The sequence below is a fragment of the Pyxicephalus adspersus genome, chromosome 3, assembly GCF_032062135.1.
Source record: "Pyxicephalus adspersus chromosome 3, UCB_Pads_2.0, whole genome shotgun sequence".
Taxonomy (NCBI): Eukaryota; Metazoa; Chordata; class Amphibia; order Anura; family Pyxicephalidae; genus Pyxicephalus; species Pyxicephalus adspersus.
The window spans coordinates 103877904-104022082 of NC_092860.1; the positions used below are offsets into that span (position 1 = coordinate 103877904).

A 144179-nucleotide genomic window follows, 5' to 3' on the forward strand; every position below is an offset into this window, starting at 1 on the left:
ATAAGGCTATGATATGAAGGAGAAGTAAAATGTACATAAAGGTACATAAATGGTTTGTGCAGATTTTTTTTTTTTTTGGAGGGGGTAGCCAAAGGTCTTTTATTGGCAGCTGCATATACATACCTTTTACCCCTTCATGTAGAATAAACGCATTTTCCTATACCGTAGTCCATCTGCTATGCACATAATCTTAATTAATAATAAGTAGGAAGCTATGTAACTGATGCATAGCATACACATACAAATGTCTAAGAATCTCCACAAGTGTTTTTAGACATATGCTCCCATATTCTGCACCCTGCAGCCTGGATTATACATTCTTTTATTTCTCTATAAAAGGATGTATAGTGCAATGTGTTCACCTTAAAAATGAAAAGGGTATGTATTTTCTGGCATGCAAAAATATTTAGGCGGTTTGGACTACACCCTAACAAACACAAGGAAATTCAAACAAGGAAAGAACCACAATGAAAACCATGATGCCTAAGAAAGATGACACAGTAAATTCTGAACCTCCTTGCTCTGAAATGCTCTAACTGCTGAAGATTGGCAGTCATTAGATGAAACATAGAGGACCACATTTAATAACAATAATGGTTTTTATCCATGGCAATCAAGGATTTTCAAAACTAGTTTGTTTCCATACCAAGTCTTCAATTTATAAAAACATTTTCAAGTGTTTGATCTATTCCGCAGTGTTAGTAAGTTTTGCCAATTTTCTATCCAGTTCGATACCAGTACTGACATGTATATAGAAAGAATTAATTTTTGCAAATTATTTACAACTTAATAGGATGTTTCTTATATATAGCTCCTGTGATGAGTGACTACAGCAAACCTTCAAATGTTTTGCAGTTTTGTTTCTTCAATATCAAGGTGACCATGGGTAATCACAAGGGAAGAGGTTGCTAGAAGGGAGCACTTTCCCTCTGCAGTGCTACAATGCTACAGTCAGGCACAGCCAGGATCTGGAACCTAAAGTTGAACTAAATTCACCTTTCCTAATTCCATAACCCTCACTTGCATTTTCACTCGGTCTTCTACTGAGTTTGCGTCTTTGCCCATCTTGATTGGTCAGGCTGAAATGGTGTAGACAGGAGTTTATTAATTGCCAGTACCCCAGTATGCCAAGGTGGCACAATGAGCTGCACCTAAGGTCCTGTACTGTGTATACACAGGAGCAGCACTGAAGGTCACAATGTGTTCACCTAAAATCTTCAAACCTTGCAGATGACTTTACAACTGATTTTTACTGCAGTTTAGTAAACCCATGATTGTTTTAATATCTACTAGGTCATAATGGATTTAATAGAAGTTTTCTATAAACCTGATTGGTTTATTGGAGGAAAAGTTTTTGTAATGCCTTACTTAAAAAAACAACAGCTTCATAAAATCCCTTATTTATGAGCAATCCAGTTAAGTTCAGTTGGGTATACACTTGTGTTGGAGGATCAGTATAATGTTTGTAAAATAAACCATTTGTCTGTTTATTAAGGAAAAATAATGATTTAACCTTTAAGATGTAGACAATCATTCTCTTTTCGGAAATGAATTAATACCTCTGAGATATAAATAATATGAAACTTTTTGGATAGTAGTTGAAGAATGTGCTAACCAAGTAACATGATATTATCACCATGGGTGGGGAAGTGTTTTACAGATCGATATGCAATGCTCCAAAGAATGTTTTTGATGGATGTCAGTGGGAATGCGGTTTTACATACAGTGATCCAAGAAAACGTGGTTAGCTGGGCAATTGTATAGATGTCATAAAGTATGAATATGTGGTTTATGGGTGTAGTAATATTCTGTTTGTGGTTTCTCTAGGATGTCTACCTCAGCTTATCTTTTACAGTTTACAGAAAATATTGGCTTTACATATTTTAATATTCAATACATATGAATACAACTACTTTATCTTTACTTTTTTATTACATCTGTTTGGATTTTAGGGCTTCTGTTTATTTGCACAATATATTTCCTATGATTGCTTTAATGAAAAATAGTTGTAGCCAAAACCACCATTTGAGTTTTGGGTGGAGTGTAATAAAATCCAACAAAAATGATACTCACTGGCAGAATGGTTGTCGATTCATGTCTTTAAACTTCCCCAGAACTCCTGTACTTTTTTGGATGCCTGTATTGCGTATGTGTCAGCAAAGTAAATGAAGTGAAATAATTTAAGTAATCTAGAGGGTTGCAAATAAGAAACTCGGTACTTTCTACCTCCAATGTTTTTACCTACATGTAGGGGCAATAAATAGTTTGGTAGGGTTTCTATGTTTATTTCCTAATTAAAACCTTGTAAAGAACATAAACATCATACAAGCACAATATAAACAGATCCAAATTATCGATACCCATTTCTTCCGGATAACACTGGGTAGAACTGGGTAACACTGGGACAACCAAATGACAGTCCTGATAAAAACACTTTTCTGTAGTACATACAGGATTTAATTTAGTAATGCCACAATGTAGCTTTTGAAAAAAATAGTAAGTTAAATGGCTACTAACAAAAGACTACATATGTATGTATCTTTGTAATTCTATTTTATAGACCAAAGAAAATGTTAAAGTGATTACCATTTATACACAGGCTAAAATTTCCCAAATTATTAAGTATAAACAGTTTTAACAATACACATTGTTTTGTGTATCCTGGAAATAAGAGCTAGGGTAAGGGAACCAAATTCCATAGCCATTCAATCCAGTTGAGCACCAATCTATTGCTTTTAGTCTTCCACTGCCTGTCTGTTTCTTTGTGGTCAGAGGATTTTTGTTTGTATTCTATTAAGGAATTTCTGACACAAAGAAAATATCAGAACCAATGTTTCAGCATAGTATGGCAACTGGCGGTACTTTTCAGAAGACAACCTACATACAGTAGGTATGTAGGTTGTCTTCTGAAAATATTGGCACCCTTGCATTTATGTCAGAAAATGCACCACTTCGCCCAGAAAATGGAAGAACCCAAAAAAACAGGGAAAAAAATCTGAGACATTCCACACAATACATCAAATGGCCTGGACAAAGTTATTGGCACCCTAAACTTAATATTCGGTAGCACACCCTTTGGAAGTATTAACTGATGGTAATCGCTTTCTGCAACAATCAATAAGTATTTTACATCTCTCTACTGGAATTGTGGACCACTCTTCCTTTGCCAGCTTCTCCAGGTCTCTCAGATTTGAAGGAGTTCCTTCTCTAAGCTTCTGTTTTTAGATCTTTCAATGGGTGATCTATGGATTTAGATTTGGACTCATAGCTGGCCACTTAAGAACTCTCAAGCGCTTTGTCTTAAGCCCTTTATGGGTGCTTTAAAAGTATGCTTTGGTAGGATTTAAATATTGAAATATTTTATATTAAAACATTAAAATCAGTATATATATATATAACTCGTATATACATACATGATATAGTATCATGATGTATGATTTTCCAATACAGAGCTTGAACAGAAGGTCACATCCAAACTAATACAATATATTGTCTAAAGAACATTTAAAACCAATATTGTTTTAACCATAGTTGCGAGATCAACCTTGGAATACATACACATTCCCCATCCCCAATAAACTTGATTTTCTTGCTCAATCATAAGAACCCAACCTTCTAGATTGCAAGCTCTTTGGGGCAGGGTCTGCCCCTCTTGTGTCACTCTCTATTTGTCTGTCATTTGCAACCTCTAATTAATGTGCAACGCTGCGTAATATGTTGGCGATAATAATAATAATAATAATAATAATAAAAATAAAGACTTGTATCGGAGGGCCTAGCCAGTAATTTCCTGCTGCTGCTCTTTAACTGTCCAGTTAGCAGGCTGTATTTTTATTCTCCTCTGGCAGTACAAATCTCAGAACTGGATGGATAGACATATCATTTTTTGGCAAGTATAAAACAGTTTAACCTAACTTAACAGTTTTTATGCAATTTAGCTGTGAATTTAACTGTGTGGCTGGAGTTTAGCTCCAAAAAAAACATATTTTTCCAAAAGAAAAACAGTTTATGTTTTTAGTTGTGACCCAAATAAAAGAATAAAAATATGCATAGAAGATTTATTCATTTTCATCTCTTTTATATTTAAACATTTTAAGTTTAAATAGATGTTAGTGGTACAACAGATTTCCTATAACAAACATATGATATGAATATAGTGATACATTTGCAAAGAAGACTTTATACATTATTTAACTATACCAGATATCTGCTTGAATGTACATCTTATGCATGCACAGTCAGTTCCAGCATTTGTAGTAAGTAACCAGAAAATTAACCCTATCAGCCAACTTCTAGTTCTGTGTAAACAGATAACATTTATGACCTAATTATCAGTGTAAACCATGACATAAGATACAGAAGTTATGGGAAAGTATGATATGTAGACTCGGCACATTTAATTAGGAAAACAAATGCTTATAAAAGTAAATAGGGTTGATAATGAGTTTGGGAACCTCACAATATTTTTTTCAATTTGGACACATATTAAGACCACCCTCATTGACCAGCTAATTGAAACAAATCTCCAAAGAGACTATTTATCATATACTACCATGTTTGGCAGCCAACTAGCCATAACAAAGCATGTAAATTAAACCAGGGCTGATGATTAAAGAGATCACTGGGAGTTTCTGTTCTGATTTTAATAGTGATAAGCTCTCTACAATGCTTGCAGTTTCTCAGTCACAGTCATACAATTCTGTGCAGTTAAAGAAACTAAGATACAAACAATCTGCCACTGGCTGCAAATGTTAATTAGCTATATTTAAAAAATTCTCTATATTTGGCAAGAACGTTGAACTATTTACGATCAACATAATGCACCCAAATTTGGATTTGCAGTGAAACACAACAATCTTTGACATTCAAATGTTTTCATGAAACAATTGCTAGGAAAACCAGTCCAGTTTTTTCAATAACTAATCAATAAGATTCACATTTTATCTATCGTTTTATCTATTTATCTTCTTCTGTCTGCTCAGAACCAGGAAAACTCTGGCAATGGCTTTACTTTCTTCTCAGTAATTTCTTTAATGTTACTTTCTCTATCCTTCTTCAGGCATTGTAGCATGACCACTATGGCATCAACACTAGTAACCAGTTAACCAGGCTAGCTATTTTTCATCCTGGGAGTCATATTTCTTCTCTCACTGCATCATACAGTAGCACATTATCTGGCTCTAAACTATTCTGCAATCTGTAGCCTTCATCATGTAATGGGTGTATTCCCACAGGAATCCCTAGGGGTTTGAATATTTACGTTCCAAACTCATGAAAAGAGAGAGTTTATCTTTGTAACTGTCGTCACCTTGGTCTCCCAGTGCTGCACATTTTCTAATCCATCTGTTGCTCCACACTTGTTTTAATTTAGCCTTCCCTCAGAGTCTCAGTTACATATGCACTTATGAAACCCCCAGGTGATGTGAAGATCTGGTTTCAGCTTCACAATGAACTTTGATTGTGCATGTTAATGCCGTATGTTATCACTGTTCTATGATAAATGGTTTCTAAAAGGCTGGAATGACCATGAACATGCTCACTTTTCCCAAGCCTGTGCAAAAATATTCCATCAGAATTATATATGTTGCATGCTGTGGTAACATTGTATCAATCATTCTTCTTTCCTAAGTCATGCCACTTATTAAAAACTATCTTAAAATATGTTAAAAGGTTGGGTTTATCACAAAGGAAACCATTGCAAACTACATTATTAGTAATTTGTCACCACAATGCAGTATACTACTATCAAACAGAGATAAATTCATTTTTATTCTCATCCTGGCAATTCTCCAATTTGCAGCATTAAAACATGCTGCAAATGACACATTTACCAATATCAGCTTTTAAGAAGTTACATTTTTTTAAATTAGAAAAAAATGCTCACAAAATGATGTGACCCTTTTAGCAAAAACACATCTATCAATGTATTGGAATACATTTGTTTTTGTCCTTTAGTCGTATCAGCACAATCAGAATTTTGGATTGGACATCAAAGTCCAAAATAAAAAATAAAAAGAAGCATAAATACCTTTTGCAGCAGTAACACCTATGTTATGTTACACCCCATTTCTGCCAGTGTCCTTTACTCACTTATACCAAACCCAGAACCCAGGCAAAAATAAGTTGTGCCGCTTTAATCAGACCTGTGCAATTCCCTATCCAGATGTGCCCACACATGTGCCATGCACTACCCATTCAATTCCTAAATGTTCATACTCCCTACTTTGTAAATTGCATTTTAGAAAATAATATTTTTTCAGGGTGTACTTTTCAAATATAAATATTTGCAGAAATAAGTACTCTGACATATTGTCGGAAACAAATAAGATAAGTTCTTTGTTCTATGTGCTAGGTATAGGTGACAGTAAATCAAAAAGGATATAAATCTATCTTTTAAATATGTGTGACATCAAACTTCACTGTATATAGTTTTAAAAAACAAAACCCTTACTTTGTAAATTTATATCAATTTGTTTTTAAACTGGAGATTCTGCCAGTTACAGTACTTACTAAATATTAGGCAGTTGGATTGTCAGTCTGCAAACACCAGTCCTCAAAAAGGTACTATTCTCAATGGGAAAATGCTTCCATCAATGTGATCTCGTAATCTAGGAGAATTCAGAGGCTGCTTTTAGGCTCTCAGAAAATTTGTTACTAATTTTCCTGTGGTATGTTCTTGCCACCTGCCAGAAAAGAAACAGTGATTCAGTTTTATAAGCTATAAAAAAAAAGTAATTTTAATATGGTTATAAATTTGATTGGACAGAGGAATTCATCAAAGGTGCATCAATGCTCCCATAATATTATCATTAGTAATATTGGCCCTAGAAATTCCATTAAAGGAAAGTAATTACATATTGTATATTTTGACTGTTAGAACTTCTTAGGTTGCAGATCCTTAAATCTACCCGAAAATTCTATCCACTGATATTGTTAAGATTAAAATTAAGATGACTTTTTATCAATAATTTTTAAGAGTCAATTAATATATCCTTTAATTGAATTCAATGGAAAATATTTGTAAATTTTAGGTAAAAGTTTAATAAATTGCAGATGAAAACACTTATAAATAGACTCCCTAAATTTCAAATGGATCTTAAATGTTTTCTCTTACCTAGGTACTGTATCTAACTAACAAGTCACTATTTCTGTGACTTGGCTTCAAATAAAATAATGTCACTTGAACATAAGTGACTGTATAAAACCAGAGAATTTATGTCTAGGCATGCTATACTGTTCACTCCAGTTTTAATGTTCCTGAATAGGAATATTAGAGGTATTGCACATTTCACAAGCATATTTAAACAAAAAAAAACAAAACATATAAAAACAGGAGCATACCAGTTCTTATATGAAGTGACTACAGTGGCGAGGCAGGAAAATATACTTTCTGCAAGCAAGTTCCTTTACATTAAACTGAAAATTTTCAGCTCTAGATCTCCAGAACAATATCTTTCTTTGTGATGGAGATGTGGATAGAAGAAAGTGTTTGTAGTCCAATTTGTAAGAATAGACTAGGGTGACAACTATGCTCCTCCACAGAGTAAGTGAGCACTGTTACAGTACAGAGTATGTTACTGGCATGATCAACATGGAAAAAAGGGAAAAATCTATATAGAACATAGTAATAGTAAGCTGCAGTACAGTATTTAACAATTTAGTTCATGGGGATTTAATGAACATTAAGTTTTCCTGGTCCAAGTTTTCAAGACATTACCATTTCTATCAGTTTCAATAACTTTGGAACACTCAAAAAAGTGGGGGTATATAAGTTCTTGTTCTGCATTGAAAGTAGAAGAAAAGTAAAAAGTAAAAAAAACAAAAACTCACCTTATCTTACACAGATCCCTTAATACCCTTCGGAGGTTTCCTGGATTGGGTTCTGCACCATCCAGTTTTTCACCTTCTTCCTGGCACGGAAAAAAAGCTGGGCGCCGCTATCTTCTTTCTTGTCTCCCAGCTTCTGCTTATGTAACCCAAATTTGCAGATGTCAGGTGCGAGATCAGGTGATGTAGACTGCTGTAAATGGGCCAAAAAGGTAATTTTTTTACCTTACGAAAAAAGGTTGTCTAACCTTTTATGTAAAGGAAAAACCCTGGTGATAGGTCCACTTTACAGGAAAAAGATGAACATTCCAAATAGGAGGGCTGCTTGAAAAGGACAGGGACTATTTTGTTCATTAACACTCCTTTAACAAATGTTTTTATGAGGTGGGACAAATAGCCGTCTGTTTCCATAGACAAGGCATCCCCTTCATTTTAGTAGCTATACTAACTATTTTGTCTAGTACCAAAAGTTTGCCCAGACAGAAATGAATACAGAGAGATTCCCCTAATTTAGTAAAAAAAAAATAATTACAGTTTTGTGTGGTTATTGGAGACCACCCTCAAGAAACAGGAAGTGAGCGGTCACCCCAACAAAGCCCCAGATAGCAGAAGAATCATTTGCTTTATCTACAATAAAAAATAATGGGGGCTTATCATACACTTTATTGTTAACAATTAACATTTGTCCAAAAATATGAAGGCCACAAACTTCCCAAACTACTAAACAGATTCCAAATCCAGATTGCTGGGTTAGTAAGTTATGGGCAAATGCGCAATAATCATTTCAAAATGCCTGTTAAGTCGTTGTTAATGGACTGCATATGACTTAAACTTGGTAAGGCAGAGTTAAGGGTTCACGCCCACATTGTGTTAACTACTTTGATATTCTTCTGTCATGTAATCTAACAAGATTTTCACATGACAGTCTATCATACTTGCTGCTGCAAGTTTATACCTCTCACTATGTGTTATCTGCTGCCCCTCTTCATACTTTACCAATAAATGTGAGAATAAACTCTAGTTAGTATGTGGTATCTTTAAAACACCTCATCCCGCACTTATGTTTCTGACTTTATACATGAATATTTGTCAACTAATCCACTCATTTCTTCACTGACTTACTAATGTCCGTCTCACACATAGCCCCATCCTATGTATGGTTCAAAAAGTTCTCCAAGGCAACTCTCGTTTCTGGAATTCACTTGCTGTTCTTTTCAGAGTTTTCTACCATTTTTAAACCATTTCTGTAACACTTCAAAATTGTCTAACCAACATCTTGTATATCTTTACATTTGTTACTAGGTATCAGAAATGTCAATGTGGTCTCCCTTATCTTCTGAATCCAATGTTTCCCTACGTCTAAGAATGTAAATCCCAACTTTGTGTAGTATGACAGCATATAATATAAAAAAAACAAAACTGATAAGAGTGTATCATCCTGCAAGTGATTGAGCTGTAGACGTTCTGAGCACTGTGGTCCCACAGTGTTTTCAATACAATATGTATAGAAACGTTTGTTCAGGAACCAAAGTACTGTACACTATTAGGGCTGGGGAGGAAGAGTCTGGTGTGTAAGGTGAAAGGAAGCAGTCTAGGTGTTGGAAAGACAAACAATGTATAGGTAGAGAGAAATAAAAAGACAGGCCTTTTATAGCACAATGATCTGTTATGTATAGGTGATTTATTAAGAGTCTAATCTAGACATAACTCCTCTGTGCTAGAACCTAGCTCTAACAAAGTCCTACAAATCTAAGTAGGTGTGATTTAGTGAACAATATTAACATATATAAACAATGACAGACATAAAAAAAAAAATGATTCTCTGGTTCCCGACACATTTCGCCCAAAAAGGGCTTCTTCAGCGGATTTTTGAGAATTCAAAATTTTGTCTGTTGATAAATGTTCCACAAATACCACATTGAATTGTGATATAATGTGAACCAACAATCAAAGTGTATTTTAAGATTTGTGAATAAATCATGATTAATGTGAAGATAAGTCTGGCTGTTTGTCCAAATGAACTTAGCATTATTTGACATATGTTCACCATCAGAGAGGTTTACCCTACTAAGTATACTTAGCATATACAACGTAAACCAATTACACCAGGAATTAAACCGCTTTTTAAAGCTATTTCGATTGGACGTGACGATTGTATCCTTTAAAGAATAATATAGATGTTGCATTCACATCCGTTTTTATGTTCTTTTCCAAAGGGATAGTTTGATCCCAGCAAATAATGCTCGAAGTTCAAAAATGGTAGAACGTCTTACAAGTAATGTTAATCCAAAAAGGAAAGGGGGATGACAGCCAAGCAGTTATTTTATTGGAGGCTTATTAAACCAGATTGACCACCAGCACCACGCCGCAAAAGCTTAGATTAGTAGGACTGTGTTAGAGCCAGGTTCTGGCATAGGAGAGTTATGTCTAGATTAGACTCTAATAACTCCTATTAAATAAATCACCTATTCATAACTGATCATGGTGCCATTCCCTTGATCCCTCAAGAGCTTTTATGAATTTGATCTCATGCTGTCCTGTTATCCGTCTTCATTCCAGCACAGAGGAAGCGCAGGAGCCCATCATCTTCTTTCTTCTACTTCCTGCTTCTGCCTACATCATCCAATCTGCATGCATGAGCACAGCATTTTTTCCCCCATTGAAGCAAAAGCTCTTTCTGTGCATGGCCCAGATTGGGCATGTCTAAAAGAGCAGCCAGGCGCCTCCTAGGATGCATGATGCATGTATCCCAGGAGGCTCTGCAGACAGGCTTCAACCCTGCTTACTAGATCTCCCATTCTGATGCATGAAATAGTAGACTCTGCAATGAAGACAGCTTGTCACTTGCTTCAACCAGAGTTCTTGAACACTCCAAGCTATCCTGCTATTCAAAGGGGCCCCCAACATGTTGATTCATATAACTACCATACTGTAAACTAGTGTTCTAGGTGTGCAAATTTTAGCGCTTCATGAGGCTGGGATTAGCCATATATTGGCTTTGCTGCATTTCTTGCTGTCTGTTTACTTTGTGTTGGTATATTAATTATCGTATCCGTTATTAATGTTTCTACTGTGTTTTGTAATCCCCTTTATTTTTAGCCCTTCCAAAAAAAAACAAGGCTGCGTCTCTTGCACTGCTATCTGCTGGTTGTCGCTGGGAATTTGGGTGTTACTAGGTTGGATTGGAGCGGACCCATTACATTCACAGCTAACACCCTAGGGTGCACTCCATGGGTTTCAAATTTGTAGTAATAATGTTTCTCTCAATGAGCTTTATTTAGAAATGTGTCATTAAATGTGATCTCTGTGTGGATCTACCTTATACACAGGTAGTGGCTCAAGCTTTAAGGTCTTACCCCTAGTAGTTCACGTCTCCTTTGGCTATTGGATTGTGGGTTTGTTGGCAAACAGACTCAGTCACTAAAAAAAGTCACAAAAAAAATGTTTTCTTAGCTAAGATAAGACAGACACATTTGGGAGATATATCAGTGTTAACAATTCCAAGACCTCTAGTTATCTGGTTATTTTTTAAGCTGTCTGTGTTCTGGTAGCAAATATTCTATAACTTCCTTTTCTATAGATGCAACAAGACGTGAGAGGAAATATCTCCAAAATAAACAAAATTTTCATTCAGGTGAAATGCCCCCTCAATACTCAGTTTGCTTGGGTTTCCCCTCACTTTCTGTCTTAGTGACAATTGTCACCGAACAAATGAAGGGGGGACTTGACATTCTAACTGTGTTCAAGATTAAAAATGCCAAGTTATTAAAAAACATTCATAACATAGGTACAGTACAGGTGTTACAAAATACAAAAGGAGGTGGTGTGCTGGCCAAGAATGGTGGGAACAGAGAACAGAGAAAATAAAACATATGATGTGGCCTTAAGGAAATTATTAGTTGAGTAGTGAGAGAGTAAGTGGCACCATTAACTTTTTCCCCCAGACCATTGGTTGTTGATGCTTAGATGCACAGACCACACTAAGCATTATTAGTTGACGATAGCTATGTGACTAATAGCTGCAGCAGGGCTGTGTATGTACTTAGCAGCATCATTTGACTATAGGTATGTGACTAATTTGTCAGCCTGACAGCAGGGTCTAAGAATTAGGGACGCACACAGGTGCATATTACTAGTTCACTGCTGCAATGATCTTTAAAGTTCTTATGAAAGGGGGCATTGTATTGCAGTTGCAAATTAGTTATAAAAGACCTTGGAGCATCAGCATGAGGTGAGCTATGAGAGTGTAATATCCCGCATGCCAAGAGAGTTTAGTGTAGCAGAGGGTGTTTATTAGTGTCAAATATGAAGCAAAGATTTAAAGCAAAGCAGGCAAGAACAGCAGGGAAATGATGTAGGACAGGAAAAGGTGCAGAACAGTCCACGATTATACATTTGTACCAGATGAACTTAGGCCAGCAATCGTTTTTCTATCTCTAAAACTTGTGATTGGTTTTATTTTCCTACATTGGCATTTCATTTATACATATCATTTATCTTCTGCACCTGCATGGCTGAATGGGCTTAAATTTAAGTCTGGAAGAATGAATGACAATCATTTACTGGCTCAGTTACCTACCTTCCTCTGAGTCTATGAAAGCCTCTCTCATAAACACACTAAGGGATAAGATGTGGGTTACAGAAATTATGTAACTAAAGCATTGATGGTTGTCAATTGGGTACCTCCAGGGGGGTATTTTAAATTCTCTTTAAAGGTATATATTTAGTTGACTTGCACAGTTGCAGAGTTTACATTATCGGTTAATTGATTAAATCCTTCACCCAGGCAACTCCCAATCTCTTTAATATATCTTCTACTCACTGCGTCCACCACCACATGTCCTCTACTGCATAACTTTTGGGGATATGATCACCCTATAAAAATATATTAATCAGGCAGGTCCAAAGTCCAGGCCCGGGGCCAATTGCGGCCCTTGTTCAGATTTCCACCGGAATGCAGCCTCTGTCATAAAACCAATATTATGTGGCCCGCCAGCACTGTTGACCACAGTATTAAATACACGGGTACAAAAAAGCTCTTTCATTAGAATTGATCAACTGCCTTGCAATTATCGGCCCGCTACTCAGCGGGTATAATCGGCAGGACGGGAGTCCCCATTCGTGCACAGGGAATCCCCTACATCATTATAGTGGGCGTGTGCTGTGCGGCACCCGCACGGACCATGCCTACTCTGATTCGAAGAATGTGCTTTGCACAGAGCCCGCAGTGACACTGGACTCCGCACACAGGGAATCCCTCACGTCACCCTGGTGGGCGTGTGTTGTGCGGGACCCGGGCAGACCACGCCCACACTAACCCTGAGTATGTGCTGAATGGTGACCCCCACACATTTTCACCTAACCAAATCTGGCCCTCTTTGGAAAAAATTTGGACACCCCTGATATAAATGGTCTAAGGGGTACTCTTTGTGTTTGGAGCAATAGAAATTTAGTCTCAGGATAAGAAAGAGATTCTTCACAGTAAGGTCTGCAAAAAAGTGAAAAAAAACTAACTCTCTTAGGAAGTAGTTTTAGCAACTTCTATAGATTGCTTTGGGAAAATGCTGGATGCTTTTCTAGAAGCACAGAATATAAATGGATATTAAAGTTTTAAAGTAAAGACAACAGAGACTGTTGATCCAGGTAACATCCGATTGCCTCACAGGATCCGGAAGGATTTTTATTCCCCTTCTGGAGTAAATTGAACCAGGATTTTTTTTCCTTCCTCTGGTTCAACTATGTCTATAGGGTTTTTATCTAGGATATGTCTATTTCCCTAGTGGTAATTATGTCTTTTTTCTATTTCAAAGGATTTTATTGGTTATAAAATATAAACAACAAGTATCGGGGGGGGCGGGGGGGCATAAATAGACATTTTTTCAACCTGTGTAACTATGAGTTAGGAGAGCATTGAACACTCTGTCTACTACTGAGCAGTTTCATTGCCTTCACTTTATTGGCTTTTTAGGTTTTCAAAACATTGGATACATACTTTACATTACATACATACATACTTTGAAAAATGTATCAGGATATGAAGTGGGAATCATTTATTAACATTTTTTACAAATTCAAAATAAGTTGAAAAATTAAAAAACTTTTCCTCTGCACCTTGAAGTTTTTATCTCAGATTTTTAACAAATCTATAGATTATGTTTAACATTTATTCTTACATTAAACCCTGTGAGGAGAACCTGCTCAAATATAAAAATTAGGATACGTCATATAAGAAACTAAACAGATATTATTACAAGGTGATTCATCCCTTAAAACACATTATATACCTTTTAACAAATTAAAAAAAAGTCCTGATTAAATATTTTAGCAGTAACTGGTTAACTTGGCTTCCTCTCTACACAGGGGACCACTGTTTTTCTACAATGTGTCAGCCCTTTGTCCTAAAGAATGGCAAGATATTTTAGCCAGGTGTTCCTCATGACCTTGCTCACATAACTTAACCCTGCATTGTGCTAAACATCTGTATGTTACAAGTGTTCACACAGCAAGGCCTCCCTGCTCTTGAGAAAAACATGTTCTGCTTCACCTCAGCTTAATCATTCAAGTTCTATGTTTCCTTTCTATTGTCCCAGAAGACCATTCTGAACATTCAGTTATTAGATGAGGCCGCTTCACCATCACAAGGACAGTATCTGCAGCATACCTGAACAGTCGACATATACTATAGTCCTGTATTAAAATATTTATATTAGTCTTGGTGTAAAAACTGAACAGTAGCTGGAGCAGATTTCCCACCCGCTGATTTAGGATTTATTGAAGGCTCCTGAAGTGTACACCTGTGCTGCTTTGCCTCGGAGAGCATCTGAATAGGACTTTTTCCGGTCAGGCTGTGCTGAATAGCCAGAGGCAGCGAGGGTTCTCTCAGTTTTTGGAAACCCGTGTACACTATCATTACAAAATGTCTTTCACTGTGCCTGAAAGTGTTTTTTTTTTTTTTTTGTTCCTTTTAGACTTCTTCTCGGAATAAACTGGTTTATATTTAAAATGTCATATTGACATAATGTGAATAATTTTATTTAGAGCAGCTATTGTCAAAGTGTAAGCTGTGTGTTAGACATGCATATACTTTGTGCTCTTTCCTTTGACCAGCACCAGTAGCCAGTCTGGTGAGAATCTTTGCTCTTGTGGGTAATGATGTTTATAAATATTAGTCATATTACCTGGTCAAACAATACACCTAGTAATTAAGATTGCTGACCAAAAATGTAAAAAAGTAAATGATATGCCAATGACCTCAGATGCCTGTCTGTACCTCTTTGCACTAACTTTTCACCACCCAAAGCCCACAGTGTGATCTTAACATAGATCCTAACAAGCCTGTTGCTGAAAAAGTAAATATTTGCATATCAGAGCTCCCTGGTTTAGAGCTTTGAATGTTTGTGAATAATTGATAAGACAGACATCATTTTGCAATACTACAACTTCACTCCCATTGCGGCCTGGTTCATATTTATACAGCCATGACAGCTGTATGTTGTGCTTGCCATACTATGAGCTAAGGCAGCCCATTTATTTGAATAGTATGCTTACTGCACAGAAGCACATGAAAATATGACTGGAGGTAAATAATGAAACCCTACAATATTAGGTTACACTAGCTCCCTCAGCTGCAGTAATTTCTGCAGTGTAATTAGAGTTATCAGTGCCAATTATCCACATAATACTAACACTTTATAAAGTGCTGGAGCCATAAACTTTACATTACCATAGGCACCACATGTCTAAGCCTAAAAACTTTTTAATATGTACAAGAAAAGTGTTTTTTTTCCTAAATCATACTCCTAAAAAATAACTATGGTGTGGGCTATCACAAAACCTACCACTGTGTGCTAATAAAGCAAATAGAGATTACACTAATTACACATTTGAAAAAAATGTCAATAAAGCAATGTATCCATAAATCACACTGATTGCCACACGGGACTGGAGAAAGTCCTAAGTTGTTTAACATGTAATGTGACGTGTAACGTGAGTTGTTTGTGCTATAGCTCCTGATTCTGCTTCCTCTTCTCCAAAGCTTCAGAGATATCCATTTTATTTTGGGTGTTCTTTTCCCTTGTGCCTCCTTCTACAATAAATAATAAATAACAATAAATAAATCAAGCTTGAAGGTGACCACATACACCAGTGTTTCTCAACCAGGGTTCTTCCAGAGGTCGCTAGGGGTTCCTTGACCAGTGGGCAGTTTGTGACTCTCAGGTCATTTTAAGTGACACCAATGATCATTTTGGCTATCTGTAAGGGTGGCATTCTTCCCATTGGCCAGCAATGTAAGAGGTATTCTACTGACCACTGTGCTAATATTCTGTGAATATAGTAATTATAGAAAACGATCCATGTAGACCTGAAAGTTTTTTCAAGGGTTCCCTCGTTAAAGCGATCAAAAAACACTGACATACACTGTAAAATTCCAATGGATTTAACCATACATTAGGTATCAAATGCTGCTAGATAATCTTTTCCTATGAATATGTTTCCGAGATCCCATTGGGAAGACCCTTCACATAACCAAGAATTTGAGGAGTATTCAGGGAACCAATAGCTGATGCAGATAAAAAAAGATAAGGCATTCTATTAACTGTTATTAGAGTCCTTTATCTATGTTCCTGTTGCTCTAATCGAAGAGGCAAAAAGATCTATTTTAAATTATTGTATTTGCATTAATTAAGTCACCTTTATTTACTAATATGTGACTGGCTACAATTAGCTGAATTAACATTTTAGTTTAATTTCGTCTCATTATGGGGAGGAAGTTCAGTATTTACAAAAATATTTTAGCATAACATTATTCTTCTCAGTCATCACATTTAAGAGCAAAAGGAAATGCCTCATTATGGTTCAGTGGCAAACACTCATGGGTCACTTACAGTGATAATATTACCTTCTTGGTGCTCACCATAGAAGCGGTGTTGTGCTGTGAATAATGAAAATAAGAAAGAGCCGATGTTGTAGTAGGAAGCAGCAACGGAGGGAGAATCACTGAACCATAACTAACAGCAACTGTGAACCATTATTAAAACCAATGTTATCCCCTTCCTCTTATTATCCTAAGCTTAACTGTTTTCCTTTACATTACAGGGGAAAAGGTTAACAAATAAGCACTTATAAATGTGGGATTTCCTGAATCAATACAATTTAAATTACTATTTGAAATATGTTTCTCGGGAGTCCTGGAGCATAAAGCCAGACTAAAACAAAAAGTAGAGGTAATAAAATCTGTTGTTTTTTACATTGAATCCATAATTCAAATCAGTGTATTAAAGAAATTTGTATAGCCATTTTCATACTCCTGCTTAGTAAAAAGTTATTACCATAGTTTCCTTTTTTGTTTTTAAGTGAACCAGTCATGAAAAGAAAAGAAAACTGTGATCACTCTGTACTGTGTAGTGGAATGTTAGCAATTTACTGCCTATCAGTTATAGAGGCTATATCTTATTGCAATATATACAGTATATAAATATTTATGTTTATACTGTTTATAAATAACTCAATGCCATTTTATCATATGTAATGATGTTGTCAGAAGCTAATTTACAAGGCTTCTTGTGAAGGCCCTAAGCTGTGAGCTGGTTGCATGCGATGGTGCACACCCAATGATTCTGAGTAATGAAACGTTAAAGACAGGGCAGTAGTAAGCTCATCCTGAACAACTTTACATTTTATTAGGCACAGGTGCCTAGTGGAAAACATATTTTTTCTAATACAGAATCTTTGTTTTCCAAAAAAATATTTTAAAAACATAATTTGACACTTCTGGGAAGATTTTCTGGTTAATCACTGCATTCACTGGTTCAGTCCACCATTCCCATTTATCACTACTGTATCCTGTAGTGATATAGAGCCACTGGAAGGAACCACTAAGCTCAGTAGACTAGGGAATAGGAAATTCAACATTCCTGAAAGTTTTTCATGGTGGTGATTTCTGTTCAGTACTCTAGATTGTAACCTTGCAAATGCAGGGTCCTCCCCTAGTGTCTCGCCTCATTCGAAATGAATCTGCATTGCATTCTCTAATCAATTTAATATGTTTTCCTGTTTTTATTGTAATATTTCTATGGCTAGATCTTCTCGTTGTAGTGTGAGTGAACTATGTATGTAGTAGTGGTTTCCAATGCTGGCTTTGTTGTACAGTGTCGATGAAGATACTCCAAGATACTCTCCAAGACTAGAAAAGATACATTTTAATCAGTGAAGCTGGGTGATCCAGGAAACCTGAAATTGATTTCTGGAAGTCATTTGCTATTTGTTAGCAAATGTTTTTAATTCTGAGCCAGATCCATTCCAGCTTCACTGATGAAAGTATATGCTCTCCAGCCTTCGAGAGCTATATTAAATCAGGCCCAATGCCTCTGTAAGTATTTATTTTAGCAACAATATCCCTTTATGACAGGAGGAACGCATTAGACATGATTTTTTGTTCTCTAGCAGGGGTGGAAATTGTTTCTTGAAATATAATTACGAAGGGACACAAAAACAGAAATAAAAAAGAAAGATCTGGTTTGATATCACATGCAATAGTTTTTACTTATTAGACTACAAAATACAAACATTTACGAATTTACAAATAAAGAAATAAAACACTACATATATTCTTTAAGGTAAATACATTCTGGAACAGTTGTAATGTCTGCTGTTCTGCATAAGTAGATCTAATTGCCTAACATTGACCTTTTAAGTGGCATAGCAGAATTGCCAGGTGGTAAATATTTATAGTCAAATTTTTCTGAGATTCATATTGTACTTCACTTATTGTTATGAATATATTACGGGGTAGTACAAGTGCTCATTGGCTAGCACTCTCACCTTGTAGAGGTCCCAAGGTTGACTTTCAGCCAGAACAGTATCAGCATGAAAATTATATCTTCTCCCCATCCTTATTGTGGGTTTCCTTGGGGCACTCAAATTTCATCCCAAAAACAAAGTAGCCTTCTCCTCAAATTGGGAATAGGAGCTCCTCTGGGGAACAGTTTGAGGCGTTTTTCCATATTATGATAGGGTTATGTAAATACTTTGATAATTTAGATAATATATATAAACAATATAATATACATTATATATTTCAAATTAGTTTTTTCTAATGGATAAAAATATTTAATAAAACCCAGTGTTACAACACATTTACAATTTCAAAAATAAAAATGTATTTTAACATTAAAAAAAACTCAATAAAATAAAAGTTCCAGTTGGGTCATGCCCTGAGACATTGATGCATGTTCACAGAAATTTTTGTCATTCATTCCTTTAGATGGACAGGATGTTGTCTAAGTGGTCTACAGCCCAGCAGCTATTAACCCAGAAATCAGGACAAATTTTTCCCAGAGATCACTGAAGATACTCAAATCAAATTTAGCAGCTATGCCAGTGTGGTTACCTAACTTGATAATAACATCCCAGATCTTGTTTTCTATACCATTCCTTTTTTAGAAAGAAGGAAGAGAGAAGTAACAGAGACCAAACAAAATTCAATTTACAGCATCAGGATAGACAAGGTACAACAGATACCAGCAAATGGTAAACCCTCAAACATGTCAAGAATCTGATAGAACAAAGATAATAGATTAAATATGCTAGAGAAGTATTTCTCAATCAGGGTTCCATGGAACCCCATGATTTCTCCAGAGATTGCAAGAGGTTCTATGAGTAAAGAGCAATTTGGACCTCTCAGGTACTATTGACACCAATGGTCTTTTTGGCAATCTGTAAGGGTTAATATCCCACTAACCATCATGTTATTGTAGTGTGAGCTATGGATATAGTAATTATAGCAGCAGGTCCCTGAGATCAGAAAATTGTTTTAACGGTTTCCCAATGTTAAAAGAGGTTGAAAAAAGCTGTGCTAGAGCAATAATCACTTGCAGAACATTTCCTATACCAATTGCATTCTCTCAGTAAAGTCTACAACCAAAATAACTGTCATTATAAGCTCCCACATGTACTCTGCTGTTTCTTGCAGCCTGAAAAGAAATCATATGGCTCACCCGGGCTCCCTAGGTCCATGGTGATGAAATTCTGAAAAACAGCCAAACAATTTCTTTCCTTTGAACACCCAGTCATATAACACAGCACAGATCTAAGTCTCCTGGCATGTACAGAGAAAAAGATAAACTCTTTTTTTGAAGCTGTGCGTAATGGCGCCATGTTTTGTTTCAAATTTCCTGCGCTTCACTCATTGCCCAAGGAATGCTTTTTCACCTAGACACTCCTGTTCAGTATTTGGTAGTTTAGTGATAGGATTACCCAAGAAAGTAATGAGTCCCCACTGAAACACTTGCTTACACTGCCATGTCCTGGCCAATCCACATAATTTTTACTTTTCTCCAAGCCATGCCCAGACCATGGACCTAAACCATCAATTGCAGGATTTTTCCTTCTACTGTCAACTATATGACCCCTAGCAGCAAGGGGTTAGGGTGGTTAAAAGGAGTCTGCTATTAAACTTTTGTTAAAAGAAACATGTTGGCCTTTTTTTTTAACCTGGCTAATACACTCACCTGGAACAACTATGCAGAACAGAAAAGTCCTTATCAGCAAAACTTGTTCCAGGTCAGTGACACAAATTAAAAAAGCAAGTGGGTCAGCAGAAGAGCAAACAAATAGCCTTTCAAAATAAGAAGCATAAATGACTGCCTTTTTCAAAATGTTTTATTTTGACAGTGGCCAAAGGTTTCTTATAGGTAAACCATTTTTTGTTCCCCAGTTGTATAAATGTATATATAATAAAATATTTGTATATATGTATATATTTATAGTTTATATCATAATAAAATTATACCTAAAAAAATCCATTAAAAACATGCACAAACATGGTTGAAAGATTGAAGCTTCTGGAGCAGTCATCCTTATCTTGACATTGTTATAGTGAGTCAACAACCTAGAACAAGCGTGCAGGATGATAGTTCACACTTCAGGGGTTGTGTATTTATTTCAAAGTATTGAAGCCAGGATGAGGGCCCAGAGGCTGAGAAACATGCCAACAATGGCAGCTCCCACGTTTTCTCCTTATATGTTAACTTTAATTATTTACTTCCCCTATACCTAACACAAATGAAATCCCTAAAACTCTCTTAATCTTTTTTGCGGTTACCAGAATACAGAAGTGCTGATATCCTTGTTCTGAAAACTACTGACCCACAACAAATTGTCAGTGAGAACGGACACCTGTAATGAATCTCTCAGGTGGGCCTATTTCAGACATGTGTCCTCTAAAGCACACACGCAGGTGGCCTGGGGCTCTAAATGAGATGCTTGTGAGTACATGTCCCTACTAAATAATGGTGGCTAACTAATATGTTTTTTTGGCCAACTGAAGGACTCTCATGCCTCTACTCTAGGATTCTTTAAAAAAAAAAAAAATGTGGAGCGTCTAGGTCAGGGTATGCATTCGTGTGTAATTCTGCTGCCGGAAGGATTAGTGTACTGCTTCCACATATAACTGGAAGGAATTCCATTCAGTTTAAGAAAGAAGCTGAATGATCTCATCTACAATAACTGCACACTATACAATGAACACCTGAGTGCATGTAAGTGGGGGAAGAGTGCCTCATAGCCACAGGTTAAGTTGGGTCATTAAATTGTTTTATAAGTGCAATTCATACAGACTTACAGGATGCATTTGAGAGCTTCTTGAGTTGATATTCTACTATTAACGAAATAAGGTACAATGCTCAGTAAGCATGATATATATATATATATATATATATACACATTTATATATATATATATATATATATACACACACATATAATAAAAATTCTAATTTAGTAAAACCTTTTAAAAGGAGTTTAATATGTTGCCTTAATGTTACTTGTCTGTTCTATTTCACAATATAATATATATTAAAAATACAATTAGAATTTTCAGGTTTATCCATTTGAATTAAACAGTATTAATAATAAAATTAGGTAATAAACATAAAAAATATACATTTCCTCATCTTTCTGTAGATATCATATTTAATAGCTATTTATCTAATAATTATCTGTTTAGACATCTGATTAATGCCATTAGGAAATGTTTTTTTAGTATGCTAGACTTTATAAACAGATGATAACCACCAAAAAAGCTTTGAAAAAAAACTTTAATATATTAAAACATATATACATTATATATGTGTATCAAATTGACGGGATATCATCCTATTTATTTATCGAAGCACTGTCCATAGGTTGGCTGTTTTTTGTTTTTTATGTATGGGCTTCAAGAAATACTTAAGTAATTGGTAAGGTCCTATAATAGTATCTAATATTTTAAAACATCCCTATGCTTCTGTGAATCAAAGACAATTGCACATATCACAATAGCATATACGGTAGTTAGAGAATCTAACTTTACTCTCTCTACCAAAAAAAATGAGTTTCACTTTAAAGCAGAACACCATACAGATATATTGGCACTTATGTAATTATTTATTGCTGGCCAGTGGGAAGAACCCTTACAGCCCAAAAGATCATTGGTATCAGTTATACTGAGCTGGGGAGTCTAAATCGCTTATTGCTCAAGGAGCTTTCAGCAATCTCTGGAGAAATAAAACAAGGTTTGTGGGTAAAAGAGAAAGAAATTTTGAGTTTGAGGCTCAAAGTTTAGTGCAATTATATATTTAGTATTATATATTTTTCAATTCACAATTAGTACATAAATAATTATACAATTTAGATTTTTCACCATATATCCTGTTAATGTCACAGGGTTTGGATATTTCTCCTAGACATAAATTTACTAACACCTAACAATATAGGTTAGTTGCAATCAAGTGGGACCTGTTAAAATCACATAGTACCCGACGCGTTTCACCGATTATAGCTTCTTCAGGGGTGTGTTGTTCCAGAAATTGTATGGTTGAGATGAGGTTTAGACTAGGCATAGGCAAACTACTCTCCCATCGCAAGCTCAGATCTGGGGACGTGGCTCTGGCTGGTGCCACCCTTAGCAGGGTTAGGGGAAGGACCCCGCCGGGGAAGGGCGCACTGGCCAGGGCCATGGAACACGTCCCCTGATCTGAGCTTGCGATGGGAAAGTGGGCGGGTTGTGTGCAGTGACATATACAGGATATATGGTGAAAAACCTATATTGTATATTTATTTATGTACTAATTGTGAATTGAAAAATATACAATTCAAAAACTTTTTTGCACTAAACTTTGAGCCTCAAACCTCTATCTTTCTCTTCTACCCACGAACCATGTTTTATTACAATTAACATAGAGGTGGCTCACATAATTTATCTCTAGTAAAGACAAGAATCAACACCTACTATTAAGCAAATCTATGGAGGAACCCTGGTTGATATACAATGGCATAGATATGAGGTACTTATTGATGCCAGGGGGCTACCTCCCAGCTAATACACTGAGCAATTGGTTAAACTTTTACATTGATATGGTGAAGTAAGAAAGTGCATATTTGGAGGTACAGCAAGAACCTGAGTAAATCTCACACCACTATGCTCTTTATGAATGAATGATTTTACAGTATGAAAGCAAAATAGAGGAATGAAAGGACTGAGAAGACAAATTGAAGCAGTGCAAGATCTAAGCAAACTGGAGGAGTGCAGGGACTGATTAAACCTCAATAAAGAAAGTATTGATCAGACAAACTGGAGGAATGCAGGGACTGATCAATCCTCAGTAGTGAATGTCCTGATCAGACAAACTGGAGGAGTGCAGGGATTAAACAAACCTCAGTAGTGAAAGTATTGATCAGACAAACTGGAGGAGTGCAGGGATTGAATAAACCTCAGTAGTGAAAGTACTGATCATACAAACTGGAGGAGTCCAGGGACTGATCAAACCTCAGTAGTGAAAGTATTGATCATACAAACTAGGGCAGTGCAGGGACTGGACACAGACTAAAGGAATGCAAGGAGTAAGCAGACAAATTGAAGCAGTGCAAGGTCTGTGCAAACTGGAGGAGTGCAGGGACTGATTAAACCTCAATAAAGAAAGTATTGATCAGACAAACTGGAGGAGTGCAGGGACTGATCAATCCTCGGTAGTGAATGTCCTGATCAGACAAACTGGAGGAGTGCAGGGACTGATCAGATCTCAATAGTAAAAGTACTGATCAGATTAACTGGAGGAGTCCACGGAGTGATCTAACATCAGTAGTGAAAGTACTGATCATACAAACTGGAGGAGTGCAGAGACAGAATAAACCTCAGTAGTGAAAGTATTGATCAAACAAACTGGGGCAGTGCAGGGACTGATCACAGACTAATGAAATGCAAGGAGTAAGCAGACAAAATGAAGGAGTGCAAGGACTGAGCAGGAAAACATAAAAAACAGATTAGAGGAACTGTAGCAATACAAGGACTGAGCATAGTCAATGAGTGCAAGGGCTGATCAGACAATGTGGAGAAGAGCAAGGACTGAGCAAAGTTAACAGAAGTGTAGGGACCGATCAGCCATGTGAATGAGGTATCCCCGCCTGTACTGGATACACATGGTAAACATCCTCCATGTGTACACCCCAGTCTGACCCCCCCACTACCCGGCGTGTATGGGGCAGTGACGTCAGGGGGCGCGGGGTGGCAGCACCTCCTTGCGCTCTAGTTATAAAGAAGCAAAAAGAGGAGCGAAACATGAGAGGTCGGCGGAGATGTCCGAGCAGCCATCCCAGTGAGCGGCGGGCAGAGAAGATTGCGGACTCACCTGAGACTCGTGTGACCCCGGACATCCCGTGTGTACCCCGTGCTGCGCTCAGGAAGATGCTGATGTTTCAATGGATGCTGATTTGGGGAGCTGCTCTGCTGCTGGTCCTCGAATGTGAAGCCAAGTATGGGGAGAAGAGTGACTCTGCCTCCAGGAGGAGAAGGTGTTTAAATGGCAGCCCCCCAAAACGTGTGAAGAAGAGGCATAGGAAGTTACAAAGCCTGGATCTGGGGGGCGCTGGGGATGGATGTAAGGGGCTGTATCCCCGACTCTCCTGCTGCTCCAAACCTGAAAGTGCAGGCTTGTTCCTGGACCCAAAGGTAGGTCCTGATGTGTGTAGGATGCATGGTACCAGGGCACCCACCAAGCACAGGCTGTGCCCTCTAGGTGCAGGTGTCACAGTGCCCGCCTCACCCACATCCTTCTTTATTCTTATTTTTCCTTCCTAATAAAAATGTACTGAATGAATGCAGAAGACCCAACAAGCAGCCTTGTATCTAGCCCTACAACTAGTGCATGCCTTCCCCTGATCACCCCAGCCTGCCTACAAGTCTTCCATCAGTGCCCATTGGGGAGATTCTATTTCCTGACCCAAGAAATCAGTCCAAATCCTTCTTAGCCAGTTGTCACTGGAACAAATGTCCCCATAGGTGAAATGTCCTCAGCTTGAACTTTTTAATTCTTCTTCTCTCTGTCTATAATCATCAGGAAATGTTCCTTATTGGGTAACCAAAACATGACAAAGGTTCTACAACTCTTCCCTTTAATTTTTGCTTTGGATACACTTTTTAGAAAGTTCCACAAACAGCCAATCATTTTTTTTATCAGAAAGCAGGCAGAATGCTGCATGATTCCTATCAATAGCTATGGTTTATTGCACTTGGTAAAAGTTTGATTTTCTACCAGTTTTGTTGTTTTGTTTATTTTTATTTAGGATTTGTTAGCCTTGAGTATTGAAAAAAATAAAACATATCTGTGTTTGCAAAGCATCCCAGGGTGGATGATGTGGAGCAACCTCAAGACCACAGGTTGCTCCTCTTTGGGTAAAATGGACCAGGGATGCATTGGATGTGCCGTGTGGCTCTCACAAGTCCACATCTCTGTGCTAACAGCTCTTGACACTAAGAGGCTCCAGAACATCACATGTGAGGGGAAACAGGCGAACGCTGCGGGAATTTGATTACCATCCAATACCTCATACTAGCCTGCTTCAAAAGCGCTTTCAAAGAGTCTATTGATGTTCAGATAACTTTTCAAGAATGTCTGTGTACCGTTTATTTTCATATTGCTGTTTTATAGACAGGATGTAAGCCTAAGTAACATTTGTTACTGAACTCTTATATTAACCTCATGGAAGTGAAGGTAAAAGAGTGGTAGAGTTCTATTGTTCCTTTCTATATAAATCAATTTATTGTGAGTTTTACTTAAGCGTTTAATGGGACCATTGGATTTTAATGAAGTGAATTGTAAAACTTGCATGCTTTTATGTCAAATGATGGGAACTTGAATTAGGTATATATATATATATACGTGTGTGTGTGTGTGTGTGTCCTATGATTTGTTTGTAGGGTCTCCAGTAAGACATATGTATTTTGCATAAGAAGTATACCCAATGGTAGTCGTACAACATTGTCCAACTTATGACCCATAGAATGTGTGACAGTGACAGTGGACCTTGTTAGCAAGGGCCACAGTACCCTTGATCATGCTTTTTTCTAAGTTAGGCAAATAAATGACAACAGCCAATCCAAAATCAACGTTTGAAGGTTTGGCCACACTCATGCTCATATTTGGTTGCTGATCATTGATTGTTCATTCATTGATTCATGTTAATAGATAACGCTATATACCTTTGGATTTTAAAAGCCTTCTCCTTCTACCTAATATGTAGGGCAACAATTTGTACTGGATTTAATTTGCACATGAGTTGATGATCTTAATGAGAACAAAGATGGGATTGTTACATTTATAATAAAATATGTCATCAGGTAATGTCTGAGCAGTTAGTTTTATGGCACTTTAAATACTAAGAGCTGGGGCAGATTATTTTGTGGGCAGGTTATGATGTAGAGCTGTAAAGTTTGAGTCCTGCACACACGTAGGGTCTTGTGCAATGAAACACCTGGGAGGTTTCTCAGCACCCCCCCCCCCCCTTTCTGCTCGCCCTCCCTCCTTGCCAGTATGATGTAAATGCAATGTACAGGAAGCAGGGCTGCAAGGGGTTAATAGTGAGTCGGAATGCGCAAGTTTGTATACATATGTCTATATTGTTTGTGTTACCATCTATGTACCTTTTAATGGTGTTTATGAAAGAAGGGATGCATGTGTGTGTTTATTTACGGTAAGTGTACAGTACATATGTTGGAGTTAAATATATATATACTGTATATATACACAGTTTGTCCTGCTGTTAATAAATAAAGGCATGCATATGTATATTGGTAATCACGTTTCAGTTGCTCTGGAAAGTGAGTTTTGTATGTGATATAAGCTGTTTATCTGGAATACGTCATAGGCGTGTGTTTTTATATAAGTGTGTATGTTTGCCCAGATTGCCATAAATAGGATTGGGAGGAATAATGATGTGTTTATAAGCCGTCGGACTTTATAAAGTGTTCTGAAACAGTTCCATTTACAAATAAGGTTATGTTGCATCTGCTTTTTGCCCCTGTGTTTTCTTGTTTATAGAAGGAGCCATGGCATAGTACTTGTACTGTTATTAAGTATACATCTGTGCTCTGTGTTGTATGTTGAAATGTGATGTATAGGAGGTCTCAGAGATGGGCTGTTACTTGGCTGATTACAGATGTTTAGCCTGTCAGATACATCTTGTCTATACCATGGACAGAGACATCTTTGCAAAACAAGCCTCACGTTACAGACCACACAGAAAAGGTCTCAGCTTAAGCCAGGTTTTAAAGCAGAAAGAAGATGCTTGCAAAGATGTTTATCTTGACACCTTCATAGCTTCCTTCAGCGTCTGCACAGTTTGCAACATTTTGGCTGTCGGAGGCTTAAATTGCAAAGCGAAAAGCTTTTTAGCTATTATACTTGTCCGTTAGGTAGCATCAATGAAAAAGGGAATTTTCAAAAAGTGATCATTTGGCTGCCAATTTTAACTTTCAACTTTTAAAAATCAGTTACTGAGCACTCTTTATTCATTTATTTAGCAGATGGTAATGGTCCTAAAAGATGGTAAAACTAATGTACTAATGAGACAATGGCCCTGATGTATTAAAGCTCCCCAAGGCTGGAGAGGATACACTTTTATCAGTGAAGCTGGGTGATTCAGCAAACCTGGAATGGATTTTTTCAAAGTCATTTGCTATTTGTTAGCAAATGTTTTCAATCCTGGACCAGATCCATTCCAGGTTTGCTGGAACACCCAGCTTCACTGATGAAAGTGTATCCCCTCCAGCCTTGACAAGCTTTAATAAATCAGGCCCATTGACTTTATTGCCCTAAGCCCACAAGTCTGACTCAATCAAAAAATCAGAAATTTCATTTGGAGAACAAAAGTTTGAATCTGTTGGTTGAGGAAAAGCAGATAGTTCTCATTTATTTATGCTGACAAAATTAAACCAGTCTGTTGAATCTTTTTTGCAGTGAAAAAATTATTGGCTGGCAGCTCCTGGGTACATAGCAAACTGTGGCACAGGTAACCATATTTGCTTGTGGCTGCAGCACATATCTTCAAACAACATCCATGTGGCTAAAGGTGACTTTTTTGCTTTTGGAACTGTGGCGCAATCTGCTGTAGCTACATGTAAAAATGATTCCCAACTTCTATTCATTTGAATTGGAGAGGTTGGGAGCACGGGTAAGCCCGCGGTAGAACTCTAGTGAGTAGATCTCCAATTGTCTCTCTAATTGTGTTGAACTAACAGGAATGAAGGGAATTTCACTTAAGTAAACGGAAGTCACCCTTATGAAATTTTGTGGTTGTAACCTACTCCTACTAAATCTAAAATAAAAAATAAAAGGTTTGAATATTTGTATACTTTTGGGGCAAACTGAATTAGTTTTTTTAATATTATAATTTTATAATGGCATTCTGGGCCACTTATCAATCATGCCTGTGACCATTATATGCAACCACAGATGGCCAAGGACAGTTGTGCCTATTTGTAAGATTATCACACAGATTATTTCGAAATACATTTTATAAATAAGTGAAAATATTTTAGGTGCCATACCTAAGGTATCTGAAAATTTTAATTTTGGTTTGGACCCCTGAGTGGTATAGACCTTTAAAATGATGATGGGTGTCAGAACTGCCTAGAAATGCCTAGAATGATGAACTGTCAGGATCCTCTTTGATGTTCTTCCCAGCACACCCCCCGATAGACGGATATGCCTGACGTGAAAGGTTTGAACTTTTCTTTGTGGAAAAGGGAATAATCAGCAATCACCCAAAGATTTTTCATCATGTGCATGTGCTAAGAAGGGCATGCTGGTACTCAACAGGGCTGGTTATTGTTCTCTAGTTAACCCCCTAACGGCCCAGAGATTGCTTTGTTGGCTATGTATGGCCCACAGACCTTAGACATGAAATCTGAGTAATGTTTTGACTAAGGGTTTGAGTGAGTTACTCCTGGCAATACATTTTTCTTGTCAACTTCTTGGTAGAACAAGCAGGTGAAATGATTTTAAAGTCAACTGTCAACAAAAGTCAAACCTTAAAACTGTAAATATGGCTGTCCACAAGCAGTTATCCCATTCATTTTGATATTGAAAATGCGTTGTCAAAGGTGTAATTGTCCTAATGGTTTATGAGCCTTTCACCTGACACAGCTCAAGTATATATAATTTCCTCCTGGACATGGTTGTGAGAAGATGTTGCTGTGACCATAATTAGTTAAGACTTTCAGGATGTTGGACAAAAAAATATTACCAATAAAAATGGTGAAAACCCATTTTCTACTTTACGTTGTACTCAATGACCAGATGTTTCTAATGATGTTGAAACTCGTGGGTTTCATGGCACTGTATGGAGAAGTGTTTGGCATGCAATGAATTTTTAATCTGAAAGTCCTTGTTATATGTATAGTAATATGTGTAAATTATAAAGCTACTGAGTAAATAGCTCCAACTGCCTAAGCCATACATGAAAAGATTGTGTTTTGGGACCATATATGGTCCATGTAATACCTCCATGTGGCTCAGTCCTAAAGTTTAAATTGAGTCCTGGTTTTTGTAAATCTCAATATGGGGATGCTTGTTTTTTACCATTTTACAGTTCTTTGATTTTACATTTTATATGGTACACAAATACAATGAACCTAAGTCATATTTTAATATGTCAAACTCCTTTCTGTAAATCAAGGTTGTGCCATTGTGCCGAGCTGATACCTACAGAAGTGCTACTATAAAACAGTTTTCAGTTTCTAGTATAATATTTCCAATATAATTATTATCCTAAGGTTTTACTCAATTTTCCTTGAGTTTGACATGCCTGGCATAACCCTCCTCAGCAACATCTGGAGCTGGCCTTATGCCACAGTGCAAGTTCCTAGGCTGGCCTGTGCTTTGTCACGTTAGGGGGTACTCCAATGTTTAGCAAAAAAGTATTTTGAAAAAGTTAATATTTGTTTAACTGGTTCAAAAAAGTGGTGGCAATCAGACACTGGTTGGCAAGATGGAGATTTTGGATAACGCTAAGAGCCTGTTTATTATAACATGTCTGTAGAAAAGCATGGGCCTTTATGAGCTGGTTAATGTCTTCTAGAACTTTACATATCCTGTTCTTCCCATGCACCATACTCATTCATCTGAGGTACAAGTTCATAACTGACCTTATGGTTTAGTGTATTGCCAGTAATAGAAATGGGGGATTGTGTTCCTAATAAGTGTGGCACTGTATTCTTACTCTGACATAAGTTTCATGGTGAGTTATTTATCTGTGCCAGTACAAAAAACTTGAGTAGTGCCTGTGTTGGAAAGATATCTCAGTAGTTATAATTGTATCCAAAATTTAAACCTACCCATAGATTCAAGCGTGAATATGTACCTACGAAAATAGCTACATCACCAAATATATACTTTGTTGTTTTGTTTTCTTTATTTGGATAATTGGAAATAAGTTTACATTCACATTTCATTCTTAGTGTCCACGTCTTGATATACAGGATGCTTTTCTGCAATCATCCGTACTGCACACACTGTCCAGTTATCGACAAACCATGATATTGGGTGATGATCCCAGGGTATTGATGAGTACCTTGAAATGCAAACCCCCTGAATGCTATTTCTCTATATTTGGAAGTTAAGTAGCTGGAATTTGGTCGATTTTAAAGCTGTCCTTTAAATAATGGCATGCCCTTGTCAGGTTGTGGGGTCTTTTTGAAATAGAGAGCTGTTTAAGGCTTTGTTTGGAAAATGAAGAACAGACTATTCAAGGGTGAATGTGTTAAATGTACCCTTTGTATTGTGCACTTATCCGTATTGGTCTTAAGGCATCATATAATTAGGAATCAGCGCACGTGAAGTAAACCATCAGGTGTCCCTTTTATTTTTTCCTTATTCTAGTTTTAGTTTAATTAAGCATTCCTTAGTGGCAAGCGTGTTGTTGTCAAGGCCTGAGAGAGTCTTGGAAAACTTGTGTTACAGCCTTTCTGGCCCAAGCACTGTAAAGAAAAATGGCCATTGCTGAATCGAATTTTTATGCTTAGTTCACGGTAGATTTCATTCTATTCTCATGTAAACAGCTTCTACGAATCAACATATGTGTCTGGGTGGTATCTTTCACTTTGTTTTGTAACAAAAAGCCATATTGCATCATTTAATTTGCTCAAGTCCTGCAAATAGAACAAAATCAATAGGACAAAAAGGGGTCGACTTCTCCTCCTCCCCACTAAACTGCTGCCCACACACAGAGTCTTGTTGCTTATGGCAAAAGAATAACAACACCATTGTGTATGTTAGTTGGTTCACTAATGGGTGAAACTGGAGAACATCATTCTCCTTCAGTCCTCACACTCTGTCCAAATGTTCTTGGCTTTTCAAGGAGAATTTGGGCTAGGCCCCTTTTCTCATCCCAAATGAGTGAGAACTGTCTTGCTGCAGGTTTTAGTGTCAGTTTGCCCATTATTCTTCCCATGACCAGGGGCAGTTTATGATTCTAGACATGGATAGAGCTTCATGTTTATAGTGTTCCAGGACCACTGAGGTTACTCAGTGACTGAAATGTGCTGCAAACAGATGGTGTCAAGCATCTTCTGTTTGGGTTTTTTTTTCTCAACTTCAACTACTCAACTATAGGGTATTCTTGCATATATCAATATGATCTATTTTATACTAACTGATATTGTGTATAATTGGTTCAAATACAAGAAGACCATTGAACCCAATTACTGAAAGAATTTGGCTTACTTTTCAAACGTGCTCACGTAGATTGCTACACTTATGATCACCAAGCAAGAAAAAAGATTTTGTCCAACTTTGGAAGTATGTAAGGGGCGTGGAAATGATTTTGAAACTTCAGGAACTTCAGGTTGTATTGCTCAGAATAACAGAAGTAGAGTTGCCCAGTGAATGATTGGATATGTATGCACTGCTGCAATCCCACAGTGATCAATGAGCCAGAAACCAAGAAATGTTGTTGTATAAAAACTCCTTGTCAAGAGCAATAAAGTAAGGAATAGAATTCATGCATAAATGGTTATGGCCCCCAGGGGGGAGAAAGAACTGCTGTACCAAATGAACATTGTTTTCTAACCTGCTTGATAGCTTTTTTTTCTAACACACATCTTGTCAACACAGTCTGTCATCCTGGTTCCACAAATACTAGACTGTCGTTCTTTTTTGGCTTATGACTATCATCATGTGTCTGTGGGCACCTTAAAAACTCCCATGTGTAACTAGTCTTAAGAGTATTCCACTTAGCAGTGTTTGTATTTCTGATAATGGAAAAGGAGCCTTTTACTTGTGTAAGCTGTTCTGTGGCCTTGTATAATGTAATGGGGCCAGTAGGCTTAGACACAGAACTTTATAAAGTTTTAGATGCTGTTTTAATAAATCTAACATTTCAAGAAGTAATCAGTAAACGTAGACATCAGTTCTAGTTAGTTTCAGAAGCTCATCATTTACCAACGACATATTCTATTTCCCAATATTTTCTTCAAGTTATACAATGCTTTGTAATCATTCATGTAAAAATGTGTTCTATCAGGAATTTTGTGTGTAAAAGCATCCTCTCAACCAATCCGCACATCCACTGTAAAAATCCATGACAGTTGATCTTTCGTTACAATTTAACATGTTGTTCTGGAATTTCTTTCTATTGTTACCAAAGTAAAATAAAAAATCAAGCAGAAGATCAAATCAAATCCATTCCATCCAATCAAAGGTCCAATGTTCAGAGTTGATGTGCTGTATGATTTTTATCACTCCTACATGTGTCGAATTGTTTCATGATTACACCAGAATAATTTGCTTTGTGTTAAAACGTGAATCTGTTAGTGTCTTTTTTGAGACATGTAAATTCATTATGTAAATAAAACAGTAAAAGAGATGACTTGCACATGTGCTTAAAACCTTGATTGTCAGGCCTGTGCTTCCCTATCCAGTCAAGGTCCATTACTGTATAGCATGAAGGATTCACAGCCAAGGCTGTCAAGGGATGTTGTGTGATTATGGTTCTCAAGTGTGTTCTTTTACAATTACTTGTTTGCTTTAGCTCTTTATAGACAAAAGCTTTTGTCAGTCTCATCTGACTAAACAAACAACGTCTCCTAGGGTCTTTTGTAACTTCTGCCAGGCTATTATAACTTATTTACACACTAGCTTAAAATTTAAATTGAACTCTTTAGTAATAGAATTCAGGGACACACTTTATGGGTAATTATCTCCTATGTGTGCGTAAACAACAAATGAATGCAGTAAGAGACAGATCTTTAGTGTTTGATATAATTTTACATTCTGTGAATTTATCATTTGACTTTAAATTTATTCACTGCACATGCATATACATAGAGACAAGATTACCATTACCCGAAGTCTTGGTTAGGAAATGATCATACCAGAATTATCTAGTCATATCATAATCTGACTTTACTTGAAGGAAGGTTGATCAGTTTGTTTAATTTTTCCAACCAACTCCTGTTGATTGGTTACAATATAGCCTGGTGACAGGGGTGTTGCTCTGTTCTTCCTCTTCCAAAAAAATAAACATGCACACTTGCACATGCATGTGGACAGATTGTTTAATTTTCAATGGTCAGTGGCTTTTGTTGTGAAACTAGTATTGTGATTTACACAACTCAGCTACAGTGTACAGCCAGCCAGGTAATTCTCTTTTCTCCCAGCTTGTTTACTGGACAGTGATTTGGTATCATCACCTCTGTCCCATTAACATGTACCAGGAAAATGTAAGAATGTGTCACATGGGCTATCTGGATGCTGGCAATAAATCACTAACATTAGGATTGGTAAAAGACCTCCTGGTAGTCTCTATGAAATAGTCCCTCTCCATATTTCACTTCTCCATCTCTAACAATTAAGATTTAGCAGTGTTTGAACCCAGCCAGGGAACAATTTTATAGTCTTCTGTTGATACAGCATGAGAGCAAGAAAATAGTATAAAACAGAGACAGCTACCTGTTGTCTCTTTTCATTGGCTTTTAGTAATAGTTGGGATGCAAAAAAAAAGTGAGTAAGCACTGCTTAGGTCACCCACATTACCAAGCTTTGCAGTATGCTACAACACAGGCTTTTTGCTTTAGTGCATCGGATTGCCAGTTGGAAATTGATGGCACCACAACATACCAAAATATGTAATGTGGGCTACTGTGTGTTGGAGTAATGCATGGGTCCCTAATTAGGATTCTATAGGAATTCGATATGACTGTTAAATTGTAATGAACACATTTTAACGTAAAAAGTTTGTTTTGGAACTGTGAACAAAAAACACAGTGCGTGAGTTGTGTGCATCATTGGCAATATCACACCTGGCCTCAATAATAGGCATGCTTGGGTGGCAAAGCCCAGTGCAGCTGCAGAACCGTCCACTCAAGCACTTCTTTGACCTTCTATAACTCTGAATGACATGACATACAGTACACTGGATTTTTTTTAATTAAATGTTATCTTACAAGGTATTATTAAACGTAATGAAAGGAAATTACACCTGAGTTTATGTTTCTAGTGGTTGAAGTGGGATATCACTGGTGATTGGAATAGTTGTCCAAAACCCACACAATCAACATCGTGACTAAGACAGACTTATTTTTTTTTTGCCACAGAAAAAACTAACTAAAACCTTATCAAAGGACTATCAAAGGTTTTGAAAGTAATCTGCTTTTGCTAAACTTTGTTCTTTACCTAATGTATAGTGTTTTGGAAATCCATTATATGAGCCTTTATACACATGATAAATAAAATGTCCCAAAACCAATAATGGCTTCCTTGGGCCCAGCCTGTAAATGATCAGGTTTGATAATTATTTTGATTGCCTTGATTTATATACATTTTTGAATGATTTATATAAATCTTGCTATACAAAAGGAGTACAGTAGGTGTTGATCTTAGAAAGAGAAAAAGGACCGCTTGAGGATAGTTCAGTCTATCTCCTAAAGAAATACAGCATGTCTCACATGCCAGTCCAATAGTTTATGTGCTAAATAGGACCCTAAGGCGTTATAATTGACTTCACAGAGAGTATTAGTTTATTGAAACCAAACCTGGAATGATGGCTCTATCAATCTTCCAGAAAGGTAATTCTACCACAGACCTCACACAGAACAAGATGTTAGACTCCTGCTGTGTTGGAATGGCATGACACACACAAAATAAAGAATAGCGGAGTTCAGTTTTGACAATTTATGGAAGCCCTTTCCACATCTCGCATTTATAAAGAATTTTTTTCTATCAGCCTGCAGCATTCATTAATAATTCTACTTGACAGTTCAATAGAAGGCACTGCATTGTGCCAAGAACTGAGGTATCTCTTCCAATTATATTTTCTTTTCAGTGCATGAATTTTACTACTAAGGGGGCAGTTTGGGCAACTTATTTATTTCCTTGTACATATTCTATTAAATGAAACCATCCTGTGTTCTATGAAATTACAATAAATTACATGGCATAAAAGGAGTCTCCAGCAGTCTGGAGCACAGAAGTGTGGTTTAAGTTGGGTTCCTTATAACTTACCAGACCCCCACTGATGTGCCTGCATCTACAGATGAGGCAGATTTCATGCCACATTTAATGTAATCAATACTGCATTTTTTGATGCATAGTTGAAGATGTTGCACAAACCCAGAGATAAATAAAGACTTATTGTATAAATGTATTTATTTGAGTAGATTAGTTTCCATGGAGAGATAACAATGCCTGTTAATAAGTGTAATTTTCGTATCTATTCCTTTTCCTTAAAGTACTGTTTCTGGGTTTTACTATAGTGCATGTTTGTGAGTTTATGAAAGTGCTGAACAGACTAGATACTGGAATTATATGTAACTCTGAGTTACTGTGTAACTCTTTACTGGCAAAAGTATAATGACTGTTGGTGCATCCGAACAAAAAACATCCCTAGATAGACTTTTTCACAGTTGTTGAATGCGTATACATTTGACATTTGACTTTCTGTTTGAAAAGAGGCTGCCTGATCATATAGTAGCCAAATACACAATCTATACACACATATATTCCTTTGTATCTGAACACCCTATGCACTAAAAGGCTCAAGTATGATTTTAAATGGTTGTAGATACTTTTCCAAAATAAAAAAAATGTTTTTAAACAGTACACCACAGTAATATTAATGTTAATGGTACAATTGACAAATAGTCATCCCATCACATAGTGATTAGAAAGACGATTATTAAATATATTTCTTTAGAGATGCGTGACTATGCTGTTTATCGAAAGCCAACTCATATCATATGTTTTAATTGGATATAGGTGTTTTGAGTTAATTTAAACTTGTTGCATTGTACACCTAAGGATTTACACAAGTTTTTAGCCATCAGATTTCAGCCATCCATAGGAATAGTTGGTTCTTAACCTAGATTTAACTGGTTGATGATCAAGATATGTGATGTTTCCTATGGTCATCCATAACAGTCATTCCTGAAGGGGTAAAAGCACACTTTTGTTGGTGGGTGGAAAATTTTAGCACTCGCATAATAAACTGAGATAATAAAAGATGAAAACTTCCTACCGGTCTTTGGGATTTAAAATAGGCAGTATTGAAATGACAAATTTGTGCTCCATCTGATAAAAGCAATTTATTGATCATACACTTTTAGGCTTAGATAGCCAGATATGTTATTAAAAAAAACAGCAGATAGGGAAATATTTGTTCATCCTTGACGTAGCAGTTTACCGGGCCTGTTGCAGTCTTATAGCAGTTAGGTGACCTCATTAGAAGTTGTAAAGTTTTATATTGTAGTAATGAGCACTTCCAACTACCTGAGGTGCTCATTATCTCACTCGGTACAATTTGGTTTATCATTTGTCCTATTCAACAGACTATTGGGGTGTAGAAATCCTACACACCCCAAGTTGGACTGCATCATACAATCTTTGTGGATTCACGTTTGCAAACACATTGGTGAATTTTGGTGTGGTAAGTACAAGCATTGTCTAACACCATGATTCTACAACATTGCTTTTGCTGGTGTTGTTCATAGGGTACACAATCAGGAAGGGATTTCTTTTACAGGTTGACATTCGAAAATCTGGCCACTGATAATCCGTTTACTTCAGTTCCGGGCATTAATTTCGGATCGCATATTCAATACAGGGACTGCAGTACACTGGTTTGCCACTAATGTTTTGGCCCTGTTCTGCAGAAACAGCTGTTAGGTCTTGCTTGCTAAACTAAATACAAGTTGGGATGTCCCTGCTGCCTGCTCTCTAGGACTGTGCCAGATGTCTGCAGTGCTGCGAGAGAAAGGCTGGCACGTGTGTGGTGGTAAGTATATATATAAAAAAAAAATTCATGATTTTCCAAAATCCTTCACACCTCAGGTCCCAAGGTTGCTGGATTTTTGTATATCTAAAGACATCGCTTTAGGATTGGTCAGCTGGCAGACAACTAGCTGGCCCCAAAGATTAGATGCTCACCTGACAAAAAGCTGGTTTAGCATGGAGTAAACTAAGGAATTAACAGCACTTCCTCACTTGATTGAATAGAAAATTTTTGGAAAATAAAATAGAATAAAAATGTATACAATCAGTATCAGTATTGTAAGTCTTTTTATGAGCCAGTTAATATGCATATGAGACATACAGATCCTGTTGACTTGTGCATTGTATTCTGTATTCTCACTTTCTCTTGATACATGGTCAATATAAGATATTATGTTGTTGTTGTTGGTATAAAAAGTCCCATATCCCTGGTGTTCAGAATAAACTAAATAGAATAATTTTGCATTAAATATGTTACAGAAATAAATATATATTCCTACAGATAGCATTTGTATTGCCCAATAAAACAAATACGTTAAGCTTTCTGCTCAACAACACTTCATCCTACAGAAGAGTTGATTTAACCAAGTAAGCTATAGGGGGTAAGAAAACAACCCCTATTGAGAAAATTCCACAGTAGGAATTTCAAGACTAGGATCAAACATTCTAATCAAAAGCATGCATATTTTACCCACTTGCATACTAGTTTTTTTTCTGCTTTTTGATGTTAAAATTTGAACGTCTAATATACTTCCTTAGAAAGTGCATAGTGTGTGTTTAGAGCACAAATTAGAGGAAAGCCCAGGTGATACAGATAAATCATGCATATTTTTTTTATTCAGCAAATGAGAAATAAGTATTCCCTGTGTCTTGTTAATTGCCGCCTTTTGTTGTCCATCATGTACTTTTAGAAATTTCAAAGCCAAATAAAAGTATATTATAATGATGTTCTAATTTGTTACTTACAGATCTTCTCGGTTAATAACAACACAGAATGTGCAAAGATCCTGGAAGAAATCAGATGTGCTTATTGTTCACCACATGCTCAGAGCCTCTTTCAGCAACCAGAAAGAGTTGATGCATTTGACAGACAACTGGTTCTCCCTACTTTATGCAAGGACTACTGCAAAGAGTTCTATTACACATGCCGAGTACAAATACCAGGTAAAAACATTCTCATGGTCAAAGAATTTTTATAAACTGCATGCTATTAATAATTAGTCTTCCCCTTGAACTTCAAAGAAAAAATCAAATATTGATTCAAAACACGTCTGACCCTAAAAAACTAACTGTTAATGGTATGGTATCATGTTAAGATGTGATTTCCCAAAACACTGAATGCACCAACCAGCAAATAGAAATGTTATTGCAGCCACTTGTCTGGTTACAGTGGTCACTGATATTTATATCATAAATATACTTTGAGTAAACTTGACTGTTCTGATAACACAGGTGAACAAAAAAATGAGTTTTGATAATCATCAGAAACCACAGCAATTTTTTCTAAATCAGTCTTTCGAGCAGATTTCAGATATGTTTTCAGTTTTTCCCTTACACGTACAGTTCCTGAGTTATGAGTGCTATTATAGTTAACATAGTACCTGCATGTATTTTGTACTAAAATGCAAGCAGCATTGAAGTGAATGTTAATACATCTTCAGTGTGAAGTAAAATAAGGACACTTATTAAAAGCAGAAATGCTTTTTGTATGATTTTCTTGTGTATTCTTTGTCTGGATTGTCCCTGTACAGCATCCGAAACCTTGGTAGCGGTGCTCCATTACCTGAATGTCCTGGTTAAAAAAATTCTCCTTGTTTATCACTCACCATACCAAGATTTTCCAGGAAGAATTCTAGATGTGAGTGCAATAAATGTATTTTTAATGACATGCGACAACCCAGATTCTGGTATGAATCAAGCACATTCTGAACTCCTTCCTTGTATGCAGGAGACTTATGGTAGCCCAGGAAATTTTCACACAGCCACTTGAACGCATCTCAAGCTTCTAGCTCAGCTGCTGAGAGAGATTGTTTAAAAAACATCACCCTGCAAAACAGACTTGATCTGTGGCCCTATAAATATCCCTTCCTTCATTTTTGAAGTTCTTATGTTTGGAAACTGCCCAACAAGGTACTGAAAACCCATGGAGTTTAATTTACCCATGGCCTTTACAAGGTTCTTCATCAAGCATAACTTGATATGGAGTGGTGGCAGAAATATTTTATGCGGATCAACCAGAGGCAGAAACTTGACACTGCTTGTTCCAGGCTTATAGGTATCTCTTGGTAGCCAATCACTCTTGACATAATGGTCTCACGTAGATCGGCTGTCCCACAGGCATAGGAGATAGCCATATTTTGTGAATCCTCCCTGCATTCCCATCAGCAAGCCAATGACCTTTAGTTCCCCACAGATGTTCCACTGGTGTGTTTTATACCGGATTGCTTCAAGTAGTAACTTCATGTTGTCATAGGACTCCTTGAGGTTAACGGAATGGGCAATCGGTAAACTTGGTTTGGAATTACCATTATGCAGTTAGACTGCTTTCAAGCTTCTTTTAGAGGAATCAATGAAGATACGCCATTCAGATGGAACATGCTCTTGTAACAAACTGTTAAAGAGTGCATTTATATCATGACAGTAGCACTGTGAGCCATCACTATTGAAGAACGCTGTCAAGTTATGATTTCATTTTGCTGTAGTGAGTTACTGTTACACCCTTTGCAAGCAAGTGCTTCTGTTTAAGCCTTGAAGCAAGAGGTTCTGCTTTGTCTGCTTTGGAAAGATTTAGATCACGAACGAGATCATTCAGCTCTGCTTGTGTAAAGGTCTCTGGTTCTGAATCTTCATCGGCCAAGTAGTCAGGATCAGATGATTTGAGGTTGTAACTGGGTGCAACGCCAGCGCATTCCTCATCACCTTCTACAGAAGCAAGTCCATCATGTGGCGCTACCGGAAACTGGCAATGAATCATCATGGGAAACAGGCCTAATTGCAGTATCGAGGCTGAGATATAAAATTTTGAGCTTAGTTTTACCTGAGAATCCACTTTTGTTGACACAGCAAAAATAGCAGTCAATTAGATGGCCTTGCGGTTCTCTCCACACCATTGGGATTGCAAATGGCATTGCTGCTTGGTGACGTGCTTTCGTCGTGAATGAACCAGACACTAAACAGAAACTGCCTGGATCATTAAGGCAATTTCTAGGCATGATGAGAAATGAAATCAATCGCAATTAGTGCGGTCTCCAAACTTCAAAAGAAGAAAACTGTCTTTAAATGTTGTAATATGTTAAGGCTATTTATAATGAATTTCACACAATATATAGTTAGCTGCATCACAAAAACTAGATGTGCTAGAGAAAAACCTGAAAAATCTGAACACAGATTTGAAATCTACATCAAAAATACTACAAAGCCCGTGTAAAATTATATCTGATGAAAGTGACATGTTGACCTGTGTAATTACAGTAATTAAATGGGCTAAAAGTACATATTTAGAACATACATTGGTATGATAATGGGGTAACAAAATAAGCTATTTTAGCATTGTTTAGATTTGAGTGTGTTTTTGAAGCCTTGTTTAATAGTCTGGGACAGATAGAGCAAATCTCCACAGTGGGGACATGGGAAATTATAAAAACCTAACTGGGGTTCTAACTCTTTCCCATTTCACCCAAAACTCTAAAGTTTTGGCCTTATATACACCTTGTATAAACTTTGTTTTTGTTTTTTTTCGTTTTGAATGTTTTGTATTATTTTATGTTTGGACCATTTGTCCATGTAATATGAGGTAAATATAGTACCTCTTTAGTATAGTAGGCTCATTGCTTGACCTGCTTGATACCTCACACTTTTCTAGTAAATAGAACAACAAAATGCATCAAAAAGCAGTTTGATGGAGGAGAAAGTGGAGCCCTTCAGTAAATCATACCAAGCAGTGTTTATTCCCTTTCCTTGACTATAGACCATTGTATACAAACCAGTCATATCAACAGTACAGACTGATATAATCTTTCAAGTATTCTATTCTGAATGTGTGAAAGTCTTTTTTTAAAGATAGCAGCAGTTTAATTTTATGAAAACAGTAGAATCTACATTGTCTCATATTTAAACTAGTCACATTGAGCCTGATTTTTAAAGCTCTCCAAGGATGGAGAGGATACACTTTCATCAGTGAAGCTGGGCGATTCACCAAACCTGGAATTGATTTCTTCAATGTCATTTTCTACTTGCTAGTAAAAGTTTTGAATCCTGAACCAGATCAATTCCAGGTTGGCTGGATCACCCAGCTTCACTGATGAACGTGAATCCTCTTCAGCCTTGGAGAGCTTTATTAAATCAGGCCCATTGTGTAAATGAAGAAAGAAGTTGTTGCGTCTAAGTTTCATCACATTTTATGAAATGTTTCATTTCTATGGTTAGGTGTACAGATTGTTTTGCTTTTAGTGTACACACATTCACCAATGTACTGAAATGCACCAGTGTTTTTCCACAACTTTGTTCCAGAAGAGAGCTTAAAAGTTGTCTCAGTAAAATATGAATAATAAATTTAGTACCATTGTCGTTTACATCTGTGTTAAATATGTCTCTATATACATTGCTATTAATACTTTGCAATAAACAGAAGTTCACGATCTGCTGCAGTGTTTAAGTTAATTGAAAATCTTGAGATCAGAACCTTACATGGCACCGAGCTTGCAATAACACCAGATACCTTTTGGACTTTTATGGATAAATATATGAAACAATTAAGCATACTGAAGACAAATGAAAGTATAAGTACTTAAAATAGCAGTATAGCGCAAATTGGGTTTGTATAAGTGAGGGTAACTATTATCATTTTATAAGTTTTGCTAAAATGAATTAGAGCAAACTCCTAATGCTAGGGAAAGGTACAAACTCTGTGTGCAGTCCGCTCTGATCAAGATTTTTATTCAGGGTTTAAGTGCAGTAGGCCAAAGAGTTAACACTAGCAGGCTACATGTTTAGTACCAGTGGGCCAAATTGACTAAAAAATGGAAGAAAAGACCTCAATTATTATATGTTTAAGCAATCAGACTTACATTTTAGTGGTGTATTAAAAAAAATACTTTTCTTTGCTCAAATGCTACTTCCAGCTGACATTGAAAATTAGGCTTAGTTCTTTAGACTTTGGGCCTGATTTTTTAATGCTCCCCAAAACTGGAGAAGATAGACTATCATGGGACAACCTGGGTGATCAGCAAACCTGAAATGGATCTGAGCCAGGACTAAAAACATTTGCCAACTAATACCAAATGATTTTTATGAAATTCATTCCAGGTTTGCTGGATCTCCCATGTTTTTCCATGATAGTCTATCTTCACTAGTCCTGGAGAGCATTAATAAATCACGCTCTTTGTGTTGTAGTGCACCAATCCATCAAATGTCATTTTGTCAGCACTTGCTGGTAATGCTGGAACACCATATTTTGAACTTCTTACAGAAATCTGATGTACAGGCCAATTCTAGGTAGTTTTCACAACAAACAATCATAGTAAAAAACAATTTTGGAAGATTGTAACTGGCAATACAGGAAACTCAGAATCCCCTTCTCTTGATTCTCTATGGAGTTTAGTGTGCTGTGGAGGCAGGGTATTACTGAGAATTTAACTAAATGTGAATTGGGTTAGTGTCTTTGTTCAGAGCTGCAGCATGCTTAAATCCATTGGTAGCTCATGATTAGTTTATGTGTTGTCTAGAATTGCTCTTTAAACTGGTATGTGACATAGGAGACTATAGATACTGTTTACGGAATGACTGGAAGAGAATAAATACCCCTTTCTTTGTTTCCAGATTTGATTGCTCCTGACCTGGACAGCTCACTTTTGGACATTGTCACCCTTGCTTTGTATGGTTAGAGCAGTGGTCACCAACCGGTGGTCCGCGGCTCTGGCCGGTGCGCCAGGGGTGGGGTCAGGGGAAGGACCGCGCGGGGGGGCGCACTGGCCAGAGGCAAGGACCATGCCTACCGTATAAATTGCAGGCTCGGGGGGGTCTCTGGACACAACCCGCCCGCTCTCCCAACGCAGGCTCAGACCTACAATGGGAGAGTGGGCTGGTTCTGACATTATGACGTCACTCTGGGGGAAGTTTCTTCCCCTTTGAGTGGCACATGGCTCCCCACGCATGCGCAGCCGGGAGTCCATGCATTTACTTGTCCGTAGGTCTGAAAAGGTTGGCGACCACTGGGATAGAGTTATCATTATATTCCTGTATATTTCCCATTCTTTGAAGGTACCAGGACATATTTGACAGATGTTTCAAAAGTTTTTCGTTATGACCATGGCTTTTAAAGAAAAAGCTAATTTGATCAATCCATCAGGGCTGGTATGAAAATCTTTTTTTCATGCCAACATTTGTTATTTTAAAATGGTCTTGATGCCATTGACCTATTTCATTTTTTGCCCCAGTGGAGCCAAACCATTTAAATAAATGTATGCTCAATGAAGATTTTAGTAAGTAATATGAATTGTAAATAATCATTTACAGTCTTTTTACATTTAGATAGGTATGTATAAGTGTTTAACATTTTGAGTGACAACCATAAAACATGAACACAGGTGAAGTCAGTTTTCCATACTTATTCCACATCAGTGACAAACCACTGACACCAGAGGGTCATTATGACAATCGGGCAAGTATTACTTTTGGGCCTGTGTTAAAGGGGGCAAATGTAGTGTGCTTTTGACAGACAATTCTGAGATCATTCAGGGCCTATTGCAGGTGCAGTTAACGGACCTGAATTTGACTTACTTTTGCATTTTCTTAGGCATGTATGAGAGGAGAAGCAATTCAAACACAATCAGTACTGGTCTCTGAGAAAAACAACAATGATATCCTCCATAATTATCTAATGTTGGGGTTTTCCTACAAACAACAAATAAACTTGTAAACTGTTACATTAGCATATTGACACAAATTTTATTCATAAAATAGATGCCCTAAATTCTAATTTTAGATTTACATGGCTGGGTGAAAAGCCAAGTTGTTGGCTTATTTTATTTCTCAAAGACTCATACCTGAATGTTCAGTTTTACCACCTACTATGGCTTTTTTAAAATTAAATGATGATGATGTCAGGGCCATGATGTAAAATTTAATTCACTAACAGCTACGCTAAATCTTTTTTGTTGACTTTTAATGCATACAGTATATGTATGTAATTTATTTTTGCATTTGAAACATGATATTCTCTTTGAAACATGATATTCTCTTATATTCTTTTACAGTGTATGGCATTTTAGACCATTATCCAATTAATGGGTCAATTTTCACCCTAAGGAATTGTTTAACTTTGAAGAGATTAAAGGCCATTCCAGGGTTTCCAGGGTCATTACCTGGAGGATAATTTAACTTGCTTTTTTTGCTTACCATAGAAACATAATATCTGTCAGCAAGGTTACTTACACAGTCATAGACAATAATCTCATATTGTATTATAAATTGTACCTTTTAAATATCAACTAAATACTTTTGAGTGCATTAGAAAGGTGCAAAATCTTACAGTTTGTTTTATTAGAAAAGTCTGTGTTTTGCCACAATTCTTTGGCAAATGTCTCTTGCTCTGGCTGGGAAAACAGTGGTCTCTCTGTAGATGTCAGATGTATCCACTAGTGAATCAGAGATATAGCTGTGGAATTACAAGGAAGCTTAAGCTTTGCTGAATAGAAAACTCTAGGGCTGACTTAGTGGGGATGACTAGAGTGCCCACTCTGTCTTAGTTCACTTCCGTAACAGCAGGGAGTTGCAGTGCACTGTGGGGCCACACATGTACATTGTACCACGGTAAAAAACAGGTGGAATAAAAAAAAGAAAGCATATTTTTGTGTGTTGAGGTGTGTTATAATCAATTTATTTTTAATTGGCTTCCTAACATAGTACACCACACGTGTCAACGCATGCAAATGAATGCACTCTACCGCACTGCATTGTGGTGTGAATTGGCCCCTACTGTCAACAGTACAGTCTTCATAAATTGTGACATCTCAATTAAAAAGCTCTGTGTTTCTTAATCTGGAACTGCTGGCTGTGCTAGAGCTGTGGCTTCCTGAATGGATATTTTGATAACTCTTAAAACAAATTGTTCTGCAATAAAATTGGATTCCTGCATCCTATGTGGTGGAAAGGGTTAAAGCAATACGTGAGAATACAGTATAGATGAACACAGACAGGAGCCAGCGCTGCTGGAACTTCACTCCCCAGATCAACATATGTAGTGACGAATGACAAATTTATTTTTCTACAAAGACTGTGTATATGTAAAACTGCTGAAGTGCATCAAGATGTCAAGTGCTTTTTGTGACCACCCAGGCTGCTCTGAAGGATAACCAGATGAAAGCATAACTCTAGCACTGTACAGAGCCATGCTGCTATGTACTGGAAGAAGACAGACCAGTGATCACATGCTGCACAATCAAGAAGAGTCAGATGCTAATAATTAGGGCAGAAGTAAGAGATAACAATATTAGAAGTATGAATGGAAGCTGTAGCTTTTTTCATATGTCATTTTTCTCAATGCCATACTGTTGGATTGACTTTTTTCTATTTTTTCTTTTTTTTTTTTTGCACAATAGTTCCTCCCTTCCATCTGTCTTTCATATTTTTTAACTATAACTAACATGTAAACCATTTACAAAATACAGCTTGTTAGGTACATTCAGCATGCTTCTTTTAATCTCAAACTGTGACTTTTTAGAGCTATGCAAGCTGTATCAAATGAAGCATTTTATATTGCTATGTTAAGTAGTATTAATGAACAAATAAAATATCATTTTTAGCTGATTTGCATAAAAAGCTGGTGAAAAGAAAAAGCATTATCATTTTTTTGATTCTTATAATGTTTAAAAAGCAGGCAGAGGGCAGTGCAGCACAGATGTTTCTGCCATAATAGCAAATCCAGACAACATTAATATAAATCTGTAAACTGATAATGCTGTACAGGAAACAGAAATTTCTCTCAATATGTTTTTATCTGTGTTTTACTTTACAGAAATATGAGGCCTGTCCCATTTATGGTTGCAGCTTTTTGTCATATGGTTCTGTTCTGTACAAGCTACGGCTTCTGTAGTCCTACATTTTCCATGCTTAGATATGGACAATCAGCAGCTATAGGGATTTACTTAGCATAGCATCCATACCTTGTCAGCTAGAGAGCTGGCATTTTTCAAGCCATAGTTAACTTAAATAATAATGAAAACTACACTAGCCATGTTAAGAATTCCAATTATGTAGTGATGCTGTTAATTTAATAGCAGAGTGCACAACTTATAATTAAATCAAGCAGAACATGTGGATTAACAAATTGAATAGAGTACAGAAGAGGACTTACTTGATCCTACTTGAAGTTGGATAGTTTGTGGTTTACTTGTAGCTGGTAATTGTTTGAATGTTACAGAGCCAAGTCAGTAGAACAAATTAGTTTATAATATTGGAAGGTGGGAACCATGTCATTCGTATATTATGGACTGAGTATTCTCATGATTTAAATTAGACTTTTACTTTTGCATCAATGTTAAGAACAAAAGACAGGTCAGATGCAATCAGACTTTCAGGGTGATTTACAGAATAAGGTTATTTTATTACTTTTACAATAGGTATACAGTATAATAACAAAGTGCGGTTTTGTAGCATTCATGAATGCAGTTTTACTTGTACATGTACAGAACATGAAATGAGACTTCCTAGTAAATGCAAAAAACACATGGCTCCCTTGTGGCATCAAAATAAAATAATTATCTCTTTCAGTTTATCTGTATTACATTGGAAATTTCTAGGAATGTATCCCAAAAAGGTAATTTGTGTTGGTAAGGTGAAGAATTTAAAATGTCCAGTAAACCTGTTGGGATTTAAATATGGGAACTACTATTGTTTAGTAGTCTTTTTGTATTTTCTTATTGATTAAAGAACAACACTAAAAAAGTGGTAGCAAAGCATGCTTACAAAACTTTTCTTTTGATGTTTTCTGAAATATTAGGGGTATCTTACCTTGTTTATATATTCCAATCTAAGTTTATTGGAACAATAAGGCAACAAAGAGATGCCACTAACATACCCTGTGCCACATGCCATTGACCAGGCATTATATCATGGCTCATTTTGCAGGACCTTTCCTGTGGGCACAGAACTTAGCTCATGCTTCCTATAGCTTATCTAAGAGCTAGTTGGAGAATACTCGCCATTCATATCATGGACAAAACAAGAAAATGTCTGGAGTGTATCAACATTTGCATGCTTTTTTACCCTAAGATTTAAAAACAACCGACGGGTAAATAATACACCTGTAAATGTCTGCAATAAACTCCAATCTGTAGAGGTGGGGAGTCTTAAAGAATTCAGTCACATGCTTTAAAAATTGTGTAAGGCTGTGATCGTCAGATCCAAGTAAGTATGCCTCCAGGGTAGGAAGGTGGAATAAAATTTATTAATGAAGACTAAGCATCTGTATGTCATGATATTTACAATAAATGTTACCTTTGTTGGAATAGTTTTTTTCCTCTTATCATCTATCCTCTTGTGTGTTTGTCATAGGGTTACTTCAAACCACTGCTGATGAGTTCTGCTTTTACCATGGGATAAGGGACAATGGACTGTGCTTCCCAGACTTTCCAAAGAAACAAGTGCGAGGTCCAGCATCAAACTACTTGGATCAAATGGAGGAATATGACAAAGTGGAAGAGATCAGCAGGTTCATATAGATAAATACCCTTTAATCTATAAAAAAAAACTGACATCTTCTTGTGGTTTTGACAGTGAATTAACATGGTCTGGCCTGATGTTTAGCAGCTGTGCCCTCCAGATGTTTTGTTCATCTGCTGTTTATGTGATTGCCTGGGAACAAATGCCTTTTTAATATTTTGGATGCTCAACATGCTTTCTTAGTTGTTAGTATGTACTTCCGGCCCACAGAGCTTTCCCGCATTTCTGTTTGTGGATTTAAATTTGTAATGAATACCAAATTAATGTGAGTGTTTTAACAAAACTACAATGGCAATTAGTGTGGTACCTTACTTTTTAAAAACCTTGTCAACTCTTCAGGTATAAGTCAGTCCGACTTATTCATCCTTTTTTCTTTTTTTTAGTGGAAATTGATGGGCTTAACTACCCAGCTTCTAATATCCACAGTATTTTGGACTCCTATAATCGCTATTGGAATTTGTGCCACTGTCTTATACTCATGTATGCGAAGAATTGATTGCTTCACAACACCTGTATTTTACATGTTAAAAAATACACCCAATAGAGAAAATAAGACCATTAATGTTTGTGATGAGTTTATTTGGAAACTCATCAAAGAGTCACTAAGAGATATATTAAACATTGGGAAATCCAATCTATTTGTCTCTACTCATGAGACTACTGTCATGAGAGTCCTTGTGCAGCCACTTGCTTTAGTGGGGTGATACTGATCCCCCAGTTGTTCTACAATGTTGACACTAGCACAACTGGTGGTAGCACAGCTGGAATTGTGACACACTTTGCACAAGCATATTCCATTGTTGTTTGTTGATCCAAAATAAAGATGTGCTGGCAAAGCTGGAGCTAGTGCATGAAGATAACTTTGTTTGTAGATGATAAAATGCTGCCTCAATAGGAGAGTGCGATAAAATATCTTTGTATCACACAGACATATGAAAATGTAGCAGCATGTCAAAGAATAGAAGGTAGTGACTAAGGGTAATACATATTACCCTACACGATTAAACCACTGACATTTGTTGGTTTCAGAGATCAATAAAATTGAGATTCAAGAGTGAAGCAATCTATATCTGAATTATAGTGTTCCGAAGATCTAAAAACCTGATGGATAAAACTACAAAAGTATTGTAGATAACATTATGATGCATTGTCGTCGATTTTATATTTAGAAATACTAAATACTCATTTTAATCCTTGTTTTACTCATTTTAAATCCTTTTATGTTTGCAGAAAACACAAGCACAATTGCTTCTGCCTACAGGAAGTTATCAGAGGCCTAAGACAGCCAGTTGGAGCAATGCACAGTGGAGATGGATCACACCGTCTTTTCATCTTGGAAAAAGAAGGCTATATAAAAATTCTTACTCCTGAGGGTGATTTACTAAAGGAGCCTTTTCTTGACATACACAAAGTGGTTCAAAGCGGAATAAAGGTCAGATATCACTGTCACTTCAGATTTTTTTCGTGGTTTTTTAATGAATGCACTAAATTGACTATACCTGTACATAGACACTTTGTGATGGAAGGTTCTGGAAGGTTTTATGTGTTTTGGAAGAGTTGTGTTTTAGACTTATTGTAGTCATTTATTTCCACATACCTTAGAAATGAACTTCAGCATTCAACCTGTCAATCAGAATATCACTCTGACAATCACAGTCTGACTAGATGCCTTATTCAGAATGGGGTGAGGGCATTATAGTGTGCGAGAGAAGGCTTAATTGTAGAGAAATTGCCAAATGTACAGGTGTACAAGGTTGTCTGCACCTAAAATTTTTCTTTAGTCTTATTTCTTGTGTTATGAATCACCAGAAAAAAAAATGCCTGCCATTGTGAGATTTCATTGGATGATGCAACCTACCGGTGCCTTTGAAAACTTATGTACCATGTAAGGTACTGCATCCACACAGATCATTAATCTGTTTTAAATCAATACCTACTTTATAAAAGGCAAGCCAGCCATACATACCCATTAACAAGTTCTCCAATAAGAACAATATGGACAACTGTTTTTAATACTAGACAAATCATGTTCCTTTGTTTTACCCATGCAACACAGTAGGTTCACAATATTTCCTGATCTACTCCACCCTCTTCTATATTTACATTTAATCCAATCGACCACTCTCTTTTGCTCTTTTTGGCTTCCAAGATATACCCTGTTTTTTCTAGTATAGGGAAGAATGTAAATGGTACCAGATATCTCTTGATTGAGTCATTGATGGCACCAACAGTGTCACATGGAAGCAAGGTGGGAAAGGAATTTTAAGTCCTGTTTAAGTTCCATCCAAAATGATTTAGAGATCACACTGAGCTTCTTTTTTTCCCTTCTATAGTTGATCGTTGTGGTAGGTATGTGAAAAGAAAGTCAATATAGGCAACTTGGTGCCCAGACATTTCAATGCAACATTCATTTTAGATAGAAGAACACATATTACTTAAGCTATTTCCCATAGCAACTGTTTGTATTTCATTTTAATTTTACCTGTGCAAGTTAAGAAAATGAAAGTTAAAACGCAATAGCCGCTATAAGAAAAAGCCCAGTACCAAATTGAGACCATGGAAACATTTGGAAAACATGATATGGAAGAGGGCTTTGAAATTAGACATAATTCTGTTATTTCAATTATTCCAAAAGGTTAAACTCACTTGCATCCTTGTGGGAGAATCTGATTACCGTGGAACTCAATGAGTTAGTATTAGCTTTCTCACAGCTATTGACTTTAGTGTCTGCCAAAATATTTCCACTATCTTGTTCAAGTCACTCTATCTCAATGTGTATTCATCGATATGATTATTTCACATAGCTTAGTGCTGTGTGGCATGTCTCTCAACCAAGCAGATTGAGTGCATGTGTTTTTTATTATGTGGTTTCAAGATTACAAGTAGAATAATTATTTTCCTCCAGCAAGGTGCTGCTTAGCAAGTGTGTAGAGATGCTGAAACAATACCAAAAGATTTTTTTTACTACAGCTTTCAAAAATGATGTAATTTTTATTGACGCTGCCATTAAAATTTAGATATGAGATATGTCATTTATAGAGAAAGTATTTCCCTTAGTGATTCAGGGCAATTTTGAACTTCACCGGTGGTAATGTTGTATAACATATGCTAAAAGTGCATGTCACTGCAATGCACAATACACGCACATTTCCTGCTGTTTTAGCCTTGCAAGTACAGAAAAATACCTGCTGATTTGCGAAAATACCATCAGGGTCTAAGCCCTGTTGTGGGCTGACAAAACAAAGCTTTTTTTTGTGGTCTGAGTAGTATTGGGAGTAGTAGCATCTAGAGATTGTTCATTTGTGCCTGGAGATGGTCTTTATTTGCTATTTTTTTCCTACGTGGTCACCATGACAAGAAGTGATAGTTCTCCAGATTGAAAACAGGAATGTAACCTTGGATTTAAATTGAAAAAAAAAGATATGATGAAAAAGTGATATTTCAAGTTTGCTGATGACACAAATCTTTGTAGTGTAATTCAAGCCATTTAAAATGTATCTGATTTGCAAGATGACCTAGACACACTTGTCAAATTGAAAGCTGCATGGCAAATAGGATTCAGTGTGGATAAATGCAGGGGAATTAAGAAACTAAAATAAGCATGCAAAAAAAAAAATTAGGTGGGGGTGTTATTAGTCGAGCCAAGGATGGGGAATTAACTAGGGATCCTGTAGATTACAGACCTAATAACACCATGTAATGTGAGTCTACAGTAACTAAGGCTAAATTTAAGGCTTTCATTTAATGTGCTAATACAACGAATTGTTAGTGCCTTATCATTGAAAATAAGTTTTGGAAACAGCTAACAGAAAGAAAGACTAACAAAGAAAGCTCAATAAAATTTAATTGGGAGAGGCAATTAAAGGGTGGGTGTGATCACCATACAAAAATGAGAATGTGTGGATGTGGGAAGCTGTCCAATATTAGGTCACCAAAAGACTTCTTTCAAAAAAAAAGAAAAAAATGTTGAAGATCTTGGTTTGAAATGTTTCCCTATTGTAGGAGCGTTTAAAGCTGTACTACATGTTTTGTGAATCGTTTTAAGTCTTCATTGATATTTGTAGCCACAGACCACAGATGTGGAACAACTCATCCTCAAACACTTAGGTCATTCAAGTCATTCTTTTGACAGTTCAGCTCACCTACTGCTCCTTTCTAGAACATTTACTCTGTGTTGACATTAGACATTAGAAATTTGTAGGCTGGAGAGCTGCTATATCACTGCTGGGACTTACTGAGGGAATGACTTAATAGGCATCATGGTGAGTACATATACAGAGGTTGGTGAAGGCCTAATTTAAAGTTATATACTACTTTTAGGAATATGTATATATTTGAATGACCTAACTTAACCATATGCCCATTTTAAGCTACATATAGTTTTCATCATTAGTGAATCTAAAGATCTCTCATTGCTAATAAATAGGTCAGTGGTTTGGCCAGAAAAATTCAGCAATCACCTTGTTAGGCTAAACTTTTTTAGGGAAGTTAAAGAAGTGTCTTCATTCTAAAGTACAAGTTGAACATTTGATGGCTTTTTGTGTGAATATGGGAAAAGTGTACATTCAAAAGAAGAGAAGAGAGGATCTGGAGGCAACACTGCTAACTAAAATATTAGCAAATCTTTAAATAGAAGCTGGTGACTTCAGTATCATCCCATATAAAGATCATGGATTACTTAGTATGGTTGACTGAAATAAGTAGCATGGGTGAAGACTGCAGATATGGAGCACAATATCAGATTTTCTCTATTAAAAGTCCAATCTTTCTCTTTGACATGTAAGTGGCAGTGACAGTTGTCTTTTCTTTGAAGTTTGCATGGTTTGTATCTATGGAACTTGGTAGGCTTGTTTATGATCATTTGCCAGGAAATTTCATGTGACTGCAGCTGCACTTCTTTCCTTATGGGCAACTTTCAACAGTCAGGATAACAACCATTTTATTACTATGAAATTTGTAAGTTCAAAACTATTTTACAAAATAACAGAGCAAAGAAGGCTTTACTATTGAAGTCAACTGCTATGAAAGTTGTTACCTAAAAGTATGTTAAGATAAAAAAATTCTGACATCATTTTAGGATTTGTAAGATACCTGTCTCCAGAGCTCTGTGGATAGATATTCTTAACTCTTGTCAAAATCACTGTTGTCATTTTGTGCATGGGTCATATACACAAAAGTGTCAGAAAAATGTAACTCCATACCATAGTTGGTCCATGGCAATGATTCAGATTTAACATTAAAGTCAAAGTGGAATGACAGTGTTCAGTAATGGCATCCTCTATTATTCTTTCATTGGGCACCTCGCAAAAGGTAGAAGATTAACCTTGGCAGGGATAAGAGACTCCATTCTAAAATATTCCGTTTTTTTCTTTAACAATGATATCTTTATTGGTTTTAACAGTTGTACCAATAACAGAGTAAATCAAAAGCATCAACAACAAAAAATGAGGTAGTCACAAATACAAGGGGTATGGGATCAACAAGCTTCAAGTGAATCAAGTCAATGTTCTGTTTTTTCATATATATATAACAACATTGTTTCTCAAACATTTTAACAAGGGGGAACCCCTTAAAATAACTTTCAAAACCATCAAGGAACCACTGCTATAATTACTATACCACAGCTCAGAGTACATTAGTGTGTTGATCAGTAGGAAGAATGCTTCATACATTGCTGGCCGGTGGTAATGCTGCCACACTTACAGATAGCCAAAAAGATCATTGCTATCTGTTAAACCAACACGACAAGCAAGGAACTCAAGGAACCCTAGCAACCTCTGGAAGAACCCTGATTGAGAAACACTAATTTGGAGTTATTAGATGTCATGTGTAATATATAGGTAGATGAAGAGGTCCCGCCAGTATGACAGTTAAATGTTTTGGCAATGCCTGTGATTACTATAAGCTCTGTGTGATTTTTTTATTCCATTGCCTATCCAGTTCTCAAAAGCTCAAAATGCTTTTTATACCTCTTTTGTGTAAATGCCTATATATACAGAATTCAGGTTTGTCTGTATGAAACAGTGTTTTCTGTAACATGCAATAAACCTAGCACTGTACAGCTGATAAATTGCTTTGTCAGTACTATAAGGAGTTGTTCACACTTCATGCATGAGTTCATCTTGTAATTGGATATCCCTCTCAAGTGTTATTTGTGGAAGTCCTAATGAGTATGACAAGAGTAGAGGCACGACAAGCCTGAAAGGCCAACATTTTTGTGGGGGAGCACCTTTCACCTACCCCACGGGCCAAGAATGCTGTTCATGAAGCCTCAGGAAATTCACTCTTTCTTAGTTTTCGGCCTATTATCTTGCATTGCTGAATCTGGGAAAGCAGATAATACTTCACTGGTTTACATACACATGTGTACATTTCAATGTTCTCTGTTTCCTTGAGAGGAATCCCAAGGAGCCAATTAACCTAACGTGTTCCCAAACAATTCTCTGTTTGGAAAGAATAATTTTCAGTGTGGGTGTTCCTTGAAATTGTATGCCTCATACCCTGTTATTACTGAAATGTGTGCGCTGCTCTGCTGAGTGCCAGCTCCGTTCTCATGCACTGTATAGACTATTGCAGTATCCCACACACAGTGCAAGATAATCCCTGTTTTGATTTTGTTAGGCGTACAAATCCTTTTTGAACGTTTAGTCATTTAAAAAATGTAGAAATCCCATCTGTATCTAGAACAACGATGTGTAAACAGAAATTGCCTAATTTAAATGTTTTAATTAGTGATTTATTTGCTTAAAACAGTAGTGTGACATGTTTAAGAGTTCTTTCTCTTTTTACATAAAGAAATCAGTGCTGTTTTTATTTTATTTATGTAATGCCATACAGGGTTTGGCCATTTAAATGCTATAAATTCAAGACTGGCTAATTGATTTTTATTTAAGCATGGGGCATTATTTATGATGATTTGCTTTTCTTGGCATTTGCTACACCTTCAGAGTCTGCAAAGTTTGATGACTGTAGCTGTCTGTAAATTACAGGCTGATGATGAAATAAATGCAAAGCATCACTTTTCTATTTCCACTCATTGTAAGAGACAAATGCTAATTTTTTTAAAATGGGAAATATCACTTGATATATTTTATAGGGTATATATATGTATATATATATATATATATATATATATAAAGTCCTTGGAATTTTACATTTGTCCATGCTATATATATACTGGTGAATAACTTTTCATATTGCATACTTGCATAGCTCATTCACATTGCTATATATTACTTAGTTATGTCCTTTTGCATGGCTTTCATGAAAAGTTAGCATATCACTATCACAATTTTTAGGTGATTTAAAAGTCAGCTTTTGATAAAAGCCCTTGTCACAACCCTTATTCACCCATAACTAAATATCTATCATCTGAACATTCCAGAAATAATGCTTAATTGAGCTTTTAAGGTAATGAAAGGGTAACTCAGACTCTGCAAACTGTTTAAATTACTAGAGAAGTTTGGATTTTTACATTATACACCCACATTCCAAGGGTTTAAGTTTCAGATGGCATGTCAGTCATTATTTTTTAGGTGAATTATTTACTCAACAGTTATTTAGAGTGTCCTTTCTCTTTAAATTTCATTATTGTTTTACGTTATGCATGTAATTCAATTCCTTTGTTGTAAATAACGATGGACTGGATAATGATTTCACCTGGTGAACATAGCACACTGTATTGATGTCAAAATTATTTAAACCAGGCTTTATACAGCTGTACTGAATCAGAGATTGAATGCCCCTGAGGCGCGAAGTTAGTATATTTATGCGGTTGTTGCATGCTTTCTGATTTTTAAAAATGCTACTCTCCTGTCTTGCATTATTTATCTTTGATGCAAAAAGTCTGATACAGTGTTTTCTGAGCTACTTTTAGGAGTTTTTTTGCCCCAGTAATTTATAAAGGTACTAATAACTTCCAGTCTTCAAGTTTGGATTCAGTTTGGATACAAATATAACAAGTGTGTTAAGGCATAAAAGATAAAAAAATGCATTTTGCTTATTAAATATATAAATTAATTTTATGTTACTGAAAAAATAGTAGAACATATCAAAATAAATTGCATTAAGTAACAAATGTTTAATCTGGTGAGGAACATCTTTGGTGATTCTCACCTAACTGCTGAATGTTCCAACTGACTATAAAACCTTTGGTGGGCAATTTCTGCCAGATCCAATTAGTCTATGGCTATCCAAACATCAGAGGATTCTTGTCCCATATAAACGATTGTGCTTGTCTCGGGCGAGAATCTAACATGAAAATAGCTTGCCCAATGTCATTCATGCATGACCAATGGGGAACGACCGTTGTATAAGTCAAGGGGGGAGAGCACAGCGGGGTGCTGCTTTCTGGTTCTCCTCATCTCCCCTCTCCATAGAACAAAATGGTGCTGTGCATACAGCACTTGTTAGTTCATCTATCATTTTTTCTCTGGAAAGGATCAGGAAAGATCATTTCTAGGGACTATAATTGTAGGTGTGTACACAGCCTAACCCTGGCAATATGAAGATGTTTATGGAATTCCACAGACTTCAGTTGATAAGACTACATGGTCTACATGGGCTCACTTATCACAAGTAACACAATGTATTTTAACATTATTTAAATAAGATATCAGGAACTGTAGCTTTTATTACGTGAGCTATTACAAGCAATCTATTGACCAATAAACAAGGGAATGATGCTTTCTCCATATATTAACCATAGTCTTATGTAAACCGGGTGGGTGTCCAAATCTTTCAAGCTTGTTGCCATATTTTATCACCTTATGTTCTCATACAGAGTTCTTCTAGTCAATACACATCTATACAACACATACTGATCTTATAGACACAAAAACAGTTGGTTTTTTAGCACACCAGAATGTTTATCTGCTGGGTAGTTGAAGAAAGAAATATCTATGAAATTAAGATTGTTTGCAAACATCTGTATTCACTTACAGCTGACTTTTGGGGTTACATATTCCAAATCTCCTCAGCAGTCAGTTCTACATTTCAGCAAGAAGGACAGGTATAAAGTATATAGGCAATCAATCTGCCCTATACCCTCAGACATGGATATTAACCAGAAACATCAGTAGAGCATTGTTCAATGACTGCTGGTGGTTCCCAAGTTTCTTTACGATAAATATTTCATACTTTTTGATATGAAGCAGTGAAGGAGAGTACTTTGCTTTGCTTACATAAGTACATAAAACCTTGCCTGAGTTAGAAAATAGAGCAAACATCATAGTGCCTAATAGCATATAATTCAAATTAACATAATATGATATCTGTAAACTAAAAACCAGCAAAGAAGGCTAGTAAAAACACATGTTCCTTTGAAATATTACACCTCAGTACACACCAAAGAATCAGAGACCAACACAAAGACAAATCCAGGAACCAAAGAAAATACAAGGGGTATACATAGACACTGTAGTAGGTTCATTAATAGGGCTATGACACTTCAGGAAGGAAAACATGACTACTAAGAACTACCTCTATGTAATCTGATAAACCCAATATATTTAAAACAAAACTAAACTTGAAAAACAAAACAATGGGAGCAGAATGGGAGCAGACAGCAGTATTTCGCAGAAGGTACATGCTAAGTACTATGAAACATACTTACCTGTCTGTTTGCCTGTTCGTAATTTTATGTTGAATACACAATGAGCTGTGCATGTGCCACGGACCTGGTCAATTCAGATGGCCAAAGAACCAAATGCAGCTTGTTTCTGTGCACTACAAAACACCTTTCCCTGTGTTATAAATACAAGGAGGTTCTGTAGTCCAAAAAAGACGTGGGCAGCCCATGGTAAGCCGATTCTCCATAGATAAATTAAATCCTACTGAGTCTGATTTATTACGAAGTAATGTGAGAAAGATACAGGACACATTTGTTACTGGAAGAATCACCAGGTTAAATAAGGAATTCATAAAGAAAGCAACAATATATAACATAATTGTTTTTCTGTTTCAATACACTTTTTATTGGTATGTATTTTTTGCTTTAGGGAACAAAAAAGGATTAAACAGCCTGGGTATTTTCTCAATGTCATAAATAAGCACTGAATATGTTATACTGATCAGTTGTTGGATTAGACATGACAGTAGTTGAAACAAATATGACTTCTGTATATAGGATTTGACCATGCCACAAAGCCTGGCCTTTTATTTTACTGAAAAATTAGGAACTAAATTGTTTAAGAACATTATAATAACCTGAACCATTTGTTGAAATCCCTAACCAATTAATGACCATGATGACATTTTTATTGTGCACCTCAAATAATTTATACCTTGGCTAAAGGAGACAGGTTTAAGAAACACATAATAATTGTTACAATTAAGAATGATTTGTTGTTAACACATATTAGCAACTAAAATGTGTTTAAATGGCATGTGATCCATTTCTGCGACAGCAGTTTAGCATCATATACATCATTTGTGTTATTTCCTGCTGCATATTCAATAGCCATAATAAAAGGCAAAGCTTCGATTTTGATTTAGGATATATGCACAGTAAATGTAACATAAAAATACATTTTAGCGCTTGCCTGTGTTATATTTTTTAAACTGCTGTAAAGTCTTGATATTGTATGTGAATATTAAAAATCAAACTGGAGAGAGTATTGTGACAGGTTTGCACCGAGTGAAATTACTTTTTCAGTTTTTGATAAATGCACTGTAATACATCTCAGTATTTTCAACTAAAATTACCGTAACAGGTCTATATAACACTCAGCAGGGATTGATTTAATAAACTGAAATTAAGGAGACCTGGGAACATTTACTTCACCCTCATACATTATTTTTCAATCAGTTTCCCAAGCAGGCTATAATGAAATAGTAAAATCATTGGCCCTAGCTGTGCATTTTTGGCATATAGACTGCAGTAAGGCTGGCAAATTACCATTTAAGATTTTTACAGCTTTATTACAAATCAGTTAAATTGCTCGATCTGCGTTGCCTGATATCTGTAAAGTGCAGCTGTGTCAATTCATTTTGTTGGCTCTTTCTAATTAAGTGCAAGGTACTGGCCTAAAAACTTGGCTTTCCACACGTCATTATTGAAGTATAGACATCTGTTTTGGCACATTTCCTGGTCTGTTCCATTTATGAACCCTGACCTGTAAAGAGCAAAGGTCACTAGCCTCCGGAAGGTGAAGCAATATGGCTATCAGGCTCATCAGACCTGCCATTGTGTTTTTACGTTGGCGTAGGCTCAGGTTTTTTATGCACTCAGAGCCATTTGACCTCTTAAGTGCTAAAGAGTTGTATTATAGGTTCTTCCCGCTGGATTCCTACTTTCTCCAATAATCATTTCTTCTGAGGTAAAGCTGTAACAGAATATGCTTCTTTGCCTAATCAATGACACCGGTAATCAGATAATGTATTTATTTTTGGTGTTCTGGAATCTGGACTAACAAATTCAATGTAGGATGTGAAAGTTTATTAGCCAAAAAAATTGTAAGAAAACAATGAACTCCTATTTGCTGCCTATTAATTTGTTAAAGCAGAACTAAAGCTGCTCACCTATCTGGGTTCCAGCGCAGGGCCCTGCCATCTTACCTATTCTCCTTTTTAGGGAAGATTTTCAACCATCTTGATTGTTTCCCTGGTAATCAAAACTGACTCTGTGCGTGCTCAGCTCAGCTTTTCCACGTTTCACTGCCATGATCAGGCAAGTAGGATGGATTTTTGTAGAAGAGACATCGCCTGTCCCATTCTGCAATAACCATCTGCCTGATCCTTAATTTTGTAAAGTGGGACTTTTAGTTCTAATTTAAATATGCCATGGCTAAAGTTTTGTTCAATTTTAAGTTCAAATAAACACATTAAATCTTCCACAAATCCAATAGTTTGTAACCTCAAGGTTATTCTTCAGTGTTATCTCATGCATTGTTATCAGCTCAATCCAGTCCACCTATGTGATACCTCTTAAAGTAAAAATGCTGCTGTTCAATGTTCTCTAAAATAGAAAGTGTGTTACTGGCATAAAAATAGCATGAACAATTAAAAATAAAAATGGAAGGAAAAAGGCAGCTAACACTTTTATTAGAAGGTGAACTGAAATAGATAACATTTTCTTTTGTTCGGTTTAAGTAAAGTCAACTATACACTAGCAGGTGTGGCTGCCCAATACTTTTCCCTGGTAGAAGCTGACCTGATGTGCAACAGATTAAGCCTCCAAAATAAAGTGGGAAACCCAAGTAATATTGCTCATAGTTTTAGGGACATTCTGGAAGCACCTCTGGCTAATATAACATTGTCTAGTAAAGATTTGTAGAAGCTACAAAATTGTCTGCTTGTTTTCTCTAGCAATCTGTAGCTAACTACCAGGTTGCTGCTGTATTTGACTACAATGTTTATCTATGCACCTACAAACTTCTGCTACTGTCACTAGCAGCTGGATTGGATAACACCAGTAGCTACTGAAGCTGACAATCCTGTTCATAGTTGTGAAAACTGCAAAGTCAGTCATTCTGTGATTTAGCCTCTAATCTCTTGGAATTTTGGTGACACAGACCTTTCATTGACTGTATTTGAGGTTTTTTTTTCCTAGCATCAAAAGCACTAATTCTGTGCCTGAAACAGATCCTTGCTATAAAATTGTGGGCCCAGTCTTGTGGGCCCAGCCAAAAACATGCTTGTTCTCATCAACCCCATTTTCATGGATTTAAAAGTGCAATAATGAAACAAATCGTGATGTGTGTGTTTGTGTAAAATTGTATATCCAAAATTAGGAATTAAGTAGCTTTGTAAAACCCTGTGTAAACCAGCAAATGCATATATGTGGAAGAATTGAAAGATGTCATTGGGTAACCTTTGATCACCTAACACAAGCAAATTTTTTTTTTTTAGTATCATCCCATATAAAGATCATGGATTACTTAGTATGGTTGACTGAAATAAGTAGCATGGGTGAAGACTGCAGATATGGAGCACAATATCAGATTTTCTCTATTAAAAGTCCAATCTTTCTCTTTGACATGTAAGTGGCAGTGACAGTTGTCTTTTCTTTGAAGTTTGCATGGTTTGTATCTATGGAACTTGGTAGGCTTGTTTATGATCATTTGCCAGGAAATTTCATGTGACTGCAGCTGCACTTCTTTCCTTATGGGCAACTTTCAACAGTCAGGATAACAACCATTTTATTACTATGAAATTTGTAAGTTCAAAACTATTTTACAAAATAACAGAGCAAAGAAGGCTTTACTATTGAAGTCAACTGCTATGAAAGTTGTTACCTAAAAGTATGTTAAGATAAAAAAATTCTGACATCATTTTAGGATTTGTAAGATACCTGTCTCCAGAGCTCTGTGGATAGATATTCTTAACTCTTGTCAAAATCACTGTTGTCATTTTGTGCATGGGTCATATACACAAAAGTGTCAGAAAAATGTAACTCCATACCATAGTTGGTCCATGGCAATGATTCAGATTTAACATTAAAGTCAAAGTGGAATGACAGTGTTCAGTAATGGCATCCTCTATTATTCTTTCATTGGGCACCTCGCAAAAGGTAGAAGATTAACCTTGGCAGGGATAAGAGACTCCATTCTAAAATATTCCGTTTTTTTCTTTAACAATGATATCTTTATTGGTTTTAACAGTTGTACCAATAACAGAGTAAATCAAAAGCATCAACAACAAAAAATGAGGTAGTCACAAATACAAGGGGTATGGGATCAACAAGCTTCAAGTGAATCAAGTCAATGTTCTGTTTTTTCATATATATATAACAACATTGTTTCTCAAACATTTTAACAAGGGGGAACCCCTTAAAATAACTTTCAAAACCATCAAGGAACCACTGCTATAATTACTATACCACAGCTCAGAGTACATTAGTGTGTTGATCAGTAGGAAGAATGCTTCATACATTGCTGGCCGGTGGTAATGCTGCCACACTTACAGATAGCCAAAAAGATCATTGCTATCTGTTAAACCAACACGACAAGCAAGGAACTCAAGGAACCCTAGCAACCTCTGGAAGAACCCTGATTGAGAAACACTAATTTGGAGTTATTAGATGTCATGTGTAATATATAGGTAGATGAAGAGGTCCCGCCAGTATGACAGTTAAATGTTTTGGCAATGCCTGTGATTACTATAAGCTCTGTGTGATTTTTTTATTCCATTGCCTATCCAGTTCTCAAAAGCTCAAAATGCTTTTTATACCTCTTTTGTGTAAATGCCTATATATACAGAATTCAGGTTTGTCTGTATGAAACAGTGTTTTCTGTAACATGCAATAAACCTAGCACTGTACAGCTGATAAATTGCTTTGTCAGTACTATAAGGAGTTGTTCACACTTCATGCATGAGTTCATCTTGTAATTGGATATCCCTCTCAAGTGTTATTTGTGGAAGTCCTAATGAGTATGACAAGAGTAGAGGCACGACAAGCCTGAAAGGCCAACATTTTTGTGGGGGAGCACCTTTCACCTACCCCACGGGCCAAGAATGCTGTTCATGAAGCCTCAGGAAATTCACTCTTTCTTAGTTTTCGACCTATTATCTTGCATTGCTGAATCTGGGAAAGCAGATAATACTTCACTGGTTTACATACACATGTGTACATTTCAATGTTCTCTGTTTCCTTGAGAGGAATCCCAAGGAGCCAATTAACCTAACGTGTTCCCAAACAATTCTCTGTTTGGAAAGAATAATTTTCAGTGTGGGTGTTCCTTGAAATTGTATGCCTCATACCCTGTTATTACTGAAATGTGTGCGCTGCTCTGCTGAGTGCCAGCTCCGTTCTCATGCACTGTATAGACTATTGCAGTATCCCACACACAGTGCAAGATAATCCCTGTTTTGATTTTGTTAGGCGTACAAATCCTTTTTGAACGTTTAGTCATTTAAAAAATGTAGAAATCCCATCTGTATCTAGAACAACGATGTGTAAACAGAAATTGCCTAATTTAAATGTTTTAATTAGTGATTTATTTGCTTAAAACAGTAGTGTGACATGTTTAAGAGTTCTTTCTCTTTTTACATAAAGAAATCAGTGCTGTTTTTATTTTATTTATGTAATGCCATACAGGGTTTGGCCATTTAAATGCTATAAATTCAAGACTGGCTAATTGATTTTTATTCAAGCATGGGGCATTATTTATGATGATTTGCTTTTCTTGGCATTTGCTACACCTTCAGAGTCTGCAAAGTTTGATGACTGTAGCTGTCTGTAAATTACAGGCTGATGATGAAATAAATGCAAAGCATCACTTTTCTATTTCCACTCATTGTAAGAGACAAATGCTAATTTTTTTAAAATGGGAAATATCACTTGATATATTTTATAGGGTATATATATGTATATATATATATATATATATATATATAAAGTCCTTGGAATTTTACATTTGTCCATGCTATATATATACTGGTGAATAACTTTTCATATTGCATACTTGCATAGCTCATTCACATTGCTATATATTACTTAGTTATGTCCTTTTGCATGGCTTTCATGAAAAGTTAGCATATCACTATCACAATTTTTAGGTGATTTAAAAGTCAGCTTTTGATAAAAGCCCTTGTCACAACCCTTATTCACCCATAACTAAATATCTATCATCTGAACATTCCAGAAATAATGCTTAATTGAGCTTTTAAGGTAATGAAAGGGTAACTCAGACTCTGCAAACTGTTTAAATTACTAGAGAAGTTTGGATTTTTACATTATACACCCACATTCCAAGGGTTTAAGTTTCAGATGGCATGTCAGTCATTATTTTTTAGGTGAATTATTTACTCAACAGTTATTTAGAGTGTCCTTTCTCTTTAAATTTCATTATTGTTTTACGTTATGCATGTAATTCAATTCCTTTGTTGTAAATAACGATGGACTGGATAATGATTTCACCTGGTGAACATAGCACACTGTATTGATGTCAAAATTATTTAAACCAGGCTTTATACAGCTGTACTGAATCAGAGATTGAATGCCCCTGAGGCGCGAAGTTAGTATATTTATGCGGTTGTTGCATGCTTTCTGATTTTTAAAAATGCTACTCTCCTGTCTTGCATTATTTATCTTTGATGCAAAAAGTCTGATACAGTGTTTTCTGAGCTACTTTTAGGAGTTTTTTTGCCCCAGTAATTTATAAAGGTACTAATAACTTCCAGTCTTCAAGTTTGGATTCAGTTTGGATACAAATATAACAAGTGTGTTAAGGCATAAAAGATAAAAAAATGCATTTTGCTTATTAAATATATAAATTAATTTTATGTTACTGAAAAAATAGTAGAACATATCAAAATAAATTGCATTAAGTAACAAATGTTTAATCTGGTGAGGAACATCTTTGGTGATTCTCACCTAACTGCTGAATGTTCCAACTGACTATAAAACCTTTGGTGGGCAATTTCTGCCAGATCCAATTAGTCTATGGCTATCCAAACATCAGAGGATTCTTGTCCCATATAAACGATTGTGCTTGTCTCGGGCGAGAATCTAACATGAAAATAGCTTGCCCAATGTCATTCATGCATGACCAATGGGGAACGACCGTTGTATAAGTCAAGGGGGGAGAGCACAGCGGGGTGCTGCTTTCTGGTTCTCCTCATCTCCCCTCTCCATAGAACAAAATGGTGCTGTGCATACAGCACTTGTTAGTTCATCTATCATTTTTTCTCTGGAAAGATCATTTCTAGGGACTATAATTGTAGGTGTGTACACAGCCTAACCCTGGCAATATGAAGATGTTTATGGAATTCCACAGACTTCAGTTGATAAGACTACATGGTCTACATGGGCTCACTTATCACAAGTAACACAATGTATTTTAACATTATTTAAATAAGATATCAGGAACTGTAGCTTTTATTACGTGAGCTATTACAAGCAATCTATTGACCAATAAACAAGGGAATGATGCTTTCTCCATATATTAACCATAGTCTTATGTAAACCGGGTGGGTGTCCAAATCTTTCAAGCTTGTTGCCATATTTTATCACCTTATGTTCTCATACAGAGTTCTTCTAGTCAATACACATCTATACAACACATACTGATCTTATAGACACAAAAACAGTTGGTTTTTTAGCACACCAGAATGTTTATCTGCTGGGTAGTTGAAGAAAGAAATATCTATGAGATTAAGATTGTTTGCAAACATCTGTATTCACTTACAGCTGACTTTTGGGGTTACATATTCCAAATATCCTCAGCAGTCAGTTCTACATTTCAGCAAGAAGGACAGGTATAAAGTATATAGGCAATCAATCTGCCCTATACCCTCAGACATGGATATTAACCAGAAACATCAGTAGAGCATTGTTCAATGACTGCTGGTGGTTCCCAAGTTTCTTTACGATAAATATTTCATACTTTTTGATATGAAGCAGTGAAGGAGAGTACTTTGCTTTGCTTACATAAGTACATAAAACCTTGCCTGAGTTAGAAAATAGAGCAAACATCATAGTGCCTAATAGCATATAATTCAAATTAACATAATATGATATCTGTAAACTAAAAACCAGCAAAGAAGGCTAGTAAAAACACATGTTCCTTTGAAATATTACACCTCAGTACACACCAAAGAATCAGAGACCAACACAAAGACAAATCCAGGAACCAAAGAAAATACAAGGGGTATACATAGACACTGTAGTAGGTTCATTAATAGGGCTATGACACTTCAGGAAGGAAAACATGACTACTAAGAACTACCTCTATGTAATCTGATAAACCCAATATATTTAAAACAAAACTAAACTTGAAAAACAAAACAATGGGAGCAGAATGGGAGCAGACAGCAGTATTTCGCAGAAGGTACATGCTATGTACTATGAAACAAACTTACCTGTCTGTTTGCCTGTTCGTAATTTTATGTTGAATACACAATGAGCTGTGCATGTGCCACGGACCTGGTCAATTCAGATGGCCAAAGAACCAAATGCAGCTTGTTTCTGTGCACTACAAAACACCTTTCCCTGTGTTATAAATACAAGGAGGTTCTGTAGTCCAAAAAAGACGTGGGCAGCCCATGGTAAGCCGATTCTCCATAGATAAATTAAATCCTACTGAGTCTGATTTATTACGAAGTAATGTGAGAAAGATACAGGACACATTTGTTACTGGAAGAATCACCAGGTTAAATAAGGAATTCATAAAGAAAGCAACAATATATAACATAATTGTTTTTCTGTTTCAATACACTTTTTATTGGTATGTATTTTTTGCTTTAGGGAACAAAAAAGGATTAAACAGCCTGGGTATTTTCTCAATGTCATAAATAAGCACTGAATATGTTATACTGATCAGTTGTTGGATTAGACATGACAGTAGTTGAAACAAATATGACTTCTGTATATAGGATTTGACCATGCCACAAAGCCTGGCCTTTTATTTTACTGAAAAATTAGGAACTAAATTGTTTAAGAACATTATAATAACCTGAACCATTTGTTGAAATCCCTAACCAATTAATGACCATGATGACATTTTTATTGTGCACCTCAAATAATTTATACCTTGGCTAAAGGAGACAGGTTTAAGAAACACATAATAATTGTTACAATTAAGAATGATTTGTTGTTAACACATATTAGCAACTAAAATGTGTTTAAATGGCATGTGATCCATTTCTGCGACAGCAGTTTAGCATCATATACATCATTTGTGTTATTTCCTGCTGCATATTCAATAGCCATAATAAAAGGCAAAGCTTCGATTTTGATTTAGGATATATGCACAGTAAATGTAACATAAAAATACATTTTAGCGCTTGCCTGTGTTATATTTTTTAAACTGCTGTAAAGTCTTGATATTGTATGTGAATATTAAAAATCAAACTGGAGAGAGTATTGTGACAGGTTTGCACCGAGTGAAATTACTTTTTCAGTTTTTGATAAATGCACTGTAATACATCTCAGTATTTTCAACTAAAATTACCGTAACAGGTCTATATAACACTCAGCAGGGATTGATTTAATAAACTGAAATTAAGGAGACCTGGGAACATTTACTTCACCCTCATACATTATTTTTCAATCAGTTTCCCAAGCAGGCTATAATGAAATAGTAAAATCATTGGCCCTAGCTGTGCATTTTTGGCATATAGACTGCAGTAAGGCTGGCAAATTACCATTTAAGATTTTTACAGCTTTATTACAAATCAGTTAAATTGCTCGATCTGCGTTGCCTGATATCTGTAAAGTGCAGCTGTGTCAATTCATTTTGTTGGCTCTTTCTAATTAAGTGCAAGGTACTGGCCTAAAAACTTGGCTTTCCACACGTCATTATTGAAGTATAGACATCTGTTTTGGCACATTTCCTGGTCTGTTCCATTTATGAACCCTGACCTGTAAAGAGCAAAGGTCACTAGCCTCCGGAAGGTGAAGCAATATGGCTATCAGGCTCATCAGACCTGCCATTGTGTTTTTACGTTGGCGTAGGCTCAGGTTTTTTATGCACTCAGAGCCATTTGACCTCTTAAGTGCTAAAGAGTTGTATTATAGGTTCTTCCCGCTGGATTCCTACTTTCTCCAATAATCATTTCTTCTGAGGTAAAGCTGTAACAGAATATGCTTCTTTGCCTAATCAATGACACCGGTAATCAGATAATGTATTTATTTTTGGTGTTCTGGAATCTGGACTAACAAATTCAATGTAGGATGTGAAAGTTTATTAGCCAAAAAAATTGTAAGAAAACAATGAACTCCTATTTGCTGCCTATTAATTTGTTAAAGCAGAACTAAAGCTGCTCACCTATCTGGGTTCCAGCGCAGGGCCCTGCCATCTTACCTATTCTCCTTTTTAGGGAAGATTTTCAACCATCTTGATTGTTTCCCTGGTAATCAAAACTGACTCTGTGCGTGCTCAGCTCAGCTTTTCCACGTTTCACTGCCATGATCAGGCAAGTAGGATGGATTTTTGTAGAAGAGACATCGCCTGTCCCATTCTGCAATAACCATCTGCCTGATCCTTAATTTTGTAAAGTGGGACTTTTAGTTCTAATTTAAATATGCCATGGCTAAAGTTTTGTTCAATTTTAAGTTCAAATAAACACATTAAATCTTCCACAAATCCAATAGTTTGTAACCTCAAGGTTATTCTTCAGTGTTATCTCATGCATTGTTATCAGCTCAATCCAGTCCACCTATGTGATACCTCTTAAAGTAAAAATGCTGCTGTTCAATGTTCTCTAAAATAGAAAGTGTGTTACTGGCATAAAAATAGCATGAACAATTAAAAATAAAAATGGAAGGAAAAAGGCAGCTAACACTTTTATTAGAAGGTGAACTGAAATAGATAACATTTTCTTTTGTTCGGTTTAAGTAAAGTCAACTATACACTAGCAGGTGTGGCTGCCCAATACTTTTCCCTGGTAGAAGCTGACCTGATGTGCAACAGATTAAGCCTCCAAAATAAAGTGGGAAACCCAAGTAATATTGCTCATAGTTTTAGGGACATTCTGGAAGCACCTCTGGCTAATATAACATTGTCTAGTAAAGATTTGTAGAAGCTACAAAATTGTCTGCTTGTTTTCTCTAGCAATCTGTAGCTAACTACCAGGTTGCTGCTGTATTTGACTACAATGTTTATCTATGCACCTACAAACTTCTGCTACTGTCACTAGCAGCTGGATTGGATAACACCAGTAGCTACTGAAGCTGACAATCCTGTTCATAGTTGTGAAAACTGCAAAGTCAGTCATTCTGTGATTTAGCCTCTAATCTCTTGGAATTTTGGTGACACAGACCTTTCATTGACTGTATTTGAGGTTTTTTTTTCCTAGCATCAAAAGCACTAATTCTGTGCCTGAAACAGATCCTTGCTATAAAATTGTGGGCCCAGTCTTGTGGGCCCAGCCAAAAACATGCTTGTTCTCATCAACCCCATTTTCATGGATTTAAAAGTGCAATAATGAAACAAATCTTGATGTGTGTGTTTGTGTAAAATTGTATATCCAAAATTAGGAATTAAGTAGCTTTGTAAAACCCTGTGTAAACCAGCAAATGCATATATGTGGAAGAATTGAAAGATGTCATTGGGTAACCTTTGATCACCTAACACAAGCAAATTTTTTTTTTTTTAATGTATCAACTACAATGTTTTTTACAGATATTAGAGAATACTTTTGGCTTATAAGGTGACATAACAACATGTTCAATCTTAAAATGTTTCTTTTAATGTGGTATTTACCGTATTCTATGTTCAGAAATGTTATTCGGTTTAAAATGTTATGATGGCTGATTCACTTGCACTTTTAGATGCACCAGTCACATGTATTTAAAAGGACATCCATGCATAACTGAAATGGTTTACTAATTACATAATGACATAGTTTGGTTGGGTAGTCGGTAATTTGATCTGGAATAAGACACAGGGGTCACATGGCTTACAACATTAAAGGAATTCATTGACATAAGAAGTCAGAGATAGCTGAAATTAGCCAGATTGTGCTATGGTCGCTGTGTTAATAACCTATTTTCTTTGACCCAGTGGGATTGTTTATTAGTTAATCATTATTGGTTCAGTTTATTTATTTACTGATGCAATTGTATTTCTAAATAAAAAAATGTTTTTGGGATTGGTGGTAAGGAATGGTTTCATAATTAAAGTCATGCAGGTCAACATTGCAGAGTTTCCTGTATGAGGTTGAGTGCTATTTCCAAGATCATCATGTAGAAAAAAGAAAACTAATTTAAACACCACATTTTAAAACTGTCAAACTAGAATGTAGTATCTATTGCTTTTAGGCCTAAATACGCCTAAATGTGGTGCATAAGAGTATCATATGATTTAACCTAAGTTACAGATCTTTTATAACTAGATATAAAAATAACGTATAATAATAATTAAGTATAAAAATCTATTCTTGTGGTGTCCTTTGTGGAAAAGGAAGATGTGATTAGTCCACCATATCCTGCTCGAATCAATCTTTAGTTACCCAATTATTTCCATTAATTATTTCTTAAGAATAAACCAACAAGTGGGACTAAGGTAAAACTTCATTCATATAAAGGACACTGTTTTAAAACAGTGATGTGAATGCCTGTTGTGCCAGGAAGGCATGCTCTCATCAAACCAAGTGGCATACATGTTCTCAAAAAAACATTTTGATATTAAGAAATAGTGTACATGAATATATTTAAACCAACCGCCAATGTTTTTCAGATGAAAAGTCAAGCAATAACAATGTAAGTGTCTTTTAACATGAGATGTCAAACATGTCCCTGCATATTAGCAGAAGTTGTATACCTCACAGGTTGACTCCACTGAGTGCTATATTTATATGACAGATCTCTGCTAATGTTGTTCAACATGTATAAATTTCACTTGCAAATTATACACATTAGTGGGAATGCCAACTGTAAACTCTGATCCTCTGTTTTTATAGCACCTTAGAGGGAAAAACCCTTCACTCATCATGTCAATAATATTTGCCACATGTTTTTGGTACAGTTCTCCTCAGTTCACTTTCACTACATAGGTTTGTATCTGTTACAAATGTTCATTTTTTTGTACATCTACATTAAATTTAACTAACACAATTATCATTTGTATTGATTAAATAGTTCCTTATTTATATGTTATTTCTCCATATCAAATATATTTGTTCCAATTGTCCTGAAAGGTTTGAGGTTATTAAGAGTTGTAAAATGTGGGAGGTATGGTATGTATGTGTAGATTTAAAATACTGTATGAAAAGCAACGGTTTCACAAATGACATTAACATAACTATAAATAATCATTTAATACAAAATGTTCTAATAAAGTCACAAAATGTCAATGAGGAGCAGAGTTTCAGCCTAACAATAAACCAATCTGATATGATTAAATCTATGCTATTCACTTAACGCTGAATAAAAATGAGAAATGTATCCATGAGTGGACTGGTGAATTTATCATTACCTAGACTGTGCTGGAAAGAGCTACATAGTCATTTTTATACAATTTATTTGAACAGCATACCCAAGGTTTAGTCTATGTAGCAGTATACCTAAACACACAGCTTGCGCGCGTGGAAAAGACCGTCAGCTAAGTACAGCCACATCTTCTGCTAGTTATAAACAGCTAATTTAACATATTGGATATCACATCATAAAACAAACTAGCTCATCAGATTCTTTCTACATTAAAGTGAAATGTTAACAGATTAACTACTTAGGGTTGAAACAACTAATTTGTACTTTACCACCTACAAAAATATTCATAGGACAACACAGAGCAGCTATAATGTCTGGTAGTCAGGGCCAGATTTCTGCATAGCCAACATGGCCTAGGACCACAGTGCTGCTGACAGCTATATAAAGCTGCTGACTGACAATAACACATTCCCTTGTATAATAACAATGGAGACATAATTTTTTATTGAGTTAGATCTTACACTTGTTTTTTTGTACTAATTTTTGGGTGGGGAATCCAGAAATGACCCCATTTTTTTGCTATCACATCCATTTTTTACGATACAGGGTACCCTCCATTTTTGTCAGACAACACTCAAATTTTGCATACAATGAAAAAATAATGCATTATTAACTTGAATTACTGTTTATTTAAATTTCCTTTGTTCATACAAAGGACTTTTTGTTACTCTAGGACTTTTTTTTTTACAGTAAAACATTTGAAAATTATTCAGGTAAGCGGTTAAGGTAAAAATTTACGCTTTTAGCTTTTCCTGGAGTGTTCAGTGTTAGGACAATCCCGCTGGATGCTCCAACAATAGTCAGCCACCATATGTACACCCCATCTACCCTGATACCATGACCTTCAAACCTTGGTGGAATCGTTCACCTTGCTCATCACTGACAGCACCAAGGTTTTCCGGGAAGTTAGAAAGATTGCTATGCAGAAAATGCACCTTGATGCTCATATTGCAACCAAGCATTTTGTAGCTCTCCAAGAGTTTCTGGACAATTTCTGTATAATTATTTGCTTGTGAGTTTCCAAGAAAGTCCTTGACAATGGCTTTGAATGATAACCAAGCATTAATTTTGACTTCTGACATTGTCCTGATGAAATGTTCATCTTTGATAAGCTGCCGAATCTGTGGACCAAACACACTGGCCTTTATTTTTTCAAATGACAGGCTAGGAAATGCCAAAATGAGGTACTTGAAACAGTCTACTTCGGTTGGCAAAGCTTTAACAGACTGCTTCTTCAGACCCAGTTTTATGCGCACAGGCAGGAATATTCTTTCTATCAACAAGTGGCTCATGTAGAATGTTTGGATTATCTGGTTTTAGGGCAGATCTTGGAGGCCAATTCCTTTCCACCCAATGCCTCTCACGAGCTCTGCTGTCCCACATGCACAGATAACAGGGATACTCGGTGTATTCTCGTTGCTGACCCAGAAGGAAGCATACCATTTTAAGGTCAACACAGATGACCCAATCGTGTGGGTGATATTGCAACAACTCAATGACTCTCTTTACGTCTGCATATTCTTCACAAAGAGAATGGCCATTCTCCGCTTTGAGCTATCAATGAATAGTCGCTATTCAGTTGAGTTATAGATTGGAATCCCCATTTCCTCCATTAAACCAGGTATGTTATGGCAAAACACAATGCCAGTGTCAGTTCTAAAGTACTGGAGAAATGCAATTTCTCTGGTTCGAAAGTACGATACCTTTGTTCCTTTTTCAAGTAAGTTTTTCTCACTCAGTCTTGATGTTAGGAGTTCTGAAGCCTTCTTCGATAGTCCCAAATCACTCAACTCATGCTGATCAAATCCCTTATGAACAGAGTCTTCTTGATTTTCAAACTCTTCATCATTATTCTCACCTAGTTTATCACCATAATCATGTTCTTCAAGAGAGGGTAGTGTAACGAAAACCGGCATTGGGATTTCATCTGAATGAGCCACTGGGCGTATAGCCAATGGTAGACTAGGATACTCTATATTACGTTTATTTTTCTTGGTATATCCTGAAGTTTTCACAAACACAAACATACAAAAGTAACAGTCACTGAAATGATCTCCTGGCTCTCGCCAAACCATAGGTATACCTAATGGCATCTTATCACGTGTTCCCTTTTTCCACATCTGTAAACCCTCAACACACTGCACACCTTATGAGGACCCCAAGACTTATTTTGATTTTGAAATATGCCAAATGGGCTTGCTCTACAAATGTGCTGATGTCCCCCTTTGACTGGGAATGGTAAAACTGCCAGAGATATAACAAAATGAATCAGGGTTGTGTAGGCACTTACGACGTGAAACAGCAGAGCCTGACATGATCTGAAAGAAAGAAAATACGTGTGTAAGTGAAAAAATAAATATTGCTTATTCACTATGTAGAGCAGCGCACAACCTCTGACCACACTGTCTTGCGTGTAAATGAATAGCCTATACAAATCCACACTACAGTAATCGCATTATTATAGGGTCGGTAAAAAAAAAAAACCTGACGTAATAGAAGAAAGCTAACTGCATTTTCAGAAGCAGCATACCTATTTTAGTGTAAATAAGCTTAAAAACTGAAGTCAACAAAAATTTGTTCAAAATTGTTCCCCAATGTAATAGGTTCCCAATTGGTCTTGGTCTTGGTGAACTTAGGCAAAATGGGTCTCATGCTACCAGGCTTTCTGCACCGAATGTGACCCAGTGTATCAAGAGGGCTAGCCAGTCATCTGAGTAGGAGAGCAGGTGCACAGGAAGTTTTGGAAGGGCTCTGCAGGTAATGGATAGGAAGCAGAAATAATTGGTCTTATTGGACTACAGAAAACTGAATTGCTTACTATGAGTTGCTTCACAATGCACTTTTGCTGCTTTCCTGCATGGCCTTGAAAATAATTACTTGAGGTTCCACTTATCCTTAGATTTGTTCTGTGTTAACAAACTTTATTGACATCTCCTTCCAATTAAACCCCTAGATACTGTACATGTACTAAAAAGAGAATTAGAATGAAGATATGCTTAGACATATTACATTTACTGGATATAAAAACACACACACACACACATATATGTGTGTGTGTGTGTGCGTGCATAAACAAAGCATAGGTAAACATATCCTTTAAATAACTCTTCTAGGGTACACTTTTGCAGTTAATGAAAAAGCAGTAGGGCATTTATTTCACTTCAGTACTGCCATTGCCTTGAATTTAAAACCTTCACTGTTTCTTTAAGAAGGAGTAAAAAAATACACTTATAACATCATGTCTGTGCATATTGTGGCCAGATGGCATTTAACACTCATTTATCAGTAAATGTGCTGCCACACGAATTCATTGCCAAAATAGGAACCCAAGGTTGTGATTGGCTGAGTTTGTAGGCTCAGTGTTAATTGCCAGGTAATTCCTCTCACCTCCACCCATTGACTTAATACAGTCTGTCTCTCTCTCTCTCTCTACTTACCTAGCAATGTCTGGTAAAAAATTCAATATATTTTACAATATTTAAAGTATCTTTTATACAAGATGTCTATAAAATGGCTGGTAAAGAATAGCTTTTTTGAAAAAGGTAGGTTAAGCCCAACTGAACCTTCATTAAAAACCAGCTAAAAATCATGTCCTCTGCTAGGAGTTGCCAGAACCACGGGCCCTTAAACCTAGGTCCCTCAGGAACCCCAGGCCCCTACTACGGGTACCTATGGTGCCTGGGACCCTGCTTCCAAAAAGAGTACCACAGAGCAATGCCTTACTTTTAGCTGTAGGGAACCAACCCAATAGTTGGACTATGACCTTTTGTAATACCTCTCATTTAAAACCCAGAGAATGACAAGAAGGTTTCAAGTGCTGGGGTATGTTTCTTGGATAAACTGCAATTTTACATATTATTCCATCATTTCCTCTAGCTTCTTGTTCTGTCCACCTATTCTCATGTATCCTTAATGGAACAAACTTTACATTAAAACAACAGGGGTTTTGACCCTGAACTATTCTATAAAAACCCTTCCCTCAACTTCATTCCTACTGACAACGCTGAGCTCATGCAGTTCTTCTTGTCCTTGCTCCTGGTTGTCAAATGGAACAGTGGGAAGTGAAGGGAAGATTACATTTTTGGTAAGCTCCCTATAAACGAAGCACAGGTTCACTTTGAGCTTAAGTCTGTAGTTTAAATGCTAAAAGTGATTTATTGTTCTTTTTAGGAAATGTTTCTATCATTTAAAGAAGCAAATCTTCGTGATATGCAAAACTTTTTTTTTTTCTGAACCCCCAAGTTCTCAAGATGTGAAGCCTGAGTGTAATAAAACTGTTTGGCCACCAGAAATAAAAAGGTGTGACTCAGCCATGATTTAATTGACAAAATTATTACTGCACTATGTAATGCTTCTCTGAAGACTACCCTATTTTTGTAGCTGGTTTTTATTAGTTGTAAGAGCCGGCATGTGACTTTTGTGATTGTGTGTGCTGATGTCTGCACAGGGAGGAGGGATCAAGGCAAGGTTGATTATGTAATCCACAAGCCACTGAGAGAATGAACAGGGGTAATCTGCTGGAGCCACTGAAATATACCCTTATGTTGTTTTATTCAGGTCAGATCCATGAGATTTTTCATCATCCCATCAAACATTTTAAGCCTGTTTTATGGAGCCGCAAAAAAGCTAAACTTCTTAGACATCTCTCTCAAGAAATCTTTTCCAACCAAGAAGGTGTTCATTTAACAAACAGGAAAGACCACTAAATATTATCCAAGAGCGAGGCATGGAAAGCTGCATGGATGAAGTCGCACATTACAAATATTATTTGTACTTTTGGTCTTTTTTTAAGACCTTATGAGAATGACATCATACCTATGACTACTTTTTAATAGCTTTTTCTTCAAAACGCCAGTCTGGAACTGTTAAAACTAGTGTTCCAAGATATGCAAACTGCGTCCATGTTCTGCTGACTTTTTTAGACCAATTTTGTTAATAAAATTGATAGTGCAGACTTAAACTGCAAATTTAGCAAATGCTTTTCATTTGTTGATAATGTGAAACTCTAGGTTCAAAGATGATACTTGTGTTTTAAGCTTGTAAAAAGAGGGAAATGAGCACATTTTATTTTATTTTCCTCAGCTTTACCTTGCTTGAATTGGCTAACAAGTTGGTTACATTTATTAGGTTTGGGGAAGACATGCAAAATGGTGTAATATATTCTATCCTTTGTGTACCAAGACCATTTATATTTCGTTAGGGCTGCGTGTGGATACTCCCTGCAAGGTTTTGTGTTGGTGATCGCAACTGATTGGATTTGAGAAATCCTTTGCAAAACTATATATTTTAATTAAGGCAGAATTTTAGTACCGAATATATCTGAGTATAAGCCAACTTTTTCAGCACCCAAAATGTGCTGAAAAAGTCACCCTCGGCTTATACTCCAGTCAGGTTCAGAAAAGCACCCAATCCGGCAGCCGCGTACAGCGGTTTCCGTCTTCTGATGACAATGTCATCAGGCTGCGGCGGAAATACGCTGGCCTTTAAAAGCCACACTCTGGCGTAACTCCGCCGTAACTTCAAAAGACCAAACAGTAGTAAATACCGTTACAGTGCAATCTGATTGTCATACAACATTGTATGACATTAGATTAATACTGAAAAACCCACTTACCTTGTCCCGTTGATGTCCTGCTGGTCCCCCAGCTCCTCCGCACACATCTTCTTTCTTGTCTTCAGACGCCGAAAGTAGAGACGATCTCCAGGGTTTCCTGGTGACGTCGGTGCGAACGGGAGGCGCGGCGGGAAATTTATATAGTTTTGTATTGGATTTGATACAAAATAGCTGTATTGAGTCCAATACAAAGAATTTTTTTATATAATATATATATATATATTATACATGCTACTGTACAGTTATAACACATGTTTCACTATTTTTTTTACAGATTTTTGTGTTTTTTTTTGTTAAAGTTTATTATTAAATTTATTAAATATTGATTGGAGATATTTCGGTGAGTTATGCCTAGGAATTAAAAGCCTACAATGTAAAATAAAATTCCATGCAAAAAAATGTAATGCTTTATTAGAATGCAGAATTAGAATGCTAGGGGGGCTACAGTGGCTGAATGCAGTACCGCTTTGTACTGCTTTCAGCCACTTTTTCTGGACAGAATCATACCACCAGGGAGTAGGTACAGTAAGTAGTATACCTACCTAACCATTAAATTCTCACTATGGTATTTATCGTATTATGGCTGTAATGGGCGTATTATGCAAATTTCTTGGTATTTATTTTGAATATTGAAACTTGCCAGTAGCTGCAGCATTTCCCACCCTCGCCTTATATTCGAGTCAATCAATTTTTCCTGTTTTCCAAGGTAAAAATAGGTACCTTGGCTTATACTCTGATCGACTTATACTCAAGTATATACGATAGTCCCCTTTTTTGTTTAATATTTATGTGATGAATAGGCTATTGTTGCTAATAAAGCAGACCTAGCATGAGATATTTTTAAAAAAATAAATGCATGTATGCTAAATTATGTTTCACTAATGTCTCCATAGCCAGCAACCAAAATTTCCTGGTCCAAGCATATTTCAATTATTTAAATGCTAGTGCTTGTGTAAGTCAAGGTACAATGTTACGGTCAGAGTAGTTATCAGGAAAAGAAAACTTAGGAAATTATTCTTCCTTTCCACAGTAGATTGATGACATAATTGTCCCAGAATCTATGTCACAACCTAGGCATAGTCTTTGCTGTAGTATTCACAATGTTACGGTGCATTGCATGCGTGCATTGACTTGTGCATGCATTTTTGTGCTTTGTGATGTGCTACAATGTTGGATGTTGGAATGAGCGTTGGAATCTCCATCAGATTGAATAGTACAGCATCACAAACAATGTGCTTAAGTTGCATGTTACCACAGCTTATTGTGAAAGCAAGCTAAAAGGTTTTAAGGAAAAATAGGACTTTTGATGTAAATTTTGATATGTGAACAAGTATTCTATGCAGGCTTCAAGGTCTACTTAGCCTAGATTTATATGGAATAAAACCCCAACACATCTTCTTGCCATTGCACTATAGTGCACAGTACGTGTTGCCATACATAGTGTTGCCTCAGGAAAAAAAACGTACATAGAGCTTTTAGGTGCATTGCTATACTTTAGACAGTCCAAATAAACAGACTGCTTTAATATGACACACGTCAACAGGCAGCAAAATATATGACAATATTCATGTGTTACACAATGCAGTGGTGTTTACCTGAGCTCAATAGGAAAATTCTAATAATAGCCCCTACAAACAGTTTTGGTATTTTGCAGCTATTAAAAAATATAGTGATTCCTAGAAAGCATTCAAAAGAGCAGTATACATGTGTGAAGTAAAGTAACATTTAGAGCAATGTTTATGAAAGAGGGAATCAGACATTCCCTCAAACATTCCCTAGTGGGAATCGAGTTTTGTCATTGAAACACCTGGGCCTGGAAGATTGCCACCAGGTAATGTTTCCCTCTTTTATAAATAGAGCCCTTAGAGATATCCTTATAAAGCGTGAAACTTCCTTGACCTTGATTAAACATGAGTTAGTGTTTCATGAAAGTCACATTTACTGCTTATAAATATGTCCCATAGTATCAAAATTGTTTTCAATTTACAGATGAAAGAAAGATAAAATCTCTTCTGTTGCTATGGGGCATTACTAATTGCAACTTACACTTTGACTTTTGCATAAGCGGTTCCAAATTTTGTCAATTTCTTTGGCCAATTTTATATTTCATTTGTACATGTAGAAAAAGAAGAGAAGAGTTTATCTTTGTTGTGTGCAGTATTTTTGTCTTTTGACCTTGGAGTCAAAACAGTCTGTTGGAGAACTCCGCAGGGGCAGAAACGTGATAGAAACCTCATATATCCTAAAATTTATGATTGTTTCTTGGTGGTCCAAAGCACAATCAGGAAAGGGAGTACTTAGCCTTCTAAATTGTTTAATGTTTGTTCTTGAGGAAGGTCAGTTTGAGTTCTTATTTAGATTTATTGTAACAAATATAGAATGTCAGTAGCAAATCCAAAGACTAGCAAGTTACAAGTCAGGGTTACTGGATTTATGTTTCATTATAATGACGTGAGGATAATTCTTTTAGCTGCATGACCATTTCATTAGTCACAGTTTGTAGAAACAAATCTTTGTACAAATAAAGGTTTGAATTAAAACAAAAACAAATGAAGTCACATTTATCCTTGTCTTCCGTTTGGCAAGAGCAATAAGACATTTTTACTGATTGTTCATCCAGTTAAAAAAGCAGGAAATTTCAGTATTTTGAAAGTGTCCACGGGTGGTTGATGTCTGAATAGGAAAGCTTGAGCAGAGTGGTAGCAATATTTCTGGTTTGTCTTTTAGTCTTAATCATTTTTGGATAAGATGACCCCCATACTGCCAGGCTACACATTTATGCTTGTTAGTGGTGTGGGCCTGCCAATTCCTATCATGGGTTCCTATTGAGGGTAGGTGCCTTCTAAATGACAGAGCTATAGCACAGTGTGGCGTTTGTGCACCGCTTAGGCCGTGGTTGGCTGTGCATAACATTGCACCCACAAATGAGCCTTCCATCATGAGCGTTGTTGGACGGCTGGCAGAACACTGTCCCTACAACATGGGCATTGGATGCTTATTTGCATTTAGCAAAGATGAAAATTATATTCTGTATTTCTAGCTGTGTTCTGCATTCACAAAAAGATCGTATCATTCTTCCAGACATCTAGTGCTTTGGGCAACCAAGGAACCAAAAGCCAACAGATACACATATAATTGTGAAGCAGTACTTCTGGTGCACACAATATTGTGAATGTGTGTATATGCGTGTGTGTGTGTATATATATATATATATATATATATATATGTGTATATAAATATGTATATACACAAAATGTGGATACCTGTTTGTCTTTAGAACTGTGGTAATTCTTCATGGTATAGATTCAACAAGTTGCTGGTAAAATTTCCCAGGGATTTTGTGACATATCGACTTGATAACATCACGCATTTGCTACACGTTTGTTGGCTGCACAAGATGTAATGATGATGTGAATCTCACGTTTCGCCAGATCCCAAAGGTGCTTTATTGGACAAAATTTTAGTGACCATGGAGTCCATTTGAATACAACGAACTCACTGTATTGTTTAAGAAACTATTGAGATGATTTGAGCTATATGATATGGCATGTTATTCTTCTCGAAGTAGCCCTCAGAATATATATCACTGCAATCATAAAAGGATGGTTTTAAACGATTTTCATTTGGTATTAAGGGGCTCAAAGTATGCCAGGAAAATATCCCACATACCATTACATCTCTTCAAGCCTGAACTTTTTAAGTTAGGATGGATCCATGCTTTAATGTTTGTTGATGACAAATTCTGACCTTACCATCCAAATCATACAGCAAAAGTTGAGACTCATCAGACCAGGTGATATTTTTCCAATCTGCTCTTGTCACGTGCCTATGTGAATTACAGCCTCAGGTGCCTGTTCTTAGCCGACAAGAGTGGCACACTGCCACTGTTTGAGGTATTGCGAGCTCAGAGGTGCTCTTCTGCATACCACGGTTGTAACAAGTTATTGAGTTACTGTTACCATTTTATCAGCTTAAACCAGTGTAGCCATTCAACTCTGACATCTGGCTTTAATAAAGAATTGCTGCTCACTGGTATTTTTCCCTTTTTCAACCAATCTTTGGAGATTATTGTTCATGAAAATCCCAGCAAATCAGCAGTTTCTGAAATACTTAGACTATTCTGCTTGGCACCAACAACCATACTATAGCCAGAGTCACTTAAATCACATTTCTTCCTCATTCTGATGCACACTTTAAAATTCCTCGGGTCATCTTGACAATGTCTACTTGTCTAAATGCAATGAGTTGCTACCATGTGATTGGCTGATATTTGTGATAACAAGCAGTTGAACAGGTGTACCTAATAATATGGACAGCGAGTGTATATATTTATTGTACATAAACAGGACAGACTGAGAATAAAACCTCCGTATTGGTTTATGTGTGCCTAGAATTAAATATGTTTGAAATAAGTCAATATATGCAAATACAACTATATAAAAAATCGTATGCCAAAGCACAAGTACCCTTATAGTAGAATGAACATTTAAAAGTTAACATGTGACCATATGCTTGTATTGAACATTCATATTTATGTATTGTCCATGCATCTACTGCAAATGGTAAATAATTCAACATTTTAAGTGTTCATTAAAAAATAAATATATTTTCCAAATGTAACTGTCCAAGCCTGTTGTTTTAGAACAGAATGTTGTCAGAATTGTATAATTGTTAAAATTATACTTTTCCGCCTGTATGCTGCAAATGACTGTAAAGTCCGCCCTCTGCTTTGATCCCACCAGAGGTATCCCATTCAATAAGTATTTGAATCCTCATGTAAATCTTTGGATTTTTTGGATATTTGTTATTGCATTTATTAGCTAGAACGTGCCATTCTAATCTACAGCGGGACACGGTGCCAGATTCTTATCAAAGCAGCAGTGGCTCTAATATATGTGAGCCAGGGTTTCTCCACTAACAAGGGATTGAGTGTCATGCATTCTGGAAATGCTTTCAAGGCATGCTTAGCCAGGACAGAAATATTTTCTCTTGCAGGGTTACTAGGGATACAAAGATTACATGAGTCAGTATCCTGGGTCTGTGACTCAGGAGTGCCTGTTTATTAAATGTTTCCTACTCAAAGGCACCGTTTAATTATCATCATTATTATAAGCAAGGGTTTGTATGATAAAAATATATAAACATTTGATTACATGTTGAAGAAAAAGAGTAATAGTTCAGTGTTTTATAGCACTATTCCTTTTACCTACAATACTAGTTGTCATTTTATTTACAGTGCAGTTCCAGGTTTTGAAGACCTTTATTGAGACTATCATTGCCTACCTCTCTCTCTCTGCCACTCGACTGGCTACAATGGCTGTGCAGAACTGACCTGGGCCCCCCAAGTCAGTAACAGGGTTGCTGGGGGGCCCGTGTTAGCTTAGGAGAGTCCAGAGACCTCATGCAGTTTCACACTTTGCACCTTCCTTTGTCTGCCTCTGACTGGATATCATATTCATCCTGTGACTTCAGTCCTTAGGATCTGATCTGGCTCAATCAGCCATCAGGAGAGCTGACTTCAGTATGACTTTCTAATCTTTGACTAGTGTGTGTTCCCACTTTGCCATAAGGTAATCTGTTTTAAAACATTTCAGCAAATTTAAACAGACAGCACATTAATCTCCAGACAAAAATAAAGTAAAAGAACAAAACCATTTTGCTGCAATATTTATCTTCAATCCAGAGACTGCCCCACAGTTCTATCTGCTGCTAGATATCCTTGATCTAACCAGCATCTGCGTGGAGTTAGTCTCAATACTGTAATACTAGATTGTAAGCTCTTCGGGGCAGGGTCCTCTCCTCCTGTATCACTGTCTGTATTAGTCTGTCATTTGCAATCCCTATTTAATGTACAGCGCTGCGTAATATGTTGGCGCTATATAAATCCTGTTTATTAATAATATTATTAATAATAATGTGTTTTCAGAGGTGTTAAAGCAGTTGTTAAAGGACAATGTATTTTTTCTGTATCTCTTATACATAAAAGGAAATGTAGTCCTGTATATGAATATCTGAAATTTTAAACCTCTGCAGTTTCCCACATGGCCACAGTGTCCCAACCTCTCCCAACAGGAGCATTTGGGAACCATTTGGTGCATGCATTTGCTGTGGTTGCAGTTTGCGGTGGGGCTGCAGCTCAGTTCTTGAAAGTAACATGTTGCTTTCTCGCCACATGGTTGTTTTTCCTTTTCAGGTGGGAAAACTGCACCACCATTTCAAACCCAAGGGTGCAGGGTACAGTTTTCTATGCGCCTGGGATCAGCTAAATGTGCTCCAGTAAAGTTTTAAACACTGCCCAGTCTCCAATAGATGTCACTTTTTGGTGGCAAAATTGTTTGTAGAAATGTTAGTGTAACACATTAGCACTGGGCAGTGACTTGTAGCAGCTTTCAGTATAGGAATTGTTTAATTTGCTTTCGTTTCTATGAAGAAAATGTCTCAGCTAGCACTGACCACATGTCTAGATTTAAACACTGTGCAGGAGATAGCAGGTTATTACCTACAGTGTGCAATGATGAGAAGACCACCAGAGTAGTGACAAGTGATGTAGCTGCCCCCAGGGTAAAACAAAGGTTTACATATTACACTAGCAATTCGAATGTTTTCAAAACATTTTGCCAAGACAGTGGAACTTGGCAGCCGCCTGTGCTTTTTTTTCCCTTCAGTTTTGCATATTTGGATTAAACATTATTAACTTTTTCCCCTGATTTTCCTACAAGGAACTATGAGCAACCTAGTAACACAGCTAAGAATTCTTTACAGCACTCAGACTTGTCTTCATGGCTACCAAAAGATTACACACACAAATCACTGCACAAAAGTAGCATACAGGCCAAAGAGCTAGATAACCACACCAGACAATTGTCTTGTCCAAACTTTTAAATAGTCCCTAAAGTGAAATGTTTTATAATCTGTTTATATGCGGTAGTCACGGAAAGAAAAAAAAAACTAAAGCAGTTTGGTCAGAGAATATTTAATAGAAAGAAAGAGACTTTTTTTGGTTTCCAGCTGAAACACAATAAAGCACATAATTAACTTTTCAATTCTTTGTGTTTCTCGTTTGACTGCAGGGAGGAGATGAAAGAGGATTGCTAGGCCTTGCATTCCATCCCAATTATAAGAAAAATGGAAAGCTGTATGTGTCGTACACCACCAACCAAGAGCGCTGGGCCAGCGGACCTCACGACCACATTCTTCGAGTTGTGGAATATACGGTGTCTAGGTACCACATGAACAACTTGTTGTTGTGAAATTTGTAGCTTCTTTACCTATGCAGAAATATAACTTAAATATATCACATTGCATACAAATGTGCAAACTTTTATTTTAGATGATTAGCTGGTGGTTATGCCTGGGCAGTTGGCAATCTGGTTCTGTAAGACACAAAAATATATCCCCCTGCTCTCCACAATACCAGTGCACTTTTATTCAGCCACACTTCTGTGGAAAGTTTTTTTGTGCCAATAAAATGCCTCCTATCTTAGCCAATGCTTATTTTAATGCACAAGGTTGCTTAAATAGAGCCCCTAGATGTAAACAATAATGCATTATATATTTATGACAAGCAGACAGATGTGATTTATTTTTTGTCAGGCACAAACATGAAAATACACCTTGATGGATTGTAAAAACAATTATCAACTAAATCAAAAGCGGTCCATTTTCTGCATAACAGCCATGCAAAGGTGCATATATACAATTCAAGGTATCAATCTAGCCTAAAACAAATCCCAGCCACAAGGGATCTGGGGGAGGTTACATGTTTTATATTTTAAAAAGTTAGAAAATAGGAAACATAAGTGAATGTGATGCCTAAAAGCAGGAATATAAGAGAGATTAGGGCAGACCACATTGATATTCCAAACACTTTTTAAGCTATGCTGCACTATTATCCTAGTCATCGTCAATGTCAGTTAAAAGATCAACAGATATAAAAAATACACATGTGTAAAAAGTGTGCCAGGACTATAAATTTTATGCATTCAGTGGTTTTTATCCATCATTGGAAACAGGAAGAACCCCAGTCAAGTTGATGTGAGGACAGAGAGGCTATTTCTCGAAGTAGCTGAGTTACACAGAAAACACCTGGGAGGACAGCTCTTGTTTGGTCCAGATGGCTTCTTGTATATTTTCCTTGGAGATGGAATGATAACTATTGATGATATGGAAGAAATGGATGGTTTAAGGTAAAAATAATATACATCTTTATAAAGGTTGCTTTTTCACATGTTTTCAGATTATATTGAGAACAGGAAAGCTATACACATATTCACTGTTAATGTAAAGTACAATGTATTTCAATTCATCTTTAATGTTTGTTCAGCTCATAAAGTGGTTTCTTATACTACAAAACTCAAGTTGTCCCTTAGCATGTTTTTCCTGGTGCTGGAAAATGTGAATTACCTCATACATTTTTCTTTGTATATATTTATGCATTTATAGAGATTGACTTACTTAAGAAAGAGAAAATGTTCTTTTGGGAAAGTGAAAGTTCACAGAGTTTAGTGAAGAGGGTGAAACTGTATTCACGTTGAGTACCCAATCATGTGCAATGACAAATCAAACTAAAATGAATACAGTTTTACTCTGTTTACTTTAAAATATGAAATTTTTCATTTCATAGTGGAACTACTATGAATCTTTCCATGCGCCTCTTCCTATAAAGTCTCCATGCTTCATTCCCTATGATGGCATATCTTTTGATGGAAGCCCACATCCCAAGCTACCCTTCTTACCTCTATGTTAACCCTTGATATTAACCAACAATCCAGCTTGAGAGCAGATTATTAAATATATCTAATTTGCATATTTGCACCATCCCTGTTACCCATTCGTAGAGTAAAAGATGTAAATATGGGTCCTACCATTACTGATTTTGAAGGTTCAATCAGTAAAGTTTTCTCTGATATTGTACTTAAAAGTTGAACTTTGGGATAAGCAGACTATTACTTTTAAAAGGGTGAATCTATTTTAGTTTGCAAAGGCATTTGGGGCACACGAAGTTGATTGATATATTTAAATGGATGCTTTGGTACCCAGAGTTCTGTTATCAAGCTTTTACACCATATTTTCCTTGTTTTTAGTTTTATCTATATTCTAACATTGCACTGGACTGAATATGTGTTCTGGGCTTACATTATAACTAGGTTGTAGTATATTTAGTAAACATTAACCTATGTTTTTCTTTTTCACTCTTTTAGTGACTTTACAGGATCTGTGCTGAGGCTGGATGTTGATATTGATGCATGCAATGCTCTTTACTCTATACCTAGAAGCAACCCTCATTTTAACAGTACAAATCAGCCACCAGAGATATTTGCACATGGCCTGCATAGCCCAGGCAGGTAAGCCAATATATATACCTCTAGTGTCTTATCTTTTTTACAAGTTTGTGACTGTGCCAAAGTTAAATGCATACTATATTTTATTTTCCTATATATTATTATTTAGGGTGATCCAGGGTTAAATTTTCTAAATTAATAAATACTGTTCACAAAATGAAAGTTCACTTAGGAAAAGTGTATGCTTGCTTTGTACAAAATGTAAATGATGGATAATAAGTTGTGTTTGGTGGTAGGGTTGATTGGTTAAACACAGCTTCTTTTTTTTTTAAATTTACCTTGACATGTAAACAGTTCCAGTTAAATAAGTAAACGAACACCAATGGCTTCAGTCCTTTACAAGTTCTTTACAATTTATTAAATGAATACAGGCTGTTCACTTACAAACATGAATGGTCACTTAGCTTAGGATTCTGCAGTGTTCACTTTATTTATATCAGGTGCTAGCAAAATGTATTTTTTTAATCAATTTCAATGTTTGGATTTTCAAAGTAAAAACTTTTGTCCTTACATGCAAAACAAAAGCAGATATGCACTTCATAATCTAATGCTCCTTTATTAGGAGGTAAGACAGGTATTCACAAGCATGAAAAGCAAACCCACTTGTAAAAAGCATCTATTTTCAGATGCGTGTGTACAGAATTAATTCACGTAAGAGCGTAACCTGCAGAATAGCCCAAGGAAACATGAGAAACTTAGGCTACATTGGTGGCACAATGCAGAGGTGGATGTATTCTACACATATTTTAAAATTAGAATTATTTTTTGTGCTTGGGCTTACCTATCTAACTTAAATTTGATAAAGAAGTTGCTTTTTACAATGCACTCGCATGTGTTTTCTCTGCTTTTACTTCTCACAAATATGTAACATATTACCCAGTCTTTTGTTATAGTATATAGACATGTTTCATCACTTTAGTGAAGTCTCAGAAATACCTCAGAAATACTGTGCTGTGTACGGTGGTCATTTATCAATACGGGTTTTCTGCAAACAACAGAAAAGGGATGTGATGAAAAAGAATAGTGCATATACTTAGGACATGTCTACAAGATGCTGGAAATTTCAAGACTTACATGTGCACTGTTTAGTGGTTGTAATTTCAATAAATATTTTTTTGCTTTTCTGATTTATTATATAGATGTGCTGTTGACCGTCATAGCAGAGACAACAGTATGAATGTAACAATCCTGTGTTCAGATTCAAGCACCAAGAACAGGTCTAATATCAGGATTTTGCCAATCATTAAAGGAAAGGATTATGGTAGGCTATATTGCGATTTCAGCTGTCTCTATTGGAATGTTAATATACATATGCTCTTAGGATGCCAAGTACAGCAAAGTAAATGTATGTGTATAAAGACATTTGTCAGTAACTAAAGAATCATTATTTGGATATCTTATTTAAAAAAAAATTGTCATTATTCAAATGTAAGCCTATATAGTAAAGTAGTTATATATTAAGTCTCCCTTGTTTATATGGCTGACAAAATGCTTCTCTTTTACAAATTAGTGTTTTCATTACTTGCTGATTCCTAATGTTGCGATTCAGTATTTTCTGCAAGGTATTATAATTGTTTAAACAATTATTAACCTTCTAAAATAATACATTCTTTCAAACAAGAACAAATAACTATATTTTAGGTAACTATTTGCAATCAAGACACAACTTTACAAAATTTTTGCATCTGCCCTACGAAATGGTTTTCAAACCATTCAAACAGCATGCTAAGGTAATGAGAACTAAAAAAACAATTACAGTTGACCTACATGTCTGTTTTTCCCGTAAACCAGTTTTTAATACCTGACTGTTTCCATGCTGGATTTACAATATGGCAGGTGAAATCATTTTTTGCAGTGTGTTGATTTATATACCTAATAAAGCAGATATTTAACAAAATTTACCATTTGAATAGATAGATGTATTTGGCAAATATTTTAGGCATTTTTGTAACTGGGATATCCTTAAGGAAATTGTACACCTTTCTGTGTCATATCCCTACCTTGAGGCTACTTATTTGACTTTATACTTCTTTATTCTCTTCCACAACTGTAAGCCCATGTATATACCTCCCCCTATCACCATTATATAAAACCTGTTGTACAATGAAGTATAAATCACTGAGCTCTAACTTTTGCCAGTCTCATATTCCAGGTAATTTTTATTGTATTATTTGGAAGGATTCGCCCTCTTATGTTTCAAAAACCACTGGCTGCTTCCAGGGACAGATTTAACCATGCATTTAAATTTACAGATTTAACAAATACAAAAAAATACTTATAAATATATTTAATAATATAAATATATTTTTCCATAAAACATTGACCTCACTATAAGTTTATATATCTCTAAAAACTGTACTGTGGATATATGGAAGGATATAATCTGAAAGCAGGGATAAAATCTGGTATTACTACTGTTACTGATCTGGCCTTCTTATGTGCTGTTCCGTTTTACCTGTTTAAAGTTTTGACCTATTTTTGTACTGTTTTTGTTGCTGACTTCTATAGTGCCCCAACCTACTTCTGTACTGTTTTGGCCTAATGCTACAATAGTTCCATTTCCTTTCCAGAAAGTGAGCCTCCACTTTTAGAATTCAAACCTCTGAGCAGTGGGCACATGGTTGGTGGTTTTATATACAGAGGATGTCAGTCAGAAAGGCTGTATGGGAGCCACGTATTTGGTGATCGCTATGGGTATGTCAATATTTTTTCATGTTGTCTTTCCTAGCTATAAATGTGTTTCAATTATCTGTTGTTGTTCTAATACATAACAAATGTGAATGTGAAATGTTTTTAAATTGAGCAAACTGATAATGAACAGGTTACTGCAGTGATAACAAGTTCAGTACACAACAGGGTTCTTTCAACACAACTGAAACCTAAACAAGCTGAGTATTAGGAAAAGGGGACTTGAGCTCCATTTGCTGGCTAAATAGTAAAGTTCATAATAAATATACATACAACATTTTATTTGTACCTAAGTAAAAAACACAATAATAATAACTTTATTTTTTAACCTAACCATAGTGAACAAGGTAAAAATGTACAAAATCACAATAAATTCTATTTAAATTGTTTTTATGTCTTACTTTTAGTTTTTAATTTCTCTGCACATTGTCTCATCTAAATATTTAATACATTGGGCCTGAATTATTAAAGCTTTCCAAGACTGGAGAAGATACACTTTTATCAGTGAAGCTGGGTGATCCCAAAAATATGGAATGGATCTGGCCCAGGATTGAAAACATTTGCTATCAAATAGCAAATGATTTTTAAAAAATCCACTGCAGTTTTTCTGTGTGTCCTCTCCAGACTTGGAGAGCTTTACTGAATCAGCCCCATTGCATCATCCCTTAGACAGCTATGAGCTAAGCCAACATAGTTTGGCTAAAGCTGTTAGCAGCACATACTAGAAGCCGCATTAAGCTGTCAAACTTTACTGTCACTGACAGCTTTAGCGCCATCATTTATCAGGAACAGAAAACAGTGACTGCCGTGCTACAGCTGGATATGTAAAGTTTTGAAACAAATATGTAACGGTTCATGTGATTTTACATTCACTATCATTCATTTTATTTGATGATCTATGGCCTTATACTGTATTTGTTGAGGAATACCATTGAGTTATAAATGTATCATTTCAGAAACTTTGTAACACTCCATCAAAACGCCATCACTAAACAGTGGCAAGAAAAACCGTTTTGTCTGGGCAGTGGAGCATCCTGCAGAGCACCCTTCACAGGTCATATACAGGGATTTGGAGAAGATGAATTAGGTAAATCAATGAACTGTGCCTCACAACACTTTTGTTCAGATTAATGTCATGTAACTCTGGACATAAACTTTCTTGTGTCCAGGTTTAAAGTATGTTTTTCTTTTTTTAGTGGATAAAGTGTTTAAGCTTCAAAACCCCCATAATGTATTAATTGGTGTTTTGCCACCTGTGTGCAGATCCAACCTTTCCTTTTGTCTTAACAGCCATATTGTCCCTAGGGCAGAAAGTGATAAATCAACAATTTTACATGTGTCACTGGAACAGTGGACAGCTGTTACATTATAAACTCAGTAACCGGGGATATCTTCTCACTTTTGAGAGGTTCTCTTTAGATTCCTGACACCAGAACAAAAAGTGAAGGGATATATCCCCAAATAAAAGTCAGACAGGACATTTTTATCATTCCCCACTCTATCCTGTAAGATTTTTTGACACCTGACAAAGTTTTGTTGTAAACCCCTGTACTTTTTCTTCTAACAGGTGAAGTCTACATTCTGTCAAACAGTAAAAGTATGACACAGTCACATAGTGGAAAACTCTACAAGATTGTTGATCCTAAAAGGTAAGTTTAATTTAAACAGCATTTACTCAAAATATTGCATATACTCTAGGAGCAGTGGTCGCCAACTGGTGGTCTGCAAAAAAAATGTTGGGGGTCCGCGGCTCTGGTCAGTGCACCCCCAAGCGAGGTCAGGAGAGGTACACCGCTGGGGGGACGCACCGGCCAGAGCCTCAGACCACATCCCCTATTCGAATCCCTGGCCTTCAGAAGCCGTTTTTTTATGGTCTGCGGGATCGAAAAGGTTGGTGACCACTGCTCTAGAGTGTATTTTAAAGAATCAAATATTTTGGGTTATTTTGTCAGATTTTCTTGCATTTAGGACAGACAGTCAGCCCTTGATCAATACTGTTACATATATGGTTGCATAGATAGTGTAATACTGAGACTGGACTAATAGACTTGCATTGAGTGAAAGAAACAGAAAAATTTTTTGTGCAGCATTTTTAGACTTTTTTTTTTGTTTTTTTTTACATTAGCGCACATTTCTAGTACTATTCAAATGAAGATTATCATGTTAACATTATGTCATAAAAACAGTAAAATAGCTAAATATGCCATCAAAAGTGAACCTTTACACAAATGTTAAAAAGCTACATTTGTGATAAAATGTGTAAATAAGGAGTAATCAAAGGGCTGAGGGACTTCAACAGGGCTTCTTTTATTGCTGGTGATTTGCCTGCAGACATGGTCACTTGGTAGCATAATCTTTCCTGCGGGGAAGGCTCAACTTTTACTCTGACTCCCAATCTCCCTCATTGCATGTTCAGTTATTCCCGTGCCAGGAACACATCAAGTGAGTGGAGAATCCACCTATTTGACTTACACAAGAGCAGGCATAGATCCAAAAAGGTTTTGAGAACTGAATAAAAATTGTGTTCCTGGGTTAGCTTGAGTTAATACTTAATATTCCTGACTTGTCACATACATTGTCTTCTCTCGCTGAATTACGTTAAGAGTTAAAAATAAAATAAACTCCATTCTACTGCAAGTGAAAAAAATACATTTCCAATAAACAACTAGCTAAATAGGTTATAAATTTCTGTTATAAAATATCAGCTTTTATTAAGAAGCATATAATAATGGGTAACATCTGATAAAAGTTAGTAATAGGTATTTGGATGTGTGAGTTTTTACACCGAATTACAGATCAGTGGTTAACATTTGCAAGCCTTGTAAATATGAAGATATAACAATTCTTCTTGAAAAGATGATGTATGATCTAAACAGATCTCCTTACCAAGCGTATGAACTCTGATGTTTAAGGTTCATGACATGATAAAAAAGCTTAAACATTTATTCGTTTTATAACAAAAACTGCTTGGTTTACTAAAGGAATATAGGCTGTTTACTTTGCAAAGTGAATTATCACCTGCAATGGAAGCTTTTGAGACAACCTTTTGCTTTTGTAGAATCTTTTGCGTATTTGAATGACAGGAATGCGGTAGTATACAGAGCACCTTGTATGTGTATATAAATGTAGCCGAACTTTCTCTGATTATAATGGCCAACAGACATGCAGGTCCCAAAATGGCTGTGTTTACAGTCAGAGTAAACGTTTAGAAATAAATGGACAGCGTAGCATTCTTCTAGAAAAGAACGTAAACATAGAGAAATAACTCAAAATTACCTTGGAAACCAAGACCAGAAAGCCCATAGTGGTGTTATCCTGTGAAGTGGTTAAAAAGAAGGCAGGGAGGTAGATCCTTTGCTTTATGACAAATGCACACCATGACTTAAAACTGACGTATAGCTCTACAGCAAACATGAATGTAGGATTTATTCAGTTTGCTGGTTGGGCTTAATGTCGCTCTCTTTCAGCAAATTCTGTCAACCGTTGGGATCTGATTACAAAAAAACATCTTAATTGACCTTGACTTTGTTCTTACATTCAAGTAAACTAGTAGGGTGGTCCCAGAATGTCATACCTGAAAGGCCAGACCTCCCATTGCAGTGCTCCTACTTGTTGTGTGTGTGGGCGAGAAGGATGTTTTGTATTGAGTATCTGAGAGGATATGGAGGAGCCAGACTACAGGAATGCTAAACCCATTGACCCCATAGTGTCGATGGATAAATTGGATATTAGATTCGTTTTGACACAGTAATGTGATTTTCATATACTGTTTGGGAACAAAGAGCAGGCAGTGTTTTTTCATTTATCTTGTAAGGTTTCATTCAAAGTACTTTATAACTAATGAATGACAATGTCAAAAGGAAAAGAATATCCTAGCTTCCAGTATCATTTTATTTGTGAATCATCTGGTATTACTGATATACCCCGCATAAACGTAAACAATACTATGACTACATCTTTGCTCCAATAATACAATAAAGAGGTTTGCACACTGTAATATAAGAAAATATATTGTTCAAATAATGGAGGTTATACTCAAAAACTAATGGTGTCAAAAGTAATTGCCTTATTCATTGTAACCAAAAGTCCATTAGGCTATGAATGACTTTATTTTGTAAGTAATTATTAATCTTTGTACTGGCTAGCCTGCTGATATATCAGAGCAGCTATGTATCAACATTTTAGACTAAATATACTAAAAAGAATTTTGCCTAATCTAAGTAAAAATATCAAGGAATGGGTTGCATTTGTAAAAAAAAGCAATTTTTTCCCCAAATTCTCATTCATTAAACAACATCAGCCACAGACAAGGATTTCTAAACGATTCAAAAAAGTTCACCACTTTAACAAAGATAAGGTGGCTTTCATGAAAACAGCTGCCTAGAGCATGGATGCCCAGGAGGACATAAAATTCCACTTAAAGCACATTTTAAAATGTGTAATGTGTTTGTCGTGCTATACAGCAGTTTTCAGCATAATGTCTTCGATACAGTCAATGAAAGATGTGCGTAGCCCTGAGAACACCCACACTGACCGCAAAACACATTTCTACTATTCACAATGCAAAGCTTTTATTATGTGGTTATATATATGTTCCAGAAGTGTGTGATGTTTGGAGTAACAAGTGTGTTGTTTGGAAATATTCAGCACACTAGCTCACCCCTCTTCTATAAACTAACACTCTGCTAAAACCCAGTCATGCACTAAAATAATCATCTAATAATATTTTTTCTAACGCTGGCCATTGTTCTTAATCACAGTGCAGATGGCATTTTTTTGCAACAGGTTGCTGATGTATTTTAATGTGTGCAGTTCTATGTCCATTGGGGGCATGCTAAGTATACAGGCAAAGTTTATTTTATAAAACAGCCTAATTTTGGTAAATGTAATTTGTTTCCATTTTATTGAATGTTTGTGCCAAATGGCATACTGGAGCAGCGTAAAAATGATGTTATTGTAAGGCATAATAACAAGTAAAATAAACTACATCCAAACAGATTCTAGGTTTTAGTGTAGTATTATCAATCCTTTTAAATGGAATTCCTGATTGTTTGCTTTGGGTTGCAACATTGTAGAAATTATACCATTGGCAAAATAAGGAACAATGCACAAACCAATAAAAATGTTATGTAAAAAAATAAGGAACAAAGCAAAGAAAGAAAGCAAAGAAAGTATAAAATGTTTACTTGACATTTCAATAATATGAATCTGACATACTATTAAAAATAAAAGGTCATGAAAAGAATTCTCATCAGTTTGGTTTGTATTGTTCAGTCAGTAAAAATGTTGTGTCTTTTTATTTTAGAAAATCTGCTCATTGTAGAACATCCAGCAGCATGGTTCTCCCTGTGGCACAGGAAGAGTTTAATGCAAGTGGCCCTTTTAGTTGACAAACTCCTACAGGGCCTGTTGACCCAGCTGCTAAGTACTTATGCAGCAGGTGTTGTTTTTGCGACCACCCTGCTAGTATTGCAAACTGTTTAGCAGTTGCAATAACCTCTGAGCTATTAATCCCTTTTCTGGGCAAGCTGGCAGTGTATAGGTTAATTTTCATTCTGAGTGCACAAGGCCTTTCAAACATGACATAACTCAGTACCAGACGAGGTCGAGAGCAAATGTGCCATACTTTAAATCATTTGATACGCAGTTATTTGGAAACGTGAATATGAAAAGAATGACATTTCTTCATGCCAGAAAATCTATAAATAGGATTGTATATATTACATCTATTATTTCATCCATACCAACATTCAGAACTAGGGTGGTTTCCAGTATTTGTTATTTAAAGTTTTAAATGATATAAAGAAAATCTAGGTGTAGCAAGTTAAGCTTTTGTTGTACCAGTATGCAAATACTCTTATTATCTTTGGATACTTTGAAAAATGTAAATACTGCTGCTATGCTTTAAGATTTAAACAACTTTTCTTTAGGATTCACATTTTCCTAATTGAATCCAATTAGAAAAATGTGTGGAACTTGGATAAAAATTGTGTGAATCTTGTGCCAAAACATTTTTAATTAGATCCCTCATTGCATAGTTCACAGCACAATAAACTCTTGTTATACAATTTTATTTGAGTTTTAATAGGAGTTTCAAACTCAATGCAAGTACCATAATGTAGTAGGTACTGTAAGGTAATTAGCTCGACCTCCTCTTCAGTCATCTTCCCATAAACCTTATCATATGATCAGTGACATTGTTTTATTGGGATAAACAAAGGCTGAGAAATTATGTATGAGAAAATGGTAGAACCTCAGTTATGCTTTTTAAACTGTCACCACTAGGTACGTTATCCTGATACATTTTTTTTGCTGCCATCTAAAAGTATGTTTAAAGATAGATATAGATGGAAAAAAAACTGTATGAAAATACCAAAAGTTTTGCATTTAAAGAACTCACCATGGTTCTGCAGGTCTTCTTGTACATTGATATTACCTACCAAAAGAAAAAAAAACTTCCTTCAGCTCCAAAACTAAAAAGTAGGCATCTTCTTTACTACAGAGAACTCACCGAGGTTCTGCAGTCAGATTGGCGTGCCTGCTTTTGAATAAACTAAATATATTAAGTTAATTTTCATAATGAATTTCTATTTGGACCTATTCAAAAATCCAAATTATAATCATTTTAATGGTGTAGGTTTGTGAGATGTCTATAAATATTTTTTATCATATTCAGAAATGGGGTAATATTTTTTCCTTCCTGATACAATGAAAATCTCATCAGCGACATTACGCTAACATGAAGAATTTTAAGGTTCATTCTCGAAGTTCCAAGTAAAGTACAAGGCAACCCATCTACATTGTTCCCATGTAGTATTGGAAGCAAAAGTACACCCATAATATACATTCTGCATATTCTAGAAAATCTTTTAACATGGGCTTTAGTGTAAGTAACAGGTCCACTTTCATATGCTTTCCAGTATGCATATAATCAGATATTATGGTCAAAACATAGACGTTAGTAAGCTTGTATTAAGCATAGAAACATTTTATGTGATGTGCATTGGTTGTTACTTTTGGAGTTTTATGATGTGATACAATTTTCTTAACAAATACAAAATCTGGTAATTGTAAAGGTATTAAGGGAGTCATGTTTATGGAAAATCTATTGCTATATATTTAATTTCTAACTGATCTGGATCACAGGTGCAATTATTTATAGGGCCTATTAAAATATGTGAATGCATGCAAGGCAACATATATATTGAAATAGCTATAAAACACGCTCACTTATAAAGAAAGCTTCAACTTCAATATGCTCGTTCTATAACAGTGTGTTTATTTTGGCAGATTTAGCTTTCAGGTTATAGAAATGTTTTCTTTAGGCCTCTATACTCCTAGAAGACATTTTGTTAAACCAAAAAATATATGTAGAGCTTCATACCTTAAATAGTGATGTATACAAAGTAATTAAAGAATGTAATGCCCACTGTAAATACTTTTAGACGTTAATGTTGTGCCTCGTATAAGTAATATTAACTACAAGCTAATAGTTAGAAGTACAAAAATAAATCTTTAAATATTTACTATATCAAAATTAGAAGCAAGAACTGTTTGCTTTGATTTGTAAAAAACGATTACCATATTACATATATAGTAAAATGAAAATAAAAAATAATTTATGAGAGGCAAAGGCTGCTAAGTTGTCCAGTACTGGCAGGTCCAGCAAATTCAGCCAACAAGCTTATTGTTCCATGCTAAAAGAAGTCTCTATAAACCCCAAAATTTATCTACTGAACCTTCAAGAAACTAACAATTACTAGAGTAATTGTCAAAATGCATGCAATTAAAATCAGAAAAAAAGATTGCACCAAAAAGATTATAAGAGTACAGTAATCAAAGAGTATAGTTTGCACTAAACAATTCAATTGTGAAGCATAGTGGTGATCTAGGAAGCTTGCAGTCATTGGGACTGATTTATTAAAGCTCTCGAAGAATACACTTATACCAGTGAACCTGGGTGATTCAGCAAACTTGAAATGGGTATTTTAGAAGCCATTTGCTATTTGTTAGCAAATGTTTTCAATCCTGGACCAGATCCATGTGTATCCTCTTCAGCCTTGGAGAGCTTTAATAAATTATAGGCATTAAATCTATGGGCCTGATTTATTAAAGCTCTCCAAGGCTGGAAAAAATTAACTTTCATCAGTGAAGCTCGGTCATCCAGCAAACCCGAAATGGATCTGGTCCAGGATTTAAAACATTTGCTAACAAATAGAAATACCTTTTCAATAAAAAAAAATCCAGGTTTGCTGGATCACCCAGCTTCACTGATGAAAGTGTATATTACGTGTATATTAATTGATATTTTTGGTTAATGAATGATTGGAAAAGGCTAACTGCAGCCTGAATTTGGGAGATAACCATCACTAGGCGACATTTTTTGTTCAATTTTGATTAAAGAGCAAACATTTATTTTCTATATCTGTCCTTGACTTTTTTGGAGAAAATTCTCCTCGCTTTCTGCTCCTGTAACAGCAGTAAAAAGAATGGGGGGAATTGTTGTCACATGGACATGGAGTGTATTTTGATGCAGTTTGTGTCCACACTGGAGAGTTTTATTTTAATATTTTCACATAATGCCCAGAAAAGTGATAATGGTCCTATCTTGCCACCACTCTGTTCAGAACAAATGAAAAAGTTTTGTCAGTAGCTGGAATTTTAGGCAGAAATAGTAAAAAAAATGCAAGGTCTACCCACATAGTTCTGGCCCTGCCCTCTACTTCTCCCTTACGAGTGACCTAGTCAGCTATTAGATGTAGAAAATACCTGTAAAAAATAAAGTTAGGGTTTATATTTACCTCAGTCTTCCACCTAGGAGAAAATGGTATCACACACCTCTGAACTGGATCCTGGGGAATACAGAGAAGCTAAAATTGTGACCAAGTGACCTTCACTAACTCACCTTCAAAGTTTTGTTTAAATAGGATCAGAACAGTCCCAGTTATCTGGTACCTATTAAGATAAGAGGGGAGCATTTTTAAGGGGGTATTATTAATTAGTATGATCTTGTCCTAGGACCCTCAAATGCTTGCTGACAGTATGATCAGCTACAAGGAGACACAGCTATGTACTGTCTGTCTAATGTGTGTACACAAGCAATTGATCTTATTTTCGCATAAAGTAAGAATAACACCTCACATTATTCATTTTGGCAAAACATGTAGCAATTATTCCATTTATTTAGGTTTGTACACTTCACAAATAAAAATATATGTTTTAGCTAATATATTTTTGCATATCTGCAGTTATTTTGTATTTAATTTAGTAGATACTGCAAAGTCCCTTTTCTTATTCCAAATATGTGTATGGTAAGTGTGCTGTAGTGTCTTTCTGAACTCTAGAACACAGCCTACACTTGTACACAAGCATTTATGGTGCCGATTTATTGGCACTTTTCAGTGCTTTACTGTCACTGGATTTATTATGTGTTTTAATTGCTTGCACCTGGGAGCAAATACAAGTTTTCTGCTTGCTAGGATGTAGTACTAATGAGGGTTTGGTTGTGCCTGGAGTCTAAAGAAGAACACTTTCAGTCTTTGAAGCCAACTAAATCTACTGTACTATAGAGCAACTTTGCAAAATGAATATATTTTTTTTAGAAATGTTCTCCATTGTTAGTATATTTGTGTAAGTGTATGATTTTTGTTATACTTAAATTGCCAGAATGATAAAGTAGTGTGGTGCAGGTCACCCACCATGATTGCTCATCAAAACATTACACTTCAGAGTATCTATCTGGATGAATAAGCTAAAGATAGTTCCCTTACTGCCACAAGTAACCAAAACCATTTCATGCCAGTTTAGTACCCCCAATCCCGGTGAGCTTTACATTTACTCCATTTTTGTACCAGTGCCTAATCAGAGCAGTAGGGAGCCTAATTAAAGTGTAGATTACTTGGGAATGTTTGTATTACAGCATACGCTGCTTTGCCCTGCATGATTAAAGTGACAAAAAACACCTTAAAAAAGTTATACTATCCTAACAAAGTCAGAAGTTGTACAATACCTAAGATTGCAGTAATTGGGTACTAAAAACAGAAAAAGCTTTTCCAAAATCTCTAAATGGAAACAATACATGGGAAAGCTGTGATAGAAAGCTGCTGTATCTTAGACAATGAATTGTAACTGCATTCATAACATTTTTATTTTACTTTTGGATTGAGTAAGAAAAAGTCCGAACCCCTGTAAAGCTTTATTGGATTTTATGGCATCTATGGGGAGAGTTTCAGTTCTAAGGCATTTTTTCAATGCTCATTGAATGATATTTAAACTTGATTCATTCTGTAAAAGGTGGAGCAAAGTCCTCATGAATACCAGAGGCCAAATAAAAACTTCACAGTATCAAAACTCTCCTTCTTTAGTTAAAAAAAATGATTTACCTGCTCCATTGATCAATGATATATCTGTCCCACAATTAGTATGGAGTTTTGGGGTTATGAAGTGGTTTCCATTTGTAAAGTTGTCTTACTATGTAGGTCCCTAAAATAGTTGCCACTAAGGATATCTATTGCATTTAAATCACTTGTATAATTACAAAATGTGAACATTTGCCATTTTTATTGCTTTCCAGGCCAACAATGCCTGAAGAATGCAAGCGGCCTGTTCTCCTTCCACAACCGCTGTCCTCAGAATGCTCCCGTCACTGTAAAAATGGCCATTGTACACCCACTGGAAAATGCTGTTGCAATCAAGGATGGGAAGGAGAGTTCTGTCGAATGGGTTAGTAATTTTTCTATTATGAATACCATGCTTTTGCTATGTGTTTTCCATTAATTTATCATCATTGCCCCACAGAAATACTCTGAACTATACTCAAATTCATGTAACTCGAGAGAAAAAGGATTACAGGGATTTAGTGACATTACCAAGAATTGTGACGTAAATGGTCTATAGGTTTCTGGGTGCCTTTGAATATATAATTTGGGACCCTGATACTTTTGTAGCTGTAATTTTATTGTGGTGGATCAATGCTGGAAAAGGCCCAATTTCTCCGTATAATGACATTTTGCATACCATATGACATATGAGCCTTACTGCTGTCTTTGTACTATGATGGAAATTTTCTTCAGTTGATCCACAGTACAGCACCTAGATTTGAGATAATCTGATAATATGCCTTGTTTGGAGTTATGTTACTTGTCTATGTTTTAGTCTATTACTAAATACAAAAAACAATAATGATTTATTCAATGATTACATTAGAAAGAAACAGGCTGGTCCTCCACAACTGCATGCAAAAGTATAAGGTTATCCACAACAACTAATCGAATTTATGCATTTAGCTTTGCCAGACCATTGAAAACTCACTGTGGGATATATACATACCATAATGAAGACAGAGATACAAATGCTATAAAATGGAGAATGGCCATGCAAAGCACAAGAACCTATAAGAGCCATCCAAAAAATGGACTATAATAAAATCATTAAGTGGTTGTTACGACTTAATTGAACATTAAATATAATATTTTTTCATTGTTTTATTGGATAAACCTTGTATTTCCCCTGAGAACCAAATGAACAGAAAAATAATTGGATTTACAACTTTACCTTTTACTTGAGGCATTTCCTATTCAAATGAATGGCTCACAGTTTTCACATATATACCCAGACTAGATCACCTAGATAAGACTTAGGGAGTCCAATATGTTGGATATTCTAGTTTTTATATTGGGAAAACTATTTTATAAAATAGTAAATGCACAATTACGATAATAAAAGGTTAGCCAATAGCGGTACACGTTGGCACCCTATCAAAAACTAAAGATGTTTCCCTTCACTTCCTGTCCTACTGACAATGGCTTCACCACACAGGAAGTAAGGTAAAATCTTCACACAGCACCTGTCCTTCTGCAATAAAGAACCTGCCTGCTCACAATGTCCTCATTTTTAATTTTAGTTCTTCTTTAAGGGTTCAAGGCTTTGTTTTCTTTTTTGGACAAGTGATAACAATGTGTGTTCTTGTTTCTGTCAAATACAAATTATTTATAGCTAGCAGCAGAAACTGTCACTGCCAGTACTTTTCTGATCAGTTTAAATAATACAAATTTTAGACCTTAGTTCTTTAACCTTGTGAAAAAAGTGCACCACCCAGCATGCTGGCCAGGGAAAAAAGGAAATATTATGGCTTTTGTACAATCAGATTTTGCTGAAGTTCTCTGAGGATGAACATATTTATGCCATTACAATATGTATTATGTAATTAAGCAAATAATTAAGTGCTGATTAGGCTAGTAGGGAATGAGTTGTTAATATCTGGCCGGAGGTTGTAGTCTGTATTTAAAAACAATTTACAAATATTACAAAGCTTTCAATGGACTAATTTTAATTATTTCAATATTCTGGTAGGCCCATTCTAATTTAGGTCTTGTAATACAACTTTAACTTGTTGTTTGTGCAATAACACAAGGACTGATTTTGGAAAAAATCCTCCTTTTCTGTCTACTTTATATAGAACAAACATGGTTCATTAAAATGTGCCAATGATCAGGCTATGGACATTTAGGTATATAAATATCTCAATTATTTAAAGAGCTTTAGGAAAAATGTACATAGCTAATTGGTAAAATATTATAATTTAGGTTGTTTTGATGGAAACTTTTTGAATAATCTGCTACACAGTTGTCACCAAATGAAGGAAACATATTGTAAGTGGCACCAGAACAGCAGGAGAGGAAAAAGAACAATTGATTAATGTCATTTTAGGTTATGTTTGATGTAAAGATTCCAAATATGGTATTGGTTTTGCTAGATTGGCTCTAGTTTTTGAAATAATGACCTCAATAATACCCTCATAGAAAAGTAATGAAACATGAAAACTAAGCAAAATTAAACTAGATCTGCCTACATATTCAAAATTAAATTTTGATGAATGAAATACTTAATGTCAATATATTCTATATTCAGTATATTTACAGAACTAATCACAAAGAAGTCATTGAAAAACTCTGTTTGTATGATTTCCCTTTATGATGATGATCAGGACAATCACATTGAAGGCTCCAGCAGTAGTCTGCCATCATTTGTCTATCCCATCTACCCTGATACCTTTCTTCTATCACCTTTATATCTTGATGGAACCTCTCTCCTTTTTCCTCACTCAAATCGCCAGGGTTTTCTGGAAGTTTTTGCATATGGCTATGGAGGTGGTGTACCTTTATGCCCATGGTAGCACCCACATTTTTAAAGTTTAAGAGCAAGTTTTGCACCAGTTCTACATAATTGTGGGCTTTATGGTTACCCGAGAAGTTCCTGACAACCATGACATAGCTGTGCCAGGCAGAAACTTCAGTATGAGTCATGTAACTTGTGAAATTTGAATCATTTATCAGTTTCCGAATCTGGGGTCCATCAAAGATTCCTGCTTTTAATTTTTCAGTACTCAATCTAATTGGTAAAATATTATAATTTAGGTTGTTTTGATGGAAACTTTTTGAATAATCTGCTACACAGTTGTCACCAAATGAAGGAAACATATTGTACGTGGCACCAGAACAGCAGGAGACTTTATGTGTAGTGGAGGGAGAATGATTTTTTGTTTGTCAACCATTGGCTTGGTAATGATGTTCACTGCACCTTTTTTCATGTTTTTCCTTGGAGGGCACATCTTCCGGTCTCAGACAGTTCTTTTCTTTTAGCCTGGATGCTAAAAGTTCAGATGCTTGTTTTGACAGACAGACAGGTCACATATTAAATCATTGAGCTCTTCTTGGGAGAACTACTGGTTTGATGAAACACTTCCTTCTTATTCACTTCCACTGCTAACTTCTGGATTACACTCCAAACCCTGTATATCCTCCATGTCAGATACAGGAATATCAGGGAGTGTACTGAGCACTGTTATGGGAACATCAGCAGCATGCGGCACAGGTCATCTTGGTCATTCCCACTTGTTAGGAAAGAAATATATATGAATAAAAAGAAGGCAAAAAAAAATATATGAATAAAAAGAAGGCAAATGAAAGCTTCATGAAAATATTGCTACATTTAATATATAAAATGCAAAACATCGGTGTAAATAAAGATTGATAATAATATGCTGTGTTAACATTTGTTGTTGGTAAAATCATCTGTTCCGATTCCTGTATCACATAAACTAGAGCCAATTCAATGAAACTCATGTCATTTCTGGATTCAGCAGACCTGAAATACACTAAATATATTGAAAAATTCCTGGCAAGTGAAAAAAACTTTTGTTGAGCTGTTATAGTTAGCTGTAAACAGGAACAGACAAAAGTGGATATTGCCTTTTGGACATTATAGATCCACAAAAAAGATGGATAATAAATGCTATATGCTAAATTTGTCCCACAACCCTGGCTTTCAGCATTATATTTTATAGAAAATAAGGGGAACAAGATTGCTAACTTTTCCATATGCTGCACCAGTTGTTTACCATGGAAGAGGGCAGAGAAAGTATAGAATTGATGATAGTGTATAAGCTTGCTTTCATCTTATATTTTCTGACTGTATTGTCTTCATGTTTCTGGAACTCCCATTAACTGGCTTTGTATTTTTTATTTAACAGCAAAATGTGAACCAGCATGTCGACATGGAGGTGTCTGTGTGAGGCCAAACAAGTGTTTATGTAAAAAAGGATACCTGGGTTCACAGTGTGAACAAGTGGACAGAAACATTCGCAGGGTGGCCAGGGCAGGAATTCTAGACCAAATCATCGATGTGACGTCATATTTGCTGGACCTCACCAGCTACATTGTATAGTTACTGCGGACTGCTTGGATATGTTCTGAACGGGCATTTATTTTTAAAACATGTAAATTAAACAGACAAAAAAGGACTTTGTAATTCTGCTCTAAATCCCTGTGTTTTAAAATATTTTTATTAATTTAAATATATTGTCCATAAAAGTGAGTTTGTGTGTGTAATTTATGAATATTTGAGTGTATATGTATGTGTGAAGATATAGACATATTCATTTATTAAACATTCTGTTATTGTAAACACTGGCTGCAACAAGGTCGTGTGAGCAACTCTATGCTTTTTGTCTATAAAGTAACATTAAAATAGTTATTTAGATGATATGTCATGTGTACAGTATTTCATTTGTATTCACTGTGGGAGGGACAAGTTTTAATAAATCACTTTCTTTTCTTTTTTATATATAATTATCTCAGGTAATTGCATTTTTAGCTTTCACAGGTAATTTTACTATATTATCATAGTAATGCAAGTATTCTTTGCAATAAACCTGTAATTTGTAATATTACTTTTTTACTTGTGTGTCCGTTTTTTGGTACTTTTTCAATGTTCATTTGGAGAGACTAGACCTACTTTGTGGTTTTAACATGAGGTCTGGTCCGGGATACTGTAGATTCAACAATGTTTTGGATACATTTAACAGAGATTTTGGTATGTATTGACATGATAGCATCAGACAATTGCTGCAGATTTGTCAGCTGCAAATCTATGATGTGAATCTCCCATTCTACCACATCCCAAAGGTGTTCTATTAAATTGAGATCTGGTGACTGTGGAGGCCATTTGGGTAAACTGAGTTTATTGTCAAGTTCAAGAAACCAGATCTTCAGATGATTTGAGATTTCCTGCTGGAAGTAACCAACAGAAGATTGGTCCATTGCATCCATAAAGGAATGGACTTGGTCATCTACCATGCTAAGGTAAGCTGTGGCATTTAAATGATGCTTATTTGGTACTTAGGGGCTCAACGTGTACCAAGAAAATATTTTTCACACCATTACACCACCGGCCTGAACCATTATTATAAAGGCAGCATAGATACACAGTTTTATGTTGAAACCAAATTGTGACTTCACCATGAAGATGTTGCAGCTGAAATCAAGACTCACCATACCAGGCAACAATTTCAAATCCCCTCTTGTCTAATTTTGGTGAGTCTGTGTGAATTGTATCCTCAGGTGGTCTTCTGCATACTTCAAGTGTAAGGAGTGCAGTTACTTTTGCCTTTATATCAATTTGAATCAGTTTGGCCATTCTACTCTGACTTCTGACACGAGCAAGGCATTTTTACACAGAGAACTGCAACTTTGAACCTTTCTCTGTAAGCCCAGGTTTGTGCATGAAAATCCTAGCAGATTTCTGAGAAACTCAGATCAACCCAGGTGGCACCAACAAGTATGCCATTTCCAAAGGCACTTAAACCACCTTTTTTCCCCATTCTGATGCTTGAAATTCAGCAGGTTATCTTGACAATGTCTACTTGCTTATATGTTTGGTGGATTACATAATTGCATTAACAAGCATATAAATGGGCTTCCTTCAGTGGTTGTTGAAGGTTTATTAAGATTTTACTAATTGACCTCTTATTTGATGGTGTCTGCATAGTTCTGGGTTCAGTGCTGTATGGTCAGTATGGTAACACTAGTAATCTTTTAGGTTTTTTGAAGGGTGGCATTATGACCTATTTTTTATTACGGGGTTCCCTGAGACCTGAAATTAATTTCAAGGGTTCCTTTGGGGTAAAGAAAGATTGAGAAAGGCTGTTTATGCTGATTTCTCTAAGCTATAGGGAATGCTATTTGCCATTATGATTGTTAATTTTAGCCTAGTAATGGCTATTTTCAGCTCTTCAAGCTTGGTGAAATGAACCTTATGTCTGAATTCGAAAGTCTTTTGCTTAATAAATAATGTGAATGTTGGGAATCAACTACTATATTAGGTTGTAAGGTAGGTTGCAGGTTGTAAATCGTGTAGTAGAAAACAGCTAAAACTCCTTTCAAGTTTTTCTCCCATTTTCTGTTCTGGGGGCAACATTTTACAAGACAAGGAGTAAAGTAAAAACCAGAAAGGGGCTTTCATCCTTCCCCACTCTACCCAAACAGTTTTGGCTAAAGATAGGTTTTTAAATCAGGCAACACCTAGTAAGAAAACTTCCTAAGTTGGCAAAAGAAATTAATATAGTGACAATAGAAGGTTGTTCTTAAATACACAAATAAAATAAACCTTGTTCCTGGAACTAACATGAATGCAACGACCCAGACTAAAGTTCTAAATTTAGATCAAATTGTTTTAAAAGTCTGGTTGACCTGTAAGTGTGATATCTGCTGACACACACCAACAAACCCTTGATATAACCAATTTTCTGACTAGGACATCAAAGGGATAGACTAGTTTAGTGGTAAATTGGGAATGAAATAGCAAAACACTTTGTAAAGCATTCCTGTGTTTGTGTGAAATGTTCTTGGCCAGCATAATATTGCTGGGTATACAACCTCAAATAAAATATCTGCCAAAGGCTCTGTACCTTAAGAACATCATTTGCTGTTAAATGAATCCTCTTAGTATTTGTGCTTTCCGCCTTGGAATGATACCTGTGTGGAACTTCAGGATGTGTTCTGTAAGAGTGATGGATGAGAAAGAAGTATCCATTTCCTAATATATCAGTCAGTCCTTTTTTAGTTACTGACGAGAGTTTTTTTTAAATATATTGATGGCGTTCGTCTCATGCTGAAGAATAAATTTCAGGAAGTGAGGTTTCTGTTCTGAAAGACCACAATCCGTAGTAGAGGAAGAATGCTATCCTTAGTAGTTCTTCATCACACTCAAAAGAACACGCAGCTTGAGACCATTGATGCTTAAATAACAGATGATGAAAATAACTATTAGTACAAATAGAATAATATGTTTAAAGAGAAACTTATAAGGAATTCAAGGTTATTTTTTATAAAACGAGAAGAGGTGGAAATTTTAAAGCTCAACCATCCGACAGTTCTTTTTCCCTTCCTGGAATTTGGAAAGCAGCTAATGTGCAGTTTATTAAATGTAAAATGTTTCTTTTCCCAACTGTTTCTGCGCATCATGGTGACAGCAGAGCTTACATAAAGCAGAATTGAGGAATCTTATAATGTGTCATGGGAGTAGAGTTTTCTTTCCTGGTTTAGGCCTACTGAGTTTAAAAGAAAGAAAGGACATATGCAGTAATATTTTCTTTAAACCCTTGGATGTGTTTCTAACTGTAAAATGCAAGGGAACGTTATACGTAAAAGGGGTTATTGTTTTTCTGCCCGAATATACTCCTCTAATAACATTTTTTTTTACTCAGTACTGTTTTATGAGTAGATTGCTCAATTCAGTCTCTTCATTGGGTTGAACATAATAGGAGATGGCGGTCACTGGTTGACCCCGTCCCTTCAATGACTTAATCTGGTATCAGGAATTATTTATATTTTTATTTATTTCCCAAGTTTAAAGATGAATGCACCTCCACTTACTTATGTCATGTGAAAATGGAGATTAGCTGTGACATCTGTATTGAGCTTCCATTGAACAATACTTACCATAATAGAGTGCATTCATAATGCAGCACAATGTGGACTTCACTGACAGCCTGTTTAAAACAGCATTGGAAAGAAAAGAGCATGAAGACCAAGTTGCCCTTTTGGCTCAGTAAAAGGTGGTCCCATTTAATCACAGCACAATTCATTGGGCAGGCAGTGTGACCAATTCCCAATGATCAAGCCAGTATTTAACAGTTAATAGCAACCTTTTGTACTCAGTCTTTTCCCTGAGAAGAAAATGCAAGACATGAGACATTTTATTATGTACTTGTGATCTAGTTTATATTTTTTAAGTAGCATGATCTCTGGGTAATATATTATATATATATTTACCACCATATGCATGCCCTCCTTTTACAGAACATAAATATGTTTATTTTAGTGTTGTATATAACACATAGAAAATAATAGAAAAGGGCAGTGATCATCTTGGTTGAGAGTTAAACATGATCATTTAAATGCTATATTAAATATTATTATAAAGGTATGAAGGGGCATTCGGCACAGGTAGCTTTTTCACAAACCTGTTAGAAATCTAATCTAATCCAATGTTGTTTCTAAGATACCTAGCGATCTAAAAGAGACCACCAACTTTTTTCATATCACAGTGGATCTTATGGTGAAGTAAATCTATTTCACTAAATCTATTTTAGACATGCTATGTACTATCCTATTTACAAGTGTCACCTTCCAACTTTATATGGTCAACAGTACATAATTTATATCCTAAATATTCAGAATTTATTTTAAAAAGCGCCTCAATATAGTTACATGGGAATATCTATAAAAAATACATTTCCATACAGTCATTGAAGAGTTCTCACGTAATCCAGATAATTGCAGACCAACAAGATAAAAGTCTAATAGTCACAAGTCCCACAAAACACACTGTGTTGCACTTTTGGATTTGTACATAAAGCCCATATAAAAACTTGACAACATGACAAGCAACCAGTCAGAGAGAGAAAAAGGATGTCTTAGCACCACAGGTATAAGTAAGCAACAGGTATAAATGTGTGGCTTGGTATGGTCCTGGTGGTGATATATAGAACAGGTATACATGGCATGCAGAGTGAAAGCATTGCAGAGATAAGAAATAGTTTCCAGAGTACCACATGTTGAAATGAGTTGTTAAAATGATTTGCTCCAAACTGACAAAATGTATAGCTTTTATTATGATAAATTTGGAACAAAAGTGTCACACATAATGAGCCATTTATCTTTAGAAATCTATATGGGTTGTCAAGCTTAAGCTAACATTTTACAGACCCAATACATTGCCTTACATCCATACAGTCCATGACATCATCTCTAAACTGATTCTCCTTATGAATTCCATTTCCTACAAGGGGGTATTGCAAGGAGCAGACACTCTGCAGGGATTGTCTGTGACCACACAGGTTATTTATGTAGTTTGGTCTGTCTGCCATTTTGGTATGTAGATATGCACAGTTATATATATGTGATAAATTTACATTTGTGTATACTGTAAAAGCAGCCTGAATGGCAGCCCTAAGTATTATCTGTAAAAGTAAAAGAGTTAATTACACATGAAAAAATTCTATGATTACTAGAGAATAAGACATTTTATTATTGGTATAAATTTGAAATGATATATACTGTTAGGTGGCATTTAAAGAAGCACCTCCAGTCAATATATTATGTAGAGTTCCTGGTGCAAAAGCCTAGGTTGTAATACAATTATTTACACGTAAATTATTTCAAACTCCATGTAAATGAATAGGAGAATCTTGAATTTCAATTAGTTCATTATCATAATCTTCCCACATATTTGGGTGTCATTTATCAAAGAGCTCTTTTTAGCTCTTTTCTGCTTCAGATCGTTCTCCAATAAATACTTACAAGCCCTTGTTCTGCACTATGCATCTAAGTAGATACAGATATCTTTTTTATGTCAGTACAGCACCAACTGACTCTCCCACCTTCTTGATGAATCGAGATCTGATCTGAAAAAAAAAACAGTGTGGGGGTCTTCCATAATATTTAAACCAGACCATTTATTAGGCTTGGAACCTTTATGGATTGCTTACCTGTGCGCAGGAGGCAGTGTCTGAACACACTTTGATTAAGTTCTAACAATCCAGAAAGGGGTGCATTAATCAGACCAAATGGTCCAATGTTATCTAATTCAAACCAGCCTTAAACACCAATACTGCTGTCTAGTCCATCTATGAGAGTTTTCAGATGATAATAGGTAGAAATGAAGATCCCCCTGCTATTTGTCCACTTCCTGATTCTTCAAACCCTCTGAGGATCCCTATTGCCCATTTGAGTATCTGTGTTACTTTCACCATATTTGGTGCCTCTAATGGTTAAGAAGTTTAACTTTTTGGACTTTGAAGGTATACCTACACAAATAAAACATAGTATAAATAGATCCATTATTACATTTAAATGTGTTTCTCCATCCTGCATTGGGCAATAGTTACATTTCAAAAAAATAAAGAAGTATGTTAGAATGTTTACACACATACCTAGACCTTTATACCTGCATAAGAGCTATTGGAAAACACTGAGGAAGATGATGTAACAATCTTAATTAATTGCTTTCAACCTACAATATTTTCACTGTTAAGCCTTGGATTTTTTTTTTTTCATTTTAAATATTGCGGAAGATCATTCAGCTTGGTCCCTATTACTGCGCAAATCAGATTGTTTTGTACTTGAATGTTTCTTTATTTATTTATGTTTCTCTTTTTAACCTCTTAAAAGAAATATAGAAATATGTTGATTGCCATTGCTGACCTTGTTTTTTGAAAATACTAGCTTCATGGCTGTCATGCTGATACTAATATTATTTCTAAGTTTCTGATTTGGAACATACAGACATTTCATGTATATTTTATTCTAAGTTTCTAACTCAGAAGTATTAAAGCTAGAAAAAGTCAGACAATAATTCTTAGAATAGCCAGCCAGCAATGGCAGCCTACATATTTCTATCATGACAAGTACACTTTAAAAAAATGATAGAAAAATATTTTTGATTCCTGTGAAACTGCCCTCTGCTGCATTTGTCCAGTTTTAATAGGAACTGTATACTTATACTAATGAACTGTAATTCTCTGATTAGAATAGATGTGTGTGATTTATTGCATGTAAGTAAAACATTAATTCCATATTACAATACCAAAGGGGTTAAGTACCAATGTGATTTAGGAGCAGCACTCTGGAGCATAATCAACAGCATATACCTAATACCCTATAATTTCCTGAAACATCATTTATTCTAAGCTAACAACAAATCCACAGTCATTTTTATAGTAGAGTTGAAGTAATCTTATCCTCGCTTTAGAAATGTTTAAACATTTGTCAGGATATAGTAGAAAAAAAAAACAGTTACGTTTGGACAGTGGAAATTAAAACAAACCAATCAATATTGTTCTGTTCTGTATAAAACCAGGACTATGCCAAAAAAATACTTTGTTATTAATAATCCTGTAATTTAAAATGAAAGATGGTAAATTTATTATCATCAACAATGTCACTGATAATATTCAGTTGTGTACTGGAAACAAATTTCAGTGCTGATTTAGGTGGGGTGGGCAATTTATCATTTATTCTTGCTTTCTCCACGCTCATAGCATTCATCTGTCAGAAGTGTTCACACATCACAAAGTCGATTACTTGTTGAAGATTAATTCAAGAATGCATCCATGCCACTATAAATTGCATGGACCTATGCATTAAAGGCGCATATGTTTATTATATTGGATTATTATAATGTTTAATAATAATATTAAATCTACTGTTTTATGCCTACATTATGATGAGAAATAATATAAAAATGCAGCTAGATAGGATCACTTAGTACTTCAAACAACTTGAGATCACTGCATTGCAGTGATTGCATCAGTTGAGCTAAACTTAAAATTCTGGGTGGTATTTTTTACTTTCTGCGGCCTAGTATAACTGTTTACGACATATACATCTTTAAAGCTAAGGTAACTCAATGAAAAATGTACACTCCTACCTATTTGGCTTTAGGTACCGGTATATAATTACCATGGGCCCGATATATTAAAGCTCTGAAAGACTGGAGAAGATAGACTTTCATGAGAGATCTCGCAAACCTGGAATGGATTTTTTAAGACCAATCTGCTATTAGTTGTCAATTGTTTTCAATCCTGGACAAGATCCAGTTTACTGAATCACCCAGGTTCACCCATGATAGTCTACCTTTACCATACTTGGAGAGCTTTAGTAAATCAGGCCCTTTAAGTGCATAATAAATATATACATACAATCATTTCCATATCTCTCTGGGGCAATATAACTAACAAAGTAGGCAGACAGATTTCCTTCTTACAGTTTCCTTTGAAATTTGGCCTAGGGGACAGAAAGTGTAAATCTAACCATTGAGTGTTATGACCATTGCAGTTCTATATGCTATAGTGTGATTTGTTGAAATGGCACAAACCAACCTCTGTTATGTATAATACCACAGTACACTTTTATATTGACAAAAATGCACAATGACAGGAGAAACACCTTAAGGACCTATTTGGACTTGAGCTTGCATTAGAAACAGGAATGTGTTACTGACAATCAGGAACTTGAAGTGTGAATAATTGCAAGCCGGGCTATGGCCTATGCTGGTTATGTAGAAATGTATCGCTACTTAATTGCTAAAATGATTAAAAACAGCCAGCATATTTAATCCACATTTCTGGCAACCACTCAAGACTGAAAAAAACGCATATTTTTAAGTTGAGTTAACCAATGTATTCATAAAGGTACTACTACACATTGTTGAAAGTTGTTTGGCCTTCTGTTCAACAAAAACTCCTTGCCCGGGGTTATTAAAGGTCTATGTACTGTAAAAGTCTAACTACAAATCATGGAGGCACTCAAGCACACTTGCCATTTCCCTGCTATCTTTGAAACCTTGCCATGGGTATGCCAGCATGCTAGTTGGATGTACAGTCATTTACCACTCTTCCTAGAGCTGATTCATATATGCAAACCCACACAAATATACAAAGTTCCAACAAACATACTATATGTGTAAGTTGTGACAGACATGTGAAAAGAATTAGTGTATCAGAGGATTAAAATATGACATGGTCAGGAAGACATCACCAGGAGTGATCTTCAAATGTTGCGAAGAAGAGGGTTGACTTTGGCACTGTGAGTAAATTCTAAACAACAGATGGGGGATTCATGAAGTAATTAATGAGATCCTCTACTGAAGGGAGCCAAGACAGGGAACGTTTCCTCTGGAAAGTGCTTCTTCCCTTCAATGAAGAGGCTGATTGTCGAATACAGAAGGTTTTCAAGACAATTTTATGGCTTTGACCACATGCATTGCAAACTACTAACAGCAATATCCTAAACAAGCCTACTCAGTAGTAGTATACTATACTTTAAAGTGGGGCTTTACAGTAACGTCTTTATTTAAATGTACATTTTAGAATATTACCTTCTTAATTGTTAAATTTAGGATTACCTGTGATTCCTTTTATATAGACAAATAATATATGTTAGATTATAGACTTGGATTGCACAGAAAAATCCATGGGTTCTTCCCTGTACTTATTAGACAGATTTGTTTTAATTGAAGGTTACCTGCACAATTTTAGCTTTAAATAATTTTTATTATGTTTCATGTTTTTATAGATGAAAATGATTCACAGCATGTGCCACAATTCACAGACACAACTTGTTAAAATTAGCACAGGGCACCTTTACACTTGGACTAGCCATCTGCAGTTTATTAATTTAATTTTGTGACCCTATCACCACGTCTAATGCATATATTTAAATATTGACCTGGACATGACAAGTATCAAATTCATACTTAAAACACCAATATATCAAACTTTTTCTTTGTTGCATAGTTACAAGCATCATTAATATCAGATATGACAGATGCATGTATCTCCCCAATGCCTTTTTATGTTCCCCCATGGCCACTGAGGTTGCATTGGGAGTTTCAGAAGCATATGAGTTATTGTTGGGGGAAATCAAGAACATTCCAATGGCTCATATAAAAAATAGAAAATGTTGGTTTTATTGGAGCGACAAAAAAGTTGGATCAATTGTAGGAAATAGTAGTATGATATTTGAATTTTCTTCAGCAGTTATATAATATACATATCAAAAGTTGTGAGAATATCCAAAGAAAGAAAGCTTTTCAGACATTTTATCCCCATGATGAGCTGTGGGTCCTGTATGTCACTTCAAGAGTCAGTAGTGAACTAGGGGCTGGGGGGTTCCTGGAAGTGTCAATTACAAAAGAGTCTACTGAATGTTCCTTCAAGGTTTTGGCTGTTCTCAAATCACCCTGCATGGTTTGACCTGAAGATTTTGACTTTTCATCTTGCTACCAGTGGCTTTGTGGCCCATGTTTATAATATGGTCTGAGGTTATGCCATTTGCTTTGGACTAGAACCTGCCTCAATGAACCCTATTGGCCACAAAACTTTGGTTGGTTATTAAAAGGTATTGTTTCGGCTAATAAATCAGTCAGGCAAAATGCCATTGGCTACTATCCTGGGATTCCTATGTATCAGGCACCAAGGGTACCCAGCATATTGTTAATATCCACAATGGACATATTTGGTCCCTATGGTGTTGTTTGCTCTGATCGGACCCAGTGTCCACAGCCTAATAGAAGAATCTATCTTTCAGCTTTTTCTACTCCTGAAGCGTCCTCCAGAAGTTCTGGAACAGATTCAATTTACATTTATTCTTGACATATTCTGGGACTTTATCTCTTTCTTCTTTCAGTTAGTTGTCTTACTGTAAATGTATTTTTGATACACGTTGGTGTCACATTTCTTCCTTTTTTACTTTTACTTTTGGTACTCACCAGACCATTGGATTTTGTTTGGCAGACTGGTTGGATTTTCCTAATATTGTGTATACCTACTTTCTCTCTCACTACCCCCCTCTTTCTGTTATACAAACAATAAAGAATTGTATAAAAAAGGAAACTTTTATTGACTGAGATAAACAAATACATAACATACACATACAACATTTCAATAAGATAAAATTTGATAATTTTACAAATAGTCTTTACCCTTAGCTAATACTTTATTTTCTGCACTTACTTAAATAGACATTAAATAGCATGCTTCTCCACTTTCCCGTATGTCTGGCTACATAGAACTAACTTCTATGGGATTAGTCCTTTTAATCCCTATAATACATAGTTCTCCAGTTTAGGATCTATGGAAGTCTCCACAGCCTGGAATGCGCCTGTTTTTCCTCTTCTACATTTACTTGTTCTGAACATTAATTGGCTAATTATCATACTTAAAATGACAAGCATGTACATTGTAACAAATAAATCACAATTTTTGTACTAGAATTTGTGCAGTTATTAGTCAAATACTTCCTTCCTCCTGAAGTATGTCTGAACCATTTTAATTATTTAAGTACTTTGACTACATAAAATCCCAGTGGTCTTGAAAAAGTTTAATTGCTGATAGGTTACACAAAAGTTTTTTTTTTTTTTTTCATTAGGCCATCTTGTAGTCTCCCCACTGTGTAAAAAAAAACAAATAAAATGAAGGTATTTGATTTCATCTTTTTTATTATTATTCTTGATATATATATATATATATGTTCTATGTATATACATATATATATATATATATATAAACAGATTGCTATTGATATCCTGGTCATACATGGAGGGTAAACTCTCGTGATACATACAGACAGTGCCTACTGTAGTTTCAACATTCCAAAACTAATCATAAAAAGTTCTTTCAGTAAGAAGAGAGAGGACAGTTCACAGAGCAAACAGTAAAGTAAAAAGAATATTTATTAAGGGTTCAAACCAAGTCGTGCTCCCGGATAGACCCTTGTGCTCCTGTAGACAATACAAATGATCTGAATATGTAGTCATGAGAAGAATCCAAAATTCAAATGGCTACCTGTATCAGGGCCCTAAAGTAGCCTCACCATTAACCACTATAAAAGGAACCTACGTGGGGGTAAATCATATTATTTGTCAGTGCAGTTTGTCAATGTTTGGCTGTCATCATTTCTGCAAATTAAATATCTGGGTAAACAAATGGTGGTCACTGCTTCCATTATGTACTAACAATATTGTGGGTGTATTCTCAACTATGTAATCAAAATGAGTTAAATAATAGTTCCTTTCTCTGTAACCTAACCCATATTCATTAACCCAGACATAAACCAAACCCTAAAAAAATCCCTTATCGTCAACCTAGTTTGTACCCCTAAACTTCACCATATAGTGACATAATGATACACAGTGATATAGTAGTCACAGTGATACTAGTACCCAAAAAAAATTTGATATCAAGTTAAAATGTGCCAAATTAAATGTTCAAAACTGCACTGAAAGTTGTCCAACAATTAACTTTTTATTAGATGGAGTATTCATTGTTTAATGACATTTGAAAGAATTGACTTTCATCTCTTTCAATAAAATTTTATTGGAGCACATCCATGATGAAAGGGCTTAACACATATAAAAAGAAGCTTTAGTATCAGTCAGTAAAAAAATTGTTTACCTTTGGGCAACCAAAAAAAACCCCAAAATTTCTGAATGTATAATAATATGGACCTCATTCATGTAAGAAAAAAAAAACAAAAATCTGTGGGTATGCAGCACCGGCTAGTTCCTATCAGTGTAAACTAAATTAAAGCATGAAAAGATTGACTGAAATAAAGAGATACCTCATGGCAATATATACTATTTGTTAATACTCATATTGCATACTGTATATGTCAATAGTATGTCCTAAATTTTATACAGGTACATGTTAGGAAGAGAATGTGGTTAGGAAGAGTACTACTAGCACTTTTACACATAACATTCATTTGCAGTACCTGTAAACGTATAAATGGCAGTTTCAATTATACCAGACGTTAGGTATGAGCAGGTGATATTTTCAAAATGTATTTTCTGTGAAAATCATATTTTTGCAAGAAGAGAAATGTTTGCTAGGCTAATTCAGCAAAAGTATGACATTGCATGTTGATCATCAAGCCCCTAAATATGGCATTATTACTAAAATTGGTAAGGTAAGGGTAGTTATGGAAAAATGACCCAACAAGGTAAATCTATGTAAAAGAACCTGTAAATGTTAGTTAAAAAATAGTTAGGAAAATGTAATATATAAACTGCCAATTAATTTTTCAACTGCAGAACCCCTAAACGTAATTTTTGGAACACATAAAAAGTAATAAAAACTTTTTTTTGTAAATAAAAGTTAAAATATAGCAAGACCTATAGAAACATGTAAAGAGCATGACATTCATGAATTTTATTCAAAGATAAAAGTTAGACTATAGTCAACAAAATCAACAAGGACTTTTGTTCAGCTTGGGACATATTCCTACTGGTCCCTCTGACCCTCCTTCCCCACTTATAAACTCCCCAAGGTATATGTGTATTATTTTATACACACACATATATATATATATATATATATATATATATATATATATATATATATATATATATATATATATATATATATATATATATATATATATATATATATATATATTGCTTTAATTGCTTTTTTGAATTTTCCCAACTATAATTTATTTTGATAAAAAAAAGAATTTAAAATCGGATGCTCTTTCAGAGATTCTTCTTACCATCCACACCCTCTTCTCCCAGCAATATTGGTGGCAATATGATGTTCAGAGACTTTTGAATAACTTGAAAGTTGTGATTTATTTTCTTATTTTTTTTTTAGATAAATACATATTTTTGCAAAAATACATTTCTTAGCTTTTCCAAACCCCTACTGGACATTAATATTGAGCATGTTTTAAACCAGTTTACAGACAGGATGCACTCTGACTAGTAGATGTGGCTTTGCCTAGCTATGCACCTTCTTTTATGCAGAGCTGCACTGACCTTAGCCTCCTGTAGAAGATGGAGAAAGGATTGCCAATGTGGAACCTGTCATCAGATGGATTTCCCACACAAGAGATGTCCAAACTCAGAGCTGATCTCAGATTGTTTGGATTCTAGGTTCAGATCAGAGGTGGCAGTAGCCAAAATCTGAGTTTTAATAAACTCCGATTTGGACAATCTGTGCAGTGTGAATCATAAAACAGAAAATGCATTCATAGTCTTAGGTGCAGTGTTATGTTTGTTTCCTAATATTTTCTTATATAAACTTTTAAATATTAGATCCTTAACTTCAGATATTAAGCTGTTATGCATTTGTGGTGTAAAGTAGTTTTTGTGTTTGTAGCAGTCTTCTTGGCAAATATATTTGTGTTTAAGGCATAACTCCCCATCTTAAATATATAACTCCATCAGAATACAAATGTGTGTTTTGTGCAATTTGAAAAGAACATAAAGAAAAGTTTACTTTCTTTACCATAAGAGCAGAAAACAAAATCAGACCCCATCCAGAAAAGCAGAAGACTTTCTGTATTATCACTGCATTGTGTGTTTACTAGCTTTGGTAGTCTGTTCATTTGTTTTGTCAGAAAAATATACAATCCTATCTTGAATCTCTCTAGTGTATCTGCCAGTAACAATTTTTGCAGGAGTGAATTCCATGGTTTCACTTCTTTTACTATAAAGAACACATTTAGCAGCTGGAGATTAAATCTCTTTACTTTCAGCCACATGGGTTGGCCTTGTGTTTTCTATGGAGACCTGTAACTTAACTTGTTTATTTAATTCTCTGTGTGGGCTATCAAAGTATCTGCACATCTTGTTCATATACCCAAGGATCATACCTTTCTTCCAAACCTTATCCACATAGGCTCATAAATTACATATTAAAAACACATTTAATGTGAACTTCTACCAAAGTTTTCTTTTTTTCAGTGACAACTACCAGTGTAATTCTTTCTAGATGCACCTGAGATTGTTGTAAACATACCAATAAAAGTTTTTTTTTTAATTTTAAAACATACAAAAAAAGGAAATTCTGCAACCCTCAAATGATTTTGATTTTTTAATCCACATTACAGCTGAACTCATAGGGAGTAAATTACCCTGACAGTGTCCCCTCTCCACTGCAAGGTTTAACTGTTTTGCATAGGGATGATGACCAAGCTGATATGTTTACCTTATTCCATGTTCCCGCAGGTCTTCATACAACCAATGGTCCTGATTTATTAAAGCTCTCCAAGGCTTGAGAGGATACACATTTAATAATGAAGCCAGTTAGCCTTTTCCAATCATTCATTCACCAAAAAAAACAATTATAATACACTAGTCAGTGATGATGGGTAATCCAACAACATGGAATGGATTTCTATAAAGTCTTTTGATATTTGCTAGCAAATTTATTTATTCTTTGAAGAGAGCCATTCCAGGTTTTCTGGATCACCCAGCTTTATTGATGAAAGTGTATCCTCTCCAGCCTTGGAGAGCTTCAATAAATCAGGCCCAATGTCTCTTCATTTCTCATGTCTGTCTCTGGCGTAATGCATTACAATGCAGGACCAGCAGACTTACATTGTACTTCAGGAGCATCATATAGAGGAAGAGAGCACCAGCTAGTCAGTGTTGGTTAGACATTGTAAGACTAGCCTTACATGGCCTTATTTTATATTGCTAACATTGACACTGAAAGGTTCATAGGGTAGGTGTAGGGTTAAATAAAACAGCAAGAGTGTGTCAAGTGTAGAATCAGTTTAATATAGAGACAAAAATGTTGAACAAAAATTACAAACCAAATACCTATTCTTCTACAGTACATCTCTCATACAATAGTGGTACATTTAACTTGCACAATGCATTTGTGTTTTTTTCCTCTGCTCCTTGAAACATCCTATGTATTGTAATATATCTGATATTCCTGGTACCATCAACATTACCTGTAACAGACATGCTACCATGTTACCTTGAAAAATGAAAAGTCAGAAATAAATTGTAACTTTTCAAATACATCCTGTTTCGTTGCAACCTATGCCTATACCAGTGATTATTGCTTTTTGATTTTACTGATAGTGATTCTGCTAGGCCATCTTGTGCAGCAAGAAAAACATGATAAACAATAGTCTCAATTATCAATGCTAACCACAACAGGATAAGGATCCTTATTTAAAGCTTTTTCAGTCCAATGAGGTTTGAAATTTAGTTACATGGTCAAAAATAGACAGACAAAAAGACACAACTATAGTCAAAAATAAAAATACATCCTTGTGTATAACTTCATGGCCACACACAGTAATAGAGTCTAATAACTTATTATATACTCCATGAACTATAAAGATAAGAACAATGTTTTACCCCCCTACTTACGTGAAAACATTATTGAATTTCTTTTCCAAGTTATAAAATCCTAAAAAAAATGTATTGAATATAACTTTGGACTTAAAAACAGTTTTTTCACTTCTGTAATTGTAAATTTATTATACTAAGTCACAAAAAAGCTTCTGCATGCAGATCTGTTTTGAGTCAGTGGGCCCAGGGCAAATATTTACCGGGTTCATTTTTATACTATCCTATCCTTACCTACCATGGTATAGGGGTGTATGTGGCTTCTTGTATACCCTTCTTCCTATGAAACAAGTGGGCATCAAACTTCTCTTGGTTTTGAGTTCAATTGGGTATAATGGTAAGGTGGACACATTCACATGGATGGACACATATTTGGCCATATAGTGTATTTCTTCGCAAAATGTTATTCCTTCAAACTTTAATACTTAAGCAGTCAATTTATAGTATTAAACAGAAGTTCACAAATGAAATAGCAGTTGGCTAACAGAAAAATATAATCAGAATGTTGATATCAGCAGAATCCAAGAAAGATCGCAAAACAGTTTAGTGTTATTTATGCGGTTTGTGGTTTTACATCTGCAAAATTGTATAACCTCTTATTCATTGGTGGCCACAGTTCATTTCAGTTTTACAACAAATCTCTGGTTATCTTCTTTGTTCGAAATACCCAAAACAGCACTTAAATGAAGAGAATCTAAGTTCCTGTTATTGGCTTTCACTATGTCCTTTCTATATTTCCATCTCATCATCAGACTATATCTTTTTGGCTTACCTACAGTTAACTCTTTGCTTATATCTAAAACCAGACATAGAAATTCCTTTTTTCCTACCTCAAGGTTATATCTACAAGCATGCCTTAGCACACATTTCTTTTATACCAGACACTAAATCATTGCATTGTGATTTTATTATTCTACTTTGTGATAACTAACACCACAGTCTATGTTATAAATATTAGTCACTTATGTCAATTTTTTCATTGGCTCCAAAATAAAAGCCTATAAGGGCCTGCAAGTGGATGTATTCTTCATAAGGAGTTAAGGAGGTTCTTGTATAACATGCCATGGTCTTCTAAGTAAGAAATTGGACTGCTGCATCAACAGTGCCCGAGTAAACTGCAACTGGTACAGGTGTCTGCTTGTTAGAATGTAGAAATAACTTCATCTTGAAGATTCATTAAAACAGAGTTCCTTGCTAAATTAATTTATTGTTGGTTTAAAACCGCATGATTTATAAATAACAGCATTTTACATGACTAGGAATATGTTCTATGTATGGCTAGTAGTTTTAGGCATGCTGGCTAGTAACAAATCTCCAGTGCAGCCTGCATGCCTGTTGGCAGCCTGTTTACAATCGGCCAAGCTTCTGCTAGTAATTCTAATTATTTAGCAGTCTGGGATGTCTGATTTTTTGGACATTCAGATGTATTCTGAGTTGGTTAAAGGTATTTTAAGAATGCAATCCTTACTTTGCTTTGCTTCTTGATAACTTTACCATGTTTGTTTTAAGTTTGTGACCCTCTCTAATTAAAAAGTAGAAGGATATAAATAAGCTCTTCGGGGGAAGGTCCTCTCCTCCTCCTGTGTCACTGTCTGTATTCATCTGTCATTTGCAACCTCTATTTATTGTACAGGGCTGCATAATTTGGGCACTATATAAATCCTGTTTATTATTATTATTATTATTATTATTAATAATAATATTTAAAAATTCTCAAAGCATGCACCCTAAAAGCAATTCAGCAATGCAAGCTCTTATACAGGTTTCTCATCTCAGGTTTCCATAATGGCTAACTATACAGTTTAGAAACCATGGGTAGTTGTGCATTATTTGTCTATACAAACAGCTATGGCTGCTGCGCACATGGGATCCATTTGTACCAGACCTTTGATGAGCTGGATAAAATCTAATGTGCTAAACTTCTCAAAGCTAAGTCCAAGCACATATAAACACATTCAAATTAAAACAGCTAGGTAATTATGTAATGCATTTAATACAACAAATATAAGTACCTGAATAGGACTTGGTAAAAGACTTTTGCAATCCTCTATAGAGCAGCACTTTATTAAAGAGAGAGAGGCAAGACCAGGAGTCAGTCAGTTATGCTTCATGCAAATATGCAAGAGAATAGGCTGGAGATGAAAGCAAGTAGACAGACTATTCTTTCTACAGTCTATATCTGTAACACACGCAGTTGTTTTCAAGCTAAAATTTATTCTTCATACATTTTGCTTTCCCTGGTTCTTCCTGTGCAATGCAGGCAGATCTTGGCTGTTGAAAATGGCCAGCCGGGAAACTAAGTAGGCTCACTTACTAAAGCTTTTAATGCACAATATGAGATTACAGCAAAATCATCGCCGTTTACAGCAAAATCAAAATAAGGAATTTTAGTATGAAAGGAGACTAAATAACTGCACAAGACTAAAGTTAAAGCAGAATTAAAGTTCCAAAAATTTGCTGCCAAGCAGTGCTTAATTGCAGCAAAAGTGCTAGTGATATCCATTCTGCAATAAAACAGGCTCACTTGCCTGAACACTTGTTTCAATTGTTAAAATTGCTGAGCAGCACATGTGCAGCTCAGCATTGGTGGATGAGATACAAAGTGCATCAGCTTTCCCTGCAACTGTAGGGACTGAATGAATTTGTGTGAATGAATGATGTGCCTGCACACGTCACACCAGCCTGGCCAATCAAGCTGGCCGAAACAAGAAAGAGAAGGAGGAAGAAGATGGCGATACCTGCAAAGAGGTTTAGTTGCTGCTTTAAGGCTTGAGTTTAGCTTTGAAATGGAACTAAATGGGAAAAAAATTAAAAGTAGGCATACAATGTTTCTACTACAATAATACATATGCCACCTTCCTGTTCAGTATCTTTTTTGTAAAGTACATGCATGTACAGCTCAGTGTGCGATGTTGCAAATCCCAGAATTCCCACTGGCTGATGGGGAAAAAACCCCGTCAGTCTGGCCTCGCTATTCAAAATGTTTGAAGATCCTGACCCAGGAGGAGAACCGGGTGAAGATGGCAATGGTGAGGGCAGGGGATTTTATTTTTCAAAAAATGTAATCGGGCAGGTAAGTTATTTTTATTGCAGCAGAGAAATGGTCTATCCCTCCTACAACAAGGGAATTAGTTCTGCTTTAGGTCATATTTAGTGTGTGCACAAGAAAAGTTGCACTCCAAAGAAACCAATGATCTCTGAGCTTGCAGCACTTTGTCCCCGGGCTACATAGGAAAACTACATGTATTTCCTTGCTTTAGAACTTAAAAAAAAAATGTGCACATGTTCCTTTTGCAGACAGGAAAACAACGATTACTGTAGCAGACATTACCCAGCCCCAGGGGAGGCTGTATGTTGAAAGTAAAGGCACCCAGCAGAGGCTGTAGTTTACTAAAAAAACCCATACTGTTAGGGAGCATTAGTTAAATACAATAAGCCTAAAGTAAATGCGTCCTTAAAATGATTGCAACAGTCAAATCAAAACAGCAATTAAAATGATGTCAAAATTATTAGTACTCCAAGTTTCAAAAGTATTAGTCATATGTCTACACAAATTTGTCTGCTGAAGACACTATGGACGAGGAAGACTTGGCAAGCGTCGTAAACTGTAGTGTGTGCTTCACCTTCAGTCAAAATAATCAATGTCATTCTCTTAATGAATGCAAACAACTTTCACTGTAGTAACCCCAACTCTCCCTGTGTGATGTATATCAGTTTTGTAGTTTCGGAATTCCAGTGAGCAGTATGAAAAAAAGAAGCATGAGTCATCCAACTTCAGCTCTCCCATCAGTGCTGTGAAAAATGAACAGCATGGTGAGCACAAAGCCAACTGACATGCATCCAGTGTAGCACTACATTTCCCTGCTGGACCTGTCAAAATGAATGTGGGTGGGGGTGAGGTGGAGCACATCTGGAATTAGCTGATGGAAAATAAACCAGTATATAAAAAAAAAAAAAAAAAACACAAAAAAAAAAAAAAACTGGGGAAAGCTCAAATTATGACCCACCCCTAGGGAAAGAGTCTTAGGTCATTGACAGTTAAATTATAACAGTATTATTATTGTGAAAAAGTACATGAACTGTTTGCTTAAGGACAAAGAACACTGACCTACCACTTCGGGTTGTCAAAATATTCCACATACATTTTATATAAACAATTTATTCCTGATATCCTCTCTAAAATTACAATGATTTTTTGGCAATTGGGATTTCCCTTTAACAGAAGTTTCCTGATCTGTGGTTTGTGTGTCGAGACCTCCATCAGCTCTTGCTAAAGAAATACTTCTTTATTTTTTATGGCTGAGGAAGTAAGTATGTGTTGAGGAGTTGTGCTTGGCTTCTTCAAATCAAATGTGGCAAATTATTGTTCTTATTTTTCATTGTTTTTAATGTTGGAGATTGAATTTTTGTTGACTTTGAATAAAAAATAATAAATAAAGCACCAGAATTTGTTCTGATATCATCCTCCGGTAATCTGCAGCCCAACAACACTGTGAAACTGGAGGAGAAAGAGTCAGCAGTAAGAGCTTCTCAAGCTTAGTGTCATGCTATTCTTTTTTTGTCCAATCAGCAGGCAAGGGGATGTGCTGTGCTGCTACTATATTAGTGGTTGAGGACATGGCTATGCTGTGTGATGGCTGACAAATGTTCAACTACAGTGTATTTATGGTATATACATATTTTGAGGCATCAATATTATATAACCTGATAGTCACTAAGCTACTTTACCTTTCAGTTTAATTACATAATATATGTCTCATGTTTACCCTTCATGTGGCAAATAAAAATATCGGACTGTGTATTCTAGAACGCTCCATTACTATCATCACTAATACATCAAGTGCAGGTCAATGATATTAAGGAAACTGATAGCTTTCCAAAACACAATCACTGTTTAGCATTCTAGGCAAAAAGAACATTCTTTACCTGCAGTGATGATATATAAAAAAAAAAATTATTTAAATTTCTAGGGTGTACCTTATAAACCCCTCTTCCACTGCCATTTATACTAGTATTTTATGAGCACATCAAAATGGAGACCTTTGATCTAGACATAAAGACAGTCAATGATGCGATGGAAACTGATGACTCAAAACCACTACCCACCACAGAAGAGAATTATCACACAAGAACCAATAGACTGCTGGGTGAATACACGTTCAAACAGCACTGCAAAGTGTAAGGGAGAGTATAGGCACAAATAACAGTGAAAGCTAAGGTACATACAGCACAAGCATACAGGGAGATCATCTGTACAGTACCCAAAAGATACTTTTCAAAATACAGTCATATAAAGTAATTGAGGCAGAGTTATTATGGACATAAAATCCAATAGATGCCAGGAGGACACAAAACATAGCACATCAAACAAAATACAACATGATAGCCATAAACAGATTACCAATCTATGTCCACAGGAACAGACGAGAGCACTATATCCTGATCGAAAGACCCCCATGACAGAAAATTTTGTAGCTCTCCAAGAGTTTCTGGACGATTTCTGTGTAATCATTTGCTTGTGTGTTTCCAAGAAACGGTTGACAACGGCTTTGAATGATAACCAAGCATTCTTTTCGGCTTCTGACATTCCTGTCCCGACATTGTCCTGATGAAATGTTCATCTTTCATGAGCTGCCGAATCTGTCGACCATCAAACACTCCGGCTTTTATTTTTTGAAATGACAGGCTGGGAAATTCCAAAATGAGGTACTTGTCCCTTCAGTTGGCAAAGCTTTAATGAACTGCTTCATCAGACCCAGTTTCATGTGCAGAGGCGGGGATATAATATTCTTTCTGTCAACAAGTGGCTCATGTAGAATGTTTGGATCCCCTGGTTTTGGGGCAGATCTTGTAGGCCAATTCCTTTCCACCCAACGCCTCTCACGAGCTCTGCTGTCTCACATACACAGATAACAGGGATACTTGGTGTATCCGCTTTGCTGACCAAGAAGGAAGCATACCATTTTAAGGTCAACACAGATTACCCAATTGTGTTGGTGATATTGCAACAACTCAATGACTCTCTTTATGTCTGCATATTCTTCACAAAGAGAAACTGAGTGGCCAATTGGGACTGACCCAAAATTATTGCCATTGTGGAAGACACACTTTAAGCTTTGCTTTAAGCTATCGATGAATAGTTGCCATTTAGCTGAGATATAGATTGGAATTTCCAATTCCTTCATTAAACCAGGTATGTTATGGCAATACACAAAGCCACTGTCAGTTCTAAAGTACTGCAGATATGCAATTTCTCTGGTTCTAAAGTACGATACCTTTGTTCATTTTTAAAGTAAATTTTTCTCACTCAGTCTTGATTCTAGGAGTTCTAAAGCCTTCTTCGATAGTCCCAAACCACATGTCAAATCACTCAACTCATGCTCATCAAATCCCTTATGAACTGAGCCCTCTTCAATTTCAAACTCTTCATCATTGTTGTCACCTACTCATCTTCATAAATTTGTTCTTCAAGAAAGGGTAGTGTTAAGAAAACCGGGACTGGGATTTCATCTGAATAAGCCACTGGGCGTGTAGCCGATGGTAGACTAGGATACTCTATATTACATTTATTTTTCTTGTTATATCCTGAAATTTTCACTGTACAAAAGTAACAGTCACTGAAATGATCTCCTGACTCTCGTCAAACCATAGGTATACCAAATGGCATTTTATCATGTGTTTACTTTTTCCACGTCCATAAACCCTCGACACACTGTTTGCACACCTTATGAGGTGCTGGCTTATAAGACTTATCTTGATCACCAAGTTTAACCTTGAAATATGCCAAATAGGCTTCCTCTACAAATGTGCTGTTGTTTGCCCTTTGACTGGGAATGGTGAAACTGCCACAGATATAACAAAATAAATCAGGGTTGTTTAGGCACTTACAAAGCGAAACAGCACAGCCAGACATGATCTGAAAGAAAGGAAATACGTGTGTAAGTAGAAAAATAAATTTTGCTTATTCACTTCATAGAGCAACGCACAACCTCTGACCACACTGTCTTGCATGTAAATTAATAGCCTATACAAATCCACACTACAGTAATCGCATTAATATAAGCCGTAGAGAAAAAAACCTGACGTGATAGAAGAAAACTAACTGCACTTTCAGAATCAGCATACCTATTTTAGTGTAAATAAGCTTAAAAATTGAAGTCAACAAAAAATTTGTTCAAAATTGTTCCAGTGTATTTTATGGCATGCATTGTTCAGCTTATTTGCACCTTCTTTTGTACATTCCATTCTAGTAAATAATGTTTAGTTAGTAATAGTGTTATTTTGTATGTTATGCGTGCCTGGCTGTTATGGGTATCAGGCTGCATATAATGGTTGTTGAAATATTACTAAAATGTTGTTTTTACCAAGTCATGTTAGCATAGTATGAAGTGGTTGGTCAAAACATTTGGTTGTGGTTGGTCAAAACATTTGTAGATTCAGGCTGCAGCCCAACAAATTTAGTTTTACTATATTTAGTTTTCCATATCAATTTCCCAGCATTAGACAACTGGTATGTCAGTGAACAATAGGGTGTTGCAGACCTTTAGATCAGTTCCAATTACTACACCTTCAGAACTCAGATCAGATTCAACTCCCCATCACAAACCCATGGCTTTTCATTCACATCTGCTGCAGCTGGCAGTTCCACTTGGAGGAGAAAGATGGTAGACAGGCAATTTTTTTCAATTGAAGGCATTTACAGCTACAGCTGAATTTTAGTGATGTCAAAAGGGCTCTAGGAGCAAAGGGTAGGCCAGGCTTTGTATCACTATGAGCTGTCAGTTATTGTCCATGGCAACAGTTTTGTTTTTTTAAGAGGCATAGGTTCATTGTTGGGTCCCCTGGTCCCTTAGTGGGCCAGTATGAATATATCACAGGATGATCTTCTTGCTGCCATTGAAAATAAGATTGTGTGCCCACGTTGGCATGAGTACAATAAATTGTCTATCCACATTTTTTAGGGTTGGCACAAATGGCAGCTTATACCGTATAAACAACACATTTTTAGGGTTCTTTATTCTTTAAGTAAACTACCATAGACTCTCTAGTATGACATCAATGTCAAAAGTATTACATTTAACATAGGCGTGTTGATTTGGAAAAGAACATATAGAACTGGCCCAGTTGTTTTATCTATTGTATTATATTATTTAAGTAGATTTGTGTGCAATCTTAGATCTAAGAAATAAATGACGTTGTTGTCAGTGGATGTTAGAAACCTTGGCCAATATAAATATTTAAAGCAAAATGTGGTAGTCTGGCTGATAATCCCACATATTCTTTACTATCCAGCCACAAAACAGGTGCAAACCCAATTCCAAGCAAATCATAACTTATAAACAAAGCCATAAACAGGGAATACACATTTAGTACACCTGCTGGAACTTGCCTGCAGCTATCCGGATGTTTTAAAAGGGATCAGCAGTGAATCTTAACAAGTTCAATAACATGCAACATCTGTACATTACAACACTAAAATGCCTCAGAACAGCTGCTGAAAACCTGTACGTACATTACATCAGAGCCTCCGCATGCCCTAGAACAATATGACAAAACATCATGCAGGGTGGTTTGTACTGTAGATTGCAATACACTATAAAGGGTAATGGGTAAAACATTGATAGATCACCACCATTTGATAAAAAAATATATATATATCAGCCTTCTCCAAGGCCAATTTATCTGTAGGAAAAATAAAGATAATGTAGTAGTAAAAAAATAACAAACAAAATTACTAAGGTCTAGACTGTATTCCTAATAAGTAATTTCACTTACTTTTCAAAATGAAAATAGATCATTCCTTTATTCAGTCTCTATTTTATAGACTAATGATGATCCTTTTGACATTTGTCCTACTATTACCACTTTTTGGCTTATTCAAGATGCAGATATGGATACGTGTGGCCTTATTTATTTTTTTTATTGTTAGGAATTCAGTGTCCTTTTTGGGAATAGAATCTCAAATTCAATGCTCTAAATTATGGAGCAACAAGTATGGTGGCAATGGTATGGAACCAAGTATGGTAATGCCGAATTTTTAAGATAACTGTAAAAAACTTAAACTACAAATTTTGTGTGTGTCACTGGCAACCATGAACGTTCCTCTGTCTGCTTAGATCTACAAGGATTTGAGGAACAGGTAGTTTACATGTAAGTTCACAGGCTGATGATAAACAGGAATCTGACTTTTGTGAGTATTCCAAATATGAAAATGTTCTTATTTGCAAAGGATTTATTTAGGCAACTAAACACTATAAAATCATTTTGTGTTATATAGAAAACCACAGGTTTAGTGTTGGAATTGGATTACAATCTCTTAAAATGTTAGCTATTCATGATGCAGACTGACTGTTCAAATCTGCAGATAAGAAGTACCAACTACAGACAGCAATATTTTCTAATTCTGTTAATCTTCCAAACCTAATAAATACTTTATATATGCTATAGGGCATGACTTTATTTGTATGGGTTACTACGGTACTTATCATGTTACATTATGTCTCATGAAATAATGATATTTGCATTTGTTGTGAATAATAATGTATTGATTCAACTTTACAACTGTGGTTCATCTCCTGTGTAAATTTCAAATCTGGCAGATGTATAGTTACATTTTACTAAAAACTTTAGTTGCCTAATACTTTTTTATCACTTTAGGAACCAGGGACTTAGTTATTTACTACCCACATTTATCCAAATGGACTAAGAAAAAGTTGTAAAGAAGGGCAGGAAGGTGTCAAAAGGAGCATATTTAGTTTAACAATGAGTTAATAGGGAAACAGCTTAAAAAAAAAAGCAAAAAACAACTTAGTCACAATGTACTTATGAATAAACCCTGCTAACACTGCTTGCAGAGGACATTCAAACTCATACCAAAGTGCTAACAACTACTGCTGAGACTGCAGCAGGGGAGCTGCTTTTGCATTATAACATGCAGGGTTGGACTATCAGTTTAACAGGTTCCGATGTATCATGGTAACTGTTAGAGTTCCTGTCCCCACGTATTCAGAAATGCTTGCTGTCAATCTGACAGACGGGTTCTGTCCAGTAACAGGAGTCCTGAAGAGTTTAGCTAATGATTGGTCTGTATTTTAGCTGAAATCAGCATTTTGCCTAACTGGGCCCAACTCCCTAACAACGGTCATATAGCAAGATTATAAAAGAAATGTATCCATTTACATCAAAAAGCAGTATGAACTTGTGGAAAGAATACCAAAAAATACAAAGCAAGATTGCTTTCCAAGGATAAAGAAGAAAGTAAGCTAAGTGAGCATGTAGAAGGGATATTATAAATTCCACAATGTATACTACATATTTTAATATTTTATTGTATCTGAATAATAGTGCCTATTTAGTTCTAAAATGTATATTTTTTTTACCATCACTTTTCAAATGTAACATAAAAGTATTCCACATTCCTTGAAAACCTGGCACATGGTCCCTAATGAGGTATTTTTGTTGTAACATGTTCATTGTCACTCTGTATCAAAGTAGTCACGTTTGGTCCATTCTTAGCAGTCATGTTACTATAATGGCTAGTTTATAGAAATATTCAATGGAACAAGTTCAAGCAACTAGCAACAGTTATTCTAAAACAACATAGACTGGAAATGGCCAGGAAATTGGAGAGGACATTGTGAAGAAAGTATTCTTGTGTTTTATTATGGTATTTTTAAACTTAGCAGCTGCAAACGCTTTACAACATACTTTTTTTTTTAACAAATACCAAATAAAAAGAAAGCTCTAGGAATGTTTGCAATGCAAAAGCAAAAGTTACACAATATCTATATATCAACACATACTGTAATTGTCAATCACTCTGTTCCAGAGCTTAAGTGGGCAATTTTTAATCTCAAATCAGAGAATTGATCAATAAATTGATTTAAAAGTAAGTTTTAATTCTCCTTACATAATATTATTATTTTAAATTTGTCCCTGAAATTATGTATATATTGCAGTTGAAAAGTGACAGCTCTGTGCTTCCTATCCACCTTTGTTTGTATCCCCTACTCCCTTCCTTCCTACTTCCTTAAGAGTTATGAGTGAGAACCTATACGTAGGTCAACTCAGCTATGCTAAATGGAGTATATGGAGGGTACCATAAAAAGTTAATCCACAGGGCTCTAAAAAAAAAAAAGGACAACAAAGTAAGCCTTGTGGGATAACTCCCAAAAGTTGGCTGCATTTCGGAAGTTAGGAGATCATCCTGACCTGGGCTGTGCAGATCTAGGACAGGAAAGCTGGTCATATAACTCACACAGCAAGCAATAAATAAGTATTTATTAGTAGGAAACTAGATTAGGGCGGCAGGTATCACATCTCACTTAGCTGGCACTAAAAATGGGGTTAAATAGTATTTGGCTTATGCTTATTTCAGCCCACAGCACTACGGGTATATGTCATTTATAAATAATAGACTAAATAATAGTAGTCTAAACACTGGTATACAAGAGTTTTACTCATCCTGCTCTGATACTGCTGCTAACAACTGTGCTGTAGTTTCAGTGTCTACCTTATTCTTAGGTGGCCTGCTTAGCTCTGTTTAAGCTTACTCATAATTGCCCATGTTATGGGGAGATCACTAGGCCCATTTGACCAGCTCCCTTTTTCTCTGGAGCCTCCTTGGCTCCCCATCACTCCCATCACTTGTCCTGAAATATTGTTCCCACACTACTGCTCCCTGCTATGTATTGCAGGCCTAAATTTCCTCACAGCCTCCCAGTGTCTCGTTTTGCAGACTTGTTCCTTCACCCAGTACTTTTTCTCTTGTTAGATTAATCTATTTCCTGTTAGAATGTTCGTCTATGTATCTATGTACCGCAGAGCTGCTTCCAATTCCAGGTATGGAAGAGGGATGAAGTGTTATTTTTATTATAATACTAAAGAAAGTGATAAAACACATTCAGTCACTGTCTTACTACGTGCCTAGCTAAAAATGTAGCAAATACATTGCACAATATATTAAAAATACCACTGTGCCAGTAAATTTAGCTTTACCCTTCATAAATAAAGGGTCCTTGAAATTTACATTGTTGATAAAAGGCTATTTCCCAATTCCTCAAATAGTATGCTGACTGCACCTCCTGCAGTTGTATATGTTTAAACAAAAACTAAACTGGACCATGAAGGAAGAATAAATAGCTGCCTGTGGTTTCTATGTAGACGAGTGTAGAAGAAAACATAGTCACAAACTATTTATATTCAAACTATTATATGTTTGCAGCATTGTGGTAGTGCTGGAGCAGCTCTGGGGAAATAAGAGCTTTTACAATTGTCAAAATTCTTTATTTGTATACAGAAAAAAATCAATATTTAACTGACATCATAAAAATTTGTCACAAATAAATACAAATGTATTCATTAGGTGAATACAAAAAGCAGTAATACCATCAATCGATTGCAGTAGCCCTTAGTGGTCAGCCAGATTTCAGTGTGAAAAGTTAAAAAAGTAAAATATGATTTCTGATTTGTTGCTAAAGGTAAACTTTAGAACACATAACACATAACCTTGTCTTATAGAATAAATCTGTAAGAAACATTTTTGGGAAGACAAGAAGAATAAGGCAATTTATTATAACACACACAATTACTGTTGTTTTACAGACTCTGAGGTTGATAATACAAGGCCAGGTGTACTCTTGAGAAGATTATAAATATTAAAAAATATACAGCAGTAGTAGTTTAAAAGTCAATCAAACATAGATGAGAATAAGTTTGTAGTGAAAATATTTTGTGATAAATGACATCATCAATATAGATACTTACCCCACACGTTTCTTTGCACACAGTCTCCTTCTTCAGATATAAAGACTGATAAATAATTTAAATAAACAGCCCACAAGGGGATTTCTGACTAGTTGACTATTTGAAGTAGGAGCAGAGCCATTCAGTTCACATTCATGGGGATGGCAGGCAGACGTCAGGATATGTATAATATATATGTAATTCTCCAGGGTTTGCATCACTACAGTCTCCAGACTGATTTTGTATAAATGGTAAACATAAGCTGTCACACATAAAAAAGCACATTTGACAGCTAATGCAGCAGGTTAGTCTTACAATGTTGTCATGCAGTTGTGCTACGAGTAGAAGGATGGGTACACATGACACAAGAAAAAATGTCATGTAAAGTACTGTTGTACTGTGCTGTACTTTTCATGTGAAAGAAGAAATTTATTTTAAAAAGTTAATTTGAATAAGAGTGTTTAGTGACTTTTGTTTAGGAACCGAAATTAAACACCACAAAAAAATACACCAGACTGCTATTACACTGAATGGATATACCTATATCAGACATTTCATGTACAATTTGACATGATGGAAGTTTATATATTACTAAAGGAATTTAGGCAGTTCATGGCAAAATGAATTATCACTTTGTGAGGAAAATTTAGCATGCAAAGAATGTCCATTCACATGCAAGGAAATGTGAAAAAAACATGTCTTTTGTATGCATGTGATTGTTAGGGCTATCCACAAAGCTAAGTATAACATCCCCTTGAAGAAAGATAATTCATTTTTAGTAATCAGCCTAAACTTCTTTAGTAAATCAACCCTAGTGAACAGTAAATGGTAAAAAAAGAATTAATTAGTTTGTACTTATTATTATTATTAATATTATTATTAATAATAATAATAAACAGGATTTATATAGCGCCAACATATTACACTGCGCTTTACATTGAATAGGAGTTGCAAAAGACAGACAGATACAGTGACACAGGAGGAGGAGAGGACCCTGGCCCGAAGAGCTTACAATCTTACTAAAGCTAATAGAAAAATGGATATATATTTTATTTATTCTCCGGACTAAATTTTTTGTACTGTATATTTCATATGGCAGAGCCATGAAGAGTTACGGAATACTGAATACAAATGTATTCAGTCATCTCAATCCACTGTACTTTCATCATCCTATGCTGTTCTGCAGTTGTAGCATTTTGAGGAAAATGCAGTAAGGAATTCGAACTAACTACACCGAAGAGATGGTATTTGTCATACTCTACAGAATTGCAATAAAGATGCCAACATCGCTTACACTGGCTTGCTTTTTTAAACACCTTGCACTAGCGAACTGAAAGTCATTTTATGTAACTACTCTGGTGTTTGGAGAGTTAGGAACCCATACAATTTCTTATGCTGCAATAAGTCTAAGTTAGATTTCCAACAAAGTTTTCAAGTTAGTAATATTAAACTAATATTCTTAGGGCCACAAATTATTATTATTATTATTACAAAGTATTTCTATAGCACCAACATATTAAGCAGCACTTTACAAAGTCCATAGTCATGTGGCTAGCTGTGCCCTAGAGGGGCTCACAATCTAATGTCTCTACCTCAGACATATGTTAATGTCTTTATGTATGGTAATCCTTAGGACAGTCTAAGGTCAAATTTGGGGGGAAGCCAGTTAACCTAAACTGTATGTTTTTGGGATGTGGGAGGAAACCAGGGCACCAGGGGGAACCCACACAAACACGGGGAAAACCTGTAAACTCCATGCAGATAGTGTCCTGGCCAAGGATTGAACCTGGGACCTAACACTGCGAAGGCAAGAGTGCTTATCACTGAGCCACCGTGTTGCTACTTTATTGATATGATGTTGTGACAAAGTACAGTTTGAGATGAATCCAGACTTCACTTACACTGCAAAAGGATATAGTAGGAAGTTGCCTGTAACCTAGCCTACCCACCCTGCAGAGCTGGTTTTGTTTCATATTGTAGGTGAGAAAGGGTTTCATGTTTAATGGAGTTGGATCTAATTTGCTGCCCAAAATGAAGACATCATCTGCACCAGACTTTTATGCTGCGTAAAATTTAAAAGATTTTGGTAACCTCCATGAGTTTTTTTTTTTTTTTTTTGCTAGATTTTCTGTTTTGCCTAGAGTCCTGCTTTAAAAAAAACAGACTAGGATTAAAAGATTGCTAACAGCTATCGGTAAAAATAATACATTTACATGTGTATGTCCTTTTATTGCGGTAACATTTTTATTTTTACAAACCTTTGTACATTTGTATAGCAGATACTATCAATAATAAACCGCCTTACTTGTTCTCTATATAAGCAGTTTTGCTTCTCCAAAATATCTGCTACATTGGTGGTCAAACCACATAAATATTGCTACGATTTACTTGTAAGTTTAGCCAATTTGGCAGTTACAAAGACATTTTATACTCTGTATTTTTAAGCAGTTTGTTCGTATTTCCGTTTAATATGTGCACAAATGTGCATGTTTTTTTGTTTTAAATGTAAAGGTCAGGTCTAAAAAGGTATCCCCAAATTCTACATTTTTACACCATTATTCATGTCACAATAAATAGCTTTATATCAAACTTGTGTATGTTGTGTCAGCCTACAGTCATCTCTTTATTATATCGCATAACAGATAACACATCTCCTTAGTGTTGACTACCAGTATGTATAATATAGAATTATGCTGATTTAAAAAAACCTAGTTTTCCTTTACTGCCACCCTGTGGATACATTTCACTTTGTAACTCACTGTTCATGTTAGCACCTATATACACTCTTGGTGCTTTTTCTTTACATTTTTCTGCACAAATATGGAGGTGAAAGAGAAAAGAAACCAGGGGCTTTCTTCAAATATAGAAAAAACAAGCTGTCAATTTCACGCATTGGAAAGTAGATTTGAGCTCAATTTTTTTACATTTGGAGGAAGACACGTCATCTGATCCCATGTCTGCACAGTGCAAGATTGGAAAAGGTCATGAAGAACCTGGAAAAAAAAAAGATGGTGGCATTGTATGGAACGTCAAGCCCCGGAAAGAAGAAGGAAGCCAAGACAGCAGAGGATTCACTTTAAGCCATACATGTAAACCACTGGGGCTGATTTATTAACCCCCCTAGATAGATTTTACTTGCAAAAAGTGGTAATCCCGAGTCACACTCGGGGTCGCTTTAGGCCAAGAAAAACCCCACTTACCTTGCTCCGTTGTTGTCCTCTGTCGTCCTTCTGGTCCCCGCAGGTCCTGGGGACACATCTTCTCCCTCTGATCTCCAGCCGTGAAGTGAAGAGCCTAGATTTACGGGGTTTCCCGTGACGTTGGTGCGGGCGCTGGTTCCTGCGAGCGGAGGGAAATTCAAATTATTTTGTATTGGATTCAATACAAAATAGCTGTATTGAGTCCAATACAAAGAAAACTTCATATAATATATATATAATTAAAAAAATAAATGCTATAATAAAAAAAATAAATGCTTTTTGCATGGAAATTTGGACAGAATTAGACGGCTGGGGCGGGGGGTTAAAGGGCTCCAAGGCTGGAGAGGATACACTTTCATCAGTGAAGATGGATGATCCAACAAACCCAGAATAAATTTCCTAGTAATTTAATATTTGTTAGCAAATGTTTTCACTCATTGGCCAGATCCATTACAAGTTTGCTTAATCACCCAAGTTCACTGCTGAAAGTGTATCTTCTTCAGCCTTGGAGAGCTTTAATAAATCAGGCCAATTGTATCTGTACTTTTTAATTCAGGGAGTACTGGTATTGTTATTTTCCTCTAAGTTTAGGTGTATTAGATTATCTTTTGACAATGACAGCCATGGCATTCCTAGCTTTTACCAATATTATAACTGAAACTACATCATTTCTTCATGATGTTCCCTACATCATGAGTTAATTTCTAGAGTATCTAGAAATGAAAAGCTCATTTAGTATTTAATGTGTACATGTAGTTCCAAAAGTTGTTTTAAATCTTTTTAAAATAAGCATTCGTTTAAAGGATGGCTGATGATCCTGCAATAAAGGTCCTTGTTCAAACAAGCCTTTTTATGGGGTACCAATTAGTTCTGCTCCTTCCTTGTCATCCTGTCACATAGGCTCCTGGCAGAGACTACTTGCCAACACAGAATGTTCAGACATGTTTTACTGTTATAACTATCAAGCAAGTCGGTCTAGAGCAATAATGTGCAGTTGACCCTGGGATGAGGGCAAAAAGTAGTTAAACAGTGCTGGAGAAGATCAGCATAACTAAAACATTTAAAAAGTAATAAAAGGGTTTTTACAGCAATATGCAATAAAGACCCAGACAGAAAAAAACATGGTTAACAGGGGGTATATTAAAAAAGCCCATTTATTTGGTCTTTAAAGCTATTAGGCATTTTCTCTAAAGGTTTCTAAACTTTTGCCACTTTAACTAACACTACAATAGGGTTTTGATTTGACATACATATTTAAATATGGCAACAGGCCAATAACAGAAACACAACATTGCATGCACATCTGTGTCCTCAATGTACAACTGGAAAAAAGGTTTTTATGATTAAAAAAAATCCTTTTTGTTAAACCATTTATTGTAGCACACAGTCCTCAACCTATGGGACATTTAAAAAAAGAGAGGAAAACATTAAACCAACCCAACCAAGCAACCCCCATATGTCTTGGGATTACTGAATCACACTCTCATGTAAAACCATGATTTTAAAACTGTCATCAGCTGACATAAAAGTCGTTTGAGAGATTTTGTGGACTGTGAATCATGTGACTGCCTTGCAAACTTGGTTAGAACATGCCTGATGCCAAAAGGCTCAAAATGTGCCTAAAGCCCTGGAAGATTGAGCAATGACACATAATGGGAGCTACAATCCTATGAGAGAATAAGCCTGCAAAATAATTAGGTGAATGGAGGAGATGGTTGCACCAAACGTTGGAGATCTCTTTGACAGATTTATAACATTCAACTTTCAGCTGCATAGCACATACGAAGTAAAAAGCATTAGACTGGTGACGCAGAGAATCAAAGCTACAAGAACCGCTCTAAAACTTATGAGCTAATTAAGGGAAATGTAATTGCTTCCAATACTGTCTCAGAGACTGAGATAGAGGGTGTGGGAATGCAAGAAGATGCAACTATAGGAACTATGAGTATAATGCTCTTGTTGTCCAGGATGGTGGTACCAGAATAGTGGGAATCCCTTTTATCTTGATCCTTCATAGGATGTGTGGGGAATGTTTCTGTGGGCAATACACGGATTAGAGAATATGATTCAATAGGGCAATAACAGAATTCACTGATTCTATTTGAGAGTTCCTTGTTCCTAATATGGAAGGTATATATAGTTTTTGGGCAGGACACTAGGACAAAATCCTGCTGTTAAATGCAGGGTATAGCTGTCGGTTGGGGCTGTGCCTTTGAATTTCCTAGTGTCCAACCTCCTGAAGGCATTAGCATATATTGATAAAGATACCGTGTCTACTAATGAGCACAGTGGAAGAAATTGTATTTTAAGAACAAAAAAACATGACAATTGTGACATTGTAAACAATGGTCTTTGAGATCTAGATGCTATCCAATTGCAGTTTAGATTTATTTAATTGTCTAAGAATTTAAACATCAGCACTTTATTCTGTGGCCATCTCCAGCTTCCCATTCGACTTCTTTAAACCCCATTTGTCCTTCAGAGCTCTGATTGGCCAATACCTGTATAAAGAAGAAGACTATGAAAACATATTAGTATTGACATCTTTAGGTGCAAAAACCCATGATAAATAGTCACATAACTAATTTAGAGAAAACAATTTATTTAGATTCAGGTTTTCATGACATTTGTAATTATTTAGAATTTTCCACCAAAAATGACAAATTCCATGTTAGTAGATTTAAAAGGACATTATTTCACTGCATTGTAAAGATTTCTGGTACATATTTCATATTCCTCTTTTTCACGTGAGTATGGCAAATTAGTATCCTAGCTACAATTTTGTGATTGAAATGTGCTAAATATAGTTAGTTCAGTATTACACTCCTTCTTGCGTATTCTTACTGCTGTTAACTGTTAGCAATATTTTTGTTTCATGCTTAGTGTAACTTTTAATTAGGCTCTTCTGTAACTTCACCTTATTTTTTCAAAGCAATCATTAGCTTGTTACCTATGATTTTCCTTTCCATGAAATTCCTATTATTTTTTGTTTCCGCTCCTGGCAGTTCTCAATGTCTTTTTACTCTTTGAAAACACAGTAAACAATGGTAATATGACATCAATGTAATTACAGTTACACAATTACTTAATATTATCATAATATTTTAAACCATATACAACTTCTCAACTTCACATTAAAATAAACTACTAAAAGGCAATTTTAGTTGCCCTGACTGGACCATTATTTCATGGAAGACCAACTTGATAGGCTTTAAATCTCCATAGACAGTTTCAGAGTCAGTTCTCATATACTTCCTATATTCTTAAATACTCATATACTTCAATTCTAATATACTTCTCATATTCCTAAATACTTGACTTAAACTTGATCAAAATGCTTGACATACCTAAATACTTGACATCTTCCTTGATCAAAATGTATTGAAAATGATGATAAACTACTAAAAGACATTTTAAATAACTAGTGGACAAATAAAAAAAAACAAAGAAATAGGTAAATTAGGTTGTGGCAATGACACCTAGAGGAAAACTACTTTAGGGAAAGTGCTTTTTGGAAAGTACTTTGAACAGCGTGACTATTAACCCCCTAGCGTTCTAATTCTTGTCAGTTTTTTGATGCAAAAAGTGATCCTATTTTTTTTTGCATAGAAAGATTTGTTTATATTGTCTTTGAGCAGCAAACCACCTACATCCTTGTAGGTGCTGCCTTTTTCTGGGTTGGTGGGATGTATTCAACTAAATGAGGACCTGTCAGGCGTTCTGGGTTGACAACGGTGGAAGCACGACGTCCAGGTCTATTCATAGCCACAGAGGATGTTTGGTGGTTCTTAACTATGGATTCGGAAACCTGCAAAATGAAGTCTGAATGATTCACAGGCCTGTGACTATTTTTTTGTACAGACTGTAGGCATGCTAAAGGCACTGCTCAACAAGATGCCTAAAAATCTTTTTGTAGTACATGCTTTGCTGTTTCCTCATCGCTGGGTAGAATGTCATGGCTTGGTCAGCTCTGTCCACACCTCCAATGGTGTTGTTGTAGTCAATCACCACCTGTGGCTTCATCACTTCTTTCCCACGTTTTGAGTGTACCAGAACGGTGGAGGCATTATGGACACTACTCATCAGGCAAACATCTTTCTTGTCACGCCATCTCAGGGCCATCATCTTGCCTTTCAAGGCAACAATTTCTCCTGTCCTCAGCTTCCCTTTTGCAAACATTGATGGCAGGTTGCAGCGGTTAGCCCTAACGGTTTCATAGGCATCTGTTCTGTGTTGCAGAAGGAACTCATAAAGCTCAGGAGAGGTGTAGAAATTGTCAGTTGTGACACAATAGTCCTGATCTAGCAATGGCTCAATGAGGGATAGCACTGAAGATGTTGCCAATCCATAATGGCTGTATCTGGGGTTGAACTGTGTCCCTTTTCCAGTGTACAGTACCGTATTCCAGATGTAGCCAGATGAGGATTCACACAGCATATACGTTTTCATGCCAAATCGTGCCCTCTTTGACGCAATGTACTGCACCCAGCTGAGCCTCCCCTTGTAAGCCATTAGACTTTCGTCAATGCTGACATCTCTTTCTGGCACATAGGTTTGCTGGAAATTTTGTAGAATCATCTGAGACACTTCCCAAATTTTCTTCAGTTTTGGTGCAGGATGGGTAGTCTCATCAAATTCTTTGTTGTTTGCGAAGTGCAGGTATACTTCATGATGAGGGAAAATCGGTATTCTGGCATGACTGTGCCAAAGAACGGAGTGGCAATCATTTTATTCTTGGACCAGTACCACTTCTGAACGGGTTTGCCCACAACTCCCTGCAGGATCACCAAGCCCAAAAATAGCCAAATGTCATCCTTGGGCCTAGGTTCTCACTTTCTGCTTCTTGCAAACCTCAGGTGTGGAGCAGCACCTTGTTGTTGTTGTCCAGCGTACCTGCATAAAACAAAATAAAAAATGTATTTTAGGATATGTTCTTTTATATTGTGAAGGTTGCAAGTAATATGTTAGCAAACACAGAGCAGCATATATGTTTGCAAAAAAAAATTCAAAAAGTTAGCAAACACAAATCAGCATACACATTTGCATAAAAAAATTTAGCAAAAAATTTCAAAAAGTTAGTAAACACAAGAGCCGCTTACCTGTTTGTCGCCGCAACAATTTTTTCAATCACTTCATTGGTGCTGCCTGGTACGCATCAAGGTCGATAGGACACCATGTGCGCACAGCACTGACCTCAGGTTCAGAATCGTCGCTCAGTTCACTTTCGCTGTCTGATGACAAATTTCCTGGTGAATCACCATCGCTCGATTCCACAAGGGACTCCAAGTTGCTGCGTTCAAATTCCTCCAAAACAGCATTTGCGCCGGCAAGATGCCTTTTGGATGTGGTCTCCAGTAATCAGTTAGCATCATGTCAAGTTGTAGAACAGTAACTTCAGAAAAAATAGGTGGGAAAGAGTACAAAGTTCAAGGATAGCTTGCTGTTTTTCATTATCCAACCTATAGTATCTGTTCTAAATCTTCCTGAAGCCTTTGTGGTTTTCAGCAAACTCTAAAACTTTAGAAATTACTTTTAAATAAATCGTCCTCTGTTCACATATTATTGACAGAATTTTGTTCTTATTTCTGAATATATTTCTTTAATTCACAACAGCAGAACATTAAAGTGAATCTCCAGCTGTTTATGGATAATAAAGCATTTACAAATGGAATAAAGGGGCTTTCTAAGCACTTGCTGACATTTTTACATGTAGCTGTAGGACCTATGGAGCTGATTCCAAAATTTTACTGCAAAAGCACTGGAGTTGTCCAAGTTATTTTCTCAGATGATGATCCCCTCTGCTCCTTTCTCAGAGCACCTAATTTTTTACATTACAGATTGAAAAGCTAATGCTACAGACTCATAAACTGCTAAGAGACACGAGAATTGAGGATAAAATTGCTCAATAGTAGCTGTAGCTATAGTGGTCAGTGACATATCCTAAAGCAAATTTATGGCTTGTAAACAAGTTATGAATACTTGAATATCAATATCATAGACATGGGTTCACTTTAAATATTTGGGTATTTATTGCCCCCAAATTTTCAGTGAGATCCTAATAAATTGTAGACTCTTACAAATAAAGAAGTAAACATTGTTATCTTGCTTTGCAAGGACAAACATAATCATAACTAATTTTCTTCCATGACTGCTATATTTTATGACAGCAATCTCCTCTAAAAAGTGAAATTTTCAAAGCTTAGAAATGTCACAGTAAGTTCAGGTAATGCCTATGGGTTTGCTAAAGCCCTTAATTAAAATATTTAAAGAATCAGGAAGGGGCAAGAATGCCAAACATTACTCTCTATAACAAAGTATCTATACTCACCAAAATAATATGCTGGAATATTACGAGAGATCAGACTTTTCAATTTCATTTTTTTCTTTCCCTTTTTAGAATCATCTTGTACACTGGAGTGTCTGTCTGTTCAAAATAAACCTGTGCTTAGATAATCTACACTAGTCTAAGTATTAGTGTACTCTGCATTAGTAGTAAAAGTTTTTTTAAAACAAGTGTCCATTCATTTATTTATCTGTAAAAAATGTGCATATATATCATTGTAATTTAGTTAATGAAATCTTAGGTCTTTCTGTATAACTTTCTGTTGCTCTAGCATATTGGAAGGCTGACTGTCCTCTAATAGGGGTTTCTAAGCTGTTAGACACCAACTCTACAGTCTTTGAGAAATATTAAGTTCACATTCCATTGGATTGGTTTGTTTAAGCTGTTTTTATCATTTGAGAAAAGCTTGTCCGATATGGGGTAAGTCCATATTTTACTTGTGTATTGTCCAGCAAATATATCTGAAAAACTCTCCTACCCTTTACTTGGCAGCCATAGTTGTAAATAATGGTTACTATAATAACTTGTATAAAATACTAATTTTCTTTTTGCACAATATTTATCCTGCCCCTCCACAATATGTGAATCAAGTTTTAATATTGAGACTTGAAAAGACCTAGTAATTTACCTTCCCTAAGTGACCTTTACAATCCCTTCCTACTTCTAACTACTTCCGTGCATCAGTAATTATCTTCCATGTGTAAGAGCCAAGGTTGCTTTAATCATCTCCATTTCTCAATGCCCAGCTGCCAAGGATTAAGAACTCATATAAGATGAACAAATTTTGCGATGGAAACAAACATCTTTAAAACATATGACTTTAGTGTGAATATACCAGCTGTGATGTTCAATTTTTCACTTACTTGCCCTCTGCAAAAAGCATAGTATTAACAAAGCAGAACCATTCTTGCAGTAGTTGTACTGCTGACACTAACAGTCAAAAACCTATACATGAAAATAGGGAACCTTCAGAAATGTCTAATATTAAGACAAACCAACCGAGGGGGTATTAGTACTGATTTCTACTTCTGTAGGACATTGTTACAAAAGTCTTGTGGTTTGTTCAGATGAAACTTTGTAAACCTAAGGCACAATGCTCTTTTTAGAGGCAAAATGCTTTGGCCCGGTAACCCTTCTAAACTGTCATTGACATTACCATTTAAAATGCTAACTGAAGCACAAGATGAGTGTACCACCTGGATTTTTTTTGCAGTTTCTCTGGGTGGCCAACCTTGGGGTGAACTTGCTGGGACATAGCAACTAAGCTTGAATATTTTTCATTTATGAATAATCACTGTAGAATGAACTTGTTGTCCAATGATGATCATAAAATGCGCCAGACCAGCAAACTACCAGAACTTCTCCTTTGATTGAGGTGGTCACACTTGCTAATGATCAATTAGACAAGTACATTTGATTAGCAGCACGTATCTGCTACTTACCCTATTAATTACTTACCATAAAAGAGGTAGGGATGTCCTTAATGTTTCACACACTGCTTCTTTCTTTTGACTTAGTCTTTGTTACATAATTAATGATACAGTGCAATTGTATTTACCTAACTTGATTGAACTACTAAGGAACAGATAATTTAAAAGAAGGTGCACTTTATTTTTGTCATGACTATTTATTATTGTATTTGGGCACAGCCTGCAAAAGTGGTAGACAGGCAGATTTAAAGCAGGAAGGGTCACACACATTACTCAGTAGAGTTTTTGTTCTCCATTTTTTTCAAATTTGATAGTCACATACCATATTTATAAAAAGGTTCTCAGATTTTATACAATGATGATCAGTGCTTTGATATTTACCCTGAACTGGTGATGAAAAGCTCTTTTGATGGTAATTCTTTATCAGATCAACACTTTTGCTTGCCATTTTATCTGGTCCCCTTTTTAAATATGAGGGGGTGCTGAGAAGTTCCTGGCTTTGCTCAGAAACAAGAGAGCCAGAGTTATGAACATTTATTCAACATATTCCCCCCTGAGACTGATGCACTTGGTACAGGGTAGTTGCAGCTTTTCTAGACTGTTCAAATAAAAGTTCTTTGGTTGGGCCGCAAACCAGCTCTCAGCAGCATCCTTGACGTCAGATGTGTCTTCAAAACATTGTCACTTCAGGTGTTTCTTCAAAATCAAGAACAGATAATAGTCCGAAGGGGCCTGAGCAGGTGAGTAGGGGGGACGGTGGACCAATTGGAAACCCAGGGTGTTCAATTCAGCAGCCACAAAAAAGGATCCCGTTGGTGAACTTTCCACGGCGTTTCGTCCTGCCTCCTTCAGCTGGTCCAGGAGGTTAGCATAATACTGTCCAGTGATACTAGAGCCCTGAGGTAGGTAGTCTACCAACAGAATACCGTCTTTGTTCCAGAAAACGGACCCCCGGACTTTTTTTGGCCGATTTCTGTGTTGGGAACTTCTTCGGCGACGGGGAACCGCTGTGGCGCCATTCCTTTGACTGTTCCTTGATTTCAGGATCATAGATGTGAAGCCAGGTTTCATCCTCAGTCACTAATCTAGCCAAAAAGTCCTGTGCAGCTTAAATTAGGCCAAAACGGCTTTGGATGCTTCTTCTGACCACTGTTCAAACATTTCGGCACCCACTTCGCTGAAAGCTTGCCCATGTCTAGGATAGTGGTGATAACAATCCCAACACGCTCCTGTGAGATGTCAAGTATCTGGGCTATCTTTTTTGTGGATATTTGCCAGTTCTCAATAATCAGCTCAAGGACAGCATCGCAGGTTGCCGAGTCAGTTAAAGTTGAAG

General features: G+C 35.9%; 1 protein-coding gene across 1 annotated transcript; it reads left to right on the plus strand.

The window, feature by feature from the left end:
• The first annotated feature begins 24437 nt into the window (after positions 1-24437).
• On the plus strand, positions 24438-103866 carry HHIP (hedgehog interacting protein). The gene is made up of 13 exons (XM_072405878.1): positions 24438-24810; positions 38371-38566; positions 47954-48110; positions 49352-49553; positions 83679-83830; positions 84621-84794; positions 85809-85952; positions 87089-87210; positions 88520-88643; positions 89594-89724; positions 90205-90286; positions 99211-99359; positions 103168-103866. Exons 1-13 carry the CDS (start codon positions 24547-24549, stop codon positions 103359-103361), a joined length of 2091 nt encoding a protein of 696 aa, XP_072261979.1. The 5' UTR covers positions 24438-24546; the 3' UTR covers positions 103362-103866.
• The last annotated feature ends 40313 nt before the right edge of the window (positions 103867-144179 follow it).

What these genes read in the sequence shown, in the direction of transcription:
- HHIP (XM_072405878.1), top strand. Translation starts at nt 24,547, where the DNA reads ATGCTGATGTTTCAATGGATGCTGATTTGGGGAGCTGCTCTGCTGCTG. An exon ending in AAAGTGGAAGAGATCAGCAG is followed by an intron (nt 48,111 to 49,351) that starts GTTCATATAGAT and finishes TTATGTTTGCAG; the next exon opens with AAAACACAAGCACAATTGCT. An exon ending in GAAGAAATGGATGGTTTAAG is followed by an intron (nt 84,795 to 85,808) that starts GTAAAAATAATA and finishes TCACTCTTTTAG; the next exon opens with TGACTTTACAGGATCTGTGC.